Here is a 144,179-nt window from a genome sequence, read left to right on the forward strand (position 1 = left end):
TTTCAGTCCTAATGCGTGACTATTATCATTACCCAGTGTAATTAGTGAAGTCCTCCCTGTAACAGAGAACGGAGAGCAATCGGGCATTCCGACTTTGCTCAGGGTTAACCGTACTCCAGAGCGACGAAACTAAACCATCACCGATCGCAGTTTATTTTTCAACCGTCACTATGCATTTCCAGAATAACGCATATTTCCTCCAGAAGAGGTTTGTGAATGAAAAATGCTGGAATTTTTCAGCGGTGACGCAGCAGATGTGCACTGAGAAAGATATGGAAACTTTAAGATCCAACACGTGTCATCCCCAGAGTTGTGGTTGTGAATTACATGGCGTTTCCGTTGTTAGCGCATAGAGTAACTTCACCACACGGAGTTACTCTGAATCGGTTGTCACCCCAGGAGGGAGTGGGTAATCATATTGAGAAATGCATTCAACAAAGAATGGGAGAAAGCGCATTTGTCTCCTCTCTTTGTTTTATATATAAAATTTCATGTTAATTTCAATTTCATTTCCATATCTTTTCCTGTTTCTTGCAGTGAACTTGGTGGCAATTATGATCCTGTCACGAGGAAGGCGCGGTTTGCCCAAATGCATCACTCGCTACCTGATGGCCATGTCAACGGCGGATCTGCTGGTGGTTATTGTCGAAGTGATAATACGTCGGGTTAATTTCATGTACTTGTCATTGAATTTTCCGTTTCTGACGCGAGTGTGTAGCATCAATTTTGTCGCGTACATGATCGCTGTGGACTGTTCTGTCTGGTTTACCGTCGCTTTTACCTTCGATCGCTTTGTGGCAATTTGCTGTCAGAAGCTTCAGTTAAAATATTGCACCGAGAAAACAGCTTCGGTGATTATCGCTGTTGTGATTGTATCAAGCTGCCTGAGGACAATCCCTTTCCATTTTTTGCATAAACCTTTAGTTATTATTAACAATGTCGGATGGGGCTGCGTTGGAATGCCTGATTTTGTGACGTCACCGCTGTGGAGAGCTTTCGAGTGGATCGACAGCATCATAACCCCCTTATCACCAATCCTGTTCATTTCACTCTGCAATGCTCTGACCGTCAGACATATTATCGCGGCCAATGAAGTTCGCAAGCAATTCCGAAACAATGGAGAGAATTGAAAGGTTGATGCAGAGGAGAAGAATCGGAAGAAGTCCATGATTTTACTTTTCACCATTTCGGCCAATTTTATGTTACTATGGATGATATATGTCGTGCATTCTTTGAACTGGCCGGTAACGCCCCTCTTTTCTCAAGGTCGGTTTTTGAGTGACCCAGTGTACATCGCCCAGGAGGTTGGGTTTATGTTGCAGATTCTCAGTACCTGCACAAACACGTGTATCTATGGATTAACACAGCGGAAATTCAGAGAGGAACTGAGAAATGGCGTTAAATACATATTTACATTGAACGGGAAAATGTGCAAACTATAGTTAAACAGAGAAACATGCTGTATATAGGATTCTTTCATATTGTTAAAAAGTTCGTGTGCAGGCTGGGGAAAATTGAAAGCGCATTGTATGCGATGTGATATTTACAATGATGTTAAATTTACGAAATTTAATAGAAAAGGCTGTGCTCTATCAAAATTGTGCAATATGTTCTGCATCATCACTCAGCTACTTTGTTAGGTCGCCGATATTGCGGGGAAATTGAAAGTGTGTTGGATACCACGTGATATTTTCAATAATGTCAAATTTACTAAATTTAATAGATAATCTCTACTTTGTCAAAATCCTACAAGGTGTTGTGCAATATCAGCCTTATCGTCTTATGGCGATGATATTGCAGAGGAAAGGGGAAAAATAAAAGCGTGAAACTAGCTGCTGGGTTTGGGATATTGTCCGGGGAGCAGAGAACAAAAGGGGAATCTACGCAATGCCGGATGGAGGAAGAGTTTCATTGGAAAATGTTGTGGGGACCGGCTGAAATTTTGTGTTAAAGGTAGAAGTGAATTGCAGAAATTCTATTGGCTGACATAGACGATGACAGTGACATGGGTCATGAGACAACCAACGTGCGGTCTGCCGGCTGATAGTGAGGAGGTGGGAGTGAAGGTTGGGGTTGGAGAGAGAGATAGAGAGAACAGAAAATTGGGGGAAACGGAGACCATACGAAAATGGTTGATCAAGCTATATTTTATTGGTAAAACTGGCGCCGACGAACCTGGGCCATATTTCATGTCCAGAACACATTACAAACAAAACAAATATTCTGGATTACCTGTCACATTCCAGGACCTTCAGCCCACAATGTTGTGACGACCGTCTATCCTACTCTAGAATATGCATACCGCATAGCCCTCTATTTTTCTAAGTTCAATGTGCCTATCCAAGAGCCTCTTAAAAGACCGTGTTGTATCCACCTCTTCCTCCTTCACTGGCAGGGCATTCCACGCACCCAGCACTCTCTGGGTGAAAAACTTAACTCCCAAATCCCCCTTGTACCTACTGCCAAACACCCGTCCTGTAAGCCACTTCAGTCCTGGGAAAAAGTCTCTGGCTATCCGCATGATCAATGCCTGCCATCATCTTATACCTCCCCATCGAGTCACCTCTCATCTCCATCGCTCCAAGGAGAACTGGTCAAGTTCACTCAACCTATTCTCATAGGCATGCTCCTCAATCCAGGCAACATCGTTGTAAATCTCCTCCGCACTCTTTATATAGTATCCACATCCTTCCTGTAGTGAGGTGACGAGAACTGAAGACAAAACATCAAGTGGGGTCGAATTAAGGTCTTACGTACAAAGCTGTAACATTACCTCGCCCAACACACAATAGGCCTTCTCAAAAACACAGCAGCTTTCAGTGTCCTATGCACATCGACCCTCAGATCTCGGGGATACTCCACGCTGTCAAGAGTCTTACGATTATTATTATATTCTGTCTTCAAATTTGACCTACCAAAATAAACAACGTCACACTTATTTGCGTTGAACCCATCTGCCACTTCACAGCCCAGTTCTGCATCCTATCGATGTCCCGCTGTAACATCTGACAACCCTCCAGACTATTCACTGCCATATCTGCCTTCCTGCCTGCACTGTACAATGGGCAACCAGGGCAAAATCTTCTCAACTGTTCCTTTGGCCCCAGCCTCTTGAGGCAAAGCCTGACGCACCTACACTCGCTGCTGGCCCACTCCCAGCAATGGCCGCTCCGTTTGCCCCCTCTGTACTTTTAGTTAATTCACAGTGCTCTGCTCCCGACGCTGATCAGACCTCTGAAATGTCCAGTTCGCCGCGAATCTTTCCTTTTACACTAGTTTCGCCGACCTGCGAATAACCTCTTTGAAGTGCTCTGCTCCCGACGCTGAATGGTCCTCAGGATGGACGGTATCTCGTTCCAAGGGTTGGAATGACTCGTATATTTTGCTTCTCAACCTCCGCCATCACGAAAGTTAATCTACCACGAAACATATCTTTACCTTTTCCCCAAACAGCAGACTGGATGAGTGTGTCACCGACACATAAGGGAATGTTCTGCGAGCGACTGGCGATCTGGAATTTAGTTACCGGAGATCATCCAGATTATGATGGTCTCACTGTTTGCAGATCGTAGCTTTCGGAGTAATTAAAGCTGAACTCTATATTGCGCTGTCATTTTGCTTGGTTGGTGGTGATTGATCACCTCTGAGTGACACGTGGTGACGCCGTAAGTTCATGAGATAATCGATATGTTGAATTAAAATGTTAACGCTGATTTTGTTAAAAGTAATGACGGTTGATAAGTTTTATGTTTTCCTTAGTTAAAGAGTTTCGGATAGTTTGTGTTGAAGTGTATTTAAAGCAGTCAATGGCGTAGGTAGATTCTGACTGTATGCTGCATTTTAATATAATGCAGTTGTACTTTACTTTTGCAAGTATTTACGATGTAAATGTGATATCAAGAAGGAAACAAATTCTGTACAAACTTTGTATTGTTTTGTCAACAGTTTTCACCATACGTTAATGTGGAAGAGTGAACAGTAAACGGTTAATCTTACTGCGACCCTGTTTTCATTGACGACAGTTTACCTCGGTGTTTAGTTCAGCGTTCTCTTACACCTTAGCGGGAACACTACATGGAGTACTCGCCGATTTTCCGGATAGAGCAGATCTATTACCCGGTCCTTGCTGCCGTCGGTGTCCCAGGTGAGATAAAGACGATTGAAGTTAATATCATTGTACGGCTGCGGGCAGTCTTTAACCATGCGGAGTGTTTCATGTGGATGAAAGCAGCTGGTTTTGTTTTTCTATCATGAAACGTTAATGGAGACAAGGAAATGTCATGCTCCCTAAATTTTAATACATAATACTTAAAAATGAGACCAACTGTGGGTATGTAATGGACAGGGATCAGATCAAAAATAATTATATTTATTTTAATCTACATTGTCCTGAACGTTGCACTAATAAGGTGTTTAAAATAAGGTATTTTTCCCCATTAAATTATATTCGCATCTGCCATTGATGTGGAAGTCTCTGTTACCTATTGGGTTCAGTTTGCAGTTTCACGTGGACCGGATCAATAGATTCCTCGTGTTACCATTCAGCGATGCTCCCTACCAGCAGATTCCGTTCTTCTGAAGACTGCAATACCTCGTGTTATCATTCAGCGAAGCTCCCTACCAGTAGTTTCCGTTCTTCTGAAGACTGAGGTGATTCCTCGTGTTATCATTCAGCGAAGCTCCCTACCAGTAGTTTCCGTTCTTCTGAAGACCGAGGTGATTCCTCGTGTTATCATTCAGTGGTGCTCCCTACCAGTAGTTTCCGTTCTTCTGAAGACTGAGGTGATTCCTCGTGTTATCATTCAGCGATGCTCCCTACCAGTAGTTTCCGTTCTTCTGAAGACTGAGGTGATTCCTCGTGTTATCATTCAGTGGTGCTCCCTACCAGTAGTTTCCGTTCTTCTGAAGACTGAGGTGATTCCTCGTGTTATCATTCAGTGGTGCTCCCTACCAGTAGTTTCCTTTCTGCCGAAGACTGAAGAGACTGCGGATGCTGTACGCTTGCTGGTCTTAGTGCACAGCTTGGATACAAAACGCCGATAGATATTTTCCGTCTGCGGGTGCTCATTGGATCTCAACAGATTTTTTTTTTTACTTTTCTTTTTCTCTGCCAGTGCCGAGAGTGGATAAGTTCACATTTATTGTCATGTGACCATACATATATTCACAAAGCGAGCGAAATGCCGTCTCATGTAGTAGGATCCATTCATAAAACGTGTATCTAATTCTGTTCCCTTATCACGCAATTCATAGAACTAAAATCTAAAACCCATCCACATTCATTAGTTGGTTAGCTACCGCCCGTTACTCCCCCTGGCGTTTGCGGTATCAATGAAGGTCCACCACCTCTGTCTGTCCTTGGCCATCTCTTCTGTTCTGCCCCCCGGTGAGGTTCAGAGTCCTCATTTCTGCGTTGGTTGCCTCTCATTCTCTCGGCCCTTCGGGTCTCCAAAGAAGTTCTGGTTTGATGGTGGAGTATTCACCTTCAAATGAATTAATTCAATGTCTGTGACTACAGTACAAAGGACTCCTGAGATCCGCCGCTTTCTGAGTGAAACATGTCTCCTCATTTCAATCCTAATCAGAGACTATTATCATCACTCAGTGCAGTAAGTGAAGTCATCCCGGTGACTGAGAACAGAGAGCAATTCGGACTTTGCTCAGTGTTTACCGTACCCTTGAGCAACGAAGCTAAACTATCACCGTTCGCATTTTTTCACTGGTCACTATGCAATTCCAGAACAAAGCGTATATCATCCGAAAGAGTCGTCTGAATGAAAAATGCCGGGGTTTTTCAGCGGTGACGCAGCAGATGTGCACTGAGAAAGATATGGAAACTATAAGGTTGATCCCGTGTCATCCCCAGAGTTGTGGTTGTGAATTACCTGGCGTTTCCGTTGTTACCGCGTCGAGTAACTTCAACACTTGGAGTTACTTTGAATCGTCTTTCATCCCAGGAGGGAGTGGGTAATCATATTGAGAAATGCTTTCAATACAGAATGGGAGAAAAAGTATTTGTCTCCTGTCTTTGTTTTATATATGCACCGGATTCATTTCAATATCATTTCCTGTCTCTTGCAGTGAACTTGGTGGCAATTGTGATCCTGTCACGAGGAAGGTGCGGTTTGTCCAAATGCATCACTCGCTACCTGATGGCCATGTCAACGGCGGATCTGCTGGTGGTTATTGTCGAAGTGATAATACGTCGCATTAATTTCATGTATTTCTCATTGAATTTTCTGTTTCTGACGCGAGTGTGTAGCGTCAACTTTGTCGTGTACATTATCGTTGTGGACTGTTCTGTCTGGTTCACCGTCGCTTTTACCTTCGATCGCTTTGTGGCAATTTGCTGTCAGAAGCTTCAGTTAAAATATTGCACCGAGAAAACAGCTTCTGTGATTATCGCTGGTGTAATTGTATTAATCTCCCTGAGGACAATCCCTTTTCATTTTATGTTTGAACCTTTAGTTTATATTGACAATACTGGATGGGGCTGCGTGGTAACATCTCATTTTGTAACGTCACCCATGTGGAGAGCTTACGAGTGGATCGACAGCATCATAACCCCCTTATCACCAATCCTGTTCATTTCACTCTGCAATGCTCTGACCGTCAGACATATTATCGCGGCCAATAAAGTTCGCAAGCAATTCCGAAACAATGGAGAGAATTCAAAGGATGATGCAGAGGAGAAGAATCGGAAGAAGTCCATGATTTTACTTTTCACCATTTCGGCCAATTTCATGTTACTCTGGATGCTATATGTCGTGCATTCTCTGAACTGGCCGGTGAGGAACTTCTTTTACTATGATCGGTTCTTGAGTGACCCAGTGTACATCGCCCAGGAGGTTGGGTTTATGATGCAGATTCTCAGTACCTGCACAAACACGTGTATCTATGGATTAACGCAGCGGAAATTCAGAGAGGAACTGAGAAATGGCGTGAAATACATATTTACACTGAACTTGAGAATGTGCAAACTCCAGTTAAACAGAGAAACCTACTCTATGTGGATGAGCATGTTTCTTCCATAGTATTAAAATTGTGTGTAGGCCGGGGGAAAGTGTATTGTACACCACATGATATTTACAATAATGCTGAATTTAATACATTGAGTGGAAAAAGCAGGCCTTTATCAGAATCCAACAGTATTCTGTGCATCATCACACAGTGACGTTCTCTGCCCATCTATTACAGTGGAAAGTGGAAAATAAAACCGTGAAACAAGCTGCTGGATTTGGGGAACCTACATAAGGCCGGATAAATGTAGAGTTTCTTTCAAAAATGTGAGAACCGGGTGAAATTCTGTGCTAAAGGCAGTAGGGAATAGAGCAAGTGCAGGAATTCTGTTGGCCGACATAGACGATGATAATGACATGGGTCATGGGTTAAGCACCGAGGGGGGCGGGGGGAAGAGAGAGAGAGAGAGAGAGAGAGAGAGAGAGAGAGAGAGAGAGAGAGAGAGAGAGAGAGAGAGAGAGAGAGAGAGAGGGAGTGAGAGAGAGAGAGAGAGAGAGAGAGAGAGAGAGAGAGACAGACAGACAGAGAATTGAAAATCAGTCGAAACAGAGACCATAGGAAAGTAGTTGATCAAGATATATTTTGTTGGCGCCCAACGAAGCTGGGTCACAATTCCTGGTCCAGAACACATTGCAACAAAGAAATATATTTCTGATTACCTGTCATATAAAAATGGAAATCTACAGCATAGTTCAGGCCCTTCGGCGTACAATGTTGTGCCGACCATGTACCCTAGTATAGAAACCGGCTAAAATTTACCTACCGTATAGCCCTCTATTTTTTTAAGCTCCAGCTACCTGTCTAAGAAAGACCCAACTTTACACACCTCTACCACCTTCGCTGGCAGTACATTCCACGCACTCACCAATCTCTGGGTGAAAAACGTACCCCCGACATCCCCCTTGTACTGACTACCAAACACCCCTCCTTTAAACTATTTAAGGTCTGGGGAAAAGCCTCTGGTGATCCACACGATCAATGCATCTCGTCATCTTATACAGTACCAGGTCATCTCTCATCCTCCGTCGCTCATGGAGAAGTGTCCAAGTTCACTCAACCTTCATTTTCTTTTCAAATCTTTTGTTATTATTATTATTATTATTATTATTATTATTATTATTATTATTATTATTATTATTATTATTATTATTATTATTATTATTATTGTTGTTGTTGTTGTTGTTGTTGTTTTTGTTGTTGTTGTTGTTATTGTTGTTGTTGTTGTTATTATCTAAAATAACAATACACCGAAGTAAGTAACACTTACAATGTCTCAAAAGAGAAAATAAAAACAATATTAAGGATTGAAAAATATGGTGACACACAAAAAAAAACAGAAAAAATCCTACTTAAAGCAAGAAAAAGGTGAGAAAAAAAGAACCCATTTGGTGTTCAACTCCGGCGTCATACAAAAACTTCCAAAGTTAAATATTTAAGTAATTTTCCTTGCATATTAGAGGCCGACCTATTGGATACTATTATGAGTATGAACCCTTTGATGACGGGTTCCATTTGAAGAATTTATAATTTATTGTTACAATGGGATAAGCGCCCTTTTTATTAAGATTAAACATGATTGGGGAAAGGACCTTAATTTGACTTTTGTGACGGAGGGCTGGATGCGGATCTTGAAGGTGGTTAACTCTTCCTTGATTTGTGCTAGCCATTCATTGATTCAATTTAAAATTGTACATCATTGTTATTTGACGAAGGAGAGGTTGTCTAAAATATTTCCTAATGTTGATAGTTATTATGATAGATGTAAAATGTCTTGTTCTATACTGGAAAATTCACTCAACCTATTCTCATTGGCATGCTCCTCAATCCAGGCAACATCATTGTAAATCATCTCTACAATGTTTCTCTAGTATCCAGAACAGAATACAGTACTCCAAGTAGGGTCTAACCAAGGTCTTATTTCGCTGTAACATTTCTTCACGGCTCTTAAACTCAATTCAACTGTTGATGAAGGCCAACACACCTGCGGAACAGCGTTGTGTATCCTATGGACAATGACCCCAAGATCTCGCAGATTCTCCACACTGACAAGAGTCTTACAATTAATATTATATTCTCTCTTCAGATTTGACCTACTAAAATGAGCAACTTCACAATTGTCTGGGTTGAACTCCATTTGCCAGTTCTCGTCTCAGTTCTGCAATCAATCTATGTCACGCTGAAACCTCTGACAACCTTACAGTTTATCTACAAACCCCCAACTTCTGTGTTATCAGCAATCTTACTGACCCACCCTTCTACTTCCCCATCGAAGTCATTTATAAAAAAATCACAAAGAGGAGGGTTCGTAGAATAGATCCCTGCAGAACACCCCGGTCACCATCCTCCATGCAAAAATATGAGCCATCTACAACCACCCTTTGCCTTCTGAGGCCAGGACAATTCTGGATCCACAAGTCACGGTTTACTTGAATCCCATGCCTCATTATTTTCTGAATGAGCCTCGCTCGGCGAATCCATATACACTACATCCAGAGTTCTACCTTCATCAGGGTGTTTTGTTACGTCGTCAAATAACTCAACCAGCTTCGTAAAGCATGACCTGCCCTTGACAAAGCCATGTGGGCTATCTATAATCAGATTATGTCTCTCCAAATGCTCCTAAATCCTGCCTCTCAATATCTTCTCCGACAAATTGCGCACTACTGAAGTTAGACTCACTGGTCTATAATTTCCTGGGTTACCTCTACTCCCTTTCTTGAACAATGGAACAACATTTGAAACACTCCTGTCCTCCGGTACTTCTCCCATCACTGTTGAGGACGCAAAGATCATCGCAAGAGGCTCATCAATCTCCGCCCTCACCGCCCACCGCAGCCTGGGATATATCCCATTCGGCCCCGGTGACTTATCTAACTTAATGCTTTTCAAAATCTCCAGAACATCCCGTTTCTGAATGTCTTTCCACTCAGAAGTTTAAGTCCGCTGCAGGCATCCCCATAATTGCCAAGGTCCTTTTTACTGGTGAATACAGAAACAAAATATTCATTATGTACTTCCGCTACATTCTCCGGCTCCATGCACAAGTTCCACTGTCGCTCCTGATTGGTCCTATTCTCAAACAGCTCATCCTATTGCTCATCACATGTCTTCGGGGTGTCCTTAATCCTGCTCGCCGAGGATTTGTCATGGCCCCCTCTAGCAACACAGTATCAGCTGTATTCAAAACCCTGCGTTGTTTGAGGAGCGTTTTCATTGACCAGTCCACCTTTACACCAGGGAAGATGTCATTAATAACAGGAGATCAGTTCGAATGTGAGATCTTCGGGCTTTATCCTTTCCCGATATCGGGGAGCTGTCGAGTTTATGCCGGGGAATGAACTCCAATCGGCAGTACAAGAGCTCACTTCATTTCACCAGTTCTGCCTCCAGTAAAGAGAAAATCCACTACCCTCTGTACCCTCAGAGGCCGGTAGCAAGGAGGTAAACATTTCACAGGGAAAGGGATGGGCATGCCCACCTCCCTTTGGACAATTACCTCACCGCAGAGAGAAAGTTTCATTACAACACCAAAGAGTTTAATCTGTTCTGCCGGTACTCTGGGGATTTCCAATTCCACACTATTTATATGACAGCTGATATTTCACCTACTGACACAGTCACTATATTCCATCTTCTTAAAGCTGTTATTAATTCTCATGAAAGTTCTGAATCTTTGGTGTTGCGTGGAGATTGGCAAGTGCATCTATTGGAGGTTCAGAGAGACTACTTCGTCTGATTGTCATTGGGACCGACTGTCGGCTGCTGAAATCCTTTGATCAACTCAAGTCAGAAAATGTTGGAAATTTTTTACCACATCAAGGATACTTACTATTTGGTCATTTTGGCTATCGCTGTGCCCGGTAAGCAATATTAAATGGTGTGCTGTGTTTTACCAAAATTCAAGAAAGCTGTGCTCAGCACTATAATTGATGATACTGAAATGCTATTTAATGAAACACCCAAGATGTTTTCCTGAAATTTCCTGCAGATGGCATAAAAAAGACCCGGCTGTATGATTTGCGTTGGGTGAAATTCTGTCTGATATTAAACAATAGCGCAATGAAAAGTTCAGTGGAACGTTTGTATTCTTTAGAATATTCCAAGCTGCGAATGGATGTTCAGTGTAATGGGAAATACATGGCAGAACATTTCCAAACGAAATTCTGAAACCGATTCAGCTACTACAGAGCCTTGTAAATGTACCCAGTGATAAAAACTTAGTTAACAGAGTTATTACAACCAGCGATTGCGATCAATTTAATTTGGAATGTTTATTTGTGAATCACGTGCTCCTGTTTCACATTAGAGGCCAGAAAACAAGGAATATAGTAAAATATAGAAAAAAAAATCTGAAAAATCAAAATCCGGAATGTCAGCAGTTCAGGATTATTCATGTCCTTTTGCTCAGTACTTCGTTGAACCACCTCTCCCAGCGGTTACAGCCGGTAGTCTTTTTGGACACGACTCTGCTAGTTTTGCACAGCGTAATGGAGCAAGATGTCCCTCACCTCCTTGCAAAAGTGCTCAGACTGTGCCAGGTCAGATGCGCAGCCGCGGTGGACAGCATCTAGAGGTCCTGCCGGAGACTTTCCATCGGGTTCTGTTCAGGACTCTGAGTGGGTGACTCAAACACATCAATGTTCTTCATTTGAAGCCCCTCCACGGTTGCTCTGGCAGTGTGATTTGGGTTGTAGATCTGCTCAAAGAAATCTTTCTCCCCAGCTTAAGCTTTCTGACTGAGGTAAGCAGGTTCTCATCCAGGATCTCTCTATGTTTAGCACATTCATCTTCTCATCAGTCCTGACCTGATTTCCCGTCCCCGCTGCTGAAAAGCATCTCTATAGGGTGACAGCAACGTTACACGCATCGGTAAGAACAAGTTTTTGCCCACAGGGACTTTGCAAAGCGTCACTTACAACATACCGTATGGGTGTGGAAGGAGGTCTTGTGCTCGGATCAGACTGAAGTGGAAATCTTTAGGCACAACAATAAGCAGCTTCTGTGGAAGGAATCTAATACTGTAAGTTATACAGACAACGCAACCCCGACTGGGAAGTGTGATGAAGGTAGTGTCATGCGATAGAGACGCTTTTCAGCAGCAGAGACTGGAGATCTGGTCAGGACTGATGAGAAGATAAAAGCTGGTGCGTACAGAGAGATCGTCTGTAAAATCCGCCTGTCCTCTGGCAGGAAGTTTAAACTGGGTAGGAAGCTCGTCTTTCAGCAGGACAGCATCCCAAATCATGTTGCCAGGTGCGGTCATTTACTTTCTCGCAATATTTTATATTCCCGGTGTTCATTAGCGAGGTGACATGCGATAACGTCTTGACCTTTACTGACTGAAATATATTAATCAGGGCACACGGTCCTGTGCAGTGGCAATCCAGTAACATTTAGAGTGAAGAAGGTGGAATGTCAAACACATTAGCAATCAACACATTCAAATTTTGTCTCAAAGGCACTTCCATAATGCAAATCACTTGCATAATAACTTGGTTGTTTCATTGACTAATTGCTGATTGTTAATCTGTATTACTTCTCAATAAGAGGGAATGCAGCTTAATAATGTTTCAACAAAATATATGAACTGACACAGTGAAGACATACAACTCAGCTTTCCGTGAAACTGTCCCCCCTTCTTTTGTTTCTTTCTTTACCTTCTGGCATTGGGTCTCGATGTTGATCAATATCAGAATCAGAACTATGTTTAATATCAGTGGCGTATGTCGCGAGATTTATCAGCTTCACAGCAGCAGTACAATGAAAGACAATGAAAGTGCAGGGAAGAAAAAATGCAAGTTACATTAAGTTTATATATTTCTATTAAACAGTTAAGTTAAAATAAATAGTGCGGAAAAGCAAACAGAAACGTAGTGAGGTCGTGTTCGTCGATTCAATATCTATTTCGCAATCGGCTGGCAGGCGGGATGAAAGCTGTTCCTAAATCGGGGTGTGTGTGCTTTCAGGGTCCTTCCCAACAGTAACAATGAGAAGAGGACACGTCCTGGGTGGTGAGGATCCACAATGATGGACGCCGCTTTCCTAAGGCACTGCTCCATGAAGATGACTTGTGCACTACGGAGACTGGTACCCATGATGGTGCTGACTAATTTTACAAGTTTCTGCAACTTACTTCGATCTTGTTCTGTAACCCCTCCCATATCAGACGGCGTTGCAGCCAGTCCGAATGCTCTATCTCCGGTACATTTGCAGATGTTTTCGAGTGTTTTAGTTGATAAACCAATTCTCCTCCAACTCCCAATGAAATATTGCCGCTGTCTTGCCTTCTTTATAGCTGCAAACACACGTTCCGTCCGGGTTAGGCCCACAGATACACTGACACCCTGAAACTTGAAGTTGCTCACTCTCTCCACTTCTGACCCCTCTGTGAGGAGTGGTTTCTGTTCCCTCGTCTTGTCCTTTCTGAATTCCACTAACAGCACCGGCGAGATTCCGTGTGTGGAATTCAGCGAGTTCTCAACGTCTGCACTGCACACGCTTAAACGAGAGTTAAAAATATTCTTTCACCTGACAAGTTAATTGGTGAAGTCGAGAGACAAACGACAGAAATCTCTAGTGATAACAAGATATACGGGTTGTAGCTAATCCCATTCGAACATTGATAGGCCTAACTAGAGTAGACATGGAGAGGACGTTTATGGTAGTGAGGGAATCTATGACCAGAGGACACAGAGCAGGAGGATGCCTATTCACTGAAAAGTTGAGGAGGAATTTCTCAAGCGAAAGGTTGGTGACTATGTGGAATCCATTTGCATCAGACGTTTATGAAAGCTAACTCATTGGGTATATTTAAAGGGGAGGTTGATGTGTCCTTCATTGGTCAGGGTGTGAAAGGTTACGGGGATGAGAATGGATTGAGAGGGATAATAAATCAGCTACGATGGAATGGGGAAGCAGACTCGATCTGTCGAATGCTCCGATTCTGCTCCCATGTCTCCTGGTCTTATGGCTTTATGGGAGCGACAAGGAAGCGGCCAGTCGATCCCGTACGGGTCCGAAGGGTCAGAGATCGGGGGAGAACTGCAGAAACCCGGAAATGGAAAGCCGGCAGCGGACTGTGAACTTACTCTTCACCATTCGATACTTCATCAGAGATGATTAGTTTCAAAGCGGAATTGTAGATAGGATCATGTTATCAAGCTCGTTATCTTTGGGACAATGGGAGAAATGGAAAATCCGGGAGATGATCAGCAGGTTTGTCCGCATCCATGGGAAGAGTAGGAAAATAAAGAGCCTTTCTCTTGATGCCCCTTTCTGACCAGGTTTCCCATCTCTGATGTTGCCTCAACCACTTTCATTCAATTTCATCATTGACGGTTACATGTGAGAGTGAAGGTGAGCCCTGACGATGTCTCCTGCTCTGTATGTTGTTCATCCTGTATCCATCCATTTGCCCATTCCATTCATCAATTGACCCAATACATCGCCCAGAGTACATCCCTCTGACTACCCCGCTTCCACTCGGAGAGCGGCCCCCCTTACACACTCACCCTGCAGCAGCAACAGCCGCCTAAAACTATAAACCAGTTCCGAAGAACGGCTTCGAGTTAATACATTAAGTAGACTTCTCTTCCGTCGGCTGACACCCGAGAGCCAAATACTTCTAGAACATTGGGTCTGGGTCAACAATTTCGGAAATTGTATTGTTTTGTAACTTTAGTCTTTTCAGTCCTAATTTTTTACCTCCTGATGTTCAAATTTCGAAGTAAATTTCTGATCAGATATGCATATATCGCCGTCTACCAACTTGAGATTCGTTTTCTTACGGGCATTGACAGGAATATTAAGAAATGCAACATAATTCATAGCAGAATAAGACAAAGTTCTGATTCCATACCTTTTTTCTCTTCTCTGATGCCCAGTGAACATAGTAGCGATTGCAATCCTGTCCAGGGGGAAGTGCGGCCTCTCCACGTGCACCACACGCTACCTGGTTGCCATGGCAGCGGCGGATCTGACGGCTGTCGTCACTGCATTCTGCACACGAATCAAGAACTATTCCACGGGATCCTTCCTGGAGACGTATCCCTTGTGTAGCATTATCTTTGTACTGCAATGTGCTTCCAGAGACTGTTCGGTCTGGTTCACCGTCACCTTCACCTTCGATCGGTTTGTCGCCATTTGTTGTCAGAAGTTAAAAGCCAGCTATTGCACAGGAAAGACTGCGGCATTTGTTCTCGTGATAATCTCCGCTGTTATGTGTTTAAAAAATATCCCCTTCTATTTCGTTTATAAGCCAAGAGAGATACTCGATGGTGTATTGTGGTTTTGTAAGGCCATTCCAGCTTATTTCATTGAACACCAGTGGGTGAGCTTTGACCGATTCGATAAGAGTTTAACCCCTCTGATTCCATTCGCACTAATTCTGGTCCTCAACGCCCTGACGGTCCGGCACATTTTAGCGGCCAGTCGGGTTCGTAAGGGACTGAGGGGTCAGAGAAAGGGGGAGAACTGCAGTGACCCGGAAATGGAAAGCAGGCGGCGCTCTGCCATCCTCCTCTTCACCATATCCGGCAGCTTTATCATTTTGTGGTTGGCGACTGTTGTCAATTTCTTCAAGTATAACGTCGGAGGAACAGATCCCAATAGTTACACCGATTCTGAATTTATCTTAAAGTCACTTGGGTACATGTTGCAGAACCTGAGTCTGTGCACGAACACATTTATATATGGAGTAACACAGTCTAAGTTCAGAGAGCAGTTCATAGCCGCAGGTAAATGGCCAGTGATCACAATTGTACGCTTAATCAGGAGACAAAACAACTGACGGCTGCCAGGCTTTATTCCCAATGGCTCCAGACTGTGATGTGATACGGAACCCCAGATATTGTGATCATTCGCTGAAAATAATACCGATAGCGGGACAGAATGTTAATTCAACAGAGGCCATAATGTTAGATGGGCAATTTTGCAGTTTATGCTTTGGAGCAGTCACATTTCAAGATTCATGATTCAGGTTTAACGATTGAATAATGTCATTCTCTGTAGAGAAGTGGAAGGAGAACAAAGTGTTTGTTACTCCAGATCTGATGCAGCACAAAAACCATAAAATATAAAATACACATCAGGATATCAGGATTTTCCTCTCAGGAATTACTTTCACCGGAGAAAGCAGGAATCAGCAATCCATGCAAGCAGATACAATTCTGATAAGAAGTATACACCAGTAAACTTCAATGAGAGAGCGACCCAGAAAAACGGAGACGTCACCGCTATTGAGGAAAACGTTAACCAATGGAAGAGTCTGACTCCCCATGGAAGACATCCCCACAGTCTGAGCAGACTAGATGTCGACAAGGAGGCGTCGAACGCCTCGCTCAGGGATGGAGATCTCTTCCCAGAAACAGAAGTGTTCCTAGTAGCAATACAGAACCGGGTGGTTAACACACACAAAAAAATCAAAAATACATAAAAAGACCAAAAACTCAGAAAGCTTGCTTTAAAATGCAAACTCACAAAATAAATCAGTCCTGATTATAAATACAAGCCTGATCCAGGTCTGGAGTCAGAATAACACAAATTATATGATGACCGATCAGTTCGTACGGATCAGACAGTCCATAAGAACCGCCTGGATATAATAGTCCAGGATAAACAGGCAAGAACCATTTTTTTAATAGATATAGCCATTCCAAACACACATAATTTACAGAAATCAATCAGCGAAAATCACCAGAAATATGCTGAATTAGAATAGGAAATTGAAAGTCTTTGGAACATGACCAGGGTATACATTGTCCCGATATTAGTATCTGCAACTGGTATCACGCTGAAGTCACTAAGCAATGGTATTTAACAATTAGGGAGCCACCATACTGAGCACCACTGGAACAGCCAGAAAGTTTGTAGCAATTGGGAAATGAGTGTGCTTGTCTCTGACCGTACCTTAGGTTATACCAGCTTGAGCTGAGAAAAAAAAAAACAAATAATAAAAATGATTTAAAAACCCAATCAATATAAATAATTGAGATCGTTTATATAGAAAGATTGTTTTTGATCATTACATGACGCCGTGCTGTAAGTGACGAGAATTGATACAGTAGCGATGGAGTTAGTGAATGGAGGTGTTGATCACTTATTCTGCTCGGGGAAAGTAACTGTCTTTGTGTCTGATGGACCTGCCGTGGATATTACGTTGCATCCTCCCTGATGGGATGGGATATGCAGACTACATATAGGGTGTGTAGGGCCCTTCATTATGTTATTGGCCATTTACCGGCACCTTTCTCTATATATCTCATTGATGGGGGAAGCCTGGTTGACTACACGTTGGGTAGTTTTGACTACCCGTTACAGACCCTTCTTGTCCGCTGTAGGACAGTTTCCAGATCAAACAGTGATGCAGCTTGTTCGGATTCTCTCTACTGCGCAGCTGCGGAATGACGTCAGCACGGATGTGCGAAGCCCAGCTCGCTTCATCCTCCTCAGAAGGTGGGGATGTCGGTGAGATTCCCTGACTGTGTCGGATGTGTTCCGGGACCATAAGAGCAGACAGGCTTTCTCCAGACTGTTTCTGTAATGAGTTTTATACTTCCTTTACTGCTGCTCAGTGATGGACTGGGAGGGGCTTACAGCGATAATACGTACAAAATCCCCAATTTGTCCCACTCAAAGCCCCTCCCAATGATTGCATTAGTTTCAGACTTTTACAATATCTGAAGACCTAACTACTCCTCTGTGATATGTTGATTGTTTCCTTTCGAATGTATCTAATTTTCCACATATCAAAATAGAGAGAAATTACGGACGGTGGCAAAATTTTCCTCCCTGCCGAAACTTTTCCTCGTCATAAACTCTGTAAGTTCGAAATCCCTGAGTACCACCATAATAATTTCATTATCCTTTTTATTATAACTGATAGTTAATAATACTGAGACACTAACTGGAGCATCCATGAAGGAGACTAATTATCCTTTTTATTATAACTGATAGTTAATTACACTGAGAAACCAGCTGGATCATCCACGGAGGAGACTGTTTTATCCTGTACACATGAGGTTGTCGTATTTGCTCCAGACCATTTCTGGATTGTTTCCGTGATCGAATACATCACTCTTCGCCTGTACAGCATCAAAATAGACTTCGGGGCGCCACCAACTGTTTCGTTAACTCACACCAAGGTCTCACACCCGGACAAAATAAAGGTTGGTTCCCTAACCCGAGTTTTATTATTCTGGGTGTTGTTTACATTCTGAAAGCCCAGGCACATAAACGCACTCACGAACAGTCAGACACAAAGCTACGTACAAGGATATAACAAAGAAAAAATACAAAGTTACACACACAGAAACGCAGGCAGACTCATGTACACACGTACACAAAATCACAGATACTTACAATGTCATCCACATAATCAAATACATACAAATGTGTGCAGATTTCCAAAGGACAGACGGACACCGAGACACTGAGACACTTACGCATACAAACAGCCACACACGCATATGCAGACCCAGACACTCACGGTCAAGGGGTTGTAGCCACAGGAGTAGTACAGAGGGAGTCACGCCGACTCACACAAATCCACACTCACACAATGGCCTGAAATCCTTTATTGAATTCACCTTTGTGACAAATTGCCCGCTGAAATATTGCGCCCAATTTAATAGACACGTTAATAAAAAACCGTGGAAAGAGCTTATGTGTTCCAAAGATTCCGTAAAATATACTTGTGGTTTCTAAACCTGATAGAAAACTGCATTCACCTGTAAGGAACAAAGGCATACATTGTACAGAAATATCTGCACTAAACGACACTGGCCTTAAACAGTAAAATATCTGATGTGCCTGATCAATAAAGTATCAGAATCAGCTTTCACATCACTGGCAACGTGTCCTGAAATGTGTTGTTTTACCGCAGCAGGGCATTGCGATCCGTAATAATAATAAACTTCATATTGCAATGAGAAATACATTTTTAATCAAATTAAATAAATAATGGAAAACGAGAAAAGCGGAGTGAGCAGGTGTAACACTGGTTTATTGGTCATTCGGAAACTTAATGGCGGAGGGGAAGAATCTGTTCTGGAACCCTGGACTGTGTGTCTTCAGACTCCTGTACCTTCCCCTTGATGGTAACAATGGGAACACGGCCTGTCCCGAGTGATCGGGGTCCGTCATGATAGATGCCGCCTGTTTGAGGCATCGCCTTCGGAAAATGTTCTCGATGCCGGGGAGACCAGTCCCCATTATGGAGCTGTCTGAGTTTACTACTTTCTGAGTCTTTTTTCCGAACCTGTGCAGTCTCCCGCCCGCACGAGACGCTGATGCAAATAGCTAGAATGGTCTCCCTGACACATCTGTAGAAATTTACTGGAGACTTTGCCGACACACCAAGACTCCTCACACTCCGAATGAAGTCCAGCCGCTGCTGTGCCCTCTTTGTAATTGCGTTTATATGTTGGGCCCAGGACAGACCTTCAGAGATGCTGCCGGGCAGGATCTGGAAACTGCTCAGGCTTTCCACTGCTGATCCCCGATGAGAACTCGTGTGTGTTCCCTCCACTTCCCGAGATCCACAGACAATTCCCTGCTCTTCCTGACGCTGAGTGCAAGGCTGCTGTTGCAACACCACTCAACCAGCTGATCTCTCTCTCTCCTGTCCCCTCCCCTTCACCATCGGAAATTCTCCCAACAACAACTGAGATATCCTCAAATGCATACATGGTGTCTGAGCTGCGTCAATCCACACCGTCGAGGGTTTGGAGAGAGAGGAGCGGTGAGCTAAGTGCGCATGCTCAAGGTGCCCCAGTGTGGATTGTCAGCGATGAGGAGACAGAAACATAGAAAACCTACAACACAATACAGGCCTTTCGGACACAAAGTTGTGCCGAGCATGTCCCTACCTTAGAAATGACTAAGCGTACCCAAAGTCCTCTATTTATCTAAACTCCATGTAGCTATCTAAAAGTCTCTTAAAGTACCCTATCGTATCCGCCTCCACCACCGTTGCCAGCAGCCCATTCCACACACTCACCACTCCGAGTAAAAGTCTTACCTCTGACATTTCCTCTGTACCTACTCCCCAGTACCTTAGATCTGTGTCCTCTTGTGGCAACTATTTCAGGCCTGGGAAAAAACCCTCTGACTATCCACACGACCAATGTCTCTCATAATCTTATATACTATCAGGTCACCTCTGATCCTCCGTCGCTCCGAGGAGAAAAGGCCGAGTTCACTCAACCTATTCTCATAAAACGTGCTCCCCAATCCAGGAAACATCCTTGTAAATCTTCTCTGCACCATTTCTATGGCTTCCACATCGTTCCTGTAGTGAAGCGACCAGAACTGAGCACAGTACTCCGTGGATCTGATCAGGGTCCTATATAGCTGCAACATTACCTCTCGGCTACTAAATTCAATTCCACGATTGATGATGGCCAATACACCGTACGCCTTCTTAATCAGAGTCAACCTGCGCAGCTGCTTTGAGCGTCCAATGGACTCGGACCCGAAGATCCATCCGATGCTCCACACTGTCAAGAGTCTCACCGTTAATACTATATTCTGTCATCATATTTGACCAACCGAAATGAGCCACTTCACACTTATCTGGGTTCAGCTCCGTCTGCCACTTCTCAACTCAGTTTTGCATCCTATCAATGTCCCGCTGTAAACTCTGACAGCCCTCCACACTATCCACAACACCTCTAACCTTTGTGTCATCAGCAAACTTACTAACCCATCCTCCCACTTCCTCAACCACGTCACTTATAAAAAATCATGAAGGGTAAAGGTCCCAGAACAGATCCCTGAGGCACTCCACTGGTGACAGACCTCCATGCAGAATATGACCCGTCTACAACCACTCTTTGCCTTCTTGTGGGCAAGCCAGTTCTGGATCATCAAAGCAATGTTCCCTTGGATCCCATGCCTTCTAATTTTCTGAATAACCTTGCACAGGGTACCTCTCAAATGCTTTGCTGAAATACATTTACATTACACCTGTCTTTACGGGGGCATTGAGACTGGATCCAAATGCAAGACACAGACACTGACCTACCAGGAACAGGACCAGGTGTGAGAAGGAAGCGAGGAAAATGGGGAAGAAAGAACACTGGACATGACACAGGCCACGGACGAGACAAGGATACCGGGCCCGGGCTAAGACTTGAACTAGAGTCTAGACAAGGACCCAGAACCTGGGATTTTGACTCGGGCTCGGACCCCAGAACTAGGCGAGGACATGACCAGGTTACAGGACTGAACGTGAGACTCATGGACAGGACAAGGAAACCCCAGCACAGGACGAGGGAACCCCAGCATCGGGCTGGGCAAGGTACTCCTGGGCTGGGCGAGGCACATGGACAAGAGGAGAACACAAAGCCGTGACTTGGACAGGACAAGGTTTTTGGACGTGATTAGGACTGGACGAGATCCCGAAGTCTTGACTTGGTCGAGAAAGAGACAGGAAAGCAAAACCTTGGTCGAGGGAGTACGGGAACGCAGAACACAAAGCCGGGACCCCTCCTTGGTTACAGACACAGGGCCGGGACTCTTTACACAGAACACAAAGCCGGGACCCCTCCTTGGTTACAGACACAGGGCCGGGACTCATCACACAGAACACAAAGCTTAGAATCCTCCTTGGGTACACGACGTAGGGCCGGGACTCATCACACAGAACACAAAGCCGGGACCCCTCCTTGGGTACAGGACACAGCGCCGGGACTCATCACACAGAACACAAAGCCGGGACCCCTCCTTGGGTACGGGACACAGGGCCGGGACTCATCACACAGAACACAAAGCCGGGATCCCTCCTTGTGTACAGGACACAGGGCCGGGACTCATCACACAGAACACAAAGCCGGGACCCCTCCTTGGGTACGGGACACAGGGCCGGGACTCATCACACAGAACACAAAGCCGGGACCCCTCCTTGGGTACGGGACACAGGGCCGGGACTCATCACACAGAACACAGGGCCGGGACCCCTCCTTGGGTACGGGACACAGGGCCGGGACTCATCACACAGAACACAAAGCCGGGACCCCTCCTTGGGTACAGACACAGGGCCGGGACTCATCACACAGAACACAAAGCCGGGACCCCTCCTTGGGTACAGACACAGGGCCGGGACTCATCACACAGAACACAGGGCCGGGACCCCTCCTTGGGTACGGGACACAGGGCCGGGACTCATCACACAGAACACAAAGCCGGGATCCCTCCTTGGGTACGGGACACAGGGCCGGGATTCATCACACAGAACACAAAGCCGGGACCCCTCCTTGGTTACAGAACACAGGGCCGGGACTCATCACACAGAACACAAAGCCGGGACCCCTCCTTGGGTACAGAACACAGGGCCGGGACTCATCACACAGAACACAAAGCCGGGACCCCTCCTTGGTTACAGACACAGGGCCGGGACTCTTTACACAGAACACAAAGCCGGGACCCCTCCTTGGTTACAGACACAGGGCCGGGACTCTTTACACAGAACACAAAGCCGGGACCCCTCCTTGGTTACAGACACAGGGCTGGGATTCATCACACAGAACACAAAGCCTGGACCCCTCCTTGGGTACGGGACACAGGGCCGGGACTCATCACACAGAACACAAAGCCGGGACCCCTCCTTGGTTACAGACACAGGCCGGGACTCATCACACAGAACACAAAGCCGGGACCCCTCCTTGGGTACGGGACACAGTGCCGGGACTCATCACACAGAACACAAAGCCGGGATCCCTCCTTGGTTACAGACACAGGCCGGGACTCATCACACAGAACACAAAGCCGGGACCCCTCCTTGGTTACAGACACAGGGCCGGGACTCATCACACAGAACACAGAGCCGGGACCCCTCCTTGGGTACAGACACAGGGCCGGGACTCATCACACAGAACACAAAGCCTGGACCCCTCCTTGGGTACGGGACACAGGGCCGGGACTCATCACACAGAACACAAAGCCGGGACCCCTCCTTGGGTACGGGACACAGGGCCGGGACTCATCACACAGAACACAGAGCCCAGAATCCTCCTTGGGTACACGACGTAGGGCCGGGACTCTTTACACAGAACACAAAGCCGGGATCCCTCCTTGGGTACAGGACGTAGGGCCGGGACTCTTTACACAGATCGCTGAACACGACAAGACAGTTCCCAACGCTAGGTAGCGGCAAAATGGCCGAACCTTCCTAGCGAAGGCGTGGACACAGACAGACAGGTCCAAACAGGGCAAGGCTCCAGGCAGAGGAGAGGCAGGGCAAGGCTCCAGGCCGAAGCAGAGGTGTGAGAAGGAAGCAAGGAAAATGGGGAAGAAGAAACACTGGACATGACACCGGCCCCGGACGAGACAAGGATTCCGGGAGACAAGGAATCCGGACAAGGATTATACGTCTTGAGCCAGAGACTGGACAAGGACCCAGAACCTGGGCCTTGACTCGGACTCGGACCCCAGAACTAGGATTATGGCAAGGCTCCAGAGGCAGAGGCGAGGCGAAGCAAGGCGAAGCAGGGCGAAGCAGGGCTCCAGGCAGAGGCAAGGCGAAGCAGGGCTCCAGAGGCAGAGGCGAGGCGAAGCAGGGCTCCAGAGGCAGAGGCGAGGCGAAGCAGGGCTCTAGGCAGAGGCAAGGCGAGGCGAAAAAGACGAATTTATTTTGTAGACACGTGGATGCAGGAGCGAAGGATTACGTTGACGTTAGATTACTCTAGACCGTCAACACAATATCGTGGATTGAAGGGCGTGTGCTGTGCTGTAATGTTCTATGGGCAGCAATTATTCTGAATGACACCCGAGAGAATGGGCAGAAGAGGTCCACGTGATTTCCCGTATCAAGCGTTGGCAGGCGAACGGGAAGTTCAAAACAGTAAACAAATGAAATTTACTTCAATGTAAAAGCGATACGGAGGGAATTAACAGCCACTGCTTCCTGTCGTGGAGGAAAGGAGAATTATCCTGAGGAAAATAAGGATAATGTATCTTTCCTTTATCTCCCAAGTTGGCAGGATTTTGTGATTCCACGTGGGCTGAAAGTGAAACACAACTTGTTACGTCAGAACCGAGAGATAGGGACACGTTTTACACCCGTAACAGGGAATATGCGGGGAAATCAAGTTCCAAACTCGCCTCGGGCGAGGAGCGAATCAGGTAAGCAGTGTCCAGTTCATTCCGAAGATTCAGTTACAGCGCGGAGTCGATATCAGCGCAAGAGCTCAATTGTAATACCTGAGAGCAGTTTGGGTGGGTGTGGAAGCGATAGGGATGGGTTTGGAAGAATGTGTTTCGTTGCAGGTCGATGAGTCTGGGTTTAAGATCATGTCAGCATAGACGAAATGGAGAGAAAACCTGCAGATAATTCAGGAAGACACCGAAATACCACAGGTGGAAATGTGCATTTCTGTTCCGACATAAAACCCATAAAATTGTCAGGAAAGACCGAGAAAACAGTTAAAAAGCCATCTCAACACTGACTAAATCATAACAACAATGGAAGTGATGGGGAAATTTTGGTACGGGGCCAGAGAACTAGTTTCAGTCCTAATCTCGGTGACTTTCTCTACGAAGTTTACGCGTTAACACTAAGACTACCCGGGTTCATCGTGGATTCCAGGGTTTAATCAGACATCAGAAAGTCATTCGTGGTGCTGCTTGGTCAATTGGCCCCTGCACATTACTTCTATTGTACGTGTGAGTGGTGGAATCTGCACGGAACGGAACAAATGTGGACAGAACAAGAGATCGATATTGTGTTAGTATAAATGGTGTCTGATAGTCGGTGGAGCCTCGATAGTGTGATAGTGCCTGCTATCATGTCGTAAATTTCGATGACTCAGTGGCTCTGAGAGAGAAAATGTCATGGCGAAGCATTTTGACTGAGAGATCTACAATGTCTGACGCATCCGATGTCAGGTTTCAGGCTCCGCTCTCTAAATAAAAACCGTGAATATCTTGGAAATGTGCGACTGGAATAATCCCCGAGAAGAGGATGAGATCCGTGGAGAGCCTGGAGTGGCGGGCGTCACCTGTGCAATAGAGCCGGTCTGAGGGAATCCAATGATCAAACAATATATACACAGAGGAAGTTTACCAATGGCAGGAACGTCACGAACCGGGACCCAGAATACTAACATGGCCAGCAAAGCAAAGACTGAAGTTACGAAAGGGAAATAAGTTACTCTGGTATGACTGTCTGAAAGGTCCCATTCTGCTCCCGTGTCGAATGCTTTTATGGTCATATGGTTTTGCCATTTTCTGCATGAGATCTCTCACTTTACACCCATCCTGTTAAAATCCATGTTCTCTCACATTAAACCTCTGTTCAATAGAACAGAACTCGCCCGTATCGGGAGGAACGTGCTTCTGTCTGTGTACCATCTCCATGAAGGTCGTAATCTTATAAAACTCAATAGACAATAGAACACAGATCAATACACCAGAGCGACAGGCTCCTCAACCGACGACGATTCGCCAAGCAAATACACGCAATTATTCTCCCCTTGTCCTCCCGCGCTCTGGTGTGAATGAAGCCAGTTTCTTCCATTCCTGTCGCCTTTCCGACAGACTAACACCCGAAGTAAAATTATTTCCACGTGTTGATGAGAATTCCTTCACTTGCGGTCACACCATTGAGTTGCGCGCGCGGGTCAATGCAGAGGTGGGACCGCAAATAAAAATTAAGGAATATCTGGCGCAAAATTGAATTAATTTCAGAACATTAACAATCGACAAACAGATAACAGTATTTCAGAAAATGTAATAGTAACGTAACAGTCCAACGGGTAAAAGTTGCTGAAACGATTATATTGACTATTGACGCAATAAAAACCAATTGCCCTCTTGAAAACATGAGCCGCGATTCAGTCTCAGTAAATCCAGAGCGATCGATTCTGTGGATTTCAAAGAGAAGAGAATAAACTCTTAAAAGCAAGTTGGATGAACTCAGCAGGTCGGGCAGCATCAGGTGAAAGGAGCAGTCAACGCTTCGGGCGTTATTTCTGGAAGCTGTGACAGTCAGGCGCATATTAGTGGACAGTCACGTGTGTAATGGAGTTGTGGGGAGAACAAGGTCGGAAACCCGAGTGACCCGGAGAGGGGAAGCAGACGGAAGTCTGTGATTTTATTGTTCAGCCATTTCTGTCAGTTTTACCACATTCTGCGCGGCGTCCGGCATGAACCCTGTGTTTATTATATTGCAGGAGAGTATCCAGACGGAGGTAAAGATTGCTCTGGATTTACTGAGAGTGAATATTTCTCATATATGGCCCATAATATAAGCTCGTGCACAAGGACTCTTCATTCATGTCTGACACATTCCGTGTTCAGGGATCAATTCCGGGACTTTATTCCGGGTTTTCCAACCTGGGGACCACGGTCCCCTTGCGCACTGGTTTCAGTTCATGGCATCTTTTCTAGCCCAGCTGTGCGTAGAAGCTCAGGGTGAGTTGGAAAATTCTGACCCCCTACTGTTACACTATTTCAGGTGACTTATTTTATTCTGTTTTACTTCTCTCCTAATATTTGTTTATCTGTGCACTTGTAATGCTACTGTGACACTGTCATTTCCTTTGGGAACAATTAAGTATCTGTCCTCTATCTGTCTAATGTCGGACTGCTCTGACATGGAGGTAAATTTCTGTCTATCTACCTTGCCTGTACTTTGCATGCATCTACTAGGTCTGTATTCAGCAGGGAATGTTCCCAGGAGGACAAGCCCCGTCTCTGTTATCGCTCTTCATCAAGGATCACACCATCCCAAACAATATCCCGGTGGATCTCACCGAAATTGCCTTCGGTGGAGAAGTTTGCTCAGATTGGGGATTTCCATCGTGTCCAGGAACAAAAAGAGAAAACAGACACCTGTCCGGCCTCTGGCATTCAGATCAGTCTGCAGAGTGACACTACACCGGAAGATGACGGAGACTGAACAATTAAAAATGAGAAGCAAAAATCTTCCTGAGTATCAGCGACAGGGTGAGATACTAAACCACTGCAAAATGGTTAATTGATCTGCTGTTAGTGTAGCAGCGAGCAATCACTGACAGCTCTGCGAACTGGAGTTGATCCGGACCGATGACGGGGGCAGGAAGACCTGGCGATCCGCTACCGTTCCGGTTTCCATCAAAATCCTGAATATGAGCAGGTTGGTGGTTCATTGGACACTGAAACATCATCTCCTTTAGCGCGTAGAAAGTGGTTCTTGAATAAGAAGCTAAAACTGACCAACCCATTATTGAGGTAGGAGGAGTCAAGTTTAGAAAACCTAGCACATTTATTTTTCAACATAGTCCCCTCCTTCACTTACACACTTACTCCAGAGGGCGTGGACCATACGGATCTTGGACCTCAAGAAAGTGTCCACAGATTGGTGACTGATACGTTCGTAGCCTAAGGGAAAAGGAGAAGAGTTATACATCTCTCGTTACATCCACATGCAGGCCCACTATCTGAGTGACTATACAGAAAGTTTGAAGTTAATAACTCATCTCCTTCTACCTAGGCCACGAACCTATCAATCACCCCTCGTATACATACAGAAAGATGCCGGTAAAAAGGCCAGCAATAAAGGATCACACCCGCCCTTTCCATTGACTGTTCGTTCCACTCCCATTAGGGAACAGGTTACACAGCATCCACCCCAGGGCCACCAGACGGGGAAACAATCCTTTTCCCCAAACCGTCAGGCTGATCAACCTTGGAACACCGCGGCACACACATCACGTCGTGACACTTTATGTATATACAATCCGTCTCTCTGTATGACAGTCACACATCATTGTGTTTTAAAGGTATGTTTTTATTGGTTGTGTTTTTGTTTGGTTAATTCTCTTCACAATGTTTATTGTGTATTTTCTCATGCTGCATCGAATCCGGAGTGACATTCATTACGTTCCGCTTACACTCGGGCACTGACGAATATCAATAAACCATCATGAAGCGTGAATCTTGAATATCTGAATAAAATTCTGCAAAATAAATCCCGCGATTTACCATTACATCTAACGTCTCTTTCTCTGCCAAACTCCCACCTGTCGTTGCCATTGTTTACATCCATGTTTAACTTATTCGGGTATTAGATAGTACATTCATGGTCGGGAGATATTGAAAGCGGCCGTGGCCGGGGTCAGTTCATTAGTTTGTGAATGAATCGCAGCAGTGACGTCACGGGGTATTTCACTGCGCTGATGAACTGTTCTCTGAACTTGGCCTGAGTCACCCCATAAATAAATGTGTTTGGGCAACAGCTCAAATTCTGCAACATGTACCCGACCTGCTGAAGGATATATTGAGAATCGGTGTAACTATTAGGATTTGTTCGGTAAATGTGATAATACAGGAAGTTTACAACAGTGGGTGACCACAGTAGAATGAAGCTGCCGGATATGGAGAAGAGTAAGATCACTGACCTCCTCCTGCTCTCCATCTCCGGGTCACTCCGATTGTCTCCCTTGCTCTGACCCCTTAATGCCTTGCGCACTCGACTGGTCAATAGGATGTGTCTGACTGTCAGAAAGTTGAGAATCAGGATTAAAGCAGACGGGACCATCGGAGTTAAAATCCTGCACAAAGTATTAAAAGACACCCACCCGTGCTCAGTATAATAACTTGCCCTTAGTTAGTAGAACCAAAAAACACTATTAACAGTGTCCCTGGCTTATGTACAAAATAGAAAGGAACGATCTTTTATCCACCTATGTAAACTACTTCCCCGTAACTATAACTCTTCCCTCCTACACGGACCATAACCCGTCTTTAACACCCAACTCTCTAAGTGTCTTTTAAACGTCGCAGTTACACAAACCTCTACCACTCTGTTCCAAAAACCCACCACACTGTGTAAAAAAAACTTAACTCTGATATCTCCCCTAAACTCTCCTCCACTCTCCTTGCCGCTACCTGCAAGGAGTTTGTATGTTCTCCTCATCTCCACGTGGATAATCTGATAGACTATTTTAGTTAGATCTCCCCCACCTCCTCTACCTATTACCTTTCCCCCGTCACCGCACCATCAGCATTTTATACCGCTTTTTTCATCATTGCTGAATTTTGGGCTATTTTTATCGTGTGTTTTTCTTGTTGACGAGCACACCACAACAATTTCCCTATACAGTAATGTGAACAAGTATTAGTCACATATATATATAGTTCCGGAGCCTAAGAGTTTGATATGGGTCTCTATTGTGGACTGAGAGTGGGAAGGGGACAGGGAGAGTTTAATCACGTTTGGGAAAGGGGGAAGGGAGAGGTGAGGGAGCGGGAAGCACCTGTGATTCATTTTATGATGATCAATAAACCAATTGTTTGCAATAAAATGACCTGCCTGGAGCCTCAGTGCTGGGTGTCTCTGCACCTCCGCCACACCCACCCGCCCCGGCACTCCTTCTCTGCTAACTGTTCCACACTTCCCCCCTCGGCGGTCCACCCTCGCCTTTCCCAAGTTCCTTCATTTTCAATCCTTCTATTCCCTTCCATAGGGTCTGCCTGACCCCTCCATTATTTGCCACAAATACAGCTACATCCCCGCTCTCAGCGATAACCTAACATCCTTCTGGAGCTTTGAGAAAGTTATTCGTTTAATATCACATTTGTTTCCATTGATATTGAGGTAGTCATTCTGGGCTGGAAACAGTTAAATGAGTGTGTTTGTTCAGTGACTGTAATTAATGACGGTCTTTCTGGAAACCGGTGACGTTTGAGACTTTTCCTTCCCTCCGGTTCATCAGCAAATATGGCTCTTTACTTCCCACAATTCTGTGAGGTCGTTTCCATCGGCACTGACGGGACAACGGCGCCGCCCTGAGGCAGGGTGTGGTATTGCAAGTGAAAATGAATGTGTAGCTCGGTTTTGCATTATCGCTGCTGTTGTGGTGCTTGTTGTATCAATGGTATAAACCACGCATATGGTCCTCTGTACACTCAAACTGAGATGTAGCTATTTATTTTTGCCCTGAATGCAATATTGACTCCTCAAGACATATTGCTTTAAGCTGATGTTCTGAGTAAGATACTTCACATTCTACTTTCAAGAGACGCACGATCTCACTTTTATCGCAACTCCCACCTGTGTTGATGTCAGCTTCACTTCCATCTCTCTTGACTGATTTACTTATTCAGAGATACAGCACAGTAACAGCCAATGAGCTCGCACTGCCCAATTGCACCCTTGTGACCAGTTACCCCACTGAGCCGCCCGTCTCCGGGATGTGGGAGGAAACCGGGACACCTTGAGGAAACCCACGTTGGGAACGTACAAACTTACAGACCGCGGAACTGAACCCGGGTCGCTGGCGCTGTGAAACGTTACACTAACTGCTATGTACCGTGCCAACACCAAGGCCGTCAGTGATTTTCACCGGTTCCCACGTGAGAGGTATTGGTTAGCCTGAGGTGGATAAAATCCCCGGGGCCACGGCAAGTTCACCTTCGGACCCTGTGAACAGTAAGGAAGAAATCGAGTAAACCTTTGTAGAAATTGTATCTTCGTCTTGTAATGCCCTGGTTACCGACCTGTTTAATTGTATTTCTACAGTGTTGCAGCGGACGGGGTATTTGAGGAATAGAATCTACAAGCATTTGGATAGAGAAAAAAAAAAACTTATCAGATGGTTTTCCCCCTGGGAAATCGTGTCAGAAAAAAAACTATTGGAATTTTTTTTGATCAAGGGGATATGAGGATAGAGGAAATCCCAGATAGAAGGCTCGAGTGGGAGGTCGGATCGGATGGGATGGCTTGATGGATGCATAACTGGCTCGGTGCTCGGATACAAAGGGTGAAGGTTGAGTGTGTTTTTCTCGGACTGGAGGCCCAGGACTAGTTGTGAGCCATAGGGATGGACGTCGTGAACTTCGCTCTTCATTATTTATTATTTGAAGAATGTAAACGGCGTGGTTGGTGGAAGTTCTCACGTGATACTAAATCAGGTAGTATTGTAAACACAAGAGACTCTATAGATTCTAGTAATCCAGAGCAACACACACAAAATGCTGGAGGAACTCAGCAGGTCAAGCTCCATCTATGGAAATGAATATACAGCCGATATTTTGAGCCAAGAACCTTTTTTAGAAATGGGAATCAAAGGGGATAATGCCAGAATAAGAAGGTGGGGGAAGGGAAGGAGGACTAGCTGGAAGATGATAGGTGAAGCCAAGTGGATGGGAAAGGTAAAGGGCTGGAGAAGGAGGAATCTGTACATGGAGGGCGGGCTGTACCTAATCTGGAGAGAACCGATATCCTCGCAGGGAGATTCGCTGGTGCTACTCGGGAGGGGTGGAGCTAACCGGGTGGTGGTGGGGAAAGATGATGACATCACAACGGCAGTGAAAACGGAGGAAAGCTTCAGCCGTGAAGAGATCCCAGTCCCCTTGCATTCAGAGACACTGGATCTGACCGCGATCTGTCACGGGCCGTGCATCAACCTCCCCACGTTGAACAAAGTCACGCAGAAGCATTCTCCATTAAGGGAATCGGCCCTAATGTCCCGGTTATGTAGGTCCCAGATCGGCCTCAATAGTCAACTGAGGACCCACCGATAGACAACCTCTTCAGAGAACATCATACCCGACTCGTGGTTAGTGAGAGGTGATAGTGGATGAGTGGTGGAAACTGATCAAGGCTTGAGGGAAATTCAGTGGCTTTGTCAGGTCTGTCTGAAAGAAAGAAGAAACGGGGATAGGTGAGCAAACAGCGGGACTAATATACAGGAAGGTGTTTATTTCAATGTAAGGAGTATTACCGGTAAGCCAGGTATGAAACGCTCACCTATTTCCTTGAGGGTGTGAGGAGAGAGAGGAGAGAGAAGGTAAGAGGACTTTGCTCTCAGGTAGTTCCCCCTCACCAGTGTACCTGGGGGAACTGGGATTGGTGAGGCTGAGGGTGTGGGGAGAGAGAGGAGAGAAGAGGTGAGGGGGTTATACTCGCAAATTTCAGTTCTATCTATTCACAGGTGTCCCTGGGAGGACTTTGTTGTGTGAGGGTGTGGGAAGAGAGAGGAAAGGGGAGGGGAGGGGTAGTTGAGTTCTGTCCACTCACCGATGTCCTTGGGGGGACTGGGAATTGTGAAGGTGAGGGTGTGGTGGAGGGCTAAAGCTGTGAGAGTAATGGGATGGGGTTGCGGTTCAGGGTGTTCACAGCCTATGGGAATACGGACAGGAGGGAATTGGGGAGGAGGGGGTTTGTCAGTGGGGAGAAGAGAGGGCAGAAGACCGTTTGGAGGGTTTACAGAGGGATGAGGTCCGGGCTCCATACTGATGGGCTCCCATTACTTCCCTGCCCTAGACCCTCAGAACCCACCCAACTCCAGGGCCCCACCCACCGACCTCTCCTCTCTCTCACTTCCCTCCGCCATCTCCCTTCCACCGTCACAGAACTGTGGTGAAACAAGGGCAGGACTGGTAGTTCAAGATATGGGGATTCAGATGTTTCATTCGCTTTAGAAAGGGATGCACAAAGTAAAGACGGGGTTGAGAAATGTCTAAATGTTTTTTCAACATTGCTGTCGTATTTGATCCCCCCTCCCTGTCAGTGTGTTCCAGGTTGCTGTCATTCTCTTTGTCAAAGAACTTGCCCCGAAAATGCCCCATTAAGTTTCCTACTCTCCACTTAAATCTTTGCCCTGTGGTGTTTAACATTTCTACAGTAGGAGAGAAACTTTGACCATCTACCCTATCTCTGCCGGTCATTATTTTACAGACTTCTATCAGATCTCTCCAGGGAGAGATCTCCCTGGAGCTTAAGCTATATTGAGCTTACAGAATCAACGCAGAGCTACTGAGATGGATTCGAAATTGACAGAGGCAGGAAGCAGATGGTGTTGGTTCAAGTTTGTTTCTCTGAATGGAGACTGGTCACTAGGTGTGTGCCGCAGGGATCAGTGTCCAGACCCTTGTTAATTGTAATTTCTGAAAACGATTTGGATACAAATGCAGAAGGCTGGACCTGTAACAGGACACACCCAACTGCGCCTACCTCCGGAGTTTAGACTCTCTAACTCTCCGCAGTACGAATGGCTGGCGAAGTTACCCGAAACATGTCTAAAAAGGCTGGTGACGCAGATAGCAAAGACAAGGGCTCAACTCATGAGAATTTGTCAGAGACGTTTCTACCTTCCCTGTTACATCAGGATTTGGGCAGTAAGGAGGATCAGAAAGGGTTGTCCTTGTCCAGGGATGAATTGACAGCGGAACAAAGTCGAGATTCTGAAATCGCTGCGTTAAAGCAGACAGCTCTCACAGAAGAGGACGTTCCGAGAGAGTCAGTGGGATATTTATGTTAAGGATGGGGTGTTAATGAGGAAGTGGAGACCACCTCCTGTGCCTGCAAGTGAGGATTGGGACATTGAAAATCAAGTGCTGGTCCCGAAAGTTTACAGGACTGAGATGTTTAACATGGCTCATAGTATGCCTTTAGGTGCACACTTTGGAGTGAGAAAGACAATGAACAGGATTTTGAGGGAATTCTACGGGCCTAATTTAAGGAAGGATGTTGTGAACTTTTGCAGGAATTCCTATAACTGTCATGTTGCGGGAAAACCTAATCAGGTGATCCCACCGGCACCACTTAGACCAATACCTGCTTTTGGTGAAACTTTTTATTGGACCATGAGTATTTGCTAACAATCATGTGTGTTGCGTTTAGATTCTCTGAAGCGGTGCCTCTCAGAAACATCAGGGCCAAGACTGTGGTAAAAATACTTATTAAATTTCTCACACTGGGGTAGGTCTATCTAAACAAGACCAATCTGACGAGGGTTGTAACTTTACATCGAGAACATTCCAGGGGATAGCTGATGAGTTGAGAACTAAGCACATTGTGTCATTTTCATATCACCCTGAGACCCAGGGGTCTTTGAAACGGTTTCACTCTACTCTTAAGATGATGATTAAAACGTACTGTGAGGAAACTGGAAGAAACTGGGATGAAGGGGTTCCCCTACTCCTATTTGCTGTTAGAGATTCGATTTAAGAGCCTTTGGGGTTCAGCCCGTTTGAACTTGTTTTGGTCACAAAGCTTGGAGCCATTTGACCCTACTCAGAGAGCAATGGTCAGATCAGGAAGTGTGCAAGAGCGTGCTTAGTTATCTTTTGGAATTCAGAGAATGACTTAACAAGGCTTGTGAACTTGCGAAGCAGAATTTAAGGCACTCTCAGATAAACACGGAGCAGTGGTATGACAGAAAAGCGAGGGACCAGAGGTACCGTGTTGGAGATAAGGTCTTGGTGCTGTTCCCCGTCCATACCAACCCTCTTAAGGTGCGATTTAGTGGACCATACGAAATAATTAAGAAAATTGATTCTTTGGATTATGTTATTAGAACTCATGACCAACGGAAGGCAACACAGGTCGTGCACGTAAATATGATCAAGCGTTATCATGGCCCCGAACCTGCACCTGCAAGTACTGTAATGACAACGGAGGAGATTGTGGCGCCTGATACTGGGATACCAGATCATTTTAATAAGCACAATGTAGTCGCCACAAGACTCGGGAGTCCTGATGTTTTGAAAAATATTGATGGAAACATTCGACATTTGCAGTCAAGGCAGCAAAAACAACTGAAGAGCTTAATTAACAAGTACAGAGATTTATTCCCTGACATTCCAAGACCGTGCACAGCTGCGGTGCATGACGGCATTGTCGATAGGGTCGATCCCATTTGGCAGCACCCTGACAGAATGAACCAAGACAAAAATAAAATGGTTGAACAAGAAATTGAACACATGCTAAAAGCCGGCATAATTAGGCCATCCACCTCAGACTGGGCGTCGCCCTAAGCCGGACGGGAGCATGAGAATCTGCACTGACTACAGGAAATTAATGCAGTAACTAAGACAGATGCTTATCCCATCCCAAGAGTGGATTACTGTATTGACAGAGTGAGGAGGGCTAAATACCTGACAAATATTGACCTGTTGAAATGTTACTGGTGTGTTCCTTTGACAGGAAGGGCTAAAGAAATATCTGCATTAGTGACACCATCTGAACTGTATGGGTACAATGTTTTGCCCTTTGGGATGAAAAATACACCAGGGACGTTCCAAAGGATGATGAATGGTGTGAGTAAAAGTTTAGAACATACTGGGGGTTACTTTGATGATTTGTTTGTATGGAATGACACTTAGGAAGAGCAGTAGAGAAACTGTTTCAAAGGCTGTCCAAGGCAGATCTCACTGTAAACCTTGCTCAAAGTGAATTTGGCCACTCCACTGTAACGTACCTTGGCTATGTAGTTGGCCATGGCCAACTGACACCTGCGCAGGCCAAGGTTCAGGCTATTGCTGAGGTTCCCGTTCCGACCGGCAAGAAAGTGTTAAGAAGGTTTTTAGGAATGGTTGGGTATAACAGTTTTGTAAGAACTTCGCAGACATCGCTCTCCCCCTAACGAAACTCCCAGGGAAGAGTGAAAGATTTGTGTGGGCTGACCTTTGTCAGGAGGCTGTTGACCGCCTGAAAACCAGCCTGTGTTATTACCCTGTGCTCAAAGCACCTGATTTCAATAAAACATTTTCAACCGCGGTAAACGCTGGTGATGAAGCAGCTGGGGCAGTATTGTTGCAAGGGGATTTAATGTCCATCAGAAAAATCACTCCACTGTTGAAATAGACTTGCTAGCACTCATTTTATCATTGCAGTATTTCGATGTCTACGTATGTCCTGTGCAGAAACAGCTTGTCGTTTACACGGACCATAATTCATTAGTGTTCCTGAATAAAATGAAGGATAAGAACAGAAGGTTACTTAACTGGAGTCTGATCTTGCAAGAGTATGTCATGGAAATAAAACATGTGAAAGGTACTGACAATGTTATAGCAGACTTTTTGTCTAGATGTTAAGTTTGAGTTTGTATTGCTTTGCTATGTTACCTGACAATTACACATGTATTGCTTTAAGCTGTATAATCGATAGATAAGACAAAAAAAATGTTGTTTCATCGAAGATTTTCTTAAAAGGAAGGAGGTGTGACGACATCTGAAGGATTATTCTAAGTGGACTGTGCCTTTAAAAAGAGAGAGGGAGCGAACAGCGTGTGCTATCACAGGGAGAGAGGGAGGGCAACAAATAGTCTGTGAGTTGCCTTGGAAACTGAAAGGCGGAAGTATATGATGGACAGTTCTTGTTCAGCACTTGTGAGATATATACAAGGTCAGTTGGCTTTGTAATCAGACACGCCAGACATCAAGGAAAACACTGGTTGAGCTTTGTGTGCCCATGAAAAGGGTGGAGTTTTTTCTCACAGTGTGGACAAGTGGGTGACCGGTGGAACGCTATCAGTGTGTATTACCCTTGCTTGGGTTGATAGCGGGACCACGTGAAAAGGGCATCCTCCTTTTGTGCTCACGGTCGGTGACTGTAAATTTCGGAAGATTCAACCAGGAGGACAACGTGGAAGATCGACGACATCGGCACTGAGAAGACAAATGAACTCCCCTCTCTCTCCAACTCTACTTAAATCAAATTCCAGAACTGTATCCCATACCACCGTAAGACTGTATCATCTGATCACCTGAGCTGGGAGAAGCTTGGGAACCTTATTTATGCATATACTTTACTAACCTGTTTTGCCTTATCTTGTTTTATATTAATTTATCACGTAGTTATTAATAAAATAGAGTTTATAACGGAAGACTCAGACTCCAGGTGTGTCCATTTCTGCTGGTCCTTTTTAACCGGTTATTGGGTACGTAACCAAATTGGGGTCTCGTCTGGGATATAACAAATACCTGACTCCATTTTAAAACTTATTGGAGGCTTCATCGACTAGCTGATTTGATTGGGGAAATTCCCTTTCGATTTGTGCGAGTGGATTATCATCAGAAATGGAGTTTTACGTTAATAAGTTTGTGGCAGAACCAACCCCTGAGGATGTTGGATGATGCTAACAGGGATGTGCTTTTGGGAATTGCTCGCAAGTTAAAGTTTAAGGCAACCACTCGAATGACGAATGACGAAGGAAGGTACAGCTGCTAATAACACAGCAGTATGTAGCCGAGGGGAAATTCAAAGTGGAGATGTTGGAAATGTTTGCGGAAGGTAAAGTGTTTACTGAGGCTGAAGTTCAGCTTCAGGTAGCAAAAATGAAGTATGACTATGTGTTGCAATTGAAATGGCTCGAGGCTGAAGACAAGCAAAGGGACGAGGCTGAAAAAAGTGACGGTTTGAGAGGGAGAAACTTATGTACTTCAATCGCTGGTATAACTCGGAAGGGGTAACTGAGGGTTTGGATAGCTTGAAAGAGCTGGTCTTGATTGAAGACTTTAAGAAGTGTTCCCGATGATGTAAGGGCATACCGAGATGAAAAGGATGCGGCTACCTTGTGGGAGTCTGTTAGGTTAGCAGACGAGGTTGCTTTAACCCACATTGTTGGCTTTACTCCGGATGAGAGTTTCCCAGAGTTTCCCTGGGTGGATCAGGGTAACCTGTAATTTGAAATTGGGACTGATATTGAAAGCCTGTCCCGATTGCCTGTGTTCAGGTTGTTGAAGCACCTAGGAATTCCCAGGGTGTTGAACCTTGTGTTGAAACTCAGTAAAGGTCTGAGGTGTCTTACTCGGTTGAAAAGGAAAGCAGTGCTTTTGAGTCAGATTGGCTTGGCTCAGTGAAAAAAAAAGGATTAACCTCGGTGCCAGTGGAAATTGAGGATTCTCAGTCACTTGTGTTAGACGGTCTTCTAAAAATTGGGGATGAGTTGAAAGCTAGTGAGGTAAATGTTATGGAAAGTATTGAGAAAGGTGCTGTTTCTGGATTTTTGAATTAAGAACTTGAAAAGTTTGGATTGGTTTCGCGACCTTTGACCCGGCTTTCGGGACAATGGCCTGTTAAAGAAGTACGTGGCACTCTGTTGACGTTTGTTTCAGCATTTGGATATAAACGCCTTCAAGGTTATAGAGTTGCTTTTCACAATTTTGATGTTGGAGGGAAAGGATTGTTTTGTTCTTGGGAGGCCACCTGCATGGGTTACTGTGGAGACGAATCGAGCTAAAGGTCGTTGGAATAGGAAAAATTGGTGTTTGGGATTTTACATAATGTAAACATGGTCTTCGCAAGTCTAGTGATGGTACAGAGTTTGGTACGCATTAAGGATAGGTTGGCACCTGTCCAGGGTGAAATTTATTCAGCAGTACAGCTAACGAGCAAGCCTGCGGCTGATGACCCACACAGAGATACTAATGTTGACACCACATGCGCATTGACCCGAAGCATGTCTAAAAACGCTGCTGACACAGAAAACAAAGACAAGGGTTCAACTTATGACAATTTTTCAAAGACTTTTCTACCTTCCATGTTACATCAGGATTTGCGTAGTTAGGAGGATGAGAAAGGCATGTCCTTGTCTAGGGATGAATTTATTAGCGGAACAAAGGCGAGATTCTGAAATTGCTGCGTTAAAGCAGACAGCTCTCACAGAAGAGGACGTTCAGGGAGAGTCAGTGGGATATTATCTTAAGGATGCGGTGTTAATGAGGAAGTGGAGACCACCTCCTGTGCCTGCAAATGAGGATTGGGCCATTGGACATCAAGTGGTGGTTCCAAAAGTTTACAGGGCTGCGATTTTAAACATGACTCACGGTATACCTCTAGCTGGACACTTTGGAGTGAGAAAGACAGTGAACAGGATTATGAAGGAATTCTACTGACCTAATTTAAGAAAGGATGTGGTGAACTTTTGCAGGACTTGCCAGGCCTGTCAGGTTGCGGGAAAACCAAATCACGTGATCCCACCGGCACCACTTAGACCAATACCTGCTTTTGGTGAACCTTTTTCTGGGGTCATGGTGGGTTGTGTTGGCCCATTGCCAAGGACTGCAGCTGGTCATGAGTAATTTTTAACAATCATGTATGCTGCGTCTAGGTTCCCTGAAGCGGTGCCTCTCAGAAACATCAGGGCCAAGACTGTGGTAGAAGCCCTTATAATTTTATTTTTCACACTGTAGGTCTACCTAACGAAATCCAATCTGATCATAGAAGTACATTTATTTCGAAAACATTCCAGGGGATAGTTAAAGAGTTGAGAGCTAAGCACCTTGTGTCATCTGCATGTCACCCAGAGTTCCTGGGGTTCAGTCCATTTGAACTTGTTTTTGGTCACAAAGCTAGGGGACCTTTGACCCTACTCAGAGAGCAATAGTCACATCAGAATGTAAGTATCAGCGTGCTTGTTTAAGTTTTGGAATTCAGAGACAGACTTAAAAAGGGTTGTGACCTTGCAAAGCAGAATGTACAGCACTCCCAGATAAACATGAAACAGTGGTATGACAGGAGAGCGCGAGAGCAGAGATATCGTGTTGGAGATAAGGTCTTGGTGCCGTTCCCCCTCCATACCAACACCCTTAAGGCGAGATTTAGAAGACCATATGAAATAATTAAGACAATTAATTCTTTGAATTATGTTATTGGAACTCCTCACCGACGGACGGCTACGCAGCTCCTCCACGTAAATATGATCAAGCTTTATCATGACCCCGAACCTGCACACTGTTGTGACAACGGAAAAGATTGAGGTGTCTCTTACTGGGATACCAGATCATTTTAACGAGCACAATGTAGTCTGCACAAGACTGCGGAATTCTGATGTTTTGATAAATATTGACAGGAAGAGTCATCATTTGCAGTCGAGGCAGCAAAAACAACTGAAGAAAAAACAATCCCAAGCTATCAGACTCCTCAATACCCGAAGCCTGGACTGACACCTTGCCCTATTGTCCTGTTTATTATTTATTGTAATGCCTGCACTGTTTTTGTGCACTTCACGCAGACCTGTTTAGGTCTGTAGTCTAGTGTAGCTTTCTCTGTGTTGTTTTTTTTTACATAGTTCAGTCTAGTTTTTGTACTGTGTCATGTAACATCATGGTCCTGAAAAACGTTGTCTCATTTTTACTATGTAGTGTACCAGCAGTTATGGTCAAAATGACAATATAAGTGACTTGACTTGACTAGTGTTTCTGAGTAAAATGAAGGATAAGAATAGAACTTTACTAAACTGGAGTCTGATCTTGCAAGAGTATGACATGGAAATAAAACACGTGAAAGGTACTGACAATATTATAGCAGACTGTCTATAATTGAAGTTTGAGTTTGTATTGTTTTGCTATGTTACCTGATAATGCAATACATGTATTGCTTTAAGCTGTATAATCGACAATTAAGACAAAAATTTTGCAGTTTGATGAAATTTTTTCTTAAAAGGAGAAAGGTGTGACGAGATCTGAAGGATTATTCTGAAGTGGACTGTTCCCTTTAAAAAAGAGAGAGAGGGAGCAAACAGCTTGTGTGCTATTTCAGCAGGAAGAGAGAAGATCCGTGAGTTGCCTTGGAAACTGAAAGGTGGAGCTAGATGATGGAGAGCTCGTGGTCTGCACTGGAGATATATGCAAGGACAGTTGGTTTTTGAATCAGACACACAAGAGACACACGACGCCAGAGACAAGGAGGACACTGGTGAGCTTTATATATGATGGAGAGCTCGCGTTCTGACTGGAGATATATGCAAGGACAGTTGGTTTTTGAATCAGACACACAAGAGACACACGAAGCCAGAGACAAGGAGGACACTGGTGAGCTTTATATATGATGGAGAGCTCGCGTTCTGACTGGAGATATATGCAAGGACATTTGGTTTTTCAATCAGACACACAAGAGACACACGACGCCAGAGACAAGGAGGACACTGGTGAGCTTTGTATATGATGGGGAGCTCGCGTTCTGACTGGAGATATATGCAAGGACAGTTGGTTTTTGAATCAGACACACAAGAGACACACGACGCCAGAGACAAGGAGGACACTGGTGAGCTTTATATATGATGGAGAGCTCGTGGTCTGCACTGGAGATATATGCAAGGACAGTTGGTTTTTGAAGCAGACACACAAGAGACACACGACGCCAGAGACAAGGAGGACACTGGTGAGCTTTATATATGATGGAGAGCTCGTGGTCTGCACTGGAGATATATGCAAGGACAGTTGGTTTTTGAAGCAGACACACAAGAGACACACGACGCCAGAGACAAGGAGGACACTGGTGAGCTTTATATATGATGGGGAGCTCGCGTTCTGACTGGAGATATATGCAAGGACAGTTGGTTTTTGAAGCAGACACACAAGAGACACACGACGCCAGAGACAAGGAGGACACTGGTGAGCTTTGTATATGATGGGGAGCTCGCGTTCTGACTGGAGATATATGCAAGGACAGTTGGTTTTTGAAGCAGACACACAAGAGACACACGACGCCAGAGACAAGGAGGACACTGGTGAGCTTTATATATGATGGAGAGCTCGTGGTCTGCACTGGAGATATATGCAAGGACAGTTGGTTTTTGAAGCAGACACACAAGAGACACACGACGCCAGAGACAAGGAGGACACTGGTGAGCTTTATATATGATGGGGAGCTCGCGTTCTGACTGGAGATATATGCAAGGACAGTTGGTTTTTGAAGCAGACACACAAGAGACACACGACGCCAGAGACAAGGAGGACACTGGTGAGCTTTATATATGATGGGGAGCTCGCGTTCTGACTGGAGATATATGCAAGGACAGTTGGTTTTTGAAGCAGACACACAAGAGACACACGACGCCAGAGAGAAGGAGGACACTGGTGAGCTTTGTGTGCCCGCGACAAGGGTGGGGTTTTGTTCACCGTGTGGACCAAGGAGCGACCGGTGGAACGCTATCGGTGTGTTTAACCCTCGCCTGGGTTGATGGCGTTACCGTGGAAAATGGTCCTCTTTTTGTGGTCACAAGTCGGTGACTGTAAGTTTTGGGAGCAGGAAGGCGACGTGGAAGATCGGCATCGGCACTGGGAAGACAAAACAACACCCTCCGTCTCTCTCCAACTCCACTCAAATCAAATTCCAGATCTGAACTGACTACTTACCATTCCACCGTAAGACTGTATCACCTAACCACCTGAGCTGGGAAGCTTGGGAACTTTATTTACTCACTTATATATGCATATACTATGCTAATTTGTTTACATAATCTTGTTTTATATTACTTTATCACGTAGTTGCTAGTAGAGATCATAACGAAAGACTCAGACTCCCGGTGTCTCTATTTCTGCTGGTTCTTTTTAACCTGTTACGGGGAACGTAACAGGTACCTGAGACAGTCAGGGTCCAGTTTCTTTCTTCATCTCCTCATTATCAATCAAACCACCCCCACCCTGTGAGGACAGACGCTGCAAATTCCCCCAGGTCCGTGAAGGGTCTTGCGTCAAGGGTCTTGGGTCAAGTGACCTGTACACACACTCCCTGACCTCCCGCCACCCACTGTTTCTGCCCTGCCCACTCTCCCCAGCAGAGGACGCCAATGCTCAGCTCTCCAAATTTACCCGCAATTACAGATGATATGAAAGGAACACATCTCTCAAAACCTTGCGTTCGGACAGTTCCATGTTTATTGAGCAGCATAACAAGCAATAACAATGCAAATCATCAGCTTCACTTCCAAATAATATTCAGGAAAGTCAAAGGTCCCTTGGATTTCAACCGTTCAAACCCTTGCAGACTGAGGACACATTATACCGTCTCTGCACTCTGTTCTCCGACGCCCTGTCCCAAGCTCCCTGTCTCCCTTTGTGGTAATCTGTGGTTAGAGATGGACTGACTTGCTCGGTGTGAGAAATGGAAATGAGACTGCGTCAGAGAGAGAAATGGAGAACAAGAGTGTGTCAGCAGGTGAGATGGCGAAAAAAAAGAGTGCATCAGGGGGAGACAGAGACTGACAGTGTGTCTGAGGCAGAGATGAAGAACGAGAGTGTCAGAGTCAGAGATGGAGAATGAGAGTGTCGGATTGCGAGATGGAGAATGAGAGTGTCAGACTGCGAGATGGAGATCGGGAGGGTGTCAGATGGATGTGTCGGGTGTCGTGCTGATTGGGTGGGTTGACGCAGGATTGTCCTGTGCTCTGCGAGTGTACACAGATGTCTGCAAAGGTGCACAGGATACTTTCCTCAGTACCTCTGGAGATCAGGGATCTTCCTCACTACATCCACAGACCATGACGTCTTCACGGTTCTGTGTTTTTATCAAAAAGTGATTCATTATTTCACACATATTTCAGTTCAATCAGCTAAGAGCAAATTACTGATGATATATTAATGCAATGAATACACTTTATTGTAAACCTAGATGTGTGTCTCACACTGACCCGATCCTGTAGTGAGGGGTGTCGGTGTTTACGGACCGTACGCTGTGGAAGGTGTGCGACGTCTCACACCGACCCGGTCCTGTAGTGAGGGGTGTCGGTGTTTACGGACCGTACACTGTGGAAGGTGTGTGACGTCTCACACTAACCCGGTCCTGTAGTGAGGGGTGTCGGTGTTTACGGACCGTACACTGTGGAAGGTGTGTGACGTCTCACACCGACCCGGTCCCGTAGTGAGGGGTGTCGGTGTTTACGGACCGTACACTGTGGAAGGTGTGTGACGTCTCACACCGACCCGGTCCTGTAGTGAGGGGTGTCGGTGTTTACGGACCGTACACTGTGGAAGGTGTGTGACGTCTCACACCGACCCGGTCCTGTAGTGAGGGGTGTGGGTGTTTAAGGACCGTACACTGTGGAAGGTGTGTGACGTCTCACACCGACCCGGTCCTGCAGTGAGGGGTGTCGGTGTTTACGGACCGTACGCTGTGGAAGGTGTGTGACGTCTCACACCGACCCGGTCCTGTCGTGAGGGGTGTCGGTGTTTACGGACCGTACACTGTGGAAGGTGTGTGACGTCTCACACCGACCCGGTCCTGTAGTGAGGGGTGTCGGTGTTTACGGGGACCGTACCCGGGATGTTCTGTGATTGATCCTCATCATTCGGAGGATCTGCTCCACCTGGAACAGGCCGGGTCTGTGTCCTCACTCTCAGTTCTGGGCTTCTGGCGTCACTACTCAAAGGGATCGTACTTCACAATGTGACCAACTAAAAGCTCGCAGGCTGCGGCACACTGGGGAATCAGCAGAGTGTAGCAACATCTCAGGCTCTCCTGGGATTAACCCTCTGTGAGTCGTATACTTGTCTAAAGGCAGGCTGGAGTAAGGGAGAGGGTGTAAAGCGTCAGGGAGATGGAACTGCAGACTCCTTCACTCGTTGACAGATCACTCCCTCACTCCTCTGAAGGTTCTGCCCTGAACCGTGCAAGATTGATCTGAAGATTTGGATCACCGAACATCTCCTGGAGCTGCGGTCAGAGAGGATTAAAGATGAATGACTGCTGAGGTAGGGGAGTTGAAGGAGTGACGGGAGGAGAGGGGCATCGATACGGGAGGCAGAGGTGTGACTGAGAGGGAGAGTTGGGAAAGGAGAGGGATTAAGAACTGAGAGACTGGGAGGGAGTTCACTCACCTTTCGTCGAATGGCTTTCCACACTTCATCCTCACTCACGTTTCCACTCGATGTCAGCTGCACGTTAATCCACACGCGAACTCCTGAACAAAACAGCCCAGTGTCAACATGGTGTCACTGTCAGGTCAAGTGCTGCTCATGGGATGTTTCATCATCTCTGTCCCTTCGTTCGTGCAATCTCCTCTCCCCCAGTCCCCACCCTCTAATACCTTGATTCCTCCCCACAACCACCCCACCCTCTGACAGCTTGATTCGTCCCCACACCCACATCAAAAATCTGTGTCAATATACGTATAGACAGGGACAGGGAGAGTGAGAGAAAAGGGCAGGGTGGGGTCAGGACGAGAGTGTGCACATGTAGTGAAGAGAGGCAGAGAACGAGGGAGGGGCAGACAGTGAGTGGGGTGGAAAGTGGTAGTGATAAAGGAAAGAGAAAGGTGGATGAATCCAGAGTGAGAGACAGAGACATGGAATGTGAGATTTTCCAGTTACCTGCATTGGGCAGTTTTATGGAGATGGGAAATGATGTCAGTTACATCCACATGTCAGATTAGAGCAGTACACGGTCATCGGTGCAGAAGTTTAGAGCTCCTGGTATTGGGTGTCGTGTGTTAACGAGGAGTGAAGACTTACGATCACATAGTGAATGGATTCTTGGAGGAACGCGTCATGGGAACAAGCTCTATGACCAAACTGATCCATGCCAACCAAGGAGGCAAATTGAACTGGTCTCCTTTGCCTGAGTTTGGCCCACATCCCTCTTTCATTAACAATCCACATTCTCATACAAATGTGTCATAAATGCTGTCTTTGTGTTTATCCCACATCCCTCTATCATTAACAATCCACGTTCTCATACAAATGTGTCATAAATGCTGTCTTTGTGTTTATCCCACATCCCTCTATCATTAGCAATCAACATTCTCATACAAATGACACAAATTACTCATAAATACTGTCTTTGTGTTTATCCCACATTCCTCTATCATTAACAATCCACATTCTCATACAAATGTCTCATAAATGCTGTCAATATGTTTATCCTTCACCCTCTCCCTCCTCAATCACTCCAACCATCTCTCCTCAACCAGACATCCCTCACGCCACATCCAGTCATTCCCTTCCTCAGTGACATCAGGTCTCTCTATAACCAGGGAGCACATCGCCTGCTGAAAGCTAAATATGTGGCATTCAAGTCTGGCGACCCAGGTCTGTATCAGTAAACCAGGTATGACTTGCAGAGGGTATTCAAGGCTGAAGAAACAATATAGAACTCCCCATTCCTCTTACCCTCTCCCTGCCACCACAATTTCGTTCTCTCTAGTCTCCTACCGGCTCCTCTCCCCACCATCTCCCCTGACACTGTCATTCATATTGCAGTGCCCTGCAAGGCGAGTGGGTGTAAGAGTGAATGTGAGTCAGTGTGGGGAAGTGGGGGAGGGAGAGAGGGAGAGGGCGGTTGGAGAGAGGGGGTGGAGAGGGGGGAGGGTGGAGAGAGAGGGGGAGAGAAGGAGGAGAAAGAAGGAGGAGGAGATTGGGGAGGGAGGTAAAGGCGGAGGGGGGAATGTGCCTGTAACATAGGATTGAACCTGTATGCACCCTCCAGTCGATGATCCTTTGGGCTGTTCCCCTGTGGAAGTCTCTTGGTCTGTAATGAAGGAACAGAGAGACACCCGAGTGGAAACTCTGAAACAAGTCATTACAATGGGACAGGAGTTCAGGGAATGTGAGACTGGGTCTGTGGTGAAACCAACACCATTCCTCTCCTTCCCAATTCCCCGTCACTGTCCTCAGTCTGACACAGGATGAATTTTAGGGACTGACCATGGGGAACAACATTCCATTCAGTGATCCCCACCACAGATACCTGAGCTTGTTAATCCTTCTGGGGTGGGGGTCAAACCAGGACCAGGTTCTCCCGTCGCTGGTCCCTGGGTTTCCTGAGTGTTGTCCAAATCGGGATCTGTGAGGAGAGAGACAGGGTAGGTGGGGTCAGGTGAGAGATTAAAAGAAAAGAAGATAGCCAAAATCTGGTAAGGACAAACCTGGCTGGGAGGTAACAGTCCGTGAGAATCCAATAAACATCACAGATCCAACAGATCAAACCTCTCATCCCCCACATTAGACAGACAGACAGACAGACATACCAAAAAACAACAGATTTCACAAGAGACGTTAGTGATAGTAAACCTAATTCTGATCCTGAATCTCTGACCACTGACCATAAATCAATGCCCTCTAGTCATATTCACCCTGATCAGTGGTAATATTCCCAGCAGGACGTCCCACACCACCAGCTTCAGGAACATTTATCACCCACAACCATCAGACTCCTGACCGGCGTGGATAACTTCACTCACATCAACTCTGAACTGATTCCTCAATCTACAGACTCACTTTCAAGGAATCTACAACTCATCATCTCAGTATTATATATTTTATTTACACAATTTGCCTTCTTTTGCGCATTGGTTGTTTGTCAGTCTTTGCTTTTTGTATAGTTTTTCTCAAATTCTGTTGTTTTTCTCTATTTTCCTGTAGATGACTGCAACAAAATGAATCTCAGGACAGTATATAGTGACAATTAAGTACTTTGATAATAAATCTTACTTTGAACCTGCATGTATTCCTCGTAATTGTCACGGTCCAGTCCGTGGACTCCAGACTCCGGGTCTTCTGGCTGTCCCTTGTTTCATTTGGGCTTAATAGGCACCTGATTTTCGGCTTGGAGCCGGGAATATAAGTGGCCCTGGGTTCGAGTGTAGGTGCCGGTTCGTCTTGTCAGTATCCTGTCCTCGTCTCTCTGTGGGGTTTGTCTTGTCAGTATCCTGTCCTCGCCTCTCTGTGGGGTTTGTCTTGTCAGTATCCTGTCCTCACCTCTCTGTTGGTTTGTCTTGTCAGTATCCTGTCCTCGCCTCTCTGTGGGGATTGTCTTGTCAGTATCCTGTCCTCGCCTCTGTGGGTTTGTCTTGTCAGTATCCCGTCCTCGCCTCTGTGGGGTTTGTCTTGTCAGTATCCTGACCTCGCCTCTGTGGGTTTGTCTTGTCAGCATCCTGTCCTCGCCTCTGTGGGGTTTGTCTTGTCAGGATCCTGCCCTCACCTCTGTGGGGTGTGATTTATCAGTATCCTGTCCTCGCCTCTCTGTGGGGATTGTCTTGTCAGTATCCTGTCCTCGCCTCTGTGGGGTTTGTCTTGTCAGTATCCTGTCCTCGCCTCTCTGTGGGGATTGTCTTGTCAGTATCCTGTCCTCGCCTCTGTGGGGTTTGTCTTGTCAGTATCCTGTCCTCGCCTCTCTGTGGGTTTGTCTTGTCAGTATCCTGTCCTCGCCTCTGTGGGGTTTGTCTTGTCAGGATCCTGTCCTCGCCTCTGTGGGGTGTGATTTATCAGTATCCTGTCCTCGCCTCTGTGGGGTTTGTCTTGTCTGTATCCTGTACCTGCCTCTGTGGGGTAGGTCAGGCCGTCTTTGCTGTTACCCTGCAGCTGGATCATCCCTTCCATATCCACGACTGTTACCTCAACTGTACTCACGTCTGAACTCCCGGGCGGGACCGGCACCTGAGCAAGTGCAGGTGTGCCAGTCCGTGCCCAAGTCCCCGAGGAGGGTCCCAGTCCGTGCCCAAGTCCCCGAGGAGGGTCCCAGTCCGTGCCCAAGTCCCCGAGCAGGGTCCCAGTCCGTGCCCAAGTCCCCGAGGAGGGTTCCAGTCCGTGCCCAGGTCCCCGAGGAGGTTCCCAGTCCGTGCCCAAGTCCCCGAGGAGGGTTCCAGTCCGTGCCCAGGTCCCCGAGGAGGGTTTCAGTCCGTGACCAAGTCCCCGAGGAGGGTTTCAGTCCGTGCCCAGGTCCCCGAGGAGGGTTCCAGTCCGTGCCCAAGTCCCCGAGGAGGGTTTCAGTCCGTGACCAGGTCCCCGAGGCCTGTTTCGAGGAGGGTTCCAGTCCATGTCCGTGAGTCCTGGTCTCGTCCAGGGCCAGTGTCAGTACCCAGCTACGCCTCTCCTGGCTTCGGCTTTGCTCTCCCTCGACCAAGACAAAGTCTGAGCTTCATGTCCTCGTCCAGCCCTGGAGTCCCGCGTCCGGCCCCCACGTCCAGTCCTGTTACCTTGCCACGTCCAGTCCTCTCCTGGATCCGGAGTCCGAGCCCGAGTCAAGACCCAGGTTCCAGGTCTCGGTCCAGTCTCTGGCTCGGAGTGCTTGTCCAGGTTCCTAGTTCCTAGTTCCCTGTTCCTAATTCCTCATCCAGGTCCCTCTATCCTAGTCTCGTCCTCGCCTGTGCCCTGTATCCTAGTCTTGTCCAGCGTTGTTTCTCCCCACTTCCCTTGCTTTCTGTCACACCAGATCCCACTTTCCCTCGTACTTCGGTGTCTGTGTCTTGCTTTAGGGTTCGCTCTCAACGCCTACCTTATGACAGTGATCTTCTGCATATTTTCATATATCCTCAGAAATATTAGGCTCACTGTCACTATTTACTCTGACAGGAAATTTGCTGCTTTGCTGCAGCAGTGTGGTGGAAGACAGAAGTTTGCTATAACTTACAAGAGAAATTCATTTCAAAAGTTGAAAGCAAATTCATTATGTATACTGTACATCACCATATATAATCCTGAGATTCATTTTCTTGTGGGCATACTAACCTACTAACCCAAACGTCTTTGTAATGAGGGAGGAAACCGACACAGTCACAGGGAGAATGTACAATCTCCTTACAGACAGTGACGGTAACAATTAAACAACTGGTGAAAATATCCTGCCTGAACGTCACTCCAATCCTCACCCACCGGACACTTTCATTTCCCCCACCCCTGAGCACCAGGTCTCAGCCCCCCTGCTCTGTCACTGAGCCGTCCCCACATGTCTTCCAGACCGGCCTCCATCCAAGGCAGGTCATTCCGGATGAGTGAATCACCCTTTCCGGAGAGCTCATGTACTCCTGAGATTGTCAGTGGGGATAGAACGGACTCCATCGTTCACATCCCACTGAGAGACACAGATAACCACTGAATCAGCTCACGAGAGCCTGTCGACCACAGAGTTGTGGAATGAACCCCTCCCCAGTCACAAGGTTTCGACCTGAGGATGTGTCTCCCGATGGGACAGAGGGCGGTTCCTGGGTGCCCCCTCCATTCAATGACCCTTTGACCTGTTCCCTCGGAGAAATTTCAAAGTGTCCGATAAAGGAACAGAGACGTGGGAGAAAGAAAAACACAAACATCGTAGCTCCCTTCAGCCACCGCGGCTCCATCAAAATCTTCATCACTACAGGCGACTCCCATCATTCAGAGTCAGATTGAAATTCTGGGACTGACTATGGGGATCAGAATTCCCATCAATGACCCCACCACCAATTCCTAAGCTGTGGACCATCAAACATGCTCTCTTTCGCGCCCCCCCACCACCCCCACAACTGTCTATGGCTCCCTCTCAGCATCGCTACTCCCTCCAGTACCCATCTCGTACCCCAGACCTCTCTCCCATCTCCACCTAAAATCTTCCTCCATTGCCCCATTACTCCTCCCTCCTCCTTTCTCTCCCCAGCACTCTCCTTCCTCTTCAGTTTCCCACCCCCTCCATCCCAGCATTCTGGCAGGCAGGTTTGCCATTGCTACAGAGGTGTGTTTAAACTAAGTGGTGGGGGTGAGGAGATGAACTGGAAATATAAGGATGGAGTTAAAGGGAAAGAGCAAATAAGAAAAGTTAAGAAAGACAACAGAATTAACGGGGCAGAAAGCTCAGGCAGGGATCGGAGAGTATGGCCAAGTGCAATAGGAATCGGTGTGAGGTGAGGGGAGTAATGGATTAAAAGTATTATACATGAATGCACGAAGTATAAGAAATAAAATGGATGAGCTTGAAGCTCAGTTGGAAATTGGCAAATATGATGTTGTAGGAATAACAGAGACATGACTGCAAGAGGACCAGGGCTGACAAATGAATATTCAAGGGCATACGTCCTATCAAAAGGATAGACAGGTGGGCAGAGGGGGTGGAGTGGCTCTGTTGGTGAGGAATGAAGTTCAGTCCCTTGCGTGGGGTAACATAGAATCAGGAGATGTGGAGTCAGTATGGATAGAACTGAGAAATTCTGAAGGCAAAAATACCCTAATGGGAGCTATCTACAGGCCCCCAAACAATAGCTTGGATATAGGGTGCGTTAAATTAAGAATTAAAATTGGCATGACGCAAAGGTAATGCTACGGTTGTAATGGGTGATTTCAACATGCAGGTAGACTGGGAAAATCAGGATGGTACTGGACCCCAAGAAAGGGAGTTTGTAGAGTGCCTCCGAGATGGATTCTTAGAGCAGCTTGTACTGGAGCCTTCCAGGGAGAAGGCAATTCTGGATTTAGTGTTGTGTAATGAACCATATTTGATAGGGGAACTCGAGGTAAAGGAGACATTAGGAGGTAGTGACCATAATTTGATAAGTTTTAATCTACAATTTTAGAGGGAGAAGGGAAAATCGGAAGTGTCAGTATTACAGTCGAACAAAGGGGACTATGGAGCCATGAGGGAGGAAATAACCGAAGTTGACTGGATGGATACCCTAGCAGGGATGACAGTGGAACAACAATGGCAGGTATTTCTGGGAATAATACAGAAGGTAAAGGATTTGTTCATTCCAAAGAGGAAGAAAGAATCTAAGAACTGTGGCTGAGAAGGGAAATCAAGGACAGTATAAAAATAAAAGTGAAGAAGTATAACAGAACAAAGATGACCAGGAAGCCAGAGGATTGGGAAACTTCTAAAGCGCAATAGATGATAACTAACAGGGCAATATGGGAAGAAAAGATGAGGTACAAAGGTAAACTAGCCAAGAATATAAATGAGGGTAGTAAAAGCTTCTTTGGGTATGTGAAGAGGAAAAAAATTGTTAAGACCAAAGTTGGGCACTTGAAGGCAGAAATGGGTGAATTTATTATGGAGAACAAGGAAATGGCAGACAAGTTGAACAGGTACTTTGGATCTGCCTTCACTAGGGAAGACACAGACAATCCCCCAGATGAGGTAGTGGCCACAGGACCTAGGGTAACAGAGGAACTGAAGGAAATTCACATTAGGCAGAAAATAGTGTGGGGTAGACTGATGGGACTTAAGGCTTATAAATGCTCAGAGCCTGATGGTCTGCATCTCAGGGTACTTAAGGAGGTGACTCTAGAAATCGTGGATGCATTGGTAATCATCTTCCAATGTTCTATAGATTTAGGTTCAGTCCCTGAGGATTGGAGGGTAGCTAATGTTATCCCACTTTTTAAGAAAGGAAGGAGAGAGAAAACGGGGAATTGTAGACCAGTTAGCCTGACATCAGTGGTGGGGAAGATGCTGGAGTCAATTATAAAAGATGAAATAACAGCACATTTGGATAGCAGTAACAGGATCGGTCCAAGGCAGCATGAATTTACGAAGGGGAAATCATGGTTGACTAATCTTCTGGAATTTTTTGAGGATGCAACTATGAAAATGGACAAGGGAGAGCCAGTGGATGTAGTGTACCTGGACTTTCAGAAAAACTTTGATAAGGTTTCACATAGGAGATTAGTGGACAAAATTAGAGCACGTGGCATTGGAGGTAGGGTACTGACATGGATAGAAAATTGGTTGGCAGACAACAGGAGACAAAGATAGGGATTAACAGAATGGCAGGCAGTGACTAGTGGGGTACTGCAAGCTCGGTGCTGGGACGACAGCTATTTACAATATACAATAATGATTTAGATAAAGGTATTTAAAGTAAAATTAGCAAATTTGCAGATGACGCAAAGTTGGGTGGCAGTGCGAAATGTGAGGAGGATATTATGAGAATGCAGGGTGACATGGACAGGTTGGGTGAGTGGGCAGATGCAGGTTAATGTGGAGAAATGTGAGGTTATCCACTTTGGTGGCAAAAACAGGAAGGTAGATTTCTATCTGAATGGTGCCATCAGGAAAAGGGGAAGTACAACAAGATCTAGGTGTACTTGTTCATCAGTCACTGAAAGTAAGCATGCAGGTACAGTAGGCAGTGATGAAAGCTATGGCATGTTGGTCTTCATAGCAAGGGGAATTCAGTATAGGAGCAAAGAGACCCTTCTGCAGTTGTACAGGGCCCTGGTGAGACCACACCTGGAGTATTGTGTGCAGTTTGGTTCTCCAAATTTGAGGAAGGACATTCTTGCTATTGAGGGAGTGCAGCGTAGGTTCACGAGGTTAATTCCCGGAATGGCGGGACTGTCATATGTTGAAAGATTGGAGCGACTGTGCTTGTATACACTGGAATTTAGAAGGATGAGAGGGCATCTGATTGAAACATATAATATTATTAAAGGGTTGGACACACTAGAGCAGTGGTTCCCAATGTGGGGCATACGCCCCACAGGGGGTAATTTGATTTTTAAGAGGGGTAATTCGAGAATGAGTTATTAACAGTGATTTTTTTCTATTAAGTCTGTGTTCTTTTATTTTTCTCTTTCATGAAAGCCATGTTCTTTGGGAGCTTGTTTAAATCAAGTTAATGGTCTTTTAGGCTTTCTCCAGGTGAGTAGGAGTTCACTTTTTGAATAATAAGAATTATATATCACCACAGGGGGCATCAGGATTTTAGAGGTGATTAGGTGGGGCATGGCCAAAAAAAGGTTGGGAACCACTGCGCTAAAGGCAGAAAACATGTTCCCGATGTTGGGGGAGTCCTGAACCAAAGGCCACAGTTTAAGAATAAGGGGTAGGCCATTTAGAACGGAGGCGAGGAAAAACCTTTTCACCCAGAGAGTTGTGGATCTGGGAATGCTCTGCCCCAGAAGGCAGTGGAGGCCAAGTCTCTGGATGCTTTCAAGAGAGAGTTAGACAGAGCTCTTATAGATAGCGGAGTCCAGGGATATGGGGGAGAGGGCAGGAACGGGGTACAGATTGTGGACAATCAGCCATGATCACAGTGAATGGAGGTGCTGGCTCAAAGGGCCAAATGGCCTACTCCTGAACCTTTTGTCTATTCCCCTCCTACCCCTCCATTCTCCTCAATGTCCACTTCCCCCTCCCCATTCCATTCTTCACATGGTCCCGACGTGTGACAGGGCAGCCCGGGGGTGGGGGGCACGGGTCTCAGGTGACCTCATTGTAGGAAGGATGTGGAAGCTTTAGGGAGAGTGCAGAATAGGGTAACCAGGACGATGTCTGAATTAGGGGTGAGTGGGTGAGTAAAAGTACTCTTTTACCCCTCCATTATGTCTCCCGAGTGCAGATGTGATACTGTCCCTGATTAGTAGTGCCACTACCCCCAACCCCCAATCACCACCACCTCTTTTACCACCTTCTCTATCTTCTTAAACTTAGAAAGCCTGGTACATTAATCACTTATTCCTGCCCCTCTTTCAACCAAGTGGCCACAACATCGTAGTTTCCCTGTACTGATCAATGTTCTAAGTTCATCACCTTTACCCATAATACTCCAAGCATTAACATGTACACACTTCAGACAACCTGACCCATCATACATGTTGTTTCGAATCTGCCTTTCAATTCTTTCCCTAACATCTACCTACTGGTCCGATGTTTCCATCACTGTCCTGGGGCTTTAGTTCCCAGCCTCCTGCAAAACTAGTTGAGACTCTCCCGAGTAGCATCAGCAAACCTCCCGGCCAGGATATTGGTTCCCCTCCAGTTCAGGTACAACCCATCCCTCTTCTACAGGTCACACCTCCCGGCCAGGATATTGGTTCCCCTCCAGTTCAGGTACAACCCGTCCCTCTTGTACAGGTCACCCCTCCCTCACAGGATATTGGTTCCCCTCCAGTTCAGGTACAACCTGTCCCTCGTGTACAGGTCACCCATTCCCCAGAAAAGATTCCAATGATCCAAGAACATGAAACCCTGTCCCTGCACCATCTCCTCAGCCACTCATTCATCTGTGTTATCACCCATTTCTACCTGCACTAGCCCGTGGCACTGGGAGTAATTCACGGATTACTACCCTGGTGGTCCTTCTCTTCAGACCCTTTCGTAATTCTATATAATCACTGTGTAGGACCTCTTCCCTTGTTCTGCCTATGTCATTGGTGGCAATATGCACCCCAATCTCTGGATGTTCACCCTCCCTCTTGAGAATATCCTGCAGCTACTCTGATACATTCCGACCTTCGCACCTGGGAGTCATCACCCCACCCTGGAGACTCTCTTGTGGCTGCAGAATCTCCTTTTTGTCCCTCAGTCTTCGAGTCTCTTACAACTGCCATACTGCCTGACTTTACTATTCCCTGTTGAGTCTCAGAGCTAGCCAGTTCCACCAGCCTGGCTACTGCTGCTGCCGTGCCCCGATGGGTCGTCCCCCAAAGAGATATACTTGTTGCTGAGGGGAATGGCCACAGGGGAACTCTGCACTGACTTCCCCATCCCCTTACCTCTCCTGGTGGTCACTCATCTACCGTGCAAATCCTGTACTCTGGGTGTGACCACCTTTCAAAATTCTCAGCTTCCCAGATGATCCTAATTACATCCAAATCCAGCTCCGTGACCCGGTCAGTCAGGCACTGAAGTTGGGTGCACTTCCCGCAGATGTAGTCATCAGGGAAACAGTCAGGTAAAGCTGAATTCCCACATCTGACAGGAGGAGCATTCCTTCCTAAATACTCCGTACTGAAAGAAAACGGCTCATCTCTTCTTCTCTGTGCCTCTGTCTGTTCACACTGAAGCCTGTTTAGCTGAAGCCTTCCTATTCTTTCACTGCATAGTCTGACAATGGCCGCTCTGCTTGACCATCCCTTCATTTTATTTCAAGTAGAGTTTCAGCCTCCAACACCGACAATTCCCGCACCTGCACAGCCGAAAATGACCGGCCCAACCTGAATCTGCTCCTTTTACACTCTCTCTCCCGACCATCGGTCAGGCTCTGAGAGACGGAACATTGAACTCTCCAGCACAGTACAGGCCCTTCAGCCCACAGTGTGGTGCTGAGATTTTACCTACTCAGCTACATCAGGGTCTGCAGGCCACCAGGAAACACTAATGCCCTTGAACAGAAAATCCTTCACAAAGTTGTGGATTTGACCCTCTCCCCATATGCACAGGGTCTGTAACAGGAAGGCAGCATCCATCATAAGGACCCACACTACCCAGGCCGTGATCTCCCCATATCCACAGGGTCTGTCACAGGAAAGCAGCATCCATCATAAGGACCCACACTACCCAGGCCGTGCTCTCCACATATACACAGGGTCTGTAACAGGAAAGCAGCATCCATCATAAGGACCCACACTACCCAGGCCGTGCTCTCCCCATATCCACAGGGTCTGTCACAGGAAAGCAGCATCCATCATAAGGACCCACACTACCCAGGCCGTGCTCTCCCCATATCCACAGGGTCTGTCACAGGAAAGCAGCATCCATCATTAGGACCCACACTACCCAGGCCGTACTCTCCCCACATCCACAGGGTCTGTCACAGGAAAGCAGCATCCATCATAATGACCCACACTACCCAGGCCGTGCTCTCCCCATATCCACAGGGTCTGTCACAGGAAAGCAGCATCCATCATAAGGACTCACACTACCCAGGCCGTGCTCTCCCCATATCCACAGGGTCTGTCACAGGAAAGCAGCATCCATCATAAGGACACACACTACCCAGGCCGTGGTCTCCCCATATCCACAGGGTCAGTCACAGGAAGGCAGCATCCATCATAAGGACCCACACTACCCAGGCCGAGCTCTCCCCATATCCACAGGGTCTGTCACAGTAAAGCAGCATCCATCATAAGGACCCACACTACCCAGGACGTGATCTCCCCATATCCACAGGGTCTGTCACAGGAAAGCAGCATCCATCATAAGGACCCACACTACCCAGGCCGTGCTCTCCCCATATCCACAGGGTCTGTCACAGGAAAGCAGCATCCATCATAAGGACCCACACTACCCAGGCCATGCTCTCCCCATATCCACACGGTCTGTCATGGGAAAGCAGCATCCATCATAAGGACCCACACTACCCAGGCCGAGCTCTCTCCATATCCACAGGGTCTGACACAGGAAAGCAGCATCCATCATAAGGACCCACACTACCCAGGACGTGATCTCCCCATATCCACAGGGTCTGTCACAGGAAAGCAGCATCCATCATAAGGACCCACACTACCCAGGCCGTGCCCTCCCCATATCCACAGGGTCTGTCACAGGAAAGCAGCATCCATCATAAGGACCCACACTACCCAGGCCGTGCTCTCCCCATATTCAAACGGTCTGTCATGGGAAAGCAGCATCCATCATAAGGACTCACACTACCCAGGCCGTGTTCTCCCCATATCCACAGGGTCTGTCACAGGAAAGCAGCATCCATCATAAGGACCCACACTACCCAGGCCGTGCTCTCCCCATATCCACAAGGTCTGTCTCAGGAAAGCAGCATCCATCATAAGGACCCACACTACCCAGGCCGTGCTCTCCCCATATCCACAGGGTCTGTCACAGGAAAGCAGCATCCATCATAAGGACACACACTACCCAGGCCGTGGTCTCCCCATATCCACAGGGTCAGTCACAGGAAGGCAGCATCCATCATAAGGACCCACACTACCCAGGCCGAGCTCTCCCCATATCCACAGGGTCTGTCACAGTAAAGCAGCATCCATCATAAGGACCCACACTACCCAGGACGTGATCTCCCCATATCCACAGGGTCTGTCACAGGAAAGCAGCATCCATCATAAGGACCCACACTACCCAGGCCGTGCTCTCCCCATATCCACAGGGTCTGTCACAGGAAAGCAGCATCCATCATAAGGACCCACACTACCCAGGCCATGCCCTCCCCATATCCACACGGTCTGTCATGGGAAAGCAGCATCCATCATAAGGACCCACACTACCCAGGCCGAGCTCTCTCCATATCCACAGGGTCTGACACAGGAAAGCAGCATCCATCATAAGGACCCACACTACCCAGGACGTGATCTCCCCATATCCACAGGGTCTGTCACAGGAAAGCAGCATCCATCATAAGGACCCACACTACCCAGGCCGTGCCCTCCCCATATCCACAGGGTCTGTCACAGGAAAGCAGCATCCATCATAAGGACCCACACTACCCAGGCCGTGCTCTCCCCATATCCACACGGTCTGTCATGGGAAAGCAGCATCCATCATAAGGACCCACACTACCCAGGCCGTGTTCTCCCCATATCCACAGGGTCTGTCACAGGAAAGCAGCATCCATCATAAGGACCCACACTACCCAGGCCGTGCTCTCCCCATATCCACAAGGTCTGTCTCAGGAAAGCAGCATCCATCATAAGGACCCACACTACCCAGGCCGTGCTCTCCCCATATCCACAGGGTCTGTCACAGGAAAGCAGCATCCATCATAAGGACCCAGACTACCCAGGCCGTGCTCTCCCCATATCCACAGGGTCTGTCACAGGAAAGCAGCATCCATCATAAGGACCCACACTACCCAGGCCGTGCTCTCTTCTCGCTGCTGCCATCAGGAAAGAGTTACTGCAGCTTCAGCACCCACACCACCAGGTTCAGGAAGAGTTATTACCGTCAACCATCAGTCTCCTGAACCAGTGTGGATAACTTCACTCAACTTCAGTGAACTGATCCCACAACCTATCGACTCACTTTCATGGACTCTTCATCTCACATTCTCGAGACATATCGATTACCTATTGATTATCAGTGTTACTTATTATTTTTCTTTCTATTTGTATTTGCTCAGTTTGTTCCGTACTTGTTGACCCTCCCCCACCGCAGTGGGGCAGGATTTCATTGATTCCCCTAGGGGTACTGGATTTATTGAGTATGCCCGCAAGAAAATGAATCTTGGCTCCCTCTCTCCTCAGACTCCCCCAAATTTCCGCTCCCCTCTTGCCTCTGTGAATATCCCTTTCCATTCACTCTCTCTACCTGCCTCTCCCCTTGTTCTCTCCCTAACTCCCTCTCCCCTCATTTTCACCCTAACATCCTCATCCCATCATTCTCACGTGACTTCCCTCTCTCCTTCAGCTTCTCCCTTTACTCTCTCTCCACTCAGACTTCCCCGACCTCCTTTTTCCCTTGGTGTCCCCTTGTCTCCCTCAACCCTCAGTCTTTCCCTACCTCCCTCTCCCCTCAGTGTCTCCCTAACATTCTCTCATCTCGGTGTCACCCTATCCCTCCTCTTCGTCTCAGACCCAACTCCCTCTCGCCTTGGCATCTCTATACCTCCATTTCAAGTCAGTCTCTCCCTTCCTAACTTTCCCTCAATCTCTCCACTAACCTGTCCCCACCGTTCAGTGTCTCCCTCCCTCCCTCCTTCTACCCTCAGTCTCTCCTTAATTCTCTCTACCCTTGGTCAATCTCTCGATGCCTCTCTCCTTCGGTGTCTCTCTACTTCCATCTACTCATGGTCTAACCCTAACTCCCTCTACCCTCAATCTCTCCGTCCACTCAGTCTTTCCCACCCTCCCTCTCCTTTCCGACTTTTGCTACCCCCCTATCCCCCTCTCTGCCTACCTCCCTATCCCTCAGACCCTCCTTAAATCCATCAACCCTTGTTCACACTAGGTCTTGCTACCTCCCAGTCCCTTTGTGTCTCCATAATTACCTCCCCGCAAATTCTCTCTACTCCACTCTGTCCATCCCTACCATTCTCTCCCCTTGGTCTCGTGCTCCCGCCTTCTCCGCTCAGCCTCTCCCTCCTTCCCTCACACCTTGTCCCTCACTTCTCCTCTGCCCCACTGTCTCTCCCCACATTCTCCACTTGACCTCTCCCTAACTCCGTCTCCGCTCACTCTCCCTCCATACCTCATGGCGTTTCTCTATAGCCCTCTCCCCCCGGTCTCCCAACTCCCTCCCCCATCAGTCTCTCTCTCTACCTTCCATTCCTTTGAGTCACCCCTTTTCTCCCCGCCACGGTCTCTCCCTATTACCCTCCACCCTTGATCTCCCACATCTCCCTATCTTTCCTCGGTGTCTCCATGCCACATTTAACCCTCAGTTGCACGCAACCTCCCTCTCGCCTCGGTATTCTCTATACCTCACTCTTAACTCAGTCCTCCCGAACACCATCTCCCTAATTCCTTGTCTCTTCGGTACATCCCTACCTCCCCTTTCCCTCAGTATTACCCCACATCCTTCACCCCTCTGTCTCTGTCTCTCCCTACCACCCTCTATCCTCGGTCTCCCCCAACCCCACGCCTCAGACTGCAAATATCACTCTTCCCTTGGTCTGCACTTATCTCCCTCTGCCCTCGGTCTCATCCTACCTCCCTCTACATTCGATCTCTCTCTACGACCCTCTCCAGTCTGTCCCTATCTCTCTCTTCTCAGTCTCGCCCTACCTGCCTCTCCCATTGGACTCTCCAAACACTCCTCTCCACTTGGTATTCCCAGCCACCCTCATCCCTCGGACTCGTCTTACATCCCTCCCCCTTCGGACTCTCCCTTCTTCTCACTGCCATTGGTCTCTCCCTACCTCCTTCTTCCTTCAGTGTTTCCTCAACTGCGTCTACCCTTGTTCACTCTCTGACTCCTTACCTCACCCCCCGGAAATCTCACCACCTATATACCCCCTCAGTCTCTCCCAGACTCCCCATCACCTTGGTCTCTCCCTAATTCCTTCACTACTCATTCTCTCCCTACTTCCCTTTGTCTCTTCTACCTGTCTCTCCTGCTTGGACTCTCCCTACACCCCCCCCCCCCACTTCATCTCTGCAGTCAGTCTGAAACAGGATGAATTTTAAGGACCGACAAAGGGGAACAATTATTCGTTCAGCAATCCCCATCACAGATACCTGAGCTCGCAGATCCTTCTGGGGTGGTTGTCAAACCTGGAGCAGATTCTCCCGTCACTACTCCCTGTGGTCCCCGAGTTGTGTCCGACTGGGAATCTGTTCTTGAGCTCGCAGATCCTGCTGGGATGGTGGTCAAACCCAGACCGGGTTCTCCAGTCGCTGATCCCTGGGTCTCCTGAGTTGTGTCCGACTGGGTATCTGTACCTGAGCTCGCGGTTTCTGCTGGGGTGCTGGTTATGCTCTGAGAAAGATCACCCATCGCTGATCCAAGTGTTTCTTGAGTTGACTCTGACTGGTAATCTGTAAAGGAACTCCTAGATTCTGTTGGGGTGGTGGTCATTCCTGGATCATGTTCTCCAGTGACTGACCCCTGGGTTTCCAAAGTTGTTTCTGACTGGCAATCTGTAACGGAACTTGCAGAACCTCCTGGGGTGTTGGTCAAACCTGGACCAGGTTCACTTATCACGTATCCCTGGGCTTCCCGAGATGTGTCCAACTGGGAATCTGTAACAGAGTTCACAGACCCTGCTGAGGTAGTGGTCAAAGCTGGATCAAGTTCTCCAGTTGCTGATCCCTGGTCCTTCCGAGTTGTATCTGACTGGGAATCTGTAATGGAGCTCACAGACCCTGTTGGAGCGGTAGACAAATCTGGACCAGGTTCTCCAGTGACTGATCCCTCAGTTTCCCAAGTTGTGTCTGACTGGGAATCTGTAATGGAACTTGCAGACCCTGCTGGGATGGTGAAACCTGGAACAGGCTTTCCAGTCGCTGTTTTCCGCGTTTCCTGAGTTGTGTCTGACTGGAAATCTGTAGCTGAGGTCACTGACCCTGCTGGGGTGGTGGTCAAACCCATAAAAGGGTCATCGGTCACTGATGATTGTGGTTCTTCAGTTGCGTCTGACTGTGAATCTGTAAAGGAGCTCAGAGATCCTACCGGGGTGGTGATGAAACCTGGATCAGATTCTCTAGTGACTGATCCCTGGGGTTCCCAGCTTGTTTCTGAATGGGTATCTGTACCTGAACTATCAGACCCTGCTGGGGTGGCTGTGAAACTCAGACCAGGTTCTCCAGCTGCTGATCCCTGGGGATTCCAGCTTGTTTCTGAATGGGTATCTGTCCCTGAGCTTGCAGACCCTGCTGGGGTGGCTGTGAAACCAGACTCTGATTCTGCAGTAGCTGTAATTTGGGTTCTAAGAGTTGTGTCCGACTGGGTATCTGTATCTGAGCTCGCAGACCCAGCTGGGGTTGCGGTGAATCTCAGACCAGGTTCCCCAGTAGCTGTAATTTGGGTTCTAAGAGTTGTGTCCGACTGGGAATCTGTTTCTGAGCTCGCAGACCCAGCAGGGGTGGTGGACAAACCTGGATCAGGTTCTCCTGTCGCTGATCCTCGGGGTTTCCAAGTCGTCTCCGACTGGGAATCTGTAACTGAGATCACAGAGCCTGTTGGGGAGCCGGTCAGGTTCTGATCAAAATCACCCATCGCTGATCCATGTGGCTCCTGAGTTGTGTCTGACTGGATATCTGTAACAGAGCTCAGAGACACAGCTGTGGTGGTGGACAGATCCGGCCTAGGTTCTGCAGTCGGTGACCGTTGAGGTTTAAGGGTTCTGTAAACCTGGGTATCTGTGACTGAGCTCGCAGACCATGCTCGGGTGGTCAAACCCGGACCAGGTTCTCCAGTCGCTGATCTCTTTGGTTCACGAGTTGTGCCCGACTGGGAATCTGTAACAGAGCTCACAGACACTGCTGAGGTAGTGGTCAAAGCTGGATCAAGTTCTCCAGTGACTGATCCCAGAGTTTCCCAAGTTGTGTCTGACTGGGAATCTGTAATTGAACTTACAGACCCTGCTGGGATGGTGAAACCTGGAACAGGCTTTCCAGTCGCTGTTTTCTGCACTTCCCGAGTCGTGTCTGACTGCGAATCTCTAAAGGAGGTCACAGACCCTTTTGGTGCGGTGGTCAAACCTGGACCAGGTTCTCCGGTCACAGATCCCTGGGGATCCTGAGTTGTGTGAGACTGAGAATCCGTACCTGACCTCGCAAACCATGCTGGGGTGGTCAAACCTGGACCAGGCTCTCCAGTTGCTGTTATGTGGGTTTTATGAGCTGTGTCTGAATGGGGCTCCGTACCTAAGCTCGCAGATAGTGTTGGGGTGGTGATCAAGCCCAAACCAGATCCTCCATTCGCTGTTTTCTGCGTTTCCTGAGTTGTGTCTGACTGGAAATCTGCAGCTGAGGTCGTTGACCCTGCTGGGGTGGTGGTCGAACCCAAAAAAGGGTCATCGGTCACTGATGCTTGCGGTTCTTGAGTTGCACCTGACTGGTAATCTGTAAAGGAGCTCAGAGATCCTACAGGGCTGGTGATGAAACCTGAATCAGATTCTCTAGTGACTGATCCCTGGGGTTTCCAGGTTGTTTCTGAATGGGTATCTGTAGCTGAGATTGCAGACCCTGCTGGGGTGGTGGTGAAACTCTGTCCAGGTTCTCCAGTAGCTGTAATTTGGGTTTTAAGAGTTGTGTCCGACTGGGAATCTGTTTCTGAGCTCGCATACCCAGCAGGGGTGGTGGTGAATCTCAGACCAGGTTCTCCTGTCGCTGATACTCGGGGTTTCCAAGTCGTCTCCGACTGTGAATCTGTAACTGAGATCACAGAGCCAGTTGGGGTGCCGGTTAAGCTCTGATCAAAATCAACCATCGCTGATACATTTGTCTCCTGAGTTGGGACTGACTGGATATCTGTAACAGAGCTCAGAGACATAGCTGTAGTGGTGGTCAGATCCGACCTAGGTTCTGCAGTCGCTGACCGTTTTGGTTCGCGAGTTGTATCCGACTGGGAATCTGTAAAGGAGCTCACAGACCCTGTTGGGATGGTGGTCAAAGACAAACCAAGTTCTCCAGTAGCTGATCCTTTTGGTTCACGAGTTGTGTCCGACTGGGAATCTGTAACAGAGCTCACAGACCCTGTTGGGATGGTGGTTGGACCCAAACCAAGTTCTCCAGTCACTGATCCCTTTGGTTCACGAGTTGTGTCCGATTGGGAATCTGTAATGGAGCTCACAGACCCTGTTGGGATGGTGGTCAGACCCAAACCAAGTTCTCCAGTCACTGATCCCTTTGGTTCACGAGTTGTGCCCGATTGGGAATCTGTAATGGAGCTCACAGACTCCGTTGGAGCGGTAGCCAAATCTGGACCAGGTTCTCCAGTGACTGATCCCTCAGTTTCCCAAGTTGTGTCTGACTGGGAATCTGTAATGCAACTTGCAGACCCTGCTGGGGTGGTCAAACCTGGACCAGGTTCTCCGGTCACCGATCCCTGGGGATCCTGAGTTGTGTGAGACTGAGAATCCGTACCTGACCTCGCAAACCATGCTGGGGTGGTCAAACCTGGACCAGGCTCTCCAGTTGCTGTTATGTGGGTTTTATGAGCTGTGTCTGAATGGGGATCCATACCTAAGCTTGCAGACACTGTTGGGGTGGTGATCAAGCCCAAACCAGATCCTCCATTCGCTGTTTTCTGCGTTTCCTGAGTTGTGACTGACTGGAAATCTGCAGCTGAGGTCATTGACCCTGCTGGGGTGGTGGTCGAACCCAAAAAAGGGTCATCGGTCACTGATGCTTGCGGTTCTTGAGTTGCACCTGACTGGTAATCTGTAAAGGAGCTCAGAGATCCTACCGGGCTGGTGATGAAACCTGGATCAGATTCTCTAGTGACTGATCCCTGGGGATCCCAGGTTGTTTCTGAATGAGTATCTTTAGCTGAGATTGCAGACGCTGCGGGGGTTGCGGTGAAACTCAGACCAGGTTCCCCAGTAGCTGTAATTTGGGTTCTAAGAGTTGTGTCCGACTGGGAATCTGTTTCTGAGCTCGCAGACCCTGCTGGGGTTGCGGTGAATCTCAGACCAGGTTCCCCAGTAGCCGTAATTTGGGTTCTAAGAGTTGTGTCCGACTGGGAATCTGTTTCTGAGCTCGCAGACCCTGCTGGGGTGGCGGACAAACCTGGATCAGGTTCTCCTGTCGCTGATCCTCGGGGTTTCCAAGTCGTCTCCGACTGGGAATCTGCAACTGAGATCACAGAGCCAGTTGAGGTGCCGGTTAAGCTCTGATCAAAATCACCCATCGCTGATCCATTTGTCTCCTGAGTTGGGTCTGACTGGATATCTGTAACAGAGCTCAGAGACATAGCTGTAGTGGTGGTCCGAACCGGCCTAGGTTCTGCAGTCGCTGACCGTTGTGGTTCACGAGTTGTATCCGACTGGGAATCTGTAAAGGAGCTCACAGACCCTGTTGGGATGGTGGTCAAAGACAAACCAAGTTCTCCAGTAGCTGATCCCTTTGGTTCACGAGTTGTGTCCGATTGGGAATCTGTAACAGAGCTCACAGACCCTGTTGGGATGGTGGTCAGACCCAAACCAAGTTCTCCAGTCACTGATCCCTTTGGTTCACGAGTTGTGCCCGACTGGGAATCTGTAATGGAGCTCACAGACCACGTTGGAGCGGTAGTCAAATCTGGACCATGTTCTCCAGTGACTGATCCCTCAGTTTCCCAAGTTGTGTCTGATTGGGAATCTGTAATGCAACTTGCAGACCCTGCTGGGGTGGTCAAACCTGGACCAGGTTCTCCAGTTGCTGTTATGTGGGTTTTATGAGCTGTGTCTGAATTGGGATCCATACCTGAGTTCGCAGACACTATTGGGGTGGTGATCAAGCCAAAACCAGATGTTCCTGCCGCTGTTTTCTGCGTTTCCCGTGTTGTGTCTGACGGGAAATCTGTAGCTGAGGTCACTGACCCTGCTGGGCTGGTGGTCGAACCCAAAACAGGGTCATCGGTCACTGATGCTTGCGGTTCTTGAGTTGCACCTGACTGGTAATCTGTAAAGGAGCTCAGAGATCCTACCGGGCTGGTGATGAAACCTGGATCAGATTCTCTAGTGACTGATCCCTGGGGATCCCAGGTTGTTTCTGAATGAGTATCTGTACCTGAGCTTGCAGACTCTGCTGGGGTGGTGGTGAAACTCAGACCAGGTTCTCCAGTAGCTGTAATTTGGGTTTTAAGAGTTGTGTCCGACTGGGAATCTGTTTCTGAGCTCGCAGACCCAGCTGGGGTGGTGGACAAACCTGGATCAGGTTCTCCTGTCACTGATCCTCGGGGTTTCCAAGTCGTCTCCGACTGGGAATCTGTAACTGAGATTGCAGAGCCTGTTGGGGTGCTGGTTAAGCTCTGATCAAAATCACCCATCGCTGATCCATCCTGAGTTGGGTCTGACTGAATATCTGTAACAGAGCTCAGAGACACAGCTGTGGTGGTGGACAGATCCAGCCTAGGTTCTGCAGTCGCTGACCGTTGTGGTTCGCGAGTTGTGTCCGACTGGGAATCTGTAAAGGAGCTCACAGACCCTGTTGGGATGGTGGTCAAAGACAAACCAAGTTCTCCAGTAGCTGATCCCTTTGGTTCACGAGTTGTGTCCGACTGGGAATCTGTAATGGAGCTCACAGACCCCGTTGGAGCGGTCGTCAAATCTGGACCAGGTTCTCCAGTGACTGATCCCTCAGTTTCCCAAGTTGTGTCTGATTGGGAATCTGTAATGCAACTTGCAGACCCTGCTGGGGTGGTCAAACCTGGACCAGGTTCTCCAGTTGCTGTTATGTGGGTTTTATGAGCTGTGTCTGAATTGGGATCCATACCTGAGTTCGCAGACACTATTGGGGTGGTGATCAAGCCAAAACCAGATGTTCCTGCCGCTGTTTTCTGCGTTTCCCGAGTTGTGTCTGACGGGAAATCTGTAGCTGAGGTCACTGACCCTGCTGGGCTGGTGGTCGAACCCAAAACAGGGTCATCGGTCACTGATGCTTGCGGTTCTTGAGTTGCACCTGACTGGTAATCTGCAAAGGAGCTCAGAGATCCTACCGGGCTGGTGATGAAACCTGGATCAGATTCTCTAGTGACTGATCCCTGGGGATCCCAGGTTGTTTCTGAATGGGTATCTGTAGCTGAGCTTGCAGTCCCTGCTGGGGTGGTGGTGAAACTCTGTCCAGGTTCTCCAGTAGCTGTAATTTGGGTTTTAAGAGTTGTGTCCGACTGGGAATCTGTTTCTGAGCTCGCAGACCCAGCAGGGGTGGTGGACAAACCTGGATCAGGTTCTCCTGTCGCTGATCCTCGGGGTTTCCAAGTCGTCTCCGACTGTGAATCTGTAACTGAGATCACAGAGCCAGTTGGGGAGCCGGTTAAGCTCTGATCAAAATCACCCATCGCTGATCCATTTGTCTCCTGAGTTGGGTCTGACTGGATATCTGTAACAGAGCTCAGAGACATAGCTGTAGTGGTGGTCAGATCCGGCCTAGGTTCTGCAGTCGATAACCGTTGTGGTTCGCGAGTTGAATCCGACTGGGAATCTGTAAAGGAGCTCACAGACCCTGTTGGGATGGTGGTCAAAGACAAACCAAGTTCTCCAGTAGCTGATCCCTTTGGTTCACGAGTTGTGTCCGATTGGGAATCTGTAACAGAGCTCACAGACCCTGTTGGGATGGTGGTCAGACCCAAACCAAGTTCTCCAGTCACTGATCCCTTTGGTTCACGAGTTGTGTCCGACTGGGAATCTGTAATGGAGCTCACAGACCCCGTTGGAGCGGTAGTCAAATCTGGACCAGGTTCTCCAGTGACTGATCCCTCAGTTTCCCAAGTTGTGTCTGATTGGGAATCTGTAATGCAACTTGCAGACCCTGCTGGGGTGGTCAAACCTGGACCAGGTTCTCCAGTTGCTGTTATGTGGGTTTTATGAGCTGTGTCTGAATTGGGATCCATACCTGAGTTCGCAGACACTATTGGGGTGGTGATCAAGCCACAACCAGATGTTCCTGCCGCTGTTTTCTGCGTTTCCCGAGTTGTGTCTGACGGGAAATCTGTAGCTGAGGTCACTGACCCTGCTGGGCTGGTGGTCGAACCCAAAACAGGGTCATCGGTCACTGATGCTTGCGGTTCTTGAGTTGCACCTGACTGGTAATCTGCAAAGGAGCTCAGAGATCCTACCGGGCTGGTGATGAAACCTGGATCAGATTCTCTAGTGACTGATCCCTGGGGATCCCAGGTTGTTTCTGAATGGGTATCTGTAGCTGAGCTTGCAGACCCTGCTGGGGTGGTGGTGAAACTCTGTCCAGGTTCTCCAGTAGCTGTAATTTGGGTTTTAAGAGTTGTGTCCGACTGGGAATCTGTTTCTGAGCTCGCAGACCCAGCAGGGGTGGTGGACAAACCTGGATCAGGTTCTCCTGTCGCTGATCCTCGGGGTTTCCAAGTCGTCTCCGACTGGGAATCTGTAACTGAGATCACAGAGCCAGTTGGGGTGCCGGTTAAGCTCTGATCAAAATCACCCATCGCTGATCCATTTGTCTCCTGAGTTGTGTCTGATTGGATATCTGTAACAGAGCTCAGAGACATAGCTGTAGTGGTGGTCAGATCCGGCCTGGGTTCTGCAGTCGCTGACCGTTGTGGTTCACAAGTTGTGCCCGACTGGGAATCTGTAACACAGCTCACAGACACTGTTAGGATGGTGGTCAGACCCAAACCAAGTTCTCCAGTCGCTGATCCCTTTGGTTCACGAGTTGTGTCCGACTGGGAATCTGTAATGGAGCTCACAGACCCTGTTGGGATGGTGGTCAGACCCAAACCAAGTTCTCCAGTCGCTGATCCCTTTGGTTCACGAGTTGTGTCCGACTGGGAATCTGTAATGGAGCTCACAGACCCTGTTGGAGGTGTGGTCAAACCTGGACCAGGTTCTCCAGTGACTGATCTCTGAGTTTCCCAAGTTGTGTCTGACTGGGAATCTGTAATGGAACTTGCAGACCCTGCTGGGATGGTGAAACCTGGAACAGGCTTTCCAGTCGCTGTTTTCTGCGCTTCCCGAGTCGTGTCTGACTGCGAATCTGTAAAGGAGCTCACAGACCCTTTTGGTGCGGTGGTCAAACCTGGACCAGGTTCTCCGGTCACTGATCCTTGGGGATCCTGAGTTGTGTGAGACTGAGAATCCGTCCCTGACCTTGCGAACAATGCTGGTGTGGTCAAACCTGGACCAGGCTCTCCAGTCACTGTTATGTGGGTTGTATGGGGATCCACACCTAAGCTCGCAGACCCAGCTGGGGTGGTGGACAAACTTGGATCAGGTTCTCCTGTCGCTGATCCTCGGGGTTTCCAAGTCGTCTCCGACTGGGAATCTGTAACTGAGATTGCAGAGCCTGTTGGGGTGCTGGTTAAGCTCTGATCAAAATCACCCATCGCTGATCCATCCTGAGTTGGGTCTGACTGGATATCTGTAACAGAGCTCAGAGACACAGCTGTGGTGGTGGACAGATCCAGCCTAGGTTCTGCAGTCGCTGACCGTTGGAGTTCAAGAGTTGTGTAAACCTGGGTGTCTGTACCTGAGCTCGCAGACCTTGTTCGGGTTGTCAAACCTGGACCAGATTCTCCAGCCGCTGATCTCTTTGGTTCACGAGTTGAGTCCGACTGGGAATCTGTAATTAATGAATAAGTTCTACATCAGATTAGGAAGGAACTCAGTGGCTGGAAACAAGAGGATTAATTCCTGGCCAAATCTGCCCTTTAAAGTATTTTTCATTTTTTCATTTCGTCTTTATTACCTCCAGTCCTTATCTTTCAAATCTGCCTGCTCACATGTCCCTCTAGTGGCATTCACTCCGTCTGAATCACTCTCCTGTCAGTCACACCTTTAGGAACAGCTTCTCCTCCACCATCAGGTTTCTGAATGGCCAATGTTCAGCACCGCAATCATTTCTCCCTCTTTCTTCACTACTACAGGTGGCAAGAGTGGGCTCCCTCACCGCTGCTCCTCTGACCCTCAACACAGGAGCCCCCAGTGCTGTGTCCTGAGCCCCCTGCTTTACTCTCTGGATACCTATAACTGTCAGTACCCACAGCTCCAACTTGCTAACTTTGCAGATGATTAGCCTTATCTTAAATATTAACGAGACGGTCTACAGGGAAGAAGTCATCACCCTGACGCAATGGTGTCAAGAAAGCAATCTCTCCCTCAATGTCGCAAAAACAAAGGAGCTGGTTGTGGACTACAAGGGGAATAGAGACAGGCTCGCCCCTATTGACATCAATGGATCTAGGGTTGAGAAGGTGAACAGCTTTAAGTTCCGCAGTATAAACATCACTGAGGACCTTACTTGATCTGTACAAACTGGCTGTGTGGTGAAAAAAAAAGCACAAAGTGTCTCCTTCACCTCAGATAGTTGAAGAAGTTCAGCGTGAGTCCTCAGATCCTAAGAATTTTCTACAGGGGCACAATTGCGAGCATCCTAACTGGCCGCATCAGTGCCTGGTATGGGAATTGTACTTCCCTCAGTAGCAGGACTCTGCAGAACGTGGTGTGGACAGCCCACTGCATTTGTAGATGTGAACTTCCCCCTATTCAGGACATTTACAATGATAGGTGCGTAAAAAGGACCTGAAGGATGACTGGGGTCCTGAGTCACCCCAACCACACAATGTTCAAGCTACTACCAACTGGGAAACGGTACCACAACATGAACGCCAGGACCAGCAGGCTCCGGGACAGCTTCTTCCACCAGGCCATCAGACTGATTAATTCACGCTGACACAATCGTATTTCTAAACTATATTGACTGTTTTGTTGACTGTACATACTATTTATTACAATTTACTATCATTCCAATATTGCACATTCAGACAGGGACATAAAGGTTTTTACTCCTCATGTATATGAGGGATATAAGACATAGTCTATTGAATGCTTTATTGATTTTTTTAAGCAGTGGTATTTAAGCTGATTCTGAATCTGATTCCATTCCTCTTCACCCCCATCCTCTCTCTTTGTCACACACCCCAGACCTCTCTCCCATCACCCACATCCAGTTTTCCTTCAGTGAACTAATTCTTTCCTTTCCCACTTACAAACCCCTCCCACCCACCAATATCCAGTTACACAGAGTTATCGAGAGTGATAGAGCACTACAGCACAGAAACAGGCCCTTTGGCCCATCTAGTCCATGCTGAACTAATATTCCTCATCATCCCATTAACTTGCACCCAGGACAGAGCCGTTCATTCCCCTCCCATCCATGTATTCACCCAAACTCCTCTTTGATGTTGAAATCAAATTCACATCCACCACATCAGTGAGCAGTTTGTTCCACACTTGCACTACCCCGAGAGTGAAGACATTCCCGCTCATGTTCTCCTTGATCATTTCACCTTTCACTCTTAACCTGTGATCACCAGGTCTTGACTAACACAACCTCAGTGGATGTAGCCCGCTTGCATGTAACCTAACTATACCCCTCATAATTTTGTAAACCTTATCCCCTTATTCCCCGAAGCTCCAGACCTACACCTGTATTCTATGATCTTTGCTCCACAAACCCCTGATGTCAGTCAGTAAACACATCACTCTAATTCTGAACCAGATCTCTGTCATTCCAAAGGTTGACAGACACTTCCCCAGTGAACCCCTCTGTCATTAAATCCCTGGGTGCCTGTCCTCATCCTCTCTCTGACAACCCATCTTACCCAGCCCCATGGACCGCCTCAGACAAAGGGGTTTCTTCTTCTCCACACAAAGCTCACCAACTGTGAGTAATCTTGGCTGAAGCAGAAATTTCACACAGGAAGGAGAATAAGACAACTGAACACTCATTGGCAGCCCGTTACAACGCACATCCAACAGCTGAGTTGGTTTTTGAGAAGTTCAACATCACAGAGCGAGAGACTGAGAGACCCCGATGGACACAAGATCTAATACCTGAGGATCTCTCTCCCACTGAGACAGAGGATGGTGGTGGGGTGGATTGTCCTGTAGATGATCCATCGGGCTGATCCATTGTGGAAGCCTCCAGGTCTGGAACAAAGTAACAGAGACATGGGAGAGTGGCAGAGATTAAACAGGGACAATAATTTATAAAGATGTGAGATTCTGCAGATGCAGAAAATCCAGAGCAACACACACAAAATGCTGTAAGAACTCAGCAGGTCAGACTGCATCTCTGGAGGGGAATAAACAGTGAATGTTTTGTGCTGAGACCCTTCATCAACACTGGAGAGGAAGGGGGAAGAAGCCAGAATAAAGAGGTGGGGAGGAGTACAGCTGGCAGTTGATAGGTGAAGCCAGGTGAGTGGGAAGTTAGGTGAGGGAGGGGTGATTTGAGAAACTGGAGGTGATATATGGAAGAGGTAAAGGGCTGAAGAAGGAGTAATCCAATCAAAGAGGAAAGTGGACCAGAGAATAAAGAAATAGAGGAGGGGAACTGGAGGGGGATGATGGGCAGGTGAGGAGAGGATAAGGGGGAAGAGGGGAGGCAGAATAAGTATGGAAATGTAGAGAAGCGGTAGGGGGTAGAAATTACCGTCAAAGAGAAATCAGTGTTTCTGCCACACACACAAAATGCTGGAGGAACTTAGTAGGCCAGTCTATGGGAAAATAGTTGATGTTTCGTGACGAGACCCTTCAGCAGGGCTGAAGAAAAAATGTTGAGGAGTCAGATTTAGGAGGTGGGGGAGGGGAGGGAGAAACTCAAGGTGATGCTGAGACCGGGAGGGGGAGGGGTGAAGTAAAGAACTGGGAAGCTGATATTTGAAAGAGATACGGAGCTGAAGAAGGGGGAATCTAATAGGAGAGGACCGAAGGCCATGGAAGAAAGAAAAGGGGTGGGGGAGGAAGGTGATGGACAGGCAAAGGTAAGAGAAGGAAAAAGAGATGGGGAATAGGGAAGAATGTGGCACTATTACCAGAAGTTCGAGAAATCAATGCTCATGCTGTCAGTTTGGAGACTACCCAGGTACAATAGTAAGCTTTGTCCCTCAATTCTGAGTTTGGCCTCATCATGTCTTTCTTTTCAAATCTTCTTATAATTATCATTACTCAATAATAGCACAAGTACATCGAAGTAACAACACTCACAATGACTCAAAAAATAGAAATTATCTTAAAGATCGAAAAGTTTTGCCTCATCATGTCAGTGGAGGAGGCCTTGGATAGACATGTCGGAATGGAAATGGGAAGGCTGAATTAAATTTGAAAAGGAGGTCTCTGATCTGAAAAGGTACCGAAACCATCCAGTCCCTGTTCAGCAACTCTCCCTGGTGAATGTCTGTGACCTGTCACTACTCTCAGTCAAAGGCCAGATGAATATTTAGTTTCTGCTACTCTTCTGAGAAACGATGTGCTGCCACTGGAGATGGTCCAAAGGAGGTTCACAAGGAATGAAAGGGTTATCATACTAGGAATGTCTGATGGTTCTGGGTCTGTGCTTGCTGGAACTGAGAAGGATGAGGGAGATCTCATAAAAACATTTCAAATGCTGAAAGGCCTAGACAGAGTAGATGTGGAAAGGATGTTTCCCATGGTGGGGGAGACCAGAACAAGAGGGCACAGATAGAGGGACGTTCATTTAAAACAGAAATGTGGAGTAATTTCTTTTGCCAGAGGGTGGTGAATTGGTGGAATTTGTTACCACGGGCAGCAGGGGTGTATTTAAGGTCAAGATTGATATGTTCTTTATTGGGCATGCCATCAAAGTTTACGGGGAAAAGGCCGGCAAGTGGGGTTGAGGTTGTTTATTTATTTATTATTATTCTTTCTATTTGTATTTGCTCAGTTTGTTCTCTTTTAAACATATATTGCACCCCCTCCCCGCCATTGGGGCAGACGTTCATTGATTCCCCTAGGGGTACTGGATTTATTAAGTATGCCTGCAAGAAAATGAATCTTGGCTTCCTCTCCCATCAGAATCCCCCAATCTCCCCCTCCTCTCTGCCTCTGTGAACATCCTTTTCCACTCACTCTCCCTACCTCTCTTTCCCCTTGGTGTCTCCTATCACCCTCAACCCTCAGTCTCTCCCTACCTCCATCTCCTCTCTGTCTCTCACTACCTCCCTCTCCCCTCAGTGTCTCCCTAACATTCTCTCATCTCGGTGTCACCCTATCTCTCCTCTTCATCTCAGACCCAACTCCTTCTCCCTTTGGCATCTCTATACCACCATTTCAAGTTAGTCTCTCTCTACCTAACTCTCCCTCAATCTCTTCACTTATCTGTCCCCTCTTTCACCCAATGCCACTCCCCCCCCCCCACCACCCCTGGATCTCTCCCTCCCTCCCTCTACCCTTGGTCTCTCCTTAACTCTGTCTACCCTCGATCACTCTCTCCATGCCTCTCTCCCTCAGTCTCTCCCGAATTCCATCTACTCTTAGTCTAACCCTACCTCCCTCACCCCTCAGCCTATACCCACAATCGTTCCCTACCTGACTCTCCATTCAGTCTCTCTCAACCTCCCTCTCATTTCGGACTCTGGCTCCCTCCCTATCCCCCTCTCTGCCTACCTCCCTATCCCTCAGACGCTCCTTAAATCCATCAAACTTTGGTCATGCTCGGTATCCCTCCCCCTCAATCTATTCGTGTCTCCCTAATTACCCCTCAATTTCTCTCTACTCCACTGGGTGTCTCCCTACTATTCTCTCCCTTTGGTCTCGTATACATCCCCTCTCCCCTCAGCCTCTCCCTCCCTCCCTCTCACCTTGACCCTCACTTCCCCTCTGTCCCTCGGACTCATCCCAACTCCCCTCCACGGTCTATCCCCACATTCTCCGCGGCCTCTCCCTAACTCGATCTCCCCTTACTCTCCCTCCATCTCTCATGGCGTTTCTCTATAGCCCTCTCATCCCGGTCTCCCAACTCCCTCTCCCTTCAGTCTCTCTGTCTACCTTCCATTCCTCGGAGTCACTCCCTTCCTGCCCCTCCACAGTCTCTCCCTACTACCCTGCACACTCAGTCCCGCATCTCCCTCTCTTTCCTCGGTCTCTCCCTAGCACATTCAACCCTCGGTTCCACACAACGTCCCTCTCGCCTCGGTCCCTCTATACCTCCCTCTCAACTCAGTCCTCCCTAACACCCTAATTCCTTCTCACCTCGATTCCTCCCTACCTCTCTCCCTCTTCCCTCAGTATTTCCCCTCATTCTTCACCCATCTGTCTCTGTCTCTCCCTACCGCCCTCTACTCTCGGTCTCTCTCTACGACCCTTTCCAGTCTCCGTCCCTACCTCTCTCTCTCTCTCTCTCTCTCTCTCTCTCCTCAGTCCCTCCCATTGGACTCTCCAAACTTGCCTCTCCACTTGGTATTTCCCTACCACCCTCATCCTTGGGACTCTTCTTACATCCCTCCCTCCGGACTCTCCGTACTTCTCACTGCCATTGGTCTCTCCCTACCTCATTCTCCTTTGTCTCCTCATCTGCGTCTACCCTTGGTCACTCTCTGCCTTCCTACCTCATCCCCCCCGGAAATCCACCTCTATCCCCCCTCAGTCTCTCAGACCTTGGTCTCTCCCTAACTCCTTCACAACTCAAGTCTCTCCCTAACTCCTTCACAACTCAGTCTGTCCCTAACTCCTTCACAACTCAGTCTCTCCCTACTTCCCTCGGTTTCTTCTATCTGCCTCTCCCCTCAGACTCTCCCTATCTGACTCTCCATTTCGGACTCTCCATGCTGTCCCCTCCATCACTAACACAGGATAAATTTTAGTGTCCGACAATGGGGAACAATTATCCCTTCAGTAATCCCCATCACGGATACCTGAGCTCGCAGATCCTTCAGGGATGGTTGTCAAACCCGGACCAGGTTCACCCGTCACTACTCCCTGTGGTCCCCGAGTAATGTCTGCCTGGGAATCTGTAATTGAGCTCGCAGATCCTGCTGGGATGGTGGTCAAACTCAGACCGGGTTCTCCAGTCGCTGATCCCTGGGTCTCCTGAGTTGTGTCCGACTGGGTATCTGTACCTGAGCTCGCGGTTTCTGCTGGGGTGCTGGTTATGCTCTGAGCAAGATCACCCATCGCTGATCCAAGTGCTTCTTGAGTTGTCTCCGACTGGGAATCTGTACCTGAGCTCGGAGACCCTATTAGAGTGGTGGTCATTCCTGGATCATGTTCTCCAATCGCAGATATCTCAGATTCCCGAGTTGTGTCTGACTGTGGATTTGAACCCGAATTCGCAGACCCTGCTAGGTTTGTGGTCAAACCCGGACCGGGTTCTCCAGTGATTGAACTCTGGGCTTCCGGAACTTTCTCCGCCTGGATATCTGTAACAGAACTTAAAGACACTGCTGGGGTGTTGGTCAAACCTGCACCAGGTTCATTCATCACAGATCCCCGGGCTTCCCGAGATGTGTCCAACTGGGAATCTGTAACAGAGTTCACAGACCCTGCTGAGGTAGTGGTCAAAGCTGGATCAAGTTCTCCAGTGACTGATCCCTGGTCCTTCCGAGTTGTATCCGACTGGGAATCTGTAATAGAGCTCACAGACCCTGTTGGAGCTGTGGTCAAACCTGGACCATGTTCTCCAGTGACTGATCCCTCAGTTTCCCAAGATGTGTCTGACTGGGAATCTGTAATGGAACTTGCAGACCCTGCTGGGATGGTGAAACCTGGAACAGGCTTTCCAGTCGCTGTTTTCTGCGCTTCCCGAGTCGTGTCTGACTGCGAATCTGTAATGGAGCTCACAGACCCTGTTGGAGCGGTAGTCAAATCTGGAGCAGGTTCTCCGGTCACCGATCCCTGGGGATCCTGAGTTGTGTGAGACTGAGAATCTGTCCCTGACCTCGCAAACCATGCTGGGGTGGTCAAACCTGGACCAGGCTCTCCAGTCGCTGTTATCTGGGTTTTATGAGTTGTGTCTGAATGGGGCTCCGTACCTAAGCTCGCAGATAGTGTTGGGGTGGTGATCAAGCCCAAACCAGATGCTCCAGTCGCTGTTTTCTGCGATTCCTGAGTTGTGTCTGACTGGAATTCTGTAGCTGAGGTCACTGAATCTGCTGGGGTGGTGGTCAAACCCAAAAAAGTGTCATCGGTTGCTGATGCTTGCGGTTCTTGAGTTGCACCTGACTGCAAATCTGTAAAGGAGTTCACAGATCCTACCGGGGTGGTGATGAAACCTGGATGAGATTCTCTAGTGACTGATCCCTGGGGTTTCCAGGTTGTTTCTGAATGGGTATCTGTACCTGAGCTCACAGACCCTGCTGGGGTGGTGAACAATCCTGGATCAGGTTCTCCTGTCGCTGATCCTCGGGGTTTCCAAGTCGTCTCCGATTGGGAATCTGTAACTGAGATCACAGAGCCTTTTGGGATGGAGGTCAAAACTAAACCAAGTTCTCCAGTCGCTGGTCCCCAGGGTTCACGAGTTTTTTCCGACTGGGAATCTGTAATTAATGAATAAGTTCTGCATCAGATCAGCAACGAACGCAGTGGCTGTAAACAAGAGAATTAATTCCTGGTCAAATCTGCCCTTTAAAATATACCTACACCTCTCTCCTTTCGTCTTTATTACCTCTAATCCTGGTCTTTCAAATCCGCCTGCTCACGTCCCTCTCTCAGCATTCACTCCGTCTGAATCACTCTCCTGTCAGTCACTCCTTCAGGAACAGCTTCTCCTCCACCATCATGTTTCTGAATGGCCAATGTTCACCACCGCAATCATTTCTCCCTCTTTCTTCACTACTACAGGTGGCAAGAGTGGGCTCCCTCACCACTGCTCCTCTGACCCTCAACACAGGAGCTCCCAGTGCTGTGTCCTAAGCCCCTTTCTTTACTCTCTGTATATCCATGACTGTCACTACCCAGAGCTCCAACCTGCTAATTTTGCAGATGATTGGCCTTATCTCAAATATTGACGAGACGGTCTACAGGGAAGAAGTCATCATCATGACGCAGTGGTGTCAAGAAAACAACCTCTCCCTCAATGTCACAAAAACATGGTTGTGGACTACGGGGGGAATAGAGACAGGCTCGCCTCTATTGACATCAGTGGATCTTGGGTTCTGAGGGTGAACATCTTTGAGTTCTTCTGTATAACATCACTGAGGACATTACTTGATCTGTATATCCTGGTTGTGTGGTGAAAAAAGCACAACAGTGCCTCTTTCACCTGAGACAGTTGAAGAAGTTCAGTATGATTCAGAGAGAGACGTAAAGCTTTTGACCACTCATGGATGTGAAGGATGAAAGAAATAAAGTCAAATCAAACTTAATATTGAAGAAGTGATATTAAACTTGATTCTGACTCTGATTCCCCCGCTTTTTCCTTCCTCCCTCTCTTCGTCACACATGCCAGACCCCTCTGCTATTCCCACCTCCAGTCTTCATTCAGTGACCCCAACCCCTGCTTCCTCCTCTTTCCCTCACATCCCCTTTCACTCCCCGGCTCCGAGCCACCACTATCCGCTCACTCCGATTTATCGAGTCATAGAGCACTACATTTTAGAAATAGGCACTTTGGCCCATCTGTTGTCCATTCTGAATTAATATTTCGAATCATCCCATCATCCTGCATCCAGAACTGAGCAGTCCATTCCATTAACGTATTCATCAAACTTCTCTTTGATGTTGAAATTAAACCTACATCCACCACATCAGTCAGCAGCTTGTTCCACACTTGCACCACCCTCAGAGTGACGACATTCCCTCTCATGTTTTCCTTGATCATTTCACCTTTCACTCTTAACCTGTGACCTCTAGTTCTGGTCTCACTCAACCTCACTGGAAGTAGTCTGCTTGCATGTACCCTATCTATACCCCTCATAATTTTGTAAACCTCACCCCCTCATTCTCCGAAGCTCCAGACCTCCACCCGTATTCCGTGATCTTTGCTCCACAAACCCCTGATGTCAGTCTAAACACACCCCTCTACTTCCGACAACAACACACAAAATGCTGGTGGAACACAGCAGGCCAGGCGGCATCTATAAAGAGAAGCACTGTTGACGTTTCGGGCCGAGACCCTTCGTCAGAACTAGTTGAAAGGAAAGATTGTAAGAGATTTGAAAGTAGTGGTGGGAGTGGGAAATGCAAAATGATAGGAGAAGGCCGGAGGATTCCAGCTTTTAGCTTCATCCCACCCCCTCCGGTCTTCTCCGACCATTTCGCATTTTCCCCTTCCCCTCTTACTTTCAAATCTCTTACTATCTTTCCATTCAGTTAGTCCTGATGAAGGGTCTCGGCCCGAAACGTCAACAGTGCTTCTCCCTATAGATGCTGCCTGGCCTGCTGTGTTCCACCAGCATTTTGTGTGTTGTTTGAATTTTCAGCATCTGCAGATTTCCTCGTGTTTGCCCTCTAATTCTGAACAATGTCTCCGTCATTCCAAAGGTTGACAGACATTTCCCCAGCGAACCCCTTTCTCATTAAATTCCTGGGTTTCTGTGCTCATCCTCTCTCTGGGAACATATCTTACACGGCTCCATGGACCACCTCAGATAAAGAGGAATACTCATCACCACAACAAAGCACACCAACTTTGAGTAATCTTGGACACAGGAGAAATTTCACACAGACAGGAGGGAAGGAATAAGTGAGCACTCATTGGCAACCCATTACGATGCACATCCAACAGCTGAATTGGTCTATGAGAAGTTCGACGTCACAGTGAAAGACTGAGAGACCCCGATGGACACAAGATCTAATACCTGAGAATCTCTCTCCTGCTGAGACAGAGGATGGTGATGGAGTGAGTTGACCTGCAGATGATACTTTGGACTGATCCATTGCGGAAACCTCCAGGTCTGGAACAAAGCAACAGAGACTTGGGAGGATGGCAGAGATTAAATGGGGACAATAATTCATAAAGATGAGGGATTCTGCAGATGCTGAAAATCCAGAGCAACACACACAAAGTGATGTAAGAACTCAGCAGGTTAGGCTGCATGTCGAGGGGAATGAACAGTGACTGTTTTGGGCTGAGACCCTTCATCAGCTCGGGAATGGAAGGGGGAAGAATTGCTCCTGAGCTTGGAGACTCTGCTGAAGTGGTGGAGAAACCTGCAGTAGGTTCTCCGGTTGCTGATCCCTAACATTCCTGAGTTGTGTCCAACTGGGAATCTATAAGAAGATATACAAAGGAAGTGTAAAGTAATAAAAACTGGTTTTACATTCCATCAGGAAGGAACTCAATGGCAGGAACAGCAGTCTCAAATATGCAATACACACACTAACCTCTCCTTTGCTCTTTAATACCCCTACCCTTGACGCTCAAATCTCTGTCCTCACACTTCCCTCTCTCGGCATTCACTCTGTCTGCATCATTGTCTTGTCGGTCTCTCCTACCTTCCCTCCAGTGGAACGTCACTCTCACTGATCTCTCTGCCTAACGCTCCTCACAGTCATCACTCTCTGTTCAGTCGCCTCATTCCTCCCAGTCCAGCATCCCGCCTCTCTTTCCATCCCTCTCTCCTGTGTATTTTCACCCATTTCCTTTTTCCCTTTCTGAATTACTCATGGCTAGAATCAACTCGTGCCTAAGCAAGGACCTGTTTGCCTATCACAATAGGTCTACAAATCAAATCAAGTTAATGTTAATTATCATTCAAACCATACATGGACACAGCCTAACGAGACTGCATTCCTCTGGGGACAAGGTACAAAACATTCAAAAAACATTCAAAAAAATGAGCAAAGAAGCATCTTCACTTGAAAAGGAAATCATACACAGTGCAAGTCCCTGAGAGACAATGTCCAGCAGTCGATGGTACTGTCTCCCGGCAGTGTACAGACACACGCAATCCAGCCTGTCAGTCCACCGCTCAAACACGATAGGGCAGAGAGGGGTGGACACAGAGAAAGGGGAGGTGAGAGGGGAGGATGGTCATAGAGAGGAAGGGAGGAATGACTGTGAGGAGTTACACGGTGACTGATGAGACATAGAAACGACTGGAGTGGGGTTTGAGTAATTCAGTACGTGGACAGAAGGAAATGGGTGAAAACACACAGGAGGGAGGGATGGAGAGAGAGGTGGGAAGCTGGAGTTGGAGGAATGAGGCGACTGAGTGATGACTGTGTAAGGAGAGTTGAGCAGAGAGCAGTGAGACAGACACTCCAACTGGAGGGAAGGAAAGAGAGACTGACAAGAGAGTGATGCAGAAAGAGTGAATGCCGAGAGAGGGGGATGTGAGGAAAGGGATTTGAGAGACGAGGGTGGAGGATTGGAGGAGGGTGTACCTGAGCCACAGTGGGAATGCATGAAGAGAGAAGTGGTAGGGGGTAGAGGTTGTGAGAAGTTAGACTAAACAATGTTCATGCCATCGAGATGGAGGCTACCTAGATGGAATATGAGGTGTTCTCCCTCCATACTGACTTCGGCCTCGTCATGTGGGTAAAACGGTCCTTGGATATACATGTGGGAATGGGAATGGGAAGTCGAATTAAAACAGGTAGCCACTGGGACAACAATCCGAAAAGGATCAACAGCCATATTCTGTGATCTTTGTCCCACGTCCCTCATGGGAAAACCGTGCTGCCGGTCATCGGTCAGTAAACGCACACTCTCTAATTCCGAACCAGGCCTCCGTCATTGACAGACAGTGAATCCCTCTCCTACTAAATCCCTGGGTTTCTGTCCTCATCCTCTCTCTGACAACCCATCCTACCCAGCCCCATGGACCGCCTCAGACAAAGAGGCTTATTCTTCTCCACAATGATGCACACCAACTTTGAGTAATCTTGGATGAAGCAAAGATTTGACACAGAAAGGAGAATGGGACAACAGAACACTCATTGGCAGCCCACAGTGATGTACATCCAACAGCTGAATTGGTCTATGAGAAGTTCGACATCACAGAGCGAGAGACTGAGAGACCCCATACCTGATCTCATACAAGATCTCATACCTGAGGATCTCTCTCCCGGTGAGACAGAGGACGGTGATGGGGTGGGTTGTCCGGTAGATGATCCATCGGGCTGATCCATTGTGGAAACCTCCAGGTCTGGAACATAGTAACAGAGACATGGGAGAGTGGCAGAGATTAAACAGGGAGAATAATTCATAAAGATGAGAGATTCTGCAGATGCTGAAAACACAGAGCAACACACACAAAATGCTGGAAGAACTCAGCGGGTCAGGCTGCATCTCTGGAGAGGAATAAACAGTGAATGTTTTGGGCTGAGACTCTTCATCAGCACTGGAAAGAAAGGGAAAAAGCCAGAATAAAGAAGTGGGGAGGAGTACAGCTGGCAGGTGATAGGGGAACCCAGGTGAGTGGGAAGTTTGGTGGGTGAGGGAGGGGCTGATTTGAGAAGCTGGGAGGTGATATGTGGAAAAGGTAAAGGGCTGAAGAGGATTAATCCAATTGCAGAGGACAGTGGACCAGAGAATAAAGGAATGAAGTGGACTGAGGAGGAGCTGGGATAAGCTGACTTTGGCAGCGGGTGAACAGGGAGGTAGACTGTCCGGGTCTATTGCTGAGCATCAGTGACCCTCGGAGATGAGATGGACAGACTGTCAGAGAGGGAAGGTGGAGTGGAGTGAGGTAGGTGTGGAATGAGGAGCTGTACACACCTGTACACAAAGGTGGGTCTGAGAGATTTACACAAACTACTTAAAGGGTTTAATGAGGCCTCTCTCAACGCTGTGACTGCATTTGCTTCTGAATATCGCGGGTGGTGTCACAGGGTGTGACTGGGATCCAAACCGGTCTGAAGAGACCCCCACACTCCCCTCTATCAAACAAGACCTGATACCTGAGCACGTCTCTTTCTCTGGGCCAGAGGACGGCTTCCGGCTGGTCCCTTTGGAATTCGGCGGACCTGGAAAATAAATGAAGAAATTAAAAGCGGTTGGCGGAGTGCAATCGCCAAATTCGGATATCAGACTGGGACAGCAGATAAGGGAGAAGGGTTAACATAATGACCCTGACACACTCAGTCTCCCTCCACAGACTCTCCCTCCTCAACATCAGTCATTGTCCTCAGCCCGTCAGAATGAAGTTCAGGGATTGAACAGAGAGAGGAACATTCCCTTCAACAATCTCCTCCACTGACACCAGATCCGTTGGTGGACAAACCCAGCCCGGGTTCTCCAGTCATTGCTTCCTGGGTTCCCACGAGTTCAAACCTCTAACCCCAAACAGTCCGCCCGTGTCATTCACTCCTCCCTCTTTAGTCAATCCTCTTCTTTCATCTCACTTCCCATCCCCCACTCTTTACCATCCATCTCTCCTGTCTGAGTCATGCAAATCCCTCCACTCAAATCTACCCCACCCCGCAGACACAACTCTCGCCATTCACTCCATTATTCTCCTGCTAAACTCTCCATCGCTGCCTCTCCCAGACACCACCACACCGTCTCCTCGGTTCGTCTGCTACTCACCCACTACATCCCAATTTCCACTAAAACTCTGTCCAACAACTGGGGTCCACCATCTCTCCACCTTCCCTCTCCATCATGTCACAGTGTGTTCCCTCTCCTCTCTCATTCCTCACCAGTCTCATCCCTCTGAACTGTCAGTCTTCCTCTCTGACCTCTCTCTGAACAACTCTTTGACAGTTACTTCATCACTCTCTGCTCAATGATCGCTTCTCACTCTGTCCAAAAGCCACAGATCCTCACAACCCCCCCCCCCCCCCACAGTCCATCAAACCCAGCCCCAACCCTGATGAAGGTCCCGGCCCGAAACGTCGATTGTTTACTCTTCCCCATAGATGCTGCCTGACCTGCTGTTCCTCCAGCATTTTGAGTGTGTTGCCACAATCCTGAACCTATTCATCACCCCATGATACATTTTCACAAAGACTCATCAAACCACCACCATTCTCCAATGCCCAAGTGCCCCAATACCCTCTGATGCCCAAACACTTCAAATACCACCCAGTACCCTGACGTATCATCGCCCTGCCCAATCTCTACACAACGTCCCATATTCAGCAGGCGTCCAGTGTATTCCCAACCCCTATCTGGGCTACGGTTCTCCATACATCCATTCCGATCCCCACACAATGACCAGTCCCCAATCCCTTGGCCACCTCATCCCAACTCCACCCATCTGACCAGCCCAGTGTCAGCCAGTGATTCCCTGAACCCCACTGATCCCTGTCACATCCTCACTGCCCTTCTTAAGCAACGGAACAACATTCCCCACGTTCCAGGCACCAGTGGAGAGTGAAGAAACAAATATTCCCACAGTGTTTACTTCAATAATCCCCACTACTGATTCCTGATCTTCACTGTCCAGCTGTGGACCTGTGAATCTTCAGCATCACCATCTTCTTCCATTTCCACCCCCCCCCCCTTCTCATTCCTCCCTCTCCCTTCCAGTCTGCATTTCCCCTCCACTCAGCCCTCTCTCCCACCCACTTTCCCATACATTTCTCCGACTTCCATCTCTCCAGTAACCATTCTTCCACCCCTCCTCTCCGTCACACTCCCCTCTGTTTCATTGTTTGCACTCTCTCCTGCCCTCCCCTTCCTTCCCAACTATCCCTCTTTCCCTTCCAGTCACCATGGCTAATGACGAAGCAAATGCCCCCACAAGGGCTTCTGATTATTTCTTCCCCTCCCTGCTACAAAGTCCAGGCCTGGCCCCTGGGGATTTATCCAAGTCAATGTGCTCTGAGGCTGCAAATACACTGGCCTACTGGACCAGGCTCCAGTCAAGGAAACGTGAACCATTTCCTGAGGCCGTGAACGCTACTCTAATCAGAAGCAGGGTTTGAACCGTCCCCATCGTTCACATCCACTGTACCGCACACCTAACAAGTGAACCAGGCTGGGAAACAGCATCTTCCCCCGGGCTGTTAGACCTTTTAACACCCCACTGCCATCCAGCACACATGTAAACCCTGTCTAAATGCCCTGCACCCCAAACCCCCACACTCCCCAATTCACAGATACACTCTCATCCTGCACAGGTCACTTTTCATCTTTAACATATTGATATTGCTGTTTGTTTCAATATCACAGTGTCAGTAAAAATATAGTGTTTTACATAAACATTTACCTCTCTGCCTTCAGGACATGAAACTCAGGGTCAGAGCTGGATCGTAACCGTGTACTGTGTATCGATATAGAGGACTGCGTAGAGGAATTCAGCACAGATATATATCTCAAGTGCCCAAGACTTTTACAAAGTACTGTATTTGTCAACGCCAGGCAGAGAGTGAGTTTGCAAATCTGACGGGAGCACAGGATGGTGGGGCTGGAGCGCCATTGTAGAGCTGCGGGACAGGTGGCACAGAAGGAGTGTTCAGGCGGGTGGGGGTGGAGATGTGTGGGTGAAGTAACACCCAGCCATGACACACAGGAAAAATCATTTGAATTCCAAACAATTGGTTTATTTATCATTTCATACTGTCTATTTGGTGCTTACCTCCCATGTCCCTTGCCTTTCTCCCCAATCATGATTACCCTCTCACTGCTCCCCCTCTCTCAGTCAAAAGAATCTGTTACCTGAATCAGGTTTATCATCACTCACATGTCATGAAATTTGCTTTTTTTTACGGCAATACATTGCAATACATACTATTCTGTCATTAAAACTACTGCAGAACCTTGTTCTGCACGTTGGCCCCACAGGATTGATGTTTCATTTCACTATATCGATGTGCATGGTTGAACGACAATACACTTGGGACTTGAATCGGCTCATGAGAGCTTCCAGGTTACAAAGTTATGGAATGACACACTTTCACCAGACTTGGTACCTGAGGCTGTATCTCGAGCTGGGACTGAAGAAGTTTCCTGGGAAAAATCTCCAGTGGATGACCTTTCAGACTGTTTCCCTGTGGAAGTCCCAGGACCTGGAATAAAGGAAGGGAGAGGAGGAGAGTGGAAACACAGAAACAGATCATCAGGCAAGACATGAGTCTGAGGGAAAGGGGACGGGGAGTGTGAAGAAACCAGCATTATCTGTCTCACTGTAATCTCCTCCCACATAAACATACATGAGGGAATGGGATGGGGTGTGTGAAGAAACCAACAATATCCTCTTCCCTATTCTGACTCTCCCTCCCAAACCACCATGACTCCAGGTTTCTCTCCTCAGCATGAATTTCTACAACTGAACATGGTAATGAGGGTTCCCTTCAGTGAATCTCACCACCATTTCCCGAGTCTGCAGACTCTTATGGGCTGGTGGTCAAGTATGAATCATCTTCTCCCTTTCAGCCTCTCCAGTCCAACATCCACCCCTCTCTGCTCACTCACTCCACCTCACACTCTCCAACCCCAATCCTGACCCTATTCAACACGTCACAAAAACAATCTCTACATACAGATACGACGTTAATTCAAAACTTCACCATTCTCCACTGCCAAGTCCAACAATGCACTCTCATGTCCCGACTCTTGAAAAACTCCCCAATATCACGAACTCCATGGACTCACCAGTCAGTTCCCACCCGGCCACTGGGGCCTTGGCCCTCTCAGTGTTTCCCACCACCCCCAACACCCAATGATCATTGTCCGATCCCTCATCCATCCCATCCTAACACTACCCTAGCTGAGTCCTCGTGCTCTGGTCACCAACCCACCTCACCCGGCCCCATGAACTAAACTCAGACCAAGGACATTACTGCCCACGTTATAATTGTACAACACCCTCTCGTAGTGATTCGGTTTAATTCGGAGAAGGAAGTCTGAGAATCGGATCGGGAATGCTGCTGGATCCATTTTGATTTTTTCTTCACTTCGGCGTTAAGAGAGGCGGGACTGCGCCGGCGGGTGATGTCGGGCAGCGAAGCGAGGTAGATTTAAAAGGAACACAGCCTTATACAGCGGGCAGCGGAATGTGCAGAGGGGCAGTGTGAAGGCTTAAGGGCTTTGGCTCAACAGGCTTAGCGGAAACGGGCGAGGCAAGGTCGGCTTAGTTTTCAATTTTTCCTGTTATTTGAGGAAAGAAGGAATTCTGAGTGTGAGGGCAGTTTGTTGTTCTCGGTGTCGGATGTGGGAGGCGCTGGAATCTCCTAACTTTCCAGACGTCCATTTCTGCGCCAGCTCCTAAGAGACCGTGTTCGGGAACAGGAGATGCAGCTTGATGAACTTCGTCTGGTCAGGGAGAGTGAGGAGTCGTTAGAGAAAAGTTACAGGCTGGTGGTCACACCGGGCCCACGAGAGGTAGACAGGTGGCTCACGGTTAGGAAGGGGAAGGGGAAGAGTCAGCTGCTAGAGAGTACCCCAGTGGCTATACCCCTTGACAATAAGTACTCCTGTTTCGGTACTGTTGGTGGGGGGGGGTGGGAACAGCCTACCTGGGGGAAGCAACAGTGGCCGTGCCTCTGACACATAGTCCGGCCCTGTAGCTCAGAAGGGTAGAGAAAGGAAGAGGAAACCAGTAGTAATAGGGGACTCTATAGTTAGGGGGTCAGATAGGATTTTCTGTGGATGCAGTCAGGAGTCCGGGATGGTAGTTTGCCTCCCTGGTGCCAGGGTCCGGAATGATTCTGATCATGTCCAAGATATCCTGAAGTGAGAGAGTGAAGAACCAGAGGTTGTGGCGCATATCGGTACCAATGACATATGTAGGAAAAGGGTATAGGTCCTGAAAGGAGAATACAGGGAGACAATAGACTACAGACAATAGACTACAGACAATAGACAGTAGGTGCACGAGTAGGCCATTCGGCTCTACTAGCCAGCAACGCCATTCACTGTGAACATGGCTGATTATACACAATCAGTACCCCGTTCCTGCCCTCTCCCCATATCCCTTGACCCCGCTATCTATAAGAGCTCTATCTAACTCTCTCTTGAATGCATCCAGAGACTTGGCCTCCACTGCCTTCTGGGGCAGAGCATTCCACATATCCACCACTCTCTGGATGAATTTTTCTGCATCTCTGTTCTAAATGGCCTACCCCTTCTACCCCTTATTCTTAAACTGTGGCCTCTTGTTCTGGACTCACCTATCAGCGGGAACATGCTTCCTGCCTCCAGTGTGTACAATCCCTTAATAATCTTATATGTTTCAATCAGATCCCCTCTCATCCTTTTAAATTCCAATGTATACAAGCCCAGTCGCTCCAACCTTTCAACATATGACAGTCCCGCCATTCCGGGATTTAACCTCGTGAACCTACACTGCACTCCCTCAATAGCAAGAATGTCCTTCCTCAAATTTGGAGACCAAAATTGCACACAATACTCCAGGTGTGGTCTCTCCAGGGCCCTGTACAGCTGCAGAAGGACCTCTTTACTCTTATACTCAATTCCTCTTGTTATAAAAGCCAGCATGCCATTAGCTTTCTTCACTGCCTGCTGTACCTGCATGCTTGCTTCCATTGACTGATGTACAAGAACACCTAGATCTCATTGTACTTCCCTTTTTCCTAACTTGACTCCATTTCGATATAATCTGCCTTCCTGCTGTTGCCACCAAAGTGGATAACCGCACATTTATCCACATTAAACTGCATCTGCCATACATTTGCCCACTCACCCAACCTGTCCAAGTCACCCTGTATTCTCATAACATCCTCCTGACATTTCATACTGCCACCCAGCTTTGTGTCATCAGCAAATTTGCTAATGTTTCTTTTAATCCCTTCACCTAAATCATGAATGTATATTGTAAACAGCTGCGGTCCCAGCACTGAACCTTGCAGTGCCCCACTGGTCACAGCCTGCCATTCCGAAAGGAACCCGTTAATCACTACACTTTGTTTCCTGTCAGCCAGCCAATTTTCAATCCGTGTCAGTACTCTGCCCCCAATACCATGTGCCCTAATTTTGCCCACTAATCTCCTATGCGCGACTTTATCAAACGCTTTCTGGAAGTCCAGGTACACTACATCCACTGGCTCTTCCTTGACAATTTTCATAGTTACATCCTCAGAAAACTCCAGAAGATTAGTCAAGCATGATTTTTCCTTCATAAATCCATGCTGACTCGGACTGATCCTTCTAGTTCTATCCAAATGTGTCGAAATTTCCTCTTTTATAATTGACTCCGGCATCTTTCCCACCACTGACGTCAGGCTAACCGGTCCACAATTCCCTGTTTCCTCTCTCCCTCCTTTCTTGCGAAGTGGGACAACATTAGCCACCCTCCAATCAGCAGGAACTGTTCCTAAATCTATAGAACACTGGAAAATGATTACCAATGCGTCCAAGATTTCTAGAGCAACCTCTTTAAGTACACTGGGATGCAAACCATCAGGTCCCGGGGACTTATCAGCCTTCAGACTCAACAGTCTATCCAACACCGTTTCTTGCCTAATATAAATTTCCTTCAGTTCATCCTTTACCCTAATTCCTTTGACCACTATTATATCTGGGAGATTGTTTGTGTCTTGCCTAGTGAAGACAGATCCAAAGTACCTGTTCAACTCATCTGCCATTTCCTTGTTCCCCATAATAAATTCACCCGTTTCTGTCTTCAATTGTCCAATTTTGGTCTTAACTATTTTTGTTGCTATCCACATACCTAAAGAAGCTTTTACTATCCTCCTTTATATTATTTGCTAGTTTACCTTTGTACCTCATTTTTTCTTGGCGTATTGCCTTTTTGTTATCTTCTATTGCTCTTTAAAAGCTTTCCAGTCCTCCGGTTACCCGCTCATCTTCGCTATGTTAGACTTCTTCTCTTTTATTTTTATACTGTCCTTGACTTCCCTCGTCAGCCACGGCGGCCCTTTACTCCCTTTAGGATCTTTCTTCCTCTTCGGAATGAACCGATCCTGCACCTTCTGCGTTATTCCCAGAAATACCTGACATTGTTTTTCCACTGTCTTCCCTGCTAGGGTATTGTTCCATTGAACTTTGGCCAGCTCCTCCCTCATAGCTCCATAGTTCCCTTTGTTGAACTATAATACTGAGACATACGATTTTCCCTTCTCCTTCTCAAATTGTAGGTTGAAACGTATCATATTATGGTCACTACCTCCTGATGGTTCCTTTACCTCGAAGTCCCTGATCAATTCCGGTTCATTACACAACACTAAATCTGGAATTGCCTTTTCCCTGGTAGTCTCCAGTACAAGCTGTTCTAAGAATCTATCTCGGAGGCACTCCAAAAACTCTCTTTCTTGGGGTCCAGTACCATTCTGATTCTCCCAGTCTACCTGCATGTTGAAATCCCCCATGACAACTGTATCATTACCTTTGCGACATGACAATTTTAACTCTTCATTCACCTTACACCCTACATCCAGACTGCTGTCTGGGGCCGGTAGATAACTCCCATTAGGGAGTTAGGATGAAATTTGAGAAGAAGAACCACCAAGGTAGTTCTCTCGGGATTACTGCCTGTGCTACGCGACAGTGAGAGTAGGAAAGGAATGAGGTGGAGGATAAATGCGTGGCTGAGGGATTCGAGCAATGGGCAGGGATTCAAGTTTCTGCATCATTGGGACCTCTTCTGGGGCACGTGTGACCTGTACAAATAGGACGGATTGCACGATTCCTCAGGGGACCAATAGCCCGACGGGGAGATTTGCTACTGTTATTGGGGAGACTTTAAACTAGAATGGTTGGGGGGTGGGAATCAAATTGAAGAGACTAGGAGAGAGGAGGTTAGTTCACAAATAGAGAAAGCTTGTTGACAGTGTGTGAGGGAGGATAGGCAGGTGACAGAGAAGGGGAGCGCTCAGACCGAAGATGTAGGACAGAAGGATGAAAAACAAGATAGTAAAGTTCTTTGCACCGTTAGGGATAAATAGAGAGTAACAGGTGAAGAATTTCTTAAATGCATTTATTTTAATCATAGGAACATTGTAAGAAAGGTGGATGAGTTATTACAGTTATATTAATAGCAGAAAGATGGTGAGGGATAAAATTAGCCCTTAGAGAATCAGTGTGGACAGCTATGTGAGGGGCCAAAAGAGATGAGGGAGATTTTCAAAAAAAAATTTTCTTCAGTATTCACTAAAGAGAAGGATATTGAATCGAGTAAGATAAGGGAAACAAGTAGGGTAGTTATGGAAACTATGATGATTAAAGAAGAGGAACTACTGGCGCTTTTAAAGAATATAAAATGGATAAGGACCCTGACAGGATATTCCCTTGGACCTTGAGGGAAGTTAGTGCAGAAATAGCATGGGCTTTGACAGAAATATTTCAAATGTCATTAGAAACAGGGATGGTGACGGAGGATTGGCGCATTACTCATGTGGTTCCATTGTTTCAAAAGGGTTCTAAAAGTAAACCTAGCAATTATAGGCCTGTCAGTTTGACGTCAGTGGTGGGTAAATTAATGGAAATTATTTTTAGAGATAGTGTATATATAATTATCTGGATAGACAGGGTCTGATTAGGATCAGTCATCATGGATTTGTACGTGGAAGGTCATGTTTGACAAACCTTATTGAATTTTTGAAGAGGTTACTAGGAAAGTTGACGAAGGTTAAGCAGTGGATGTTGTCTATATGGACTTCAGTAAGGCCTTTGACGAGGTTCCACATGGAAGGTTAGTTAGGAAAGTTCAATCGTTAGGTATTAATATTGAAGTAGTAAAATGGATTCAACAGTGGCTGGATGGGAGATGCCAGAGAGTAGTGGTGGATAACTGTCTGTCAGGTTGGAGGCCGGTGACTAGTGGTGTGCCTCAGGGATCTGTACTGTGTCCAATGTTGTTTGTCAAATACATTAATGATCTGGATGATGGGGTGGTAAATTGGATTGGTAAGTATACAGATGATACTAAGGTAGGTGGCGTTGTGGATAATGAAGTAGGTTTCAAAGCTTGCAGAGAGATTTAGGCCAGTTAGAATAATGTGTTGAAAGTCGGCTGATGCTGATAAATGGGAGGTGCTACATTTTGATAGAACTAATCAAAATAGGACATACATGGTAAATGGTAGGGCATTGAGGAATGCAATTGAACAGAGTGATCTAGGAATAATAGTGCATAGTTCCCTGAATGTGGAATCTCATCTGGATAGGATGGTGAAGGAAGCTTTGGTATGTTGGCCTTTATAAATCAGAACATTGAGTATAGGATTTGGGATGTAATGTAGAAATTCTACAACGCATTGGTGAGTCTAAATTTGGAATATTGTGTACATTTCTGTTCATGAAATTACAGGAACAATATCAGCAAAATAGAGAGAGTACAGCGAACATCCACTGGAATGTTACCTGGGTTTCAGCACCTAAGTTACAGGGAAAGGTTGAACAAGTTAGCTCTTCATTCTTTGGAGCGTAGAAGGTTGAGGGGGGACTTGATAGAGGTATTTAAAATCATGAGGGAGATAGATAGAGTTGATGTGGATAGGCTTTTTCCATTGAGAGTAGATTAGATTCAAACAAGAGGACATGTTGAGAGTTAAGGGGAAAAGGATAGGGATAACGGGAGGGGGAACTTCTTTACTCAGAGAGTGGTAGCTGAACGAGCTTCCAGTAGAAGTGGTAGAGGCAGGTTCGGTATTCTTATTAAAAGTAAAATTGGGTAGGTATATGGACAGGAAAGGAATGGAGGGTTATGGGCTGAGTGCGGGTCGGTGGGACTAGGTGAGAGTAAGTGTTCGGCACGGACTAAAAGGGACGAGATGGCCTGTTTCCGTGCTGTAATTGCTATATGGTTATATGAAAATGAGTGTGTAGGTTGTGCAATCAGTTCGTAGATGAGGTGAGTGAAATTATCCACACTGGTTTAGGAGCCTGATGATTGGTGTTCCTGAATGTCGGGGCGTGGGACCTCAGACTCCTGGACACATTTCCAACTTCAGACCCTACTCCTTCTTGACAAACCTTCTGACTCGACCAATCAATCATTTAACTCTCCTCCTTCACAAAGTCCAGCTCTCAATCCTTGTTCCCGACTGTCAGACCACCTATAAGCTGCCCACACAAACAGCCACAACGCTTGTTGTTGATAGGTAGAGCATCTTCCTTTCAACGCCCACACACAACACCAGCACCTCAGTGTACAATTCTCTCCCCACCTCCGTAAGAGGGACCTCAATACACGACCGAGAATTATCCAGACAGGGGACGAGCCACTGACACCGGTGATCCCCACCCCACGGGAAACCACATCCCACAGGGGAGACGATGCAGGACCGAAAATTGTCCAGACAGGGGACGAGCCATTGACACCGGTGATCCCCACCCCACGGGAAACCACATCCAACAGGGGAGACGATGCACGACCGAGAATTGTCCAGACGGGGGACGAGCCACTGACACCGGTGATCCCCACCCCACGGGAAACCACATCCCACAGAGGAGACGATGCACGACTGAGAATTGTCCAGACAGGGGACGAGCCACTGACACCGGTGATCCCCACCCCACGGGAAACCACATCCAACAGGGGAGACGATGCACGACTGAGAATTGTCCAGACAGGGGACGAGCCACTGACACCGGTGATCCCCACCCCACGGGAAACCACATCCCACAGGGGAGACGATGCACGACTGAGAATTATCCAGACAGGGGACGAGTCACTGACACCGGTGATCCCCACCCCACGGGAAACCACATCCAACAGGGGAGACGATGCACCACTGAGAATTGTCCAGACAGGGGACGAGTCACTGACACCGGTGATCCCCACCCCACGGGAAACCACACCCAACAGGGGAGACGATGCAGGACTGAGAATTGTCCAGACAGGGGACGAGTCACTGACACCGGAGATCCCCACCCCACGGGAAACCACATCCAACAGGGGAGACGATGCAGGACTGAGAATTGTCCAGACAGGGGACGAGTCACTGACACCAGTGATCCCCACCCCACGGGAAACCACATCCAACAGGGGAGACGATGCACACCAGCAACAAGGACATCCAGTGAGAGAAGTTGTCCATTCCCCACAGAAGCAAGGTCTTGCTACCTGAGGATGTATCTCCTGCTGGGACAGGGGACAGTTCACCAGTAGATGATCCTTTGGCTTGTTCCTCTGAGGAATTCCAGTGAACTGGAATAACGGACCACAGACGTGGGAGGGTGACGGAGAGGAGACACTAAACCTGGTGATCAGTCCGGGACAGAGGGGAGAAATCAAAACCATTCGGTGTCCCTTCACCGATTCGCTCCCTCAAACCTCCGTCACTCCACGTGACTCCCCTCAGTGGGAGTGAGGAGGAATTTCCAGGACTGAAACAGAGGAGAATCATTCCCTTTGCTGAACCCAGCCATGGATACCTGAGCTTGCAGACCCTGCTGGGGTGGTGGACAAACCCGGACCAGGTCCTCCAGTCGCAGACCCCTGGGGTTCCTGAGTTGTGTCCGTCTGGGAATCTGCAAAGAGAGAAACAGGGTGGGTGGGGACAGGCGAGCAGCGGATCAGGGTGGAGAGAGTAAATGAGACGGGGAGTGGACATCACGAACAGAAACATCTATAACCTACCAGAGTGAAACTGGTCAAACCTCTGGATCTGCCCACAACATAATCTCTGGGACAATCCATCCCTTAATCTTCACTCAAATCCCTCCTCTCAACTCAGTGCCCATTCCTCACTCCGCTGCCCCCTACCATCCTTCACTCCTCCACCGGCACTCCTCACTCACGTGGATCATTCTCACCAACCACTTAAATCGCAAATAAGAGAAAATCTGCAGATGTTGAAAACCCTGATGAAGAGTCCCAAGAGTCACAGAGAGGAAGGGAGGAAAGACTATGAGGAGTTACACGGTGACTGATGAGACACAAACAACCGGAGTGGGATTTGAGTAATTCACTACGTGGACAGAAGGAAATGGGTGAAAACACACAGGAGAGAGGGATGGAGAGAGAGGTGGGATGCTGGAGTGGGAGGAAAGAGGCGAGTGAAGAGAGAGTGATGATTGTGTGAGGAGAGTCGGGTAGAGAGAACAGTGAGTGTGACACTCCAACAGGAGGGAGGAGAGGGGGACTGACGAGAATGAAGCAGACAGAGTGAATACTGCGAGAGGGAGATGTGAGGAGTGATTTGAGAAGGATTTGAGAGACAAGGATGGTGGATTTTTTGGAGAAGATGAGGGAGATGAGGGACAGGTGAGGAGAAGGTGAGGTCCAAGATGGGAGCCGGAGTGTGGATGGAAATCGAGAGAAGTGGTCGGGGTAGAAATTACTGGAAATTACAGAAATTAATGTTCATGTGATCAGGATGGAGGCTCCCCAGAAGGAATGTGAGGTGCTACCCCTCCATCCTGATTCTGGCCTCATCAGGTGAGTGCAGGAGTCCTTGGACAGACATGTGGGAATGGGAATGGGGAGTTGAATTGAAATGGGTAGCCACTGGCACAACAATTTCAAAAGCTGGTCTCTGATCTGAAGAGATACCAAAACCATCCAGTCCCCGTTCAGCAACTCTCCCTGTCTGTGACCAGTCACTAATCTCAGTCAAAGCGAGATGAATATTTGGGACTGAAGGAGAGAAAGATCGTTCCCTTCAATGATCCCACCACAGTTACCCGAGCTCGCAGACCCTGCTGGGGTTGTGCTCAAACCCGAATCAGGCTCTCCAGTCACTGATATCCGGATTTCCTGAGTTGTGTCGAACTGGGTATCTGTACCGGAGCTCGCAGACCCTGCTAGGGTGTTGGAGAAACCCAGACTCAGCTCACTTGTCTCTGATCCTGGGGGTTCTGGAAGAAACTTCGTGTGTAATTCCTATGTCAGATCAGGAAGGAATTCAGTGGCAGGGAACAGATCGCTTAATTCCTAGACGAATCTGTTTTTTTGAAATACTCATACTCCCCTCTACTTTCCTGTTTAATACCTCCAACCCTTTTTCTGCCAAATCCATCTTGTCAGGTGTCCCTCTCTCTGTCTGAATCACTATCCGCTCAGTCACTCCTTCCTACCCTCCAGTTAGAGTGTCCCTTTCACTCTTATCTCCCCGTCTCCCATCCCTATCTCCCCCTCCCCTCGGCCGCTCCCTGTCTTCCCCTCCCTTCGGCTTCTCGACGTCACTCCAACTCCCGTCGGCTTCACCCCGTCTCCCCATCTCCTCTGCCCATCAACTCAGCCTCTCCCTGTGTCACAATCCCTTCCGCCTCGCACTGTTCCTCTCTCCCCCTCCCTTCGGCCTCTCCCTGTCTCCCCATCCCTATCTCCCCCTCCCCTCGGCTGCTCAACGTCACTCCCATGCCCCTCGGCCTCTCCATCACTTCACCCCCTCAGCCTTTTCCCTACTCTCCCTCTCCTCTGCTCATCAACTCAGCCTCTCCCTGTGTCACAATCCCTTCCGCCTCGCACTGTTCCTCTCTCCCCCTCCCTTCGGCCTCTCCCTGTCTCCCCATCCCTATCTCCCCCTCCCCTCGGCCCCTCCCTGTCTTCCCCTCCCCTCGGCTGCTCAACGTCACTCCCATGCCCCTCGGCCTCTCCATCACTTCACCCCCTCAGCCTTTTCCCTACTCTCCCTCCCCTCTGCCTATCATCTCAGCCTCTCCCCTTGTCCCATCCCTTTGGACTCTCCGCATCTGCCCCGCCTCTCGCCCCCCGCTCGGCCTCTCACAGCCTCTCCCCGACACTCCCTCCCCTTGGACTCTCCTTGTGCACCCCTGGCCTCGGACCCTACCCTAAGCTTCTTGGTTACTTCTCCCGCCCCGGCCTCCGAGCTACCTACCGGCTGGTTGTGCAGTGGTATCAGCGCCAGACTCCGGCGTGAAGGAGTTCCAATCCAAGTCGGGCGGCCCCACGGGCGGGCTTTCCATCCATGCCGGGTTGAGCATCGACCCACTTCCCCGGGTTTCTCCCGGTCACCCCCCTCCCCGCGGTCTCTCGGCTGCTTTCTCCTCCCCTGGGCTTCGTCCCTGTCTCACACTCCTGAAGGCCTCTCTCACTCCCGCGACCCCTCCCTTTCTCCCCGTCTGCCTCTCCGCTACCTCTCCACACCGGGCCTCGTCCCTGTCTCACACTCCTGAAGGCCTCTCCCACTCCCCCAACCCCTCCCTTTCTCCCCGTCTGCCTCTCCGCTACCTCTCCACACCGGGCCTCGTCCCTGTCTCACACTCCTGAAGGCCTCTCCCACTCCCCCGACCCCTCCCTTTCTCCAAGTCTGCCTCTCCACTACCTCTCCACACCGGGCCTCGTCCCTGTCTCACACTCCTGAAGGCCTCTCCCACTCCCCCGACCCCTCCCTTTCTCCCCGTCTGCCGCTCCGCTACCTCTCCACACCGGGCCTCGTCCCTGTCTCACACTCCTGAAGGCCTCTCCCACTCCCCCGACCCCTCCCTTTCTCCCCGTCTGCCTCTCCGCTACCTCTCCACACCGGGCCTCGTCCCTGTCTCACACTCCTGAAGGCCTCTCCCACTCCCCCGACCCCTCCCTTTCTCCCCGTCTGCCTCTCTGCTACCTCTCCACACCGGGCCTCGTCCCTGTCTCACACTCCTGAAGGCCTCTCCCACTCCCCCGACCCCTCCCTTTCTCCCCGTCTGCCTCTCCGCTACCTCTCCACACCGGGCCTCGTCCCTGTCTCATACTCCTGAAGGCCTCTCCCACTCCCCCGACCCCTCCCTTTCTCCCCGTTTGCCTCTCCGCTACCTCTCCACACCGGGCCTCGTCCCTGTCTCACACTCCTGAAGGCCTCTCCCACTCCCCCGACCCCTCCCTTTCTCCCCGTCTGCCTCTCCGCTACATCTCCACACCGGGCCTCGTCCCTGTCTCACACTCCTGAAGGCCTCTCTCACTCCCGCGACCCCTCCCTTTCTCCCCGTCTGCCTCTCCGCTACCTCTCCACACCGGGCCTCGTCCCTGTCTCACACTCCTGAAGGCCTCTCCCACTCCCCAGACCCCTCCCTTTCTCCCCGTCTGCCTCTCCGCTACCTCTCCACACCGGGCTTCGTCCCTGTCTCATACTCCTGAAGGCCTCTCCCACTCCCCCGACCCCTCCCTTTCTCCCCGTCTGCCTCTCCGCTACCTCTCCACACCGGGCCTCGTCCCTGTCTCACACTCCTGAAGGCCTCTCCCACTCCCCCGACCCCTCCCTTTCTCCCCGTCTGCCTCTCTGCTACCTCTCCACACCGGGCCTCGTCCCTGTCTCACACTCCTGAAGGCCTCTCCCACTCCCCCGACCCCTCCCTTTCTCCCCGTCTGCCTCTCCGCTACCTCTCCACACCGGGCCTCGTCCCTGTCTCACACTCCTGAAGGCCTCTCCCACTCCCCCGACCCCTCCCTTTCTCCCCGTCTGCCTCTCCGCTACCTCTCCACACCGGGCCTCGTCCCTGTCTCACACTCCTGAAGGCCTCTCCCACTCCCCCGACCCCTCCCTTTCTCCCCGTCTGCCTCTCCGCTACCTCTCCACACCGGGCCTCGTCCCTGTCTCACACTCCTGAAGGCCTCTCCCACTCCCCCGACCCCTCCCTTTCTCCCCGTCTGCCTCTCCGCTACCTCTCCACACCGGGCCTCGTCCCTGTCTCACACTCCTGAAGGCCTCTCCCACTCCCCCGACCCCTCCCTTTCTCCCCGTCTGCCTCTCCGCTACCTCTCCACACCGGGCCTCGTCCCTGTCTCACCCTCCTGAAGGCCTCTCCCACTCCCCCGACCCCTCCCTTTCTCCCCGTCTGCCTCTCCGCTACCTCTCCACACCGGGCCTCGTCCCTGTCTCACACTCCTGAAGGCCTCTCCCACTCCGCCGACCCCTCCCTTTCTCCCCGTCTGCCTCTCCGCTACCTCTCCACACCGGGCCTCGTCCCTGTCTCACACTCCTGAAGGCCTCTCCCACTCCCCCGACCCCTCCCTTTCTCCCCGTCTGCCGCTCCGCTACCTCTCCACACCGGGCCTCGTCCCTGTCTCACACTCCTGAAGGCCTCTCCCACTCCCCCGACCCCTCCCTTTCTCCCCATCTGCCTCTCCGCTACCTCTCCACACCGGGCCTCGTCCCTGTCTCACACTCCTGAAGGCCTCTCCCACTCCCCCGACCCCTCCCTTTCTCCCCGTCTGCCTCTCCGCTACCTCTCCACACCGGGCCTCGTCCCTGTCTCACACTCCTGAAGGCCTCTCCCACTCCCCCGACCCCTCCCTTTCTCCCCATCTGCCTCTCCGCTACCTCTCCACACCGGGCCTCGTCCCTGTCTCACACTCCTGAAGGCCTCTCCCACTCCCCCGACCCCTCCCTTTCTCCCCGTCTGCCTCTCCGCTACCTCTCCACACCGGGCCTCGTCCCTGTCTCACACTCCTGAAGGCCTCTCCCACTCCCCCGACCCCTCCCTTTCTCCCCGTCTGCCTCTCCGCTACCTCTCCACACCGGGCCTCGTCCCTGTCTCACACTCCTGAAGGCCTCTCCCACTCCCCCGACCCCTCCCTTTCTCCCCGTCTGCCTCTCCGCTACCTCTCCACACCGGGCCTCGTCCCTGTCTCACACTCCTGAAGGCCTCTCCCACTCCCCCGACCCCTCCCTTACTCCCCGTCTGCCTCTCCGCTACCTCTCCACATCGGGCCTCGTCCCTGTTTCCCTCTTCCCCTGGACTCTCCCACAGCACTAGGCCTCTGCCTATCGCCCTCTCCCCTCAGATTTTCCCCTCCCCTCAGTCTCTTTCGTTCACCCTCTCCCCTCGCCGTCTCCTTGTCTCCCATTCCCCTCGGGTGCTCAGTATCTCACCGTCCTCTCAGCTTCTCTTTGTCTTGGCTCCTCCCTGTCACCATCTTCCTGTCTCCCCCTCTCCTGAGCCTCTCCATCTCTCCCCGTCCTCTCATTGTCTCCCTGTCTCCCCTTCCCCTCGGGGGCTCCTCATTTCACCGCCCCCTCGGCCCCTCCCTGTCAGCATGTCCCTACCTCCCCCTCTCCTCAGCCTGTCACTGTCTCCCACACCCCTCGGCCTCTTCCTGTCACCCACTCCCCACGTCCTCTCATTGTCTCGTCGTATCCTCGACCCCTCTTTGCCTCCCCCTCGGTCTACTGCTACATCCCCCTACCCTCGGCCTCTCCCATACTTGTCTCTCCCCCGAGACTCTCCCTTTTTCGCCCATCTTTTAACGTCTCTTTATCTCACCGTCCCCTCGGCCTCTCCCTGTCTCCCTATTACCTTGGCATCTCCCTGTCTCTCCCTCACCTCGGCGTCTCCTCAACTCTCATCTCCTTGGACCGTATCTCTCTCCCCCTCCTCACATCCTCTCCCGCCTCCTTCTCGCCTCGGCCACTCCCTGTCTTCCCCCTCTCCTCGGCCTCTCCATTTCTCCGCGTCCCCTCATTGTCTCCATCCGGCGCTCCACAGTTCTCCTTCCCCTCGGCATTTCCCTGTCTCCCATACCATCAGCATCTCCCGATCTCCCCACAACCCCCTCCCCTTAGCCTATCACTGTCTCCCACTCTCCTCATCTAAAAACTGTCTCCCTCACCCCTCGGCCATTCACTGTCTCCCTCACCCCTCGGCCTCTCACTGTCTCCTCCGCCCTCGGACACTCCCCTACCTCCCCCATCAGCTCCCATTTCCCTCGGCCCTCCATGTATCCCCCTCACCTTGGCTTCTCCCCGACTCCCATACCCTTGGCATTTCCTCTACCTCTATCTCCTTTCGTACTCTCCCTCTCTCCCCTTCCACTCGTTGTCTCCTTATCTCTGCCTCCCCTCGTCATGGCACGGCCTCCCCCAGCTCTCGGCCTTTCCGAGCCTGCCCCTACCCTCGGCCTCTACCTATCTCCCTCAATCCTCTGTCTCTCTCCATCTCCCTCTCCGCTTGGAAAGTCACTCTCTCTCACCACTGCTCCCTCCACTTCCTGTCAGCCTCACCCTACCTCACTCCAGGGGATGGATAGACTCTCTCCCGGCAGCTGACACAGCATTGTGGGCCGAAGGGCCTGTGCTGTGCTGTACTGTTCTGTGTTCTATGATCTCTGTCACAGGTCAGACTGGGCAGTTTCATTCTGACCCCGGTGTGAAGGGGGATACGGGAAAGGTGACCACAGACCAAGGGCAGGCCAGCCGACTGGAGAAACTCAGCCCGTGGTGTGTGTTAGTGACTCAGGACGTCCCAGAATTTCCCCACAACTACCACGCTGCTGTGTCACTGGGGAACGGTGACCTACCTGTACAGTACACAGCGTTAGTCCAGGGTGTCGACCACAGCCAATACACAAAGTAACCGGAGCAGTTTTTCACCCTGATTTCTCGGCTCCCGGAACAGGTGTATTCACCCCAGATGACTCCAGGTGAGGAGAAGCAGACAGTCCTGGTCACCTCCCCCTCTCCCACGTTGGGGTGGGGACCTGGAATGAGATTTATAAACACTATGCAATGTACCTGGTCCCACAGTTCAGCGGGGAATGTGAATCAGGACCCATTGTAAATCAGTGGTTCACAACCCACGGTCCGTTCCGGCCTCAGTCAGCACTGAGCTGCTGCCCTCTCCCTCTCCACCCCACCCTCCCCGCAGCAGCACCTTCATCTTCTGAATGAGCCTCCCATGAGGGACCTTGTCAAACGTCTGGGGGATCTCATTGAAACCTAACGAATATCGAAAGGCCTGGATAGAGTGGACATGGAGAGGATGATTCCTATAGTGGGGGAGTCTGGGCACAGCCTCACAACACAAGAACCTCCCTTTAGAACAGAGATGAGGGAGAATTTCTTTAGCCAGAAGGTGGTGAATATGAGGAATTCATTGCCACAAACGGCTGTGGAGGTCACGTCATTTATAAATGTAAAGTGGAGGTTGAGAGGTTTTTTGATTTGTGAGGGTGTCATTTGTGACTGTCCCTCATTCACCCACGGTCTTCCCAATGCTCATCAGTCCCATCCATAAGAATCCTCTCCACTGCCTTCCCTACCACTGACGTGAGACTTACTGGTCAGAGAGTCACAGAAAGCTACAGCACAGAAAAAGGCCCTTCGGCCCATCCAGTCAATGCTAAACCATTTACACTGCCTTATCCCATCAACCTGCACGTGGACAACAGCCGTCCATCTCTCCCATCCACGTACCAACCAAACTTCTCTTAAACATTGAAATCAAAATGGCATTCCCCACTTGCTCAGTTTCCTGGATTATTCCTGTTTCTCGACATTTTATACACATTTCAACAAAAGTTTAAATCAGTTTTATTTGTTTATTTATTTGTTTGTTTATTTGTTTATTTATTTGTTTGTTTATTTGTTTATTTATTTGTTTGTTTGTTTGTTTATTATTTGGTTGTTTATTTATTTATTTGGCATTAAAACACAGAGTAGGGTCTTTGTGCCACACTGTCTGTGCAATCGTCTACAATACCGAGAAGGCCGACCGTCATCATGGGAGAATTTACAACGACCAATGAACCCACCCGTACCGGGGACAACAGGAGTAATCCGGAGAACCCGGGGTAACCTATGCATTCCATGAGTAGGACGGACAGAGACTCCTTACAGATGACACTGGGATTGAACTCTGAACCCCGACGCCCCAGGCTGTAATAATGACGCGCTAACCGCTACGTTACCATGGCAACCATTAATTTATCCCACTAATTGGTGAACGATGATATCTGAAGACTCCCCCAACTCCCTGGAGATTGCCCCACCACTGAAATGAGTCTGAGGTCAGTGAAACACCTCTGCGTAGAATCCAGAATGGGGTCAGCGGACAGATCAGTTCTGTAGGAAGTTCTGTAGGAACTCCAGGAAGTTGTCACTCCTCCACCGGACTCCATGACGACACAGGACCGTAGAGCGGTCTCAGTGACTGTGGGGAGACCTCTCAGGGAGATGGGTTCTGTGTCCACGCTAGGGCCCACTGAAGAGATTCAGGTTGTATTGCGACAATCCCCAAAAATAACCGAGCCCCACTGATGTAAACTCTGACCCTACCGTTTAACCAGCCTGGGTAGTACCCGGAGCAGAGAGACGGTGAAACGGTCGTCTCGGGAATCTTCCATCCTCCGGAACTGAAACAACAATCAGAGAGTCAGTTCCTGATCTGAGGGAGTTTATTCACTCAGAGAGACACGGGAAATTATACTCACTCTGTCCGTACCCTGTTTCTGTTCAGAAACCTCCAATCCCGGGAATTCCCTCTCTGTTGTACCTCCCCCTTGTCTCCAGCCCGAAAATGTGGGATCTCCCCTCTCCCTGTATTCACTCCCCATCTCACTAATGATCCCGGTCTCCCTGCATTTCCCATTCACACAACCCTTGTTCCCTTTTTTATATACCCATTCTGCTTCCAGTTTCTGAGTGATTATCTCCTCACTTTACCTGCTAAATCTGTACCATCCCACTTCAAGATTTCTATCATCCATCCATTGTCCATCGGTACACTCAGTGCTGTAGCAATCCGTGCTCCTCCAGGGCTGATCCAGGACAGTGTGGGTTACACAAGGATCACTGAGTGCGGAGTCTTTGACTGTGGGACAGAACGATGTTCAGTGTTAATGTACAACTCACGGTCCCCATCCTCTTTCTCTGCCAACCACAAAACTCATCCTGAACTAAATGGTGGGGCGGGGCTAGCTAGAAGGTGATAGGTGAAGCCAGGTGGGACAGAAAGATCAAGGGCTGGAGAAGAAAGAATCTGATCAGAGAGGAGAGCGGACAGAAGGAGAAATGGCAGGAGGAGGGAACCAGGGGGAAGTAATAGTTTGTTGCTGAGAAGTAAAAGGTCAAATTGGGGAATAGAGGAAGGGGGAAGAGAATTTTGTTCACTGGAAGGAGAAATCGATATTTGTACCATTAGGTTGTAGGCTACGCAGAAGGAATACAAGGTGTTGCTCCTCGACTTTAAGGGGATTCATCTAGGGACAAGTCAAGGCTATAGATCAAGAACATTGGAAAGGGATTAGGAATCGTTATTTAAATGTTTGACCATCGGGAAGTCCCGTTTCTGGCGGATGGTGTGGAGATGCTGGAGAAGCAGTCCCCCAGTTTACGATGAGTCTCTCCAACGTAGAAGAGGGCACATTGGGAAAAATAGACAGCCCCAGTAGATTCAGTGAAGTGATGCCTCACCTGGAAGGAGTGTTTGGGACCCTCAATGGAGTTGAGGGAGGAGGTGAAGGGGCAGGTGCAGGGATAAGTGTCTGGAGGGAGATTAGTGGGGAGAGACATATGGACAAGGGAATCGTGGAGAGAGCAATCCCTGCAGACAGTGGTGGGCAGGGTGAGGAAAGGATATGTTTAGCAGTCGGATCCCGTTGGAGACTGAGGATATTGTGGAGGATAATGTGTTGGATATGGAGGCTGAAGTGGTGGTAGGTGAGGATCACGGACTCGGGAAGATGGAGTGAGTGCAGATGAATGGGAAATGGAAGAGATACGGGTGAGGGAAACATCAATAGTAGAGGGAGGGAAACCCCATTCTTTAAAGCAGGAGGACATCCCTGATACCCTGGAATGGAAACCACATCCTGAGAACAGACGTGGTGGAGGCACATCTTGTGCCAAGATGAGGCCACCCTCAAGGTGGAGGAGTAACACCTCATATTCCATCTGGGTACCCTCCAACCTGACGGTATGAATATCGATTTCACTGTCCGGTGAAAAGAATTTACTCCACTCCCTTCCTATATTTCCATTCTGATTACTTCTCACCTGCTTTGAACTTCCCCCCTGGGTCTCCTCCTCTTTCCGTTTCTCCAATTGTATTCAGGCTCCTCTCCTATCGGTTTCTTTCTTCTCCAGCCCTTGACCTTCCCACCCACCTGGCTTCACCTGTCATCTTCCAGCTCACCACTCTGACCCCCCCAACCTTTGTTCTGGCATCTTCCCCCTACCCTCTCAGTCCTAAAGAGGGGTCTTGGCCCAATTATCAACTAACTATTCATTTCCATAGATGCTGCCTGACCTGCTGAATTTCTCCAGCATTGTGTGCGTGTATTGCTACATATTACTATATAATACCCTGAGATTCAATTTTTTACCGGCATTCACAGTGGAACAAAGAAATACAAGAGAATCAATGAAAAACTACACACAAGCAAAGAGTGACAAGCAACAAATCTGCAATAGAAATCAGCAAAGACAGTATCCATCAGTCAGGATCCCACCACCCTGGACATGACCTCTTCCTATTACCATCATCAGAGAGGAGGGACAGGAGCCTGAAGACACACATTCAGAATTTCAGATACAGCTTCTGCCCCTCCGCCATCAGATTTCTGAACGGACAGTGAACCCGTGAACATTACCTCACTATTTTTGCTCTCTTTCTACGCTACATATTTATTTTCAATATATTTGTTATTGTAACTTGTGTATTGCACTGTACTGCTGCTGCAAAACAACAAAATTCATGCCATTTGTCAGTGATAATAAACCTGATTCTGATTCTCTGTTCTAGTACATGGAACATAGAACAGTACAGCACAGAAACAGGCCCTTCGGCCCACAATGTGGTGCTGACCCAGCTAAAAAACAAATCAAAAACACCCAAACGCGAAGTCATTGTGCTGTTCTCACAACCAATGACCTCACTTTAAGGACTTTATCTTGTTATTTCATGTTCTCGTTATTTATTGCTATTTATTTACATTTCCATTTGCATAGTTTGTTGCTTTCTGCAATCTGCTTCATCTGTCACTGATCCTGTTATAGTTACTACTCTATCGATTTGCTGCAAATGCCCACAGGAAAATGAATCTCAGTGTTGTATGTGGTGAAATATGTGCTCTGATCATAAAATTTACTTTGACTTTACATTGAGCTTTTCCCTCTTACCTACACAATTTTCATATTCCTAGATCTTCCTCACATCGAAGTGCCTATCAAAGCGTCTCTTAAAAGTCTCGAATGTATTTGCACCTACTACCGTTCCAGGCAGCACATTCAGGCTGACGAAAAAACTTACCCCTCACATCCCTCTTGAACCTACCCCCTCTCACCTTCAATGCCTGCACGCTGGTATATGACATTTCAACACTGGGAATGAGATACTCTCTGTCCACTCTGCCTCTCAGATGTTATAAACCTCTATCTGATCTCCCCTCAGCCTCCGATGCTCCAGAGAAAACAACCCAAGTTTATCTTGCCTCTCATGATAACACATGCCCTCTAAACCAGACAGTATCCTGGTAAACCTCTTCTGCACTCTCTCCAAAGCCTCAACATCCTTCCTATAGTGGGGTGACCAGAATGTCTGCAATACCCCAGACGTGGCCTCACCAGAGTTATACAAAGTTGCAACACAACCTCTTGTCTTTTGACCTCAATGCCCTGACTAACAACATCAGCATTCCATAAGCCTTCTTCACCACCTTATTGAACTCTGAGCCACTTTCAAGGAGTTCTGAACTTGGATCCCAAGAACTCTCTGCTCAGCAACACTGTTAAGGATATTGCCCTCAACATGCCAAACTGTGATTAGTAACTTTCCTGTGATATATTGTGTTCTTTTTCATTAATTGTAGTGAAGAGATATGTGGCTCTTGCTCCTCGACACATAAAATCTAATGTCACTGATTAAATAGACTCTCAAGTTCAAGTTTATCATCATTCAACCATATACACTTATACTGCCAAACGAAACATCATTCCTTCTGACCAAGGTGCACCACACGGTACAGCGCAGTACATATAACTCTCAACAAAACATAAAGTAATCTTATCACCAATAAATTAACATATTAGAGAACATATTCCAGAAGATTGACATTTAGTGTAAGCGTCATTGCAAAGTTCAGAGAAAATTTATTATCAAAGTACAGATACGTCACCATAAACAACGCTGAGATTCATTTTCCTGCGTCATGCTCAATAAATCTATAGAATAATAACCATAGCAGAATCAATGAAAGACCGACTAGTTAGGCAATTCAACCAGAGTGCAGAAGACAACAAACTCTGCAAATACAAAAAGAAATAATAATGATAAATAAATAAAAATAAATATCAAGATCATGAGATGAGGAATCCTTGAAAGTGAGTCCATAGGTTGTGGGAACATTCCAATGATGAGGCGAGTGAAGTTGAGTGAACTTTTCCCCTGTGCCGTGCAATAGATTTCTGAGCCGTTTCACAGACACCCGGTTCACCTGTCCTTTGTGAGGCCGGGAGGAGTCAGTGTACAATGTTTCTATGAAGTGTGAGAGGTTTCAGCCCCTGTTTGAGTATCTGAAGGGGCTGCTGCTCACGTTTTGGTTGTACTTCAGCCCTGTGCTCCAGATATATGGTCACCCAGTACGGAGGGGGTTGGGTCGCACAGAGAATCTACTAGTGGGCTTGTTTCTATCACCTCCCAGCTTCTCACTTCACCGTCCCCCTCACCTGGCTGTACCTATCACCTCCCAGCCTGTACTGCCTCGCTTCCCCCACCTTCTTATTTCAGTTTCTTCCCCCGTCCTTTCCAGTCCTGATGAAGGGTCTCAGCACAAAACATCCACTGTTCATTCCTCACCATGGATACTGACTGACCTGCTGCGTTTCTCCAGCATTTTCGGTGGATCTTCAACATCTGCAGAATCCCCGTGTGTTTGTAACTGACATGGGCAGCAGGTACGAGGGGGGGAGGGAGGGAGGGAGGGAGAGGACACAGTATGAACACAGAGTGGGTACTGGGCTGTGCCACATGAATCTGATACACCGGAGCTGTGAAATATCCACAAAATAAACCACATTGTGCACTGGGCTGTGTAGAGAAATGGATCCTTCTGCCCACCACCCCCAGACAGACCATTTCCCAACTAGATTACTCCCATGTGCCGGCGTGAGGACCATATCCCAGACAAGATGGCACTGAGCTGTGGTCTCCATTGAGGTCACAGATTAGATGTAGTCATGTTTTTTTTTCGGTTCACAGACACTCTCGAACCCTGCTCCCTATTCGAAGGCCAGCAAGATGGATGTGTTACAAATCCGTGATCCGAGATCCGGCATACACATCACCGAGGATCTCACGTGGTCTGTACATACCGGTTGTGAGTTGTTGTTATGGATTAGACAGTAATAAATATATAATTGAGGCAGGGATTTTATAACAAATAAAACATTTATTAAACACTGCTAAAAAAAAACTAAAGGAAAGAAACGACTAACAACCGGAAGTTGGCTGCTGTGCGGCAGATTGAGAAGTTCTTAAAGCGATAATGCAAAAACAGTTCTTAGAAGTAGTAATGCGAAAGTCCAAAGTTTTAACCAGTTAGTTAAAAAGGAGAATCTTCCTTGAAAATAATTTAAGTTCTCTTTCGTGGCGTTCCTACTGATTCCCATTGAAGAATACTTTCCCTGGAGATTTACGATCGATGGAGATAAAACGGCTTAAAGGCGCTGACCTTCCCTTGGCGAAACTTTACCCAACCCTCTATTCTCCTGGCAGAACAGGGGTCATCATGGGCACAGCTAACGAATTCCTTCCGAGTGAGGATTTAAAAACGTTGAGCCTGCTTTACCGTCGAAATCCATTTTTCCAATCCTTCTGGATTTCTGAACGTCGTCGAATCTTCACTCTCCACTTCTGAACTGGCAGTATTATAGCGAAACTGCCGGCAATATTCTTTTAAGGGTAACATAAAACTCCACTTTTAAACGAAACTGCGTCATAATATCGGAATACGCAGCAGCATGGTGTCAGTGGAGAATTCAGCCACGAACTGCCTCTCCTGAAAGGGAGGGGTCCTCCTTTTATATCCTGGTGAAAAACCCCATCACATGACGTCAACCGGCGGGAAACTGACGTCACTCCACCATCACAAGGCCATTACCTCAGCAGCTCAACACCACTGTCACAAGACAAGTACAGGATACCCACGAGTACGTAATACCTCCCTCTAAAAAAATTGATCTGTCAAGAACAAAATGTTAACAATTGACTATATACAAGAGAAAAAATACAAATGTATATAATTTACAACATACACTATACATAGTATTACAACGCATCAGCTGACAAATTATTACACTGGAGCGTTACAAATGTTAAAATATCACTCCATTAAAAAATACATTGTACATTCAACATCGAGATAGACAATCAGCAATCTCATTATCTTTACCTTTAATATGTTATCAAAATATTTTACTGTAGCGATGTGCTACACACAGCGCTCTAATAACGACTCACAGTCGGTAAGTCATTTCGAAATTAGTTTATTCAAACTTCGAGGCGCTGACATTTAACCCCTAGCGCCCGTCCTCTCCGGGCGGAAATGACGTCAGATGTGCATTACCAAAGTCTATCTTGACGTCGGAGGTGCATTACCAAAGTCTGTCTCGGCGCGCTGGCTATTTGTGAGCCGGTTCGCCTGCGCAGAAAGTGGGTCGCCACGGTACTCTTATAGCATCAAATTCCAATTTAATAGCCTATTTTTGTTTCTCATCTTACTCAGAAACACTGACAGATTATGGTCGGTGTAGACAATAAGTGGTTTCTGAGTTGTACCAACGTATGCATCAAAATGTTATTAAAGCTAAAACGAGATACAAATAGCTTTTCTACTGTCGAATAGTTTCTTTGACCATAACCAAGGTAAGTTACAGTGGCATGTTCGAATTCACTTTTAGCTATATTAATAGTTAGGTTAGCTTTTGAAAGCCTTGCAAATAATTTCTCCACCGCAAAAATGTGTGCATCCCAAGTACCATTTCCTGTCTCTAAATCGTCAATATAAGCATCTGTATCTTTCAATCCCTGAATCACAAAGTTAATCATCCTCTGGAAAGTACCTGGGGCATTCTTCATCCCAAATCGAATAACATTATATTCATATTATCCAGATGGAGTTACAAATGCAGATATCTCTCTATCTCTATCCGTTAATGGAACACACCAATACCCTTACAATAAATCACTCTTTGTAGGAACTTTGCCTTTCCCACCTTATCTGCACAATCATCTACTCTAGGAATTGGATACGCATCTGTTTTCGTCACAGCATTCACCTTCATAAAGTTCATTCAAAACCTAATACTACTATCTGATTTTGGCACCATAACACAAGGTGAACTCCAATTCGAGTTAGAAGGTCTAATAATATTATGCTCTAACATATATTTAATTTCTTTCTCAGTAAGTTCACATTTTTCCATATTTATCCTATAAGGGTGTTGTTTAATGGGTTTGGCATCTCCAACATCTACATCATGTGAAGCTACCGTGGTCCTTCTTGGAACATCTGGAACCAAATCCTTATATTTAAAATTGATTGCTTCGTCTGCTGTTTCTGCTCTGGCTGTAAATGTGATAATTTCTCATCAATATTTTCCAGAATGGTTGAGTTTGGTAACCTGACAAATACAATGTCGGGTTTAGAATGAGTTTAAGATGAATCATCTATTACGTTCCTAGTGAGATCATACTCGTTATTATTAACCGCAACAGAGTAGCAGACTGTTTCTCATAACATGGCTTTATCATATGTATATGGCAAAGTTGGGTTGGCCTTCTGCGATCTGGAATTTTTATCACGTAATCTACATCATTGATTTTGGACACAATTTCATAAGGACCATGAAATTTAGCTTGTAAAGGATTCGTTTGGACGTGGAAAAGAACCAGCACTTTATCTCCAGGCTTAAACTTCCTCATTTCAACTTCTTTATCGTACCAGGTTTCCATTTTCTCCTGAGCCAATTTTAATTTTTCCCTGGCTAAACTACAAGCCTTATGTTATCTGTCCTTAAATTTCATAACATAATCCAACAAATTAGTGTGTACCTCCTTATTAATCCATTGCTCTTTCTATAAAGCTAAAGGTCCTCTAACTCTATGCCCAGATACAAGTTCGGATGGACTGAAACCTAACGATTCCTGTACCGACTCCCTTATTGCAAATAGAAGTAAGTGTATACCCTCATCCCAGTCACTTTCATTTTCCACACAATACGTCCTAATCATAGTCTTGAGGGTAGAATGAAACCTCTCCAAGGCACCTTGCGATTCTGGATGGTATGCAGGCGAAGTAATTTGCTTAGCTCCCAATTTAGAAACTATCTGTTGAAACAATCCAGACATAAAATTACTACCTTGATCAGATTGTATCTCCTGACGCAACCCAAAATAAGTAAAGAATTTTATAAAAGCCTTCTGTACAGTTTTAGCTGTCATATTCCTAAGTAGTACTGCCTCTGGAAACCTAGACGCAGTGCACATGATAGTCAACAAGTTCTGATAACCAGCTTTTGTCTTTGGTAATATACCTACACAACCTATAATAATTTTAGAAAACCTTTCACCAAATGCTGGAATGGGTTGCAATGGAGCCACTGGTGTAACTTGATTTGGTTTGCACACAATTTGATAAGTATGGCATGTTCTGCAAAACATCGCCACAGATTTTCTTAAACCAGGCCAGTAAAAATGTTTTAAAATCTTGTCCACAGTTTTGTCCACACTATGAGCTAAAGTTAAAATCTCATTTCGATAAACTTTACGGACAACTACCTGGTAAACAATATTCCATTCAGCTCTTGCAGGAATTGTAGGCGATCTCCACTGCCTCATCAACACTCCTTTTTCAATGTAATTTCCTACTGGCACCTTATCAATTTCACTATCTGGTAGCGCTTGTTCTCTTAATTTTATAATCTCAGGGTCTCGACTCTGCTCTGCTATCATCTCCTTCCATGACAGAGAAAGATCTTCATGGTCAGACTTACTCCAAGAATCTTGTTCAAACGATGAAGGTAAGAAAGTTTCTGACACATCCTCAAAACTCGAATCCTGAGTTGAACTGTCATGAGTAACAACCTCATTCGGTACATCAATCTTTTTAGCCATAGCTCTCGTCACAACACAGGAAGAATGTGTGTTAGATTCCATACGTGGTTCTTCTGACTCTACTGTTAAATGCACTTCAGGGAAAACTTGTCCACCTGCCCAGTCATTACCTGGAAACAAAGAAATATCCTTCACAGGTAAGCTAGGCTGTAATCCTAATTTAACAAGTCCTGTATCTAACCCTGATTTAAAATTTACTTTATGAAAATGTACAGGCATAAGGGCACTCCTAATACCTTGTATATAATTTACTTCACCAGTATCAGACTGATCATTATACATCAACTCACTTTCTAACATCAGTGATCGAGAAGCTCCAGTATCCCTAATGATTTTTATTGGCACCAGAGTAGATAATTCTTTCAAGGATACAAACCTTTCAGTTATAAAAAGATCGTATCCCTTTTTAACTTGGTCAGACTCTAACGAAACTTCATTTGTGTTTATCAAACCCTATGGATTTACAGGTATTTCAGTATGTTGCACACAAGCATCTGGGACTGCTTCCTTCTCTTCCTTTTTCAACTGGAAACAGTTAGCTATTACTTGACCAGGCTTCTTGCAATAGTTACAAATAAGACCAAACTGTCTTTCCTTCAAAGGTTTTCCTTCCTCCTTACCTTTCTCATTAAGTTCTGATTTAATTTCTGGTTTACCCCGAGTCTCTGTGTTATTTTTCCTTTTAAAAGCTCTACCGTGAGGAAATTTATTCTTATGGATTAAAGCGTACTTATCAGTTAATATAGCAGAGTCCTGTAATGTAGCAGTGTCTCTCTCATTTAAGTATGTCTTTACTTCAACAGAGATGCTTCTTTTAATTCCTCGATCAAAATCAGCTCTTTCAATTTGTTATAGTCCACAATTACATTTTTAGAGGAAACCCATCTCTCAAAATTTACGGCTTTATCATAGGCGAATTCCACATAGGTTTTTTCCACAGATTTCTTCAAATTTCAGAATCTTTCTCTATACGCTTCTGGGACCAGCTGATAAGCCTTCAATATCTGCTGTTTCACAATATCATAACCAAGTTCCTGCTCAGCAGTTAAAGCTGTATAAACTTCTTGTGCTTTGCCTTTAATTGCACTCTGCAACAACACTGACCATTTCTCTTTCGGCCACTCTGAAACCTGAGCAATAGCTTCGAAATGTTGAAAATATTTTTCTACTTCTGTTTCACTAAACGGAGGGAGCAATTTAATTTCCTGACTAACAACAAACATTTTCCAAGGAGCAGGAGACCGAGTCGCAGATTTTAATTCCTCCATCTTAAGTTCTAATACCTTCTGTTTATTTTCAGCTTGTACCCGACAACGCTCCGCTTTACTTTGCTCTGACTTCAGTTGTTCGATTCGTAACTGCATCTCGAGAGTACTTATTGGAAACAAATCTAAAATTGATTCATCAAAATCACCAGAATCTAAATAAAGTGATGCAATTTTTCACTGTATTACGGCATTGATGTAGACCGCGAAGTACCATTAAGTTCCAACCTGCGAGCAATATCAGATACCTCACTTTATTTCGCCATCGCTAATACCTCACAATCAGGCGATTCCAGGAATACATCAATATCCATTGTTCCCGAATACAAGCGAATCAAACAAAAGAATCGAGTATCCCTTTTTCCCAAATCACCGAGCAAATATTAAACAGGCATTTAAACTCAGAAACGATTCCGATCCCGCAGGAGCCCGCATTTATGGTATGGATTCGACGGTAATACATATATAATTGAGGCAGGGTTTTTATAACAAATAAAACATTTATTAAACACTGCTAAAATAACTAAAGGAAAGAAACGACTAACATAACTGGAAGTTGGCTGCTGTGCGGCAGCTCGAACAGTTCTTAAAGTGATAATACGAAAACAGTTCTTAGAAGTAGTAATCCGAAAGTCCAGAGTTTTAACCAGTTAGTTAAAACGGAGAATCTTCTTTGAAAATAATTTAAGTTCTCTTTAGAGGCGTTACTACTGATTCCCATTGAAAAATACTTTCCCTGATGATTTACGATCGAGGGAAACAAAACGGCTTAAAGGCACTGAAATTTCCTTGGCGAAACTTTACCCAACCTCTATTCTCCTGACAAAGCAGGGGTCATCATGGGCACAGCTAACGAATTCCTTTCGGATGAGGATTAAAAACGGTCGACCCTGCTTTACCGTCGAAATTAACTTTTCCAATCCTTCTGGATTTCTGAACGTCGTCGAATCTTCACTCTCCACTTCTGAACAGGCAGTATTATAGCGAAACTGCCGGCAATATTTTTTTTAAACTTGGCAGAAAGTAAAACTCCACTTTTATACCCCGCTGAACAAAAAACCTATCACATGACTTCTACCGGCGGAAACTGACGTCACTCCACCATCACAAGAACATTACCTCATGTCCAGCAACTAAACCCCACTGTCACGTGACAAGTACAGGATGCCCACGGGCACGTAACCATGTAAAAAGCACAACAGCGTCTCTTTCACCTCAGACAGTTGAAGAAGTTTGGTCTGGGCCCCAAAATCATAAGATCCTGACGGCCTGGCATGGGAACTGTACTTCCCTCAATCGCAGGACTCTGCAGAGAGTGGTGCAGACAGCCCAGCACATCTGTAGATGTGAACTTCCCACGATTCAGGACATTTACAGTGACAGGTGTGTAAAAAACGCCCGAAGAATCATTGGTCCCGAGTCGCCACAACTACAAACTGTTCCAGGTGCTACCATCCAGGAAACGGTACCACAGCATAAAAACCAGGACCAACAGGCTCCGGGACAGCTTCTTCCACCGGGTCATCAGACTGATTAATTCACACTGATACAACTGTACTTCTATTGTGGCGACCCACTTTCTGCGCAGGCGAACCGGCTCACAAATAGCCAGCGCGCGGGGAGAGACTTTGCTAATGCACCTCTGACATCATTTCCGCCCGGAGAGGGCGGGCGCTAGGGATTAAATGCCAGCGCCGCGAAGTTTGAATAAACCAGTCTCGAAAAGACTTACCGACTGCGTGTCGTTTCTCTCGCTCTGCATATAGTACATCACTACATGGGTGACCCCGACAGCCCAAACGGGATTTGGACCAAAAATAACCACGCCGTTTCGCTAAAACTGCAGACTTTCTGGACGCTGCGACCACGCGTGTGGTTTAGCCAAGCAGAAGCCCAGTTCCAGATTCGGCAGATATATTCTGATTCCACGTCTTACAACCCTTGACCAGGATACGGCCGCCCAGGTTGCGGATTTCATACAGTCGCCCCCGGAAGAAGTCAAATATCAAGCACTCAGAGCGCTGCTCATTTAGAACCTTGGCCTCTCACGGCGTGAGCGGGGTGCCCGCCTGCTTCACCTGGGCTGTTTAGGAGACAGGTTGCCGTCAGCATTGATGAACGAGATGCCGGCCCTGGCTGACGGACACAAGCCCTGCCTTATGTTCGAGCAAGCGTTCCTAGAGCAGATGTCAGAGGACATACATCTGCTGCTTGCCGACGCAGATTTCAGCGACCCCCGGAAGGAGGCGGCCCGGTAGACGTGCTCTGGAAATCCAAGAGGGAGAGCATCCGTCGGTCAGGTTACCCGGCCACGCGCCCAACAGCAGACCAGACCAGGCCCGGCAGGGCGGTGCACACAACAGAGGCAGGAGTGAGGAGGACAGTGAACAGTGGTGTTTCTACCACCAGCTGTGGGGCACAAAAGCCCGCCGGTGTCGCCCGCCCTGCAAGGGCCAGGGCCACAGCCAGCTGCCGCGAATGACTATGGCGGCTGGCCACCAGGACAGCCACTTGTACGTCTGGGACAAACAGTCGGGACGCCGCTTCTTGGTTGACACCGGAGCGGAAATCACCGACTTGCCCCCGACGGTGTACGACACCCGCAGCAGTAAGCCACGACCCACCCTGAGGGCTGCAAACAGCAACAGGATACGGACCGACGGCACCCGCACAGTGCAGCTGCAGTTCGGCGCCAGCCGGTTCACGTGGGACTTCACACTGGCCGCGGTGGCCCAACCACTCCTGGGGGCAGACTTCTTGCGAGCTCACAGCCTGCTGGTGGACTTGCAAGGGAGAAGACTGGTACATGCCGAGACTTTCCAGACGTTCTCCCTGGGTGAATCCAAGTTGCCGGCCCCACACCTGGACTCCATCACGCTGTCGGACAACGAATTCACCAGAATCCTGGCGGACTTTCCATCGATTCTGGCACCGCAGTTCACGGCAGCCATGCCCAGACACGAGGTACAGCACCACATCCCAACCCAGGGACCAACCCTCCACTCCTGCGCACGAAGGTCCCCCTCCCGGAAAAGCTCCGCCTGGCGAAGGAGGAGTTCAAGAGGATGGAGGAATTGGGGATCGTACGGAGGTCTGACAGCCCATGGGCCTCCCCCTGCACATTGTGCCCAAAGCAGCCGAGGGTTGGAGACCATGCGGCGACTACCGCAGACTGAACGAGACTACAACTCCAGGCCGCTGCCCCGTGCCTCACATACAGGACTTTGCAACAAACCTGCACGGGGCAAGAATCTTTTCCAATGTAGACCTCGTCCGGGGATAATATCAAATCCCGGTGCACCCTGAAGACATCCCCAAAACAGCACTCATCACCCCGTTCGGCCTGTTCGAGTTCCTCCGAAAGCCGTTCGGCCTGAAGAATGCCGTACAGACGTCCCAGCGGCCAATGGATGCGGTGGGACCCGACCTGGACTTTGCATTCATTCATTTGGACGACATCCTTACAGCCAGCAGTAGTCGTCAGGAACATCTGTCCCACCTCCGCCAGCTCTACTCCCGCCTGAGTGATTTCGGCCTCACGATCAACCCGGCCAAATGCCAGTTCGGTCTCAATACCATCGACTTCCTGGGCCACAGTTTTACCAAAGACGGGGCAACACCTCCGCCCGCCAAGGTAGACGCGATCCTCCACTTTGCCCGGCCCAACACGGTCAAAGCCCTGCTGGGTTCGTTGGTATGGTGAACTTCTACCACCGTTTCCACCCCTCAGCAGCCCGTATCATGTGCCCTTTGTACACCCTGATGTCGGGTAAAGGCAAGGACATTACTTGGGACGAGGAGGCCGCGGCCGCTTTCGTTAAAGCCAAGGATGCCTTGGCAGATGCCGCAATGCTGGTGCACCCCAGAATGGACGTTCCGACCGCCCACACAGTGGACGCATCAGAAACAGCAGTCGGTGGGGTACTGGAGCAGCTCATCGAGGGGCTCTGGGAACCCCTGGCGTTCTTCAGCAAGCACCTACGACCACCCGAACTCAAGTACAGTGCTTTCGACCGGGAACTGCAGGCACTGTATCTGGAAATCCGGCATTTCAGGTACTTCTTAGATCTTTCACCGCGTTCACGGGCCACAAACCGTTGGTCTTCGCGCTCACGAAGGTGTCCGATCCCTGGTCGGCTCGCCAGCAGCGACATCTGTCCTACATCTCCGAGTACACGACGGACATCCAGCATGTCTCGGGGAAGGACAACGTCGTGGCGGACGCCCTCTCCAGACCAGCTGTCCAGGCCCTGTCACTGGGGGTGGACTATTCAGCACTGGCAAATGAGCAGCAGACAGACGATGAGATGCCCAGCTACAGGACCGCAGTCTCGGGTTTGCAGCTGCAGGACTTTCTCATAGGCCCAGGTGAGAGGACCCTCCTGTGCGACGTGGCTACTGACCAACCTCGCCCCATCGTCCCAGCAGCCTGGAGGCGGCGAGTTTTCGACTCCATACACGGTTTGGCGCACCCATCTATCAGGACAACCGGCCGGCTGGTCTCCAGCAAGTTCGCGTGGCACGGACTTCGCAAGCAGGTATGTTTATGGGCCAGAACGTGCGCGCAGTGCCGAACAGCCAAGGTGCAGCGGCACACTAAAGCCCCGCCACAGCAGTTCGAACCCACCCACCGGAGGTTCGACCACATTCATGTGGATATAATGGGCCCCCTACCAGTGTCCCGAGGAGCGCGGTACCTCCTAACTATGGTCGACCGGTTCACGATGTGGCCAGGGGCGGTCCCGCTCACCGACACATCTGCCTATTGCTGCGCCCGAGTACTGATTGCCACCTGGGTAGCACGCTTCGGGGTACCGGCCCACATTACCTCCGACAGAGGCCCCCAGTTCACATTCAGCCTGTGGTCGACTGTGGCCAGCCTGTTGGGTCCGCAAGTACACCACACTACTGCCTACCACACAGTCGAACGGACTAGTGGAACGCTTCCACCGTCACTTGAAGTCGGCTCTCATGGCCCACCTGAGAGGACCGAACTGGATGGACGAGCTTCCCTGGGTCCTGCTTGGAATTTGCACAGCGGCCAAAGAGGATCTGCACGCCTCGTCGGCCGGGTTGGTGTACGGCGCGTCCCTGGCCATCCCAGGAAAGTTCATATCAGCCCCAAGGGGGCAAGAGGAAGAACCGCCGCAGTCCTGGACAGGCTACGCGAAAGGCTCGACAACCTGGCCCGCGTAGCAACTTCACAGCACGGACAGACCCCGACCCATGTACCCAAAGACCTGCAAAACTAAGTTTGTGTTTGTACGAAGGGGCGGACACCGGGCACCGCTACAGCGGCCGTACGAGGGGATGTTCAAGGTGATGAACAACAACGGGTCCACGTACGTTCTGGAAATTGGGGAAAAGAGGTGGTTTTCACGGTGGACAGACTCAAACCAGCTCATGTGGACTTCGCGCAGTCGTTCGGGGTTCAGGCACCGCGGCGCAGAGGCAGACCTCCCAAATAGAGACTGATCCAGACTGTGGACATTGGGGGGGGGGGGGGGTTGTTATGTGGCCACGCACTTTCTGTGCAGGCGATCCGACTCACAAATAGAGACTGATCCAGACTGTGGACATTGGGGGGGGGGGGTGTTATGTGGCCAGTTCTGGGGGCGGTGGTGTGTTATGTGGCCACGCACTCTCTGTGCAGGCGAACCGGCTCACAAATAGAGGCTGATCCAGACTGTGGACATTGGGGGGGGGGTGGTGTGTTATGTGGCCACGCACTCTCTGTGCAGGCGAACCGGCTCACAAATAGAGGCTGATCCAGACTGTGAACATTGGGGGGGGGGTGTATCGCCGGTTCTGGGGGGGGGGGGGTGGTGTGTTATGTGGCCACGCACTTTCTGTGCAGGCGAACCGGCTCACAAATAGAGGCTGATCCAGACTGTGGACATTGGGGGGGGGGGGTGTATCGCCGGTTCTGGGGGGGGGTGGTGTGTTATGTGGCCACGCACTCTCTGTGCAGGCGAACCGGCTCACAAATAGAGGCTGATCCAGACTGTGGACATTGGGGGGGGGGGGGGTGTATCGCCGGTTCTGGGGGGGGGGGGTGTGTTATGTGGCCACGCACTTTCTGTGCAGGCGAACCGGCTCACAAATAGAGGCTGATCCAGACTGTGGACATTGGCGGGGGGGGGGGGGGGGGTGTTATGTGGCCACGCACTTTCTGTGCAGGCGAACCGGCTCACAAATAGAGACTGATCCAGACTGTGGACATTGGGGGGGGGGTGTATCGCCGGTTCTGGGGGGGGGGGTGTTATGTGGCCACGCACTCTCTGTGCAGGCGAACCGGCTCACAAATAGAGGCTGATCCAGACTGTGGACATTGGGGGGGGGGGGGGGTGTATCGCCGGTTCTGGGGGGGGGTGTGTTATGTGGCCACGCACTCTCTGTGCAGGCGAACCGGCTCACAAATAGAGACTGATCCAGACTGTGGACATTGGCGGGGGGGGGGGGGGGTGTTATGTGGCCACGCACTCTCTGTGCAGGCGAACCGGCTCACAAATAGAGGCTGATCCAGACTGTGGACATTGGGGGGGGGGGGGGTGTATCGCCGGTTCTGGGGGGGGGGTGTTATGTGGCCACGCACTCTCTGTGCAGGCGAACCGGCTCACAAATAGAGGCTGATCCAGACTGTGGACATTGGGGGGGGGGGGGGGTGTATCGCCGGTTCTGGGGGGGGGGTGTTATGTGGCCACGCACTCTCTGTGCAGGCGAACCGGCTCACAAATAGCCAGCGCGCGGGGAGAGACTTTGGTAATGCACCTCTGACGTCATTTCCGCCCGGAGAGGGCGGGCGCCAGGGATTAAATGTCAGCGCCGCGAAGGTTGAATAAACCAGTCTCGAAACGACTTGGCGACTGTAAGTCGTTGTCTCTCGCTCTGTATGTAGTACATCACTACACTATGTTATATTGACGTCCTGGTGTACATACTGTTTATTACAAATTACTATATATTGCATTTTGCCTCTTCAGCGGGAGACGTAACGTAAAGATTTTTACTCACGTATGTGAAGGATGTAAGAAATAAAGTCAATTGAATTCTCTGTCTCCCTCCCTCCACAGTCTCTCCCTACCTCCCTCACACCTCGATCTCGTCCTCACTTCTCGGTCTCTTCCTACCCCCTCTCTCCCCTCTATCTGCCGTAGATTATTCTGCCTCTATCGCTCCTTGATCTACCTTTCTATCCCCTCACACTCTCCTCTCGGTCACACTGCAACTCACTTCCTCACCAGTCGCTCTCTAATCGTGCCGCCTTGCGCTCTCGTCTCGGGTTCTCGACGCCTCGGCCTCTCCCCTGGGAACCTCACCGCCTCGTGCTCTCCCCTACGACTCTCACCGCCTCGCTGTCCCCCCTCGAACCATTCCTGTCTTCCCATCGCCTTGGCTTCCCTCTAATTCCCATCCCTTCGGCCTCTCCCCTACTTCCCACTCGCCTCGGCCTCTCCGTGCTTCCCACTTCCCTCGGCCACTCCCTACTTCCCACTCGCCTCGGCCTCTCCCCTACTTCCCACTCGCCTCGGCCTCTCCGTGCTTCCCACTACCCTCGGCCACTCCCTACTTCCCACTCGCCTCAGCATCTCCTTTTTTCCCCAATCACTAGGCCCCTCCAGTCGGCCTCTCACGCACTACCCCTCACCTCGGCCTATCACCGTCAACCCCTCATCCTGGCCTCTCACAGACCCGCCGACCCCTCAGCCTCTGCCCAACTCCCCCTCCCCTCTGCCCTTCACTTTCACCACCACATCTTGACCTCTCCCTTTCGCCTAACCACTATCTCTCACTGTCTCCCCCTCCTCATCCCCTCCTTTTCAGTGCCTCCGTCTCCCCCTTCACTCAACATACCACAGTCTCTCCCTCTCCTTGGTCTATCATCGTCTCCGCATTCGCTCGGCCTCTCCACTGCCTCCCCCTCCATTTTGCCTCTCTCTATCTCATCCTCCCATCGGCATATCCCTGTCTCCCTCTCACCTCGGCCTCTCCCTATCTTCTTCTAGCCTCCGTCTCCCTCCATCTCACTGTCCGCTTGGCACGGCACTCCCCACTCTCACCACAGCTCCCTCCATTTCAGTCAGCCTCACCCTCCCTCACTCCAGGGGATGGGTAAACTCTCTCCCGGCAGCTGACACAGCATTGTGGGCCGAAGGGTCTCTGCTGTGCTGTACTGTTCTGTGTTCTATGATCTCTGTCACAGGTCAGACTGGGCAGTTTCATTCTGACCCCGGTGTGAAGGGGGATACGGGAAAGGTGATCACAGACCACGGGCAGGGCAGCCGACTGGAAAACTCAGCCCGTGGTGTGTGTTGCTGACTCAGGACGTCCCAGAATTTCCCCACAACTACCACACTGCTGTGTCACTGGGTAACGGTGACCTACCTGTACAGTACACAGCGTAATTCCGGGGTGTCGGCTTCAGCCGATACACAAAGTAACCGGAGCAGTTTTTCACCCTGATCTCCCGGCTCCAGTAACAGCTGTATTCACCCCAGATGACTCCAGGTGAGGAGAAGCAGACGCTCCTGGTCACCTCCCCCTCTCCCGCGTTGGGATGGGGACCTGGAATGAGATTTATAAACACTGTAAAATGTACCCGGTCCCACAGTACAGCGGGGAATGTGAATCAGTACCCACTGTAAATCAGTGGTTCACAACCCACGGTCCGGCCCGGCATCAGTCAGCACTGAACTGCTGCCCTCTCCCTCTCCACCCCACCCTCCCCGCAGCAGCACCTTCATCTTCTGAATGAGCCTCCCATGAGGGACCTTGTCAAACGTCTGGGGGAATCTCACTGAAACCTTTCGAATATTGAAAGGCCTGGATAGAGTGGATATAGAGAGGATGTTTCCTACAGTGGGGGAGTCTGACGTGAGACTTTCTGGTCAGAGAGTCACAGAAAGCTACAGCACAGAATCGGCCCTTCGGCCCATTCAGTCCATGCTGAGCCATTTAAGTTGCCTTGTCCCATTAGTCTGCACCCGGACCACAGCCGTCCGTCTCTCCCATCCATGTACCAACCAAACTTCTCTTAAACATTGAAATCGAAATGGCATCCACCACTTGCTCAGGCAACTCGTTCCACTGTAGTTTCCAGGATTATTCCTGTTACCCGACATTTTATGCACATTTCAATCTGTCCTATTTATTTATTTAACAATAAAACACGGAGTAGGGCCTTCTGACCCTTTGAGCCACACTGCCTTTGCAACCATCGACAATCCCAAAATATCCGATCGTCATCACGTGACAATTTACAATGACCAATGATCCCACCCGGTACGTCTTTGGACAGTGGGAGGAAACCGGAGAACCCGGGGAAAACCCATGCATTCCATGGGGAGGACGGACAGAGACTCCTTACAGATGACACTGGAATGGAACTCTGAATTCCGACACCCCGAGCTGTAATAGTGATGCGCGAACAACTACTTTACTATGGCAACCATTACTTTATCTCACTAATTGGTGAACAATGATGTCTGCAGACTCCCCCAACTCCCTGGAGATTGTCCCACCACTGAAATGAGTCTGGGGTCATTGAAACTCCTCCGGTCGTATCCAGAATGGGGTCAGTGGGCAGATCAGTTCTGTAACCCAACACCAGGAAGTTGTCACTCCTCCACGGGACTCCATGACGATACAGGACCGCAGAGCGGTCTGAGTGACTGTGGGGAGACCTCTCAGGGAGATGGAGTTCTGTGTCCATGCTGGGGCCCTCTGAAGAGATCAGGGTTGTTACTGTGACCCTCCCCGAACAGAACCGAGCCCCACTGATGTAAACTCTGACCCTACCGTTTAACCAGCCTGGGTAGTACCCGGAGCAGTGATTCGGTGGAACGACCGTCTCGGGAATTTTCCATCCTCCGGACCTGAAACAACAATCAGAGAGTGAGTCCCTGATCTGAGGGAGTTTATTCACTCAGAGAGACATGGGAAATTACACTCACCCTGTCCGTACCCTGTCTCTGGTCAATAACCCCTGAATACTGGGAATTCCCTCTCTGTTGTATCTCCCCCTTGTCTCGACCCAGAGAGTGTGGGATCTCCCCTCCCCCTGTATTTACTCCCCATCTCAGTGTAGTCACTGATGATCCCGGTCTCCCTGCAAGTCCCATTCACACACCCCTTGTTCCCCTGTATACATTCCCCTTCTGTGTCCAGTTTCTCAGTGATTATCTCCTCACTTTACCTGTTAAATCTGTACCATCCCACTGCAAGATTTCCATCACTCATCCATTGTCCATCGATACACTCAGTGTTGGAACAATTCGCGCTCCTCCAGGGCTGATCCAGGACGGTGTGGTTTACACACGGATCACCGTGTGCGGAGTCTGTAACTGAGGGACAGAACGATGTTCAGTGTTAATGTCCAGCTCAGGATCCCCATCCTCTTTCTCTGCCAACCACAACACCCATCCTGAGCTAAATCGTGGGGGGAGGGGAGGGAGACTAGCTGGAAGGTGATAGGTGAAGCCAAGTGGGTGGAAAAGGTCAAGGGTTGGAGAAGAAAGAATCTGATCCGAGAGGAGAGTGGACAATAGGAGAAATGGCAGGAGGAGGGGACCCAGGGGGAAGTAAGAGTTTGGTGATAAGAAGTAAAAGGTCACATCGGGTAATAGACGAAGCGGGAGGAGAATTTTGTTCATCGGAAGGAGAAATCGATATTCGTAGCATTAGGTTGGAGGCACAAGACAAGTCTATACATCAACCGAATTGGGAATCGGAATTTAATTGGGAAATCTCATTTACAGCGGATGGCGTGGAGGTGCTTGTGAAGCAGTCGCCCAGTTTACGATGAGTCCCTCCAAAGTAGAGGAGGTCACGTTGGGAACAGTAGACAGCCCCGGCAGATTCAGTGAAGTGATGCCTCACCTTGAAGGAGTGTTTGGGGCCCTCAGTGGAGCTGAGGGAGGAGGTGAATGGGCAGGGGCAGGGATAAGTGCCTGGAGGGAGTTTAGTGGGGAGGAACACATGGACAAGGGAATTGTAGAGAGAGCGATTCCTGCAGACAGTACTGGGCAGGGGGAGGAAAGGATATGTTTAGCCGTCGGGTCACTTTGGAGATTGAGGAATTTGTGGAGGATAATGTGTTGCATGCGAAGGCTGAAGTGGTGATAGGTGAGGACGAGGGACTCGGGAAGATAGAATGAGGGCATATGTAAGGGAACGAGGAGATAAAGGTCAAGGAAACATCAATAGTAGAGGGAGGGAAACCCCATTCTTTAAAGCAGGAGGACATCTCTGATACCCTGGAATGGAAACCACATCCTGAGAACAGGCCACCCTCAAAGAGGAGGAGCAACACCTCATATTCCATCTGGGTGCCCTCCAACCTGATGGTATATCGATTTCATTTTCCGGTGAACAAAATGTACTCCACTCCCTTCCTATATTCCCATTCTGATCTTTTAATTCTCACCTGCTTGAAACTTCCTCCGGGTCCCCTCCTCCTTCAGTTTCTCCAATTGAATTCGCTCTCTTCTCCTATCCGTTTCTTTCTTCTCCAGTCCTTGACCTTCCCACCCACCTGGCTTCACCTGTCACCTTCCAGCTAACCTCTCTGCCCCCCCCAACCTTTGTTCTGGCATCTTCCCCCTACCCTCTCAGTCCTAAAGAGTGATCTTGGCCCAAATTATCAAATAATTATTCATTTACATTGATGCTGCCTGATCTGCTGAGTTTCCCCAGCATTGTGTGTGTGTGTGTGTGTGTGTGTGTGTGTGTGTGTGTGTGTGTGTGTGTGTGTTGCTATATAATACTATATAATACCCCGAGATTCAGTTTCTTCCCGGCATTCACAGTGGAACAAAGAAATACAATAGAATCAATGAAAACTAGACACAAACAAAGACTGACAAGCAACAAATGTGCAATAGAAATCAACAAAGACAGTATCCATCAGTCAGGACCCCACCACCCAGGACATGCCCTCTTCCTATTACCACCATCAGAGAGGAGGGACAGGAGCCTGAAGACATACACTCAACATTTCAGGATCAGCTTCGTCTCGTCCGCCATCACATTTCTGAACGGTGAACCCGTGAACATTACCTTACTATTTTACTCTCTTTATATACGACATATTTATTTTCTATATGCCCGCAGGAAAATGAATCTCAAGGTTGTTTGTGGTGAAATATATCTACTCTGATAATAAAAATTACTTTGACTTTACTTTGGACTTTTCCATCCTACCTACACAATGTACCCATCCCTCCACCTTCCTCATATTCATGTGCCTATCTAAACGTCTCTTAAAAGACTCAAATGTATTTGCACCTACCACCATACCAGGCAGCACATTCATGCATCCACCACTCTTTGAGGAAAAAAATCTTACCCTTCACATCACTCTTGAATATACCCCCTCTCACCTTCAATGCCTGGGAAAGAAACACTCTCTGTCCACTCTATCTCTGGCTCTCCGATGTTATAGACTTCTATCAGATCTCCCCTCAGACTCCGGTGCTCCCGCGGGGTGACCAGAATGTATGTTAACTCCAGATGTGGCTTAACCAGAGTTTTACAAAGTTGAAGTATAACCTCCTGACTTTTGAACTCAATGCCTTGACTAACAAAATCAACATTCCATAAGCCTTCTTAACCACCTTATCGAACTATGTAGTTACTTTCACGGACTTCTGAATTTGGCTTCCAAGATCTCTCTGCTCAGCAACACTGTTAAGGATCTTGCCCTCAACATGCCAAACTTTGATTAGTAACATTCCTGTGATCTATTGTCTTCTTTTTCGTTAATTGTAGTGAAGAGATATGTTCGTCTTGCTCTTCGACATAGACAATAAATAAAATCTACTGTCACTGATTAAATGGTCCCTGAAGTTCAAGGTTATCGTCATTCAGTTGTATACGCATCTCCTGCCAAACGAAGCAGTGTTCCTCCGGAGCAATGTGCAGAACACAGTACAACACAGTACAAATAACTCACAGCAACACGTCAAGTAATATTATAACAAATAAATTAACAAATTTTAAATTAATTTTATGCATTTCTAAATGCATAGCAATAAGGGAACAGCACCCAAATTAAAATCATATAAAGTTAGTATCCTCCCCACCTTCCCAGTGCAAAACTCCAGGCCAACCATTACAATATGTAAAAGAAAAACGAATCGGAACGTTCGACCCCACAGAGCTGTAAATATCAATAAAAATTCCTACTACCAAAACTATAATGTAATTCTCATCATAGGAACCATAAAACATAGAAAAACGCTGAAAATATGGATCATGGTATAGAAGAAAAGAATGAAGTTATGAAAGTATTCAAGAAAAGGTCCCCATACCTTATGAGACTTTATGTCCGAATTGAGAAGTGAATAATGATTTTTTTCAAGGTCTAAACAGGACATTATATCACTAAGCCATTGTGCATGAGTGGATGGGACAATATCTCTCCACCTGAGCAGAACTAAGCGTCTAGCCAAAGGAGAGGCAAACGATGGCGCTTGATGTTTCATTGGACTCAAATGCATGTCTGCCTCACCCAAGGTACCAAAAAGGGCAATCAGAAGGTTAGGTTCTAAGTGGCAGATAAGAATATGGGATGAAGATAAAGAGACTTCGCTCCAGAATTTCTCTGGAGTAGGACAAGCTCAGTACATATGAATAAGAGAAGCCTCACCACCATTACACTTGTTGCAAACAGGACTAATGTCAGGACAAAACTGCGACAGTTTAGTTTTAGACATATGAGCCCTATGTACAACCTTAAACTGTAAAAGACACTAGTGAGCATATAAAGAGCTTGAATTAACTGACTTAAGAATTGAATCCCAAACTGCATCAGATAAAGAAATATTTAAATCATGCTCCCAAGCGGTTCTAATTTTGTCAAAGGGAGCACGCCTCAAGGTCACAAACTTATCACAAATAGTACATATGAAACCTATACCCAATGGATTAATACAAAGAAACAGGTCCACAACGTTTTACTCAGGAATCTCAGGAAAATTGGGTAATAGTTAATGAAACGTCTGATTTGTAGGCATCTAAAGAAATGAGTATTAAGAAGGTTAAACTTTACAGATAGTTGTTGAAAAGTTGGAAAACAATTAGTTATGAAAAGATCTTCAAAGCGCCTAATGCCCTTTCTATACCAATCATGAAATGTTGAGTCTTGCATAGAAGGTAAGAGAAGATGATTGTGTAAGCTAGGGCGAGAGAGAGAGAGACACCGTGAAGGTCATTTTATTTTCTAAACTGAACCCACATTCTCAGAGTATGTCTAATAAGAGGATTAACAATTAGTCTGGGCAAGTGACAAGAAGTGCAGATCCAAGAAGTCCAGAAATAGAGAGATCCTTAGTAGAGTTCAACTCTTTTGCCACCCATTTTGGACACTCAGACTGATTATGAAAGAAGGACAAAAAAGAAAGACAACGAATATTGGCTACCCAATGATATATACGGCAGTTGGGAAAAGCCATACATTCTTCCTTTTTAGATTTTTGAAGGTCAGCTTTATTAAGTCTAGGACATTTGCCGTTATAGATAGGGCAAAATAATAGAATTTCATGAATGAAAAAAAGAAAGATTTAGAAATAAAAATTGGTAAAGACTGAAATAAATATAAAATTTAGTAAGGATATACATTTTAATAACATTAATTTGACCTACCAGAGCCATGGATATGGGTGACCATTATATCAAACTCTGTTTTGTAGAATTTTAAACATTAGCAAAACTTCCTTGAAAAGTATTCTTGAAGTTACTTGTTACTGTAATACCAAGATAAGTAAATTGATTATTAACTACTTTGAAATGGAGGTCATGAAATGCTAATGTTTGTGCTTCTCTATTAATTGGGAAGAGTTCACTCTTGTGTAAATTAAATTTGTAACTGGAAAGCTGGCTTAATTGATTAAGAAGTAAAAACATTGGGGGTAAGGAAGTAGACGAATTTGATATAAAAATAAAAGATTGTCGGCATAAAGAGAAACTTTATGCTCAACACCTCTCCTCCAAATCCCCGTCAATTCAGGACAGCTTCGAAATGCAATCGCCAGTGGCTCTATGGCTAAATCAAAAATCCTTGTCGGGTGCCACGGTTAAGACTAAAAGACTGGGATTGCTGAGAGTCAGTCAAAACAAAAGTGGTGGAATATGAATAAATTTAACCCATGAAATAAAACTTTGTCCAAAATCATTTTTTCTATAACCACAAAATGGTAATTCCACTCCACATGATCGAACGCTTTCTCTGCATCAAGAGAAGTGACACATTCAGGAGTCCCAATTGAGGGTGAATATAAGATATTAAACAGGCGCCGTATATTAAAAAAGGGGAAGACGATTGTTAATAAAATCGGTTAGATCTGCAGAAATATTAGAAGGTACATGTTCTCCAATCTACGATCCAAAATTTTAACATCAATATTTAACAAAGAAATCGAAATATAAGAAGAACACTCAGTTGGATCTCTACCTTTTTAAAAGAATGATACATGCCTCGTAAAATGATGCTGGCAATTTACCATGTGTAGCATCTGTGCCCCCGTTCGCCTAGGGTGAACAGCCGTCGCCCCGCCAATAGTGCAATTCCTCGGTGTAAAAACTGTGTAATGTTCCCCCAGTACATGCTCGCAACACAAATATCATACAATACACCAAAGGTGAGTAAATAACTGTAACTTTATAGTTTTTTCTTAGTGATGGGTTAGTAGAAACAGATAACCTAAAGGCGCCAAATCAGTAAGTTTATCAGTTGGTGCACATAATATTTTAATACGTTGGAGCTCACGCCTCCGGTTCCATCCACAATGACCTTCCGAGCCTTCGGCCACCGTCCGAACCTCCGACGTCCAGTATCCACTGCCCTGGAACCGCTGTCCGCTCCTCACCCGTCATCCTCCTCGTTCTGCTCCCGAAAAAAGACCGTGAACTCCCGCGCAGCTCGCAGATACAAGATAGCATAACAATTATCCATTGGTTAGTTTTCCCCCTTATCTGCAGTGAAAACCCAAACATTTCAGCTATGGAAACCTATTACAGCATTAAAGAACATTACAGAGAAGCCATTTTGTTAGCCTGAACAATTAACACCGCAGTTACTGGCACTGAAACCCCCATACATGTTTAAATGGATCAGACAGAACAAAAAAATAAGTGAAATGAAAGTAGTGAGGTAAATGGTTTATAAAATTCTGCTGAAAACCCGTCAGATCTAGGAGATTTACCAGACGGCAGTGCAGAAATGGCAGAGGGTATTTCCTCTAGTGATAACGGCTCATTGAGTTTTGTTTTAAAATCAGAGGCGAGCAAAGGACTATTTGAACTATTTCAAAATACTCAACAGAGATATTATCATTTAAATATTCAGAGGTATAAAGTCGAGAATAATAATTTTAAATGCGTCATTGATTACAGAATAATTCTAGTAATATTCCCATTTCCCATTCGAATGTTTTGTAATTTGTTGTTTAGCTTTGGAGTGTCTTAATTGGTTGACTATAAACTTGCCGGATTTATTACCATAAATATAAAATCGGCTCTTACTTTCAAGAAACTGACGTCCAACTGGTTGAGTGGAAATAAGGTCAAACTTAGTTTGAAGTTCCACTCGCTTCTTGTACAATTCGGGATTTTTTAGTCTGTGGCTTTGATCTGACTGATAAAATCTAATTACTCCAAATTGGTCTTTGTTTTCAGATTCACAGTATATGAAACTATTTGACCCCTCAAATATGCTTTCATGGCATCCCAGACAACCTGGGATGAGATATCAGGTGATGTATTAGTGTTTAAGAAAAAACAGTTATCTGGTCCTTTATAAATTTTGCAAAATCAATATCCGATACAAGATCGGATTAAAACGCCAATGCTTATTCATTTGAGGAAAACCGGTAAAATTTATAGACAGGGTAAATGGAGCATGACCCGAAACCAATATACTCTGGTAATCACAAGAGTAAACAGATGGAATTAACTGGTAATCCATTAAAAATAATCAGTTCTAGTAAAAGTATGATGGACATGTGAAAAAGAGAATAATCTCTCTCTGTAGGATGGAAAAAATGCCACACATCAGAAATACCATAGTTAGAAAGAAATGAATGTATAGATAAAGCAGATTTACTAGGTAGTCTAGGAACAGAGGACGATCGATCCAAAACTGGATCTAAACAACAATTAAAGTCGCCACCCAATATAAGAGAATATAAACTCGAATCAGGCAATAAAGAGAAGAAAAACTATCAAAAATTTCACATCATCCAAATTGGGAGCATACAGGTTAGCCGATTCTAACCTAGTATTATACAACGTCCCAGAGGCAATAATAAAACGAATATTTGTATCAGATACTTTGTTGTGGAGCTCAAAGGGAAAGTTTTGATTAATGAGTATAGATACCCCCCTGGTTTTAGCCGGGAAGAAGGAATGGAAGTGCTGACCCACCCACCTCGACATAAGACGAGAATTATCAAAGCTTTGCATATGAGTTTCTTGCAAAAAACCAATTACAGCTTTGAGCTGCTGAAGATGTGAAAATAACTTCCTTCTTTTAATAGGATTGTTCAATCACTTTACATTCCAGCTTATAAAATTCAACTGGCGTAACATTGTCATTTAAAAAAATATAAAGGGTAGTATGCATAAACAAGATCAAACATTCAGATAACAGCTCTGGGATGAAAGTGTAAGTCAAGAGAATCAGGACAAGAAAATATACTGAATAACAAAGAATACCTAACCATTCAATGGCACTAGAGAACCCACCTCAAATCCCAAAACAAGATAGCTACCAAAAAATAAGCAGCGAGCTCTATGAAAAAAAACACCCCGAAACCCAAGTTCCAGTTGCATTATATTGTCATAAGCTCCGCTTAACTAACAATTCAAAAACTGGAAGTTAACTCGAGATGAGATAGACACTCGGCATGATCCTGCACTTTGGCGTTAATCTGATCCAATTATGACTCCAAACGAACTTGAAAGATGACTTATATTCAGACTTAAGTTCAGATACAATCTCTTGTCGACGCTGTTCCAAAAAGGAGACAATCTCGGCAGAGGAAGCAGAGACAGTCGCAGTCATAGAGAATTCTTTTTCCCCCAGATTTAGGGAACTTTGCGGCCATGGTAGGAAAGGTGTATCCGCAGGCAGGTAGAAAGCAAAAAGAAAAGAAAAATAGCAAACGAGTAAATAAAAGGAGATCAAGAGTGAGGTGGTAAGAAATGAAACGCCGCATTAGTTTTAAGCGACTAAACTATCGCCATCTTACCGGAAGTACAACAAATTATAATAAATATTGTCGAAGACTGACATTCAGCATAAGGTGCATTTCAAAGTTCGGAGTAAATTTATTATCAAAGTATAGATATACAACCCTGAGAATCATTTTCTTGTGGGCATACTCAATAAATCTATAGAATAATAACCACAACAGAATCAATGAAAGACCGACCAGTTAGGCCATTCAACCAGAGTGCAGAAGACAACAAACTGTGCAAATACAAACGAAGAAATAATAATGATAAATAAATAACAATAAATATCAAGATCATGAGATGAAGAGTCCTTGAAAGTGAGTCCATAGGTTGCAGGAACATTTCAATGACGGGGCGAGTGAAGTTGAGTGAACTTTTCCCCTGTGCCGTGCAATAGATATTTGAGCCGTTTCACAGACACCCGGTTCACCTGTCCTTGGTGAGGCCGGGAGGAGTCAGTGTACAATGTTTATATGAAGTGTGAGAGGTTGCAGCCTCTGTCTGAGTATCTGAAGGGGCTGCTGCTCACGTTTTGGTTGTACTTCAGCCCTGTGCTCCTGATATATGGTCACCCAGTACGGAGGGGGTCGGGTCACTCAGAGAATCTACTGGTGGGCTTGTTCCTGGACCTGGCCGAGATGGCCATTCGTGGGTCCAGGCAGTCAAGGGCTCTGCCCGAGCTGAATGCCTGTCCCTCTTCTGGGGTTACCATCATGCAGAGATGGAGCATGCGATCACTATGGGTACGGGGGGATTTCCTGGGAAGGTGGGTCCTCCAGGGAATTGAGTGTTTTGTAGACAGGAATCGAATAAAACCCAAAGCATAAATTAGGGAGTGGGATAGATCTCTGAAAGAACATTCGGCACTGGGCTGTGTATCTGACACACAAGATACTGGGGAGCTCAGCAGGTCAGGCAGCATCACTGGAGAGAAATAAAGAGTAGACATTTCGGGTCTCTTCAGCCCTTTAACTTTTCCACCTATCACCTCCCAGCTTCTCAATTCACCCTCCCACCCACTTACCTTCCCTCTCGCCTGGCGCAACCTATCACCTCACAGCCTGTGTTGCTTCTCTTCTCCCCACCTTCTTATTTCGATTTCTTCCCCCATCCTTTCCAATCCTGATGAAGGGTCTCAGCACAAAACGTCCACTGTTCTTTCCTCACCATGGATGCTGCCTGACCTGCTGATTATCTCAGCTTTTTCTGTAGATTTTCACCATTTGCAGAATTTCTCGTGTTTGTAACTGACATGGGCAGTAGCTAAGCACCTCTTCCACCTCAGACGGTTGAGGAAGTTTGGTGTGGGCCCACAAATCCTAAGAACTATCTACAGGGGCGCAATTGAGAGCATCGTGACCGGCTGCATCACTGCCTGGTACGGGAACTGTACCTCCCTCAATCGCAGGACTCTGCAGAAAGTGGTGCGGACAGCCCAGTGCACCTGTAGATGTGAACTTCCCACTATTCAGGACAATTACAGTGACAGGTGTATAAAAAGGGCCCAAAGGATCATTGGGGACCCGAGTCACCCTAACCACAAACTGTTCCAGCTGCTACCATCCGGGAAACGGTACCACAACATAAAAGCCAGGACCAACAGCTTCTTCCGCCAGGCCATCAGACTGATTAATTTACACTGATACAACTGTATTTCTGTTATATTGACCGTCCTGATGTGCATACTATTTATTACCAATTACTATAAATCCCACATCGCCCCTTCGGACGCAGGCATATCATGAAGATTTCTACTCTTCATGTATGTGAAGTCCCACCATATCTACCCCAGACATTAGGCAGAAATCTATATAAAACCCAGTTACTAGTATGTAACACTCCATACCTTGGTGTTTCAAGTGCTCATCCAACTACTTCTCAAATATTGTGAAATTGCCTCCCTCCACTGTCCCCTGATTCAATACATTGAATAACGATGGTTGAAATTTGATTCCCATAGATTTGGGAAACTGGATCTGTAATTTGTTTGATGATAGGAGACAGAGGGTGAATGGCCAAGCGTTGTGTCTGTGCCACTGGGAGCCTGTGACCAGTCATGGTTTGCATAGTTTATTGCCAGGGTCCCTATTGTTTAGAAACTGTCTGGATGTGAATATAGCAGGTATAGTTAACAATTACGAAAATTTGTGGTATAGTCAATAGTAGTATTCTTCAACTATAAAACAGTTCTGATGAATAAAGAAGAGCAAAGACAGATGAAATCAAAGTTTTAGATTTCTGAGGTGATGCCTTGTGGGAGGATAAATGGTAAATCTCTCGGAAGTACTGAAGGACAGAGGGACTGTGGTGTACGTGCCTCAGGAACCTGAAAGGAGCAGTACAGGTAGATAAAGAACACATACGGGGTCTGTGACTTCATTATCCAGGGCAAAGATCATAAGAGTAAGGAAGCCATAGCGCCACTTCATAAATCCCTGACTTAGGCTAGAACTGAGTGTTGAGCACAGTTCTCATCACCACACTATGGGAAGTTCGCAATTGCGCTGGAAAGGATCCGGAGGAAATTAACCAGGTGTGGCCTTTGAGGAAAGGCTGGCCAGGATGACAATTCAATTCTCTCCCTCCCTCCCTCCCTCCCTCCATGGTCTCTCTTTACCTCTGTCTCCCCACTGACTTTCACGAACTCCCTCTCCCCTCAATCTCTAATACGTCCCTCACACCTCGATCTCTTCCTTACCTCTCTGTCTCCTCCTACCTTTTCCCTCACCGCCTTAACTCCATCTACCGTAGATCACTTCCTCCCCCTTGGTCTCCTGCTCTCTATCTCCACCTACACTCGGACAACACAACCTCACCCTCGCCTCACTTATTTCTTCACCCCTCAACTTCTTCCAATCTTGCTCTCAGTCTCTCCCTACATCCTATCCCTTCAGTCTCGCTATCTGCTTCTCCCCTGCGGATTTCCAAACCTCCTTATCCCTTTAGTCTCTGCGTACATCCCAATCCTTCGGTCTCTCACTAACCAAAGTCCTTCCCTACCTCCCTCTGCCGTTGATGGCCCTTCTCTCGCCGCCTCGGCTCTTCTCTCGGACTCCCGTCTCTTCGCTCTTTCCCCTCGGACTCTCGTCGTATCGCCCTCTCCCTCAGACCCTCTCCGCCTCGCCCTCGACCCTCAGACACGTGACGCCTCACCCTCTCCCCGCGGACCAGCGCCGTCTCGCCTCCCTCGATCCTCAGACTCTCACTGCCTCCCTCTTCCCTGGGCTCTCACTACCTCCCCCTCTCCTCTGACTCTCACTGACTCCGTCTCCCTTCAGTTTTTTCTGCTCCCTTCGGCCTCTTCCCATTTCGCTTATCGCTCATCTCATCACCTGAACTCCCTCTCTACTAGGCTTCTCCTCATCTCATTCACCCCTCGTTCTCTCCCTAACTCTTTTTCTCCTTGTTTCTCCCTACCACCCTCTGCCTTGGTCTCTCCCTACCTTCCTTTATCATTATTCTCTCCCTACTTTCCTCTCTCCTCTGTGCCTCTTTACCTCACTTCCCCCTACTCCGTCTCCCTTGGTCACTTTCGAACTCCCTCCACTGTCTCTCCCTACTTCCCTCCAACCCAGGTTTACTCCCTGTCTCACTTTCCTCTTGGTGTTGTTATGTACCCCGTAACGTAAAAAGGACCAGCGGAAATGGACACACTTGAAGTCTGAGTCTTCTGTTACAAACTCTATTTTATTAGTAACAACATGATAAAGTAAATAAAACAAGGAAAGGCAAAGAGGTTGGCAGAGTGTATGCAATTATAAGCGAGTTAGTACATTTCCCCAAACTTCTTCAAGCTTGTCTGGTGGAATAATACAGTCTTACGGTGGTATAGGTATGAAGTCAGTTCAGATCTGGATATTGAATTGAGTAGGTTGAAGGGAGAGAGTGATGTTTTGTTTTCCCAGCGCCGATGCCGTCGAATCTTCCATGTCGTCCTCCTGCTCCCGAAACTTATTAAAGTCACCGACTGTGACCACGCAAACGAGAACGCCGGTTTTCCACGGTAAAGCTACCAACACAGGCCAGGGTTAAACACACCGATAGCTTCCCATCAGTCACCACTTTGTTCCCACTGTGAGCAAAAACCCCACCTTTGTCGTGGGCACACAAAATTTAACCAGTGTCAGTGTCTTCCTTGTCTCTGGCATATCTAATTGCAAAGCCAGTCGACCTTGTATAAGTTCCACAACTGCTGAACACCAGCTGTCCATCATTTAGCTCCGCCTTGCCGTTTCCGAGGCAACTCACGGGTGTTTTGTTGCTCTCTCTCTCTCTCTCTCTCTCTCTCTCTCTCTCCCTCTCGCTGAAATAGCACACACGCTTTCCCGCGCTCTCTTTTTTTTAAATAACAGTCCCAACTGGATCAGATGTCGTCACAGTGTCCATACACAATGCCTTGAAAAAGTATTCAGTCCCCACAACTATTTTCATATTTTACTCTCAGTTTCTAAATTTAAAATATATCGAAGCAGGATGTTTTGAGCTAATCTATTAAAGAGTGAGCATCATGTCAATTCAAAAGAGAATTTCAAGGTCTGTCAACAATTTGCTGAAAATTAAAAAAAAAACAAAATTGTGAGGCTGAAAAAGTACTCATGCCCTTTGCAATTACTATGCTAACTTTCCTCAGGTGCTATACTGCATATTACTCACTAACTTACCCAATTTGCTGATGTAGAAAATTGGAGTTTCATTTGAACAAATACCCCTCTACCAGTAAGGGCCAACAGTATGGTAGATTTTCAACAGACCACACCAAAATGAAGACTAAAGAGCATTCAAGACAAGTGATAATATCAAAGCACAAATCTGGGAAGGGTACAAGACCATCTCAAAGGCTCTGAACATTCCTCAGAACTTAGTGTAGTCCACTGTGAATCAGTGGAAAAATACGAAACCACAGCCACACTGCCCAGGTCAGGCGATCTCTCTACACTTAGTCACCGGAGAAGATTGGCACTTGTAAGAGAGGCGACTGTGACAACAACAGTCTCTCTGAGTGAGCTGCAGGAGTCAGTGGCTGCAACTGGAGATGAAGTTCATGGCTCCACAATCTTCAAAGCCTTCCACAAAACAAGTATTTCTGGAAAAAGTGCAGAGACCAGAAATCTGGTCAGGATTGATGGGAAGATAAATGCTGATAAATACAGAGAGATCCTGGATATAAACTTGCTAGCCTCTGCTAGAAAGCTTAAACTGGAAGAAGTTCATCTTTCAGCCAAACAACAACACTGTCTGAGAAACCATGGAGTGGCTTCAAATGAAGACAATTGGTGTCCCTGAGTGGCCCAGTCAGAGTCCTGACCTTAACCCGATCAAACATCTCTGGCAAGACGTCAAGATTGCTGTTAAATGCTCCGTTACATTGATCAAAATCCCTGTTTATAATATTCACATACGTAATCAAAGTGTTGGGGGCTGAAGATTTTTACAAGTTACTCAGCAGGACAACAAGCCAAATCACACTGCCTGAGAAACCATGGAGTGGCTTCAAATGAAGACAATTGATGTCCCTGAGTGGCCCAGTCAGAGTCCTGACCTTAACCCGATCAAACATCTCTGGCAAGACGTCAAGATTGCTGTCCACCAGCACTCCCAACTAACCTGGCACAGCTTGAGAAAATTTGCAAGGAGGAATGGACAAACCTTGCTCCATCACATTGTCACAGTTAACAGAGACTTATCTAAAAAGACTACTGGCTGTAATAGTTGTGAGAGGTGGTTCAACTGAGCACTGAGCAAAGGGGAATGAATGCTTTTGAACTGCTGACATTTCAGTTTTAGAATTTTTAGTTTTTCATACTTTACAACTTTCCCTGTTGTTTGGGTTCTACTGTGAAAAAAGGGAGCATGTGATTCACAAATAAAAATTCTCAGTTAAATTGATCAAAATCCCTGGTTGTAATATTCACATATGTGATCAAAAGGTTGGGGCTGAATATTTTTACAAGGCACACTAAGTACTTGATGAATTTTTTTCTTTGTAATTTGAAGAACGACCGTCCAGTTGCACTCACATCTACTGCGATGAAGTACCTTGAGAGGTTAGTCATGGCCAGAATCAACTCCAGCCTAAGCGAGGCCCTGGACCTGCTGCAATTTGCCTGTCACCACAATAGGTCTACAGTGGATACAATCTCACTGGTTCTACACTCGGCCTTGGATCACCGGGACAACAGCGATACTTCTGTCAGGCTGCTGTTTATTGATTACAGCTCAGTGATCAACACCATCACAGCCTCAGTACCAATCAACAACCTCCAAAACCTCCCTCTGTCACTGGATCCTTGACTTCTTCATCAGGAGACCTCAGTCAGTGCAGATGGAAAATAACATTACCTGCTCACTGGCAATCAACACCAGCACACCTCAAGGATGCAAACTTCATGTGTATAAACAGTCAACATTTCAGGCGGAGACCATTTATCAAGACTGGAACGAAAGGACTGGGGGGAAATGGACTTCTTCTCTTGCTTTCCAGACCTGATGAAGGGACTTGGCCGGAAACATTGACTGTTTACTCTTTTCCATAGATGCTGCCTGGTCGCCGAGTTCCTCCAGCATTTTGTGTTTGTTGCTACTCACAGGTCAATTTATAAAGACCAATTAACTGACTAACCAGTACATCTTTGGGCTGTGGGAGGAAACAGGATCACCCAGAGGAAACCCACAGAGGGTAGTACGTATGCAGAATGAGCTGCCACTGGAAGTCATTGAGGCAGGTACGATAATGACATTTAAAAGGCACCTCTGCCCCACGGTGATGCCCGCCTCGGTAACGTCAACCAGCTCTGCCCCTGACCCAGTCCGTCTCTCGTTCACACAGTCAGCCACCTCCCACTCCTGCACTCTGCTCTCCACAAACTCTGCTGGATGTACCTGAAATTGTCCCGAACCCCTTCACCGAACACGATTCACTAATCTGGTTCAGTAACATCCAACCCAACTTTGGTTTCATATCCCAACATAGCCTCACCACTTCCTCCCAGTGTAAACTCTTCCAGCCTCTGGACTCCCTCCAGTCCCAGCCTCTCGGAGTGTAATCACTGCATTTCCAGCCGTGCCTTCTCCTCAGTCTTCAAGCCTGAGATTCTCTGCTGAATCCTCTCTGCCTCCCCATCTCCCTCCACTCCCTACTGTTGTTTTACCAAACCGGGTATCTGGACGTTTCTGATCACCAGCTCTAATGCTGTGTGTCCCGGAGTCAAATTGGGTTCATAGTGTTCCCGAGGTCATTTAAGTACTTTTATCCCTTTAAATACAGGCTGTCTCTGCTCGTCTACAGAAACAATAAATAACATCTACTCCCTCTTACTGTACACAGCACGCAGTTTGTCCCTACAAGACATTACTCACCCAGAAAACCCAGGATCAGCAGCACAACCCTCAGTTCAGCCGGTGACATTCTGGAAATGAAAGATTGGAATTAACACAGTGAGAAATGACACACTGGGGCTGAGGACAAGGTGTAAATGGGAACTAAGGATCGAAAGGGATATTCATCTACAGTGGGATAGATACATCACTCCCTCAGAGAGACCTCACAGACAGAGGTGGGATCTTCTTCTTTCCCTCACTGAGACGCCACAGGCTGAGATAAAATCATCCATCACTGAAACCCCACAAAAAGACGTGATACCTCCTCCTCCCCCTCACTGGGAGCCGACCTACACATCTCTCTCTCTCTCTCTCTCTCTCTCTCTCCCCTCCCCCACGCTTTCTCCCCCCTTCCTCCCGGCCTCCACTTCTCTCTCTGCACACACACAGAAACACAGGGCACAAGACAATTTTCCAGGTACGATAAATTTTGGGGATGTCTACTCACGTGTGACTCCCGATGAGGTGTTGCTGTGTGAATTGGAGGGAGATGGGACCACCTACAACCTCCTCACTCTCTGCTGTGAGTGGTGTCAGACGCAGCGACAGGCCAACGACTCCTTTCCGCACCAGCTTCTCGAAGCAATGAAGCCAGCGCGGGGCAGTGGAACAGTTGATGTTTTTTTTGAAAAAGTATGCAAAGCAAGCAAACATCATCTAGCCTGAGGCTCTGTAATGAAGAGACTATTGTTCCCAGTCAGTGAGCCACCTCTAATAAACACGGTTTCAGTCATTGGACAGTATTGAGCAGAGGGACAGGAATGGACACAGATGTTACAGAGCAAATAGTCGCAGGTTTACAGTTGCCAGGTCTGTAATGGGTCAGTATTGTGGAGTGGAAGTTGTCGATCATCTGTAATGGGCAGCAGTCATCACAGGGGGAGTGGATACAGGATAACACCCCGGTCAGGTTGGCAATGGGTCAATACTGTAAGTTTGTTTGAACTTGACCTGCCATGCACAAAGCCTTGTTGAGTGTTTCTCATCAGTCCTCGGTATCCAAATAGATATATATATAATGCCCTTTGCAAAACCTTCTAATAATTCACCCACTATTAATGTCAGACTCACCAGCCTGCAATTTCCTGGCTTATTGTTAGAGTCTTTCTTGAACAAACAGAACAACATTAGCTATCCTCCAGTCCTCTGGCATTTCACCTTTAGCTAGGGATGTTTGAAATCTCTTTAAATGTGTCCCCGAAATTTGTCCACTGGCCGCCCACAAAGGCTGAGGGGACATCTTGTCAGGTCTTCGGTATTTAGACCTTCTAATTTCCCTCAAAACATCAAAAACACCCTCTTCTGTATTCTAGACATAGTCCATATCCTCACTACTCTTTTGCTTCTGTTCTATAGAGCCTGGTTGTGTCTGACTCCATTTGTAAGCTACCATGCTGATCTTCAAGAAGACCAATTTTGTCTCTTGCTATATTTTAAACTTAGGATATCTGTAGAAGCTATTGACATTCTCTTTAACTAGTCTGACAGAGCAACCTCATGTCCTATTTTGGCTCTCATGATTTCCCTGCTCAGTATTTTCTAACGTTTCTTATACTCCTCCAGCACCTCATTTGACCATAACTTTCAACAACTTGACAGTAATTTAACTGAATATCAACTTGATAGTAATGACACATAATTTCACTGTCCTGGAAGTTTACAAAGATTCTGCATGTGACTTAACTTTTTGATAAACTTTTGTAGATATGTGGAATCCAGAGGCAGAACATGGTGGGTCTAATATTCTGGGTTGTGTATATTTAAATACAATCATTATTAAGAGAGGCAGAAAAACACAGGGTATGTATCAGCACATGAAATTATGACACTGTAGCCATTACTGTGACATGGTTACACGAGGGGCAGGACTGGCTCCTCAGTGTTCCAGGGATCTATTGTTTTAGACATGACAGAGCACGGTGGATTAGAGAGAGAGTCAGAACATTATGAGTTGGAAAATGTCACGGCAGTGTTTCAACAGGACGGGCTGGAAAACTCGACTACTGAAGCTGTATGGGTGGAACTAAGGGATAAGAAATGGGTGACCACATTAATGACATAATATTACAAACCACTCAATATTCAGCTGGATCTAGAGGAGAAAAATTGTAGAGAAGGCAGACGGTTGCAAGAAACATAAGGTTGTGATGAGAGTTGATTAGAACTTATCACATATTGACCTGGGATGCAAATACTCTGAAAGGATTAGATGAAAGGATAGAACACATTTGTCAAATGTGTTCAGGAAAGTTTTCATCTTCCGAAGAAGAAGAGGTCTAAATGAAGGAGAGTGAAATACTTCAGCTGCTGATCGGGAATGAGACAGGGAAGGTAACTGAATTTGTGTAGAGGAACACTTTTCAGATGGTGATTAGAGTACTATGCATTTCAAGATAACTATGAAGCAGAGGTCCCTGGGGTTGCGATTTTAATTTGAAGAAACCTTGATGGTATCCGAAAAGATCGAGCAAGTGTGGACTGTGACGGGCAGTTTTCTAGCAAAGTTATGCTTGCCAAGTGCGAGGCCTTCAAAGCTGGAATTTTGAGAGTAGAATGTATGTATGTTCCTGTCAGCATAAAAGGCAAATATAACAGGTTTAGGGATCCTTGGAGTTTGAGAGATATTCAAGCCCTGGGTAAAAAGAAGGGGGAGATGTCAAAGCAAGGAGGGTCAGGAAGGGACAAATCAGGTGCTTGAGGAGTATAAGAGGTGCTAGAGAACACTCAAGAAAAATATCAGGAGAGCTATAAGAAAGCCTGAGGTTGATCTAGCATAACATTGAAGAGGGATAGGAACACTCAACATAGGAAAGCGTTCATTTGGAGTAAGGGGGAAACATGCGTTTTCTTATTCCGTACATTGAGGTCGAAGTGAGAGAGAGAGAGTACAGTATTTCATCGGATCTTGCGGAATGCGACAGGACAGGAGATAAAAGTTTGTGTAGGGGAACACTTTGTATCTGCTGATCACATTGCCATTAGTTTCAAGCTAATTATGGAGCAGGAGAGGTCTGGTCCTCAGGTTGGGATTTTAAGCTGGAGAAATTTTGATGGTATAGAAAGGATCTGGCAAGTGCGGATTGGGACAAGTTGTTCTCTAGCAAAGGTTTGCTTGGTAAGTGGGAGGCCTTCAAAGGTGGAATTTTGAGAGTACACTGTATGTATGTATGTTCCTGTCAGAATAAAATGCCAGGATAGCAGTTTTAGGAATCCTTGGTTTTTGAAAGATATTCAGGTCCTGGGTAAGAAGAAGGAGAAGGATGTACATAGCAAGGGGGTGGGGGACAGGAAGGAACAAATGAGGCACTTGAGAAGTATAAGAAATGCTGGAGAACACTCAAGGAAGAAATCAGGAGAGCTGAAAGAAACCATGAGGTTCCTCGGGCACAGAAAGTGAAGGACTATCTCAAGGGATTCTACAGATATATTAAATGCGAAAAGATAGCAAGGGATAAAATTGGTCCTCTTGAAGATCTTCGATGCATGGAACCAAAAAGGATGGGGAAGATCTTAAATGCATAATTTGCATTTGTATTAGTTGGGAGCCGGATATAGAGTCTATAAAAGGGAAGCAAAGTGGGGAGATCAGGGATGGTATAAGGGGTACTGATTGTGGATGATCAGTCATGATCATACTGAATGGCGCTGCTGGCTATAAGGGCCGAATGGCCTGCTCCTGCACCTATTGTCTATTGTCTATTACGGAGTTAAAGTGGTTACCTGACTCTAAGCAAATTAGGGTGCATAAATCCCATTTGCCTGACAAGCTGTTCCTTCGGATCTTGTGAGATGCTACGGAAGTAATTGCAGGGGCTGAACCAGAGACATTTGAAACATACTTAGCAACAGGTCCGATGACAACAAAATGGCGGATATCAAATGCTGTTCCGTTCATTAAGAAACTTTTTTAAAAATAAACCAGGAATTTATAAGCCGGTGAGCCTGACATCAGTGTCGGGTAAGTTATTGGAAGTTTCTCTAAGCAACCAGATATGAAAGTATTTGGATGAGCAGGGACTGACAGGGATAGTCAACATGGCTTGCTCTGTTGTGTCATGTCTAACAAATTATACAGGATTTCCTGGTGACAGTGCTCTATCCATCACTTTTAACAGGCTTCTCCGTTCCTGCGCACTGGTGGAGGACGGGTCAACTGAACCAGTGAGTGGCGGACCAGGTCTGAGGGTCAGTAGTCGGTCCTCTTGCTCCTATTGTGTTGTCTTATTTCATCATGGGATGCAAGGGAACTCAGGGGGTAACTCTGGAGCAGGGTTTCCTGGTTTCACTCCACACACTGACCAGTAGATTGCATGATCAGAGAAAACTACCTCTGGGGGAATGTGGAAAGAGTAACGTGGGATTAGCGTAGGATCAGTGTCGATTGTCTTTGATGGTCAGCACGTACTCAGTGGGCCAAAGTGCCTGTTTCTGCGATGTATGACGAACACTCTTTTTCCTTTCCTCTCTCACCTCTGCTGTCTTTCAGTTTTTCACACTCCGCATTCCCGCCCCCGAGCAGCTGAATGCATTACACGGGTCTCTGATGTGAAACCCCCTGCATCCAGTAATCAACAGTAGAACAGGACAGGGTAGACGTAATCTGAGGGATGTTTGCATTGGAATTGTAATGGCAACAGAAGCACGAGTGACTATTTGACAGATTTTGTAGAGGAGCAGAATATTCAGCCACACACATTGCATGGCATCTCTCTGACCCTCCCGCGCACAACCCCCTCCCTCCCCCGTTCTGTATCAGGTCACCACCCTATTCCAGGAAAGCTACTCATTTCTGTCTGTGGGTGAATTTGCATCTGTGGTTTTCATCACGTGATACCTGCGTGACTGAAATGAACAGCCCTTTGTTCTGAATATAATTTCCTGTTTTTGTCTCCATCCCTTCTTAAACAGGGAGTGGCATTTGCAATGTTCCCCTCTGCAGAAGCCAACCCGGAATGTTGTGATTATTGAACGATCACGACTAATGCCTCCACAATCATTTCAGCCCCCTCTTTCAGAACCCTGGGGTGTCGTCCATCTGGTTCAGGTGACTTCTCGACTTTCAGAACTGACAGCTACCCAAGCGCTTTATTTTCAGTTTGCAGAAGTCATTTCGTATTCCTGACCCAGTGTCTGAGTGTCTGGTTTGACTGGTTCGCTAATTTGATAGTGGTAATATTTTATGTGTTATGTGTGTGAGTTACCTGCACTGCACGGTTTTGCTTGGCGGGGTAGGTGTATACGTTTGAATGACAATTCGCTGAATTTGAATAATGTAGATCTGCATTGCTTATAGGTTCAGAGAACGATAGATGCTCTCTGTGAAATTTATGGTGTGGAAAGGCAGGGAGATCTCGAGATATTCCCAGAAATGAGAAAATCTCACACAATGATAAATAGTTACGGGGGGAGGGTGCGTTATTAACACGTCAACCTCACCTCATGGCTTCTGGATTGAAACTCTGCAATTCTCTCCATCGGTAGGCGGACGGTTTGATTGAGGGATTCCCAGAGAAAGTTGACAAGTTGGTGGAAGGTGGGCGAATGAGGGAGATGTGATGATCCGTCACTGAAAACAGAATTTGTCATGGACTAGATTGAATGGACGGACGCGTTTGAGAGGCCTGGTGGGCTCCTGCTGCTCCGATGTTGCTGGGTTCAGCGGAGCCGGCAGAAAGCCTCGCGCTTGGCTGCACGAAGTGAAGGTGGAGTCGGTCATAATGTTGGAACGGATTAACATTATGGTAAAAAGAACATCCCTGATGAACAGAAGGAGAACGCTTCACCCCTCCCGCTCCGTCATTCAATACAACCCTGACTGACATGAGGGACAAAAGGAGAACGCTTCACCCCTCCCGCTCCGTCATTCAATATAACCCTGACTGACATGAGGGACAAAAGGAGAACGCTTCACCCCTCCCGCTCCGTCATTCAATACAACCCTGACTGACATGAGGGACAAAAGTAGAACGCTTCACCCCTCCCGCTCCGTCATTCAATACACCCCTGACTGACATGAGGGACAAAAGGAGAACGCTTCACCCCTCCCGCTCCGTCATTCAATACAACCCTGACTGACATGAGGGACAAAAGGAGAACGCTTCACCCCTCCCGCTCCGTCATTCAATACAACCCTGACTGACATGAGGGACAAAGGCAGAACGCTTCACCCCTCCGCTCCGTCATTCAATACAACCCTGACTGACATGAGGGACAAAAGGAGAACGCTTCACCCCTCTTGACAACAAGCAAAGAGAATAGGTTAAAGTGTGATGAAGGGTAAACTTCTGACAGAATTTCCTTCAAGGTTTCAGGAACTCGGCCAAACAGAGCTGAATAGTAAACGTATAACAACGGCGATGAACACTTCTGCTGTACTCGTATTATAGTATTCTTTTGGCATAACACTTTGCTCCGAAACGATCTAGAAAACTTACAAAGAAAATAGTCACTTTCATCGTTACACAGGAATGTCACCAAACTATTTAGACTGAGTAACTTCAGCACAATTTCATTGGATTAGTTGTTAGATAAGTAGTAAGGACTCTACCCGAAAGAATGTCATGAAAAATCTCATTTTAAAAACATCCACATCTTTGGGAAAGTAGATTACAGACAGCATGTCTGCATGGCTGCCAGCACAATCAGTAATTTACATCAGTTTGTTATTTTATTTTCCAGGGCGATGTTGTAATCCCTGTGTCCCGGTGGGGATCGCCACTTGTTTAAATTGAGGGCTGGACAAGTGTCGCTCTCGGAAATTTCATTCAGAGTGTTTGCACGTGAGTGGCAGCGACTGATCGTCCCTCACAGGAAGTGATCGAGGAATTTTATCCAATCAGGAGAATTCGCTCTTCTTATCATTGTTGCTATTGGCGTTCCTGGTGAGCTTCTGTGAGCAAACGGAAACATACAAATGTGTGTGTGAGTTCCTTTCAATCGTTGTGCAGCAAAGCCACGTCGCTTGACCAGAACGTGTTCTCAATTACT

At 47.6% G+C, this 144,179-nt stretch overlaps 1 protein-coding gene across 1 annotated transcript; it reads right to left on the reverse strand.

Annotated features, from left to right (window-relative positions):
- Window positions 1-23,459: 23,459 nt before the first annotated feature.
- On the reverse strand, window positions 23,460-85,500 carry LOC132389415 (serine-rich adhesin for platelets-like). The gene is made up of 8 exons (XM_059961941.1): window positions 85,404-85,500; window positions 81,576-81,641; window positions 74,648-75,355; window positions 63,505-68,553; window positions 60,055-61,776; window positions 27,304-27,378; window positions 26,772-26,913; window positions 23,460-23,610 (listed from the first exon to the last, which is right to left on the reverse strand). Exons 1-8 carry the CDS (start codon window positions 85,498-85,500, stop codon window positions 23,460-23,462), a joined length of 8,010 nt encoding a protein of 2,669 aa, XP_059817924.1.
- Between the last annotated feature and the right edge of the window lie 58,679 nt (window positions 85,501-144,179).

Source organism: Hypanus sabinus, unplaced genomic scaffold (assembly GCF_030144855.1).
Source record: "Hypanus sabinus isolate sHypSab1 unplaced genomic scaffold, sHypSab1.hap1 scaffold_561, whole genome shotgun sequence".
In the NCBI taxonomy this organism is placed as follows: domain Eukaryota; kingdom Metazoa; phylum Chordata; class Chondrichthyes; order Myliobatiformes; family Dasyatidae; genus Hypanus; species Hypanus sabinus.

Excerpts from the sequence above, each read along its gene's own strand:
- LOC132389415 (XM_059961941.1), bottom strand. The coding sequence starts at position 85,500 with ATGGATCCAGCAGCATTCCCGATCCGATTCTCAGACTTCCTTCTCCGA. Across the intron at positions 68,554-74,647 it reads TGAAGGATCTGCGAGCTCAG|ATTCCCAGTCGGACTCAACT; the intron begins GTATCCGTGATG and ends CATTAATTACAG. Across the intron at positions 27,379-60,054 it reads AGAAGGATCTGCGAGCTCAG|GCTACGAACGTATCAGTCAC; the intron begins GTATCTGTGATG and ends CTTTTCCCTTAG.